The sequence below is a fragment of the Lagenorhynchus albirostris genome, chromosome 2 (assembly GCF_949774975.1).
Source record: "Lagenorhynchus albirostris chromosome 2, mLagAlb1.1, whole genome shotgun sequence".
In the NCBI taxonomy this organism is placed as follows: Eukaryota; Metazoa; Chordata; class Mammalia; order Artiodactyla; family Delphinidae; genus Lagenorhynchus; species Lagenorhynchus albirostris.
Genome location: NC_083096.1, coordinates 135,646,577 through 135,790,755, shown reverse-complemented (window position 1 = coordinate 135,790,755; position 144,179 = coordinate 135,646,577). Strand labels below are relative to the sequence as shown.

At 37.7% G+C, this 144,179-nt stretch overlaps 2 protein-coding genes, 1 long non-coding RNA gene and 1 pseudogene across 13 annotated transcripts in view; 3 read left to right on the top strand and 1 right to left on the bottom strand.

Annotated features, from left to right (window-relative positions):
* The window catches only part of FGGY (FGGY carbohydrate kinase domain containing), a 411,736-nt gene extending 387,676 nt beyond the window's left edge, over positions 1 to 24,060 (top strand). For all 9 annotated transcript variants that reach the window (XM_060139919.1, XM_060139918.1, XM_060139916.1 and 6 more), the window contains 2 exons: positions 18,661 to 18,722; positions 23,829 to 24,060. In XM_060139919.1, coding sequence (XP_059995902.1) covers positions 18,661 to 18,722; positions 23,829 to 23,910 — 144 coding nt within the window. In that variant the 3' untranslated portion in view covers positions 23,911 to 24,060. The remainder of the gene's footprint in view (positions 1 to 18,660; positions 18,723 to 23,828) is intronic.
* Positions 24,061 to 30,197: 6,137 nt separating this feature from the next.
* Positions 30,198 to 40,856, top strand: LOC132514740 (uncharacterized). Its single transcript, XR_009538919.1, has 4 exons — positions 30,198 to 30,336; positions 34,209 to 34,252; positions 39,753 to 39,872; positions 40,337 to 40,856. It is a non-coding gene; the product is annotated as an uncharacterized LOC132514740 (long non-coding RNA).
* A 20,294-nt stretch (positions 40,857 to 61,150) lies between these two features.
* HOOK1 (hook microtubule tethering protein 1) lies at positions 61,151 to 128,347 on the top strand. Of its 3 annotated transcripts, XM_060139915.1 has the most exons (23): positions 61,228 to 61,343; positions 68,226 to 68,272; positions 68,468 to 68,553; positions 75,420 to 75,492; positions 78,569 to 78,619; positions 79,954 to 80,086; positions 87,579 to 87,646; positions 88,814 to 88,876; positions 89,809 to 89,892; positions 95,001 to 95,167; positions 101,430 to 101,570; positions 102,703 to 102,904; positions 103,723 to 103,833; positions 109,376 to 109,463; positions 109,551 to 109,611; positions 111,269 to 111,409; positions 113,223 to 113,316; positions 116,375 to 116,409; positions 116,959 to 117,041; positions 117,659 to 117,759; positions 120,745 to 120,846; positions 122,788 to 122,856; positions 124,644 to 128,347. In XM_060139915.1, exons 3-23 carry the CDS (start codon positions 68,531 to 68,533, stop codon positions 124,812 to 124,814), a joined length of 2,061 nt encoding a protein of 686 aa, XP_059995898.1. In that variant the 5' UTR covers positions 61,228 to 61,343; positions 68,226 to 68,272; positions 68,468 to 68,530; the 3' UTR covers positions 124,815 to 128,347. The 3 variants fall into 3 exon arrangements, with proteins under 3 accessions (XP_059995896.1, XP_059995897.1, XP_059995898.1); XM_060139913.1 differs by lacking the exon at positions 68,226 to 68,272 and having other exon boundaries at positions 61,151 to 61,343; XM_060139914.1 differs by lacking the exons at positions 68,226 to 68,272; positions 120,745 to 120,846 and having other exon boundaries at positions 61,151 to 61,343.
* Positions 103,283 to 103,697, bottom strand: LOC132516461 (large ribosomal subunit protein eL43-like; annotated as a pseudogene).
* Positions 128,348 to 144,179: the final 15,832 nt, after the last annotated feature.

Here is a 144,179-nt window from a genome sequence, read left to right as displayed (position 1 = left end):
ACTTGGGTTATAGTTGTGTACCAGACACACAGGGGGAGTCATATGGCGCTCTCTCGCCCCTTCTGCCCATCCCACTAGGTGTAAGGAAGAAAGTGACCTCATCAGCTACTGCCTAGAGGGGAGACCAGAGGAGATGCAGACTGGGGAAGAGAGCATGCCTGAGAACTTGACTTCACTTCTATTTCACAAAAGACACCCTTGCACATTCCTCACCCCCCTCTTAGCTTGTACATTGGGGATGAGCATCTGTAATGACAATCCAAAGGGCATCCTAGCTTTTCAGTGTGCATGAGTTTATGTATCCAGGATAGGAAAATTCCAAAAATGCTTCAGTTTCAATGAAAAGTTTAAAGGAACGTGAAAATGTACCCCCTCTCCCCAGATCAGTCAGAGCACTCCGTAGCTTGCAGGTGGACCGGCAGGGCAGAAGCTGCTTGCAAGCTAGGCAGACCAATCTCCCAACTTCGCTAACTAACCTTGCTTCCTAGGCAAGCCACACAACTGCTTTCGTTCCAGTTGCCTTGTCTCTAAAACAGAGTTAATGTGTACTTTGAAAGGCTGTTGCCAGACTTTTTTACTTTCCTCTTACTCCTCTCTTCCCACCTGGCCAGTCTCTTTACAGCCATTTCATTTTTTTCATTTTTTCCCATTTTCTTCTTTTACCAAATCCCAATCCAGATGAATCCAGATTTCTACCTTATGCGTGCCTAAAGGCCCCTGAACACTGTAAGGAAATACTATACAACAATAAGGCAGGCTTCTAACATTATGTAGTAATGATCCCCAGATAGCCTCCCTCATCCTCTAGGTTCTAGGTGGGTTTGGCCACTGGGCACCAGAAGGAGCCTGGAGGATAATGAAGCTGTTTGTTTCCCCAGCTCCGTCCTTGCTGAATTGCCACAATTTAGCTGATCCACGTACCATGTATCTAGACCATAGGCCACAATTCTGGCATGTGGTCCTCTCCCTCTTCCCATCTTCTCTCGGGTGGTAGGAATCACTCCCTCCCCTTGCTTCTTCAGGCCAGGAGGCGGTAATGGTTCCCCACTGTTGCTAGTCTTCTCCTAAACCTTCTTTTCAACAAACCCTTTATTAAGCTGTACATCCGCTACCCAGTGTGAGTGTCCATCTGTTTTCTCACAGGAACTAGACTAATGTGTCAGATTAATTTCTCATTTTCTGCAGTGATCATATCAAACCTCCCCAATTCCCAGCCCCATCTTTCCTCCCACATTCAGACATATGACCTCCTATTTATTCTCAACCACCAACTACCTCAAAAAGAAAATAATAGCCATTAGAAGGACATCTGCCGTCAAACCTACATTTCTCATATCCAGTGGAATGCTGGGGCTGGCTCACACTTGCTCCCAAGAGCCAACTGTGGGCATCTCTGCCCCGCTCCACATTCAGTGACATCACATTAGCAGCTTGAAATTAGCCATAGTGGAAGTCTTTACACCACAGAAATTGGCAAACACTACAAATCAGGGCCTTTTGTGTTTTGATAGAGCCAGTTGTTGAGCATTTATCAGCACACCACTGCTTCCACCCAGATGCTGCCTTTTTCTCCTTTACATTTGTTACGGTGGAGAGATCGATGCCCAACCTATCATCAGAGGCTCCTCCATCTCCCACTGCCTCTGATAGTCCATTCGATCCCTTTCCCTGCATATTTAGCCTCTCCTTCCATACTGACTCCTTCTCTCATCAGCATTTCAACCTGCTCTAGACTTGTGCTGTCCCATACAGTAGCCACTCATCAGATATAGTTACTGAGCACTTGAAATGTGGCAGGTCCAAATTGAAATGTGTAAAAGACACACCAGATTTCAAAGATTTAGCATGAGTACAAGAACGTAGACTATCTTATTAATAATAGGTTAAATGAAAGATTTTAAAATTAAATTCACCAATTTCTTTTCACTTTTTTAAATGGCCTCTAGGAAATTTAAAATTACTTATGTAACTCACCTTATTACTGTTGGGCAGTGCTGCCATAAACTCTCATCTTAAAATAAAATCCCCTCTTCTACCTCTCAGCCCCTCCAGTTTTTGCCTCTCACAGGCAAAAATGTTTGAAAAAGCGGCCAGCCTCACTGTCATGATTTTCTTAGCACCATCTCCCTCCTCCTCAGCCAAGGATGATCTAGCTTCCACTTCCACAAATCCACTAAAATAATGCTAGTCTAAGTCACTAATGCTAACCTAGGCCATTGCACAACGCAAAGGGCTTTCCAGGCCTTACCCTGCTTTACCCTTAGCAGTATTTTGCAATATGGAGCACTCTCTTCATTGAAACACGTTTTTTTTTTATTTATTTTATTGAAGTATATTTGGTGTACAACGTTGTGTTAATTTCTAGTGTACAACAAAGTGATTCAGTTGTACATATATATACATTCTTTTTCATATTCTTGTCCATTATGGTTTATTACAGGATATTGAATATAGTTCTCTGTGCTGTACAGTAGGACCTTGGTGTTGAACCATTCTCTATATAATAGTTTGCATTTGCAAACTTCAATCCATCCCTCCCCTACCCTGCCTCCCGCCTTGGCAACCACAATTGTTCTCTACGTCTGTGAGTCTGTTTCTGTTTCATAGATAAGTTCATTTGGAAACACTTTTCCACTGACAACATACTTTGTTGATTTTCCTCCCGCTGCTCTGAATGCTGCTTTCCACATTCCTTTGCCAGCTGTCCTCTCTCCTCTACCTAGCATTCTCCGTTGGTCTTCTACCGGGTTTTGTCCATCTCATCCACTTCTAAGGATTCATTTTCTGTTTATATGGCAGCAGCTCCACAGCTGTGCACATGACATCTCCACCTAAAAAGTCTCACGGGCATCTCAATTTAAACATGTTCAAATCTGAACTCAGCATCTCCACCTTTGCCTGCAAAACTGGCGTTAGCTTAGGACAGGGCACTATTGGCAAGGGCACCACATCTACTTAATCGCTCCTGCCAGAACCTCAAGGACATTCTGAACCCAGCCTCTCTTTTCCCTCCACTTTGGTCTCTCCTGGTCTCTTTCTAAACTATACCTCGTGTCTCTTGAATTCTTCCACTTTGCTTTAATTCCACAGTCACCATGCTAGTCCAAGCCACCATCAGCTCTTGCCCAGACTGCTCCAAGGGCCTCTTGAATGGCCTCCACCTTTACCACTCTCTAACCCGTTCTCTACACACCAGCCAAGGTGATCTTTCACAAACTTGGAATAGGATGGCTTTGGCTTAAAACTCTCCAATGGCTTCCCCTTAACGTTGGCATAATGTTGGAAACCCTTAACGTGATATTAAAATGCCACCCAAAATCTATTCCTGCCTTGGTTTGTAGCTTTGTCTGTTATCACTTTTTCCCTCTGTTCTATCTACTCCGGCCATCTTGGACTTCTTTTTGTCTTTTGAATGTGCCACATCTTGACTTGGGGCCTTCAAATGTGTATTTCCTTTAGCCTGGCACCCTCTTCATCACCTTTACCTGTCCAACTCCTCTTTAGCCTTCAGATAGTTCCCTAAGCCCTCAGACTAGTTTTGTCTCCCTCTGGCACTCTCTTATAGCACCTGTGTTTTTCTAATAGACTCTGAACTCCATAAGGTCAAGGATCAGAGCTGTCTGGTTCACTGACATATCCACAGTGCCTAGCACAACACGTGGCACACGATAGGTACTCAATAACTAGTTGAACAATTAAACATTATCTGATTCAAGCTTCCCATTTTAGAGACGAGGAAACTAGCATCTAGAGAAAGGAAGCAACTCATTCAAAATTGCAGAGCCTAGACTCAGATTTGTACAGAACCAGAGCCTCCTGATTTCCAGATCAGTTTTCTTTCCAGTACATCATGTGCCTTGTCAATACTTAGCAACCAGAGGGAAGCAGACTGAATTCCCTATGTCTTGTGAAAGCCAGAGCAAGCTCATCTTCATAAACACAGCTGACATAGGTGTTGTTTTCTTTGTTTGTTTTGTGTAAAAGGCCTAGAAGTCCAACCCAGAAATAAACTCCACATTTCTAAACCTACAAGCTCCTACAACTTCTATTCCCTACAGCCCCTGTTCTGCTCATTTTTCATCTTTCTTCCCCCCATTAACCAGAAGCATCAGCTGGCATCCCATGTTGAATGGTTCCTTCATTCCATGCTCCTTGTCACTCCCCTGCCCAGGCAGCATATTACATGTAGCAGATTAGGAAGTGCTGTCTTTAAGTAGCAGCACTTGAGAAAACATTACAAGATCCTGTGTAATCCTGGGGTGCAGATGGGTGTAATAATTATAAAAATAACAAATTTTTAAGCTATTACTTGTGCTAAATTAGATGGTTTACATGCCTTTTCTCTTATCTTTCTAACTCTATGAGTAATTATTTCTATTTTACAGATGAGTAAACTGAGGCATAAAGAGGTTATTAAATTGCCTAAGCCATTCAGTTAGAAGAGCCAAGGTTCTGATCTAGGCAATCCAGAGCCCATGATCTTAACCATGTGACATCTGACAATAAAAAACAGGTTGACCTGACAGTTAGGAAATACTAAAAAGTACAACTGAGGGAGATCCCAAAGTTGCTTTATACAGATATCCTACCCCTGATTTATTCATTCATTCATTCAATCATTCATTAATTCATTGATCCATCTACTCATTCGTTCTTTCATTCTCTCAACACTGTTTATTGAAAAGTCACATTATATCAATTGCTGGGAATACTGATTAAAATTAATGACCTCTATCCTCTGAGCTCTCACCGTCTAGTGAAAGAGGCATATAAGTAAACAGACATTTATCCTACTGTGTGGTAAGTGCTAAGATAGAGGGAAACCAGGGAGCTTTGGGAACACAAAAAAGGATTAGAAACCAACTTAAAAGGACACTGCGATGATTTATCCTGGACTTGCCTTCCATGCTGTCCCCTCACTCTGTCTGACCTCTGCTCCCTCCTTCCTTCCCAGTTTCCCTCCAGCCTTTCTCATGCTTTTGGTGCTTTGGTGCCATCTTTGGCCTCCCCAACTCCTGGTTTCAGACTCAACCTCTCTGCTTGTCTTTTTCCTCCTGCTGTTGGTTCGAAATGCATTCTGGCTTAGCCAAAGGCTCTTCTGCACCATAAACCAGTCTGAGGGCGGCCCCAAAGACTAGACCAGTGTGTGCACGCCCTACTTCTAATGCGGCTCTAGTCTAGGAGAGTTGGAGATCCAAAACAGGGAGTTTAAGGGGTATGGAGGGCAGGATAGATGTGTCTTAGATAATTTGTTTATTTATCAGCCTAAACACAGAGAAATTGATTAGTGACTACCCAACATCCCTTGAAGCTCAGTCATTGTGTCCTGCATGTCCCACACCACTTTTTCATTACCCTGTAATATATTGGTCTCTGTGCAGTAGTGGAATCTTCGGTTTTGCATCAGAGTAAAATAAAATAAACCCATTACACTTGGAATATAAGGAAATGTTAATACCATCACATTTTGATTCTTTGCTGCCAGTTATGGTTCCCGATCTGTTGGCCAAAGAATCTTCCCAATACAAAATTAATGTTGAAGCAGGAAGTGTAAGTTTCCAAGGTGTTCAGACCCTGAGAGCTTTCAAGATGTTGCGTTTTCTCGAGTTGCAATCTCCTGTTGGCCCACTCCATCCTAAACAAAGTTTCTCCCCTGCAGTCATAAATGAAGCATATCCTGGCTAAAGAATTTTGTGGATGAGAGGCACCAATTGAATTTGGCAACTAAAAGAGAATTAGTGGTGATTCCTATTTATCGATGTGTTTGATTTAATAGATGAGGGACTCACCCCTATATATGGAAGAAATCAGAGTCAGAAGAGGTATATGGATTGAAAGAAAAAGAAGGGATTGAGATTCTGGAAATAACCATGAGGTGGAGGGGGACATTTGATAGGAATGATGGGGCAAGCGAGAGAATTGGATTAATGGGCAATTGAAGTCAGAAAGTGGCAATTAGAATATTGGAAGCACTCTGAAAACACAAGACTCAAGTGTTGGATGGGTCTTGTAAACAGATGCTGAAGTCTTACATGATGATGACAAACCTCCAGATGGATGGGGAGACTCAGATCTAAGCCTTAGCCTCATTTAACAGCAGCAAGAGGCTGATGATGACAGCACTGAGATGCAGGGGAGCTGAGGATGATTATATCTCTATCATTAGGTGGCGTAAACTTCAGAGTGAGTTTTTTTGCTTGCTGATGGAGGAGTAATCATCTGGAAATGATAATAAGGAGGCATGAGAATATTGACACCCACCACCTTCCCCAGCCCACCTACCCCATCAACCTGAAACATATACCCAAGTAATACATGTTAACTCTTACTTTTAATGAAGTTTCTGGGAAAATAAGCTTTGTTTCAGTTGATGGGTAAATAGTAGTAGTAGTAGTAGTAGTAGTAGTAACAACAACTATAGTTTTAATCATTTATTCCATAACAATAGACCTATAAAATAGGTATTAAGATTCCCATTTTTGGGGCTTCCCTGGTGGCGCAGTGGTTGAGAGTCCGCCTGCCGATGCAGGGGACACGGGTTCGTGCCCCGGTCCGGGAAGATCCCACATGCCGCGGAGCGGCTGGGCCCGTGAGCCATGGCCGCTGAGCCTGCGCGTCCGGAGCCTGTGCTCCACAACGGGAGAGGCCACAACGGTGAGTGGCCTGCGTACCGCAAAAAAAAAAAAAAAAAAAAAAAGATTCCCATTTTTAAAATTGAGACTCAGAGTGTTAAGTGGCAGAGCTAGGATTTGAATTATGGTCTCTATATCACCAAAGCCTTTGTCCCACAGTGAATGGTTAAGAATAGAATTCCAAAACTGTGTGTCTCCTCATCTTTCAACTGGGGATATGAAGTAGGTAAAGTGTTCAGTACAATACTGGGCCATAGTAAGTACTCAATAAATGTTAGCTGCCATTATTATTGTTGTTGTTGAGTTATTGTTATTAGTATTACTTTTATAGCTCACTGCATTACCTTATATTCTCAGCCAGAAATATTAGTAGGACCATTTCTTTTTCAGTCAATAACAGATTATTAGATGGGTGATAGCTTGCAGTTTTGAAGTCTGTAATCTAATGCTTTTAGTAAGAAGCTTGATATTTTGGCTTTGAGAAAACCCATAGGAGCCAAGTCAAACTCATGTAAGTAAGATGAATAGTCGTTCAACTGTTCATTTTAGGACCCAGCCCCTTAGTGGTCAGGCCATGTATTAGGACCACACTTCAAAATATCACAGTGGTAGGTAGCCTTACCTATTGTGGAACCTCTCCCCTCTGCCGTGCTCGCATGACTGAGTTGGAATGAAGCTGTACCTTGCTGGGGAAACACAGTGGGTATATTCCCTCTTAGAGTGAACCTAGTTTAACAAAACAAAACAAAAACCTAATAAAATGTACCATTGGGGGTAACTGGTTCATTTGTCAACTGAGAGTTAATCAAAAAAAGACATGTACATGGAACCAACAGATTGCAGAGCTGGCAAAGACTTCAGAAATAATCTAATCCAACCCCTTTATTTTGCTGATAAGGAAAGTGAGTCCCAGGAAGGGGAAGGGTCTTACGCAAGGTCATACAGCTGGCAGTAATTTTGTTTGCTTCAAAAATTAATATGAACAATCTTTCCATACATCACTGAATCCATCTTCCTGCCTTTGTAAGCACAATGTCATGACTATAATTGAATTTATCTTTGATGGTGGGGAAAGCAAGCTTTCAGGGTTTTACAGGGCCCTAAAGTCATCAGAGCAAGATAAATTGTCATGAACTGACGCTGAAGATCTGCCTATTGGCTGTGAGCTCCTCAAGGATTAGGCCTGGTCTCATTCATGAGTTAAAGCAAGTTTCAAATCCTAGCTAAGCCATTTACTAGCTTAGGAAAGTCACTTAACCTCTCTGAGCCTCTGTTTCCTCATTATAAATTTACATAATAAGACCTTCGTTACAGAATGTTTGTTAGCATCAAATGAGGCAAGATATAGATACACAGTGCCTCACCAAAATAGACATTTAGTAAGTGTACACTTTCAACTAACCTTTAGCTAATGTCCTGCTAAAAGCTACGGACACATCAATGAATAAGAAAGCCAAGGACCCTGATTTCACAGAGCTTAGGTTCATGAGGGAGGAGTAGAGGTGAGAGCCAAAGGAAGAAGTAGACAGTAACCAAGGATGCAGATAAATTAATATAATTTCAGGCTATGCTAAGCGCTATGAAGGGTTTTGAAGACAAGAAGACAGGATCATGTGGTAGAGGGTGTTCAGGAGAAGTAGAATGTTTCAGCCAAGAGTGGCCCAAGTCAGTCTCTTTGAGATTATATTTGAAGAGGACCTAAGTCATATGAAAAAGCCAGACAGTCTAAGATTCAGAAGCACACTCCTGAAAGAGGCAGGAAGGCCCCCCAGCAGGGGCAAACTTGCCACGTTCAGTCAACAGCACCATAGCCATTGCGTTTGCAGCATAGCCAGCACAGTGAGCAAGACCTGAGGTGAGGTTGGAGACATCCACCCAAGTTCGACCTTGCAGTTCTAGGCCATCTTATGAAATTTGAATTTCCTTCAAAAAGCTTCCATTGCAGCTTTCACTCCCACTTGGTGTCTGCAGAGTTGGAGAATTGATTGGTGTGAGGAACCCACATATTTGGTGTCAGAAATATTGTGGGTAAAAATAGCTCAGAGAAACAAAATCTAATTTACTTCATTCGATGATCCATCCAACAATTTTTTTTTTTTTTTTTTTTTTTTGGCTGTGCCATGTGGCAGGTGGGATCTTAGTTCCCCAACCAGGGATCAAACCCAGGCTCCCTGCATCGGGAGTGCAAATTCTTAACCACTGGACCACCAGGGAAGTCCCATCCAACAAATACTTATAGATCACCTATTCTGTCCAGGCACAGTTCTTAGTGCAATGAATGAATCAAATAAAAAGCCCTGGCCACATGGAGCTTGCATGCTAATGGAATAATAAATATGTAAAGTTTCTGGAGCATTTACTAGGTGCTGCACTATTCTAAGTGCTTTGCCTGAAATAACTCACGTGGTCCTCAAAACAGTCCTACTAGAGGCACACTGTTCTCATCCACAGTTTTAGATGAGGAAACAGGCATAAAGAAGTTAAGTCATTTGTCCATGATAATGCAGCAGGTGGTAAAGCCTGACTTCAAACTGTGGCAGTTGGTGGTAGTCGGAGTGTCGTTCTGAAAAATCACTCTGACTGGTCCTCACTGTTGTTAGGGTGCCAGTTAGGATGTTGGTCAGAGATTGGGATACTTGAATTTTTAACAAAGCTGTGAGTAGACACTATTATTTCCACTTTATAGATGGGGACACTGAGGCTTGGCTCACACATCTGGTAAGTCGCAGGGCCCAGAAGTGATCCCAAGCCTATTTATCTCTACAACCTAACACCTTTCCACTAGCATCTCCATTTCCTGCAAAATTGGAGAGTGCCACACCCCTACCCCTCCTTTATGATCAAGAGAGTAACCCAAGGTGTATTTTAGAGTGAATATTGGAGAAATAAGCATTTGAAAATTTTTATTTCCATTTTGTAGGCATTCTATAATGGAAAATAAAATATAAATATACCAACACATACTTATAACAAACACAGTGTTTTTTCTTTTACATTCTTTTACATTGAGATACAGTGCACATAAAGTGAAATTCACAGATCTTAAGTGTACAGTTTGATGAAGTTTGATAAATATGTACACCCATTGTAATCAACACCCTAATAAATAAGATATATGTATGTGTGTGGATGTGTATGCGTAGGTAGGTACGTAGATTGATACCATGTATTTAAAATTATAAATGAGATGTGAGTCTTCACGTCATGATTAGTGATGAAGACCTACCCCACTCTTTCCTTTCTCTAACTACTTCCTGCTTCTCAATTGACATTGTTGTCATGGAGGTTACACAGAATACCAGGTGCAGGTCAAACGATGACTGTGTCAAAAGGAAAACAGAACAAAACAAAACAAATAGCAGAACAACTAGCCGTTTCTTAATGCTTGTTGGAGGAAAATCACATTGCTATACTTTGTTTTTCTACGGAGGGATCATGTGCCTCCGCCCACACATTAACATGTGAACTTGTTGTTCCAGTAAAATGAGTCAGAGCTCCTCAAGAAGTCAGATTCATGTATTTCAGAACTATGTGTCAGCATCTCTGAAAAAAGGTACAGTGTAACTGTATTGGTGTGTCTTGCACACGCACACACACTCATTCTCACCCAAGGAGATGGCGCAGCCAATAAGCAGCAGAAGTATGATTTGAATGCAAGTCCAGGGAACGCAAGCATCAGGCTTTTTGCATTGCAGACAGGACAGGAGTGTTGGGTCTGAGTGTAGGGTTAAGCAAAGTCCTGGAGTCGGAATTCTGCCTTTACTGCATATTCGCTTTCTGACCTTGGGCAAATTCCTCCTACTCTGTTCACTTCTTGGTTGATAAAGTGGGGATAGATGATGATATCTGTGTCATGAAGTCGTTTTGAGAATTTAAAGGGTCATGTATATAAAGCAGTTCGTACAGTGCACAGCACAGAGTGAGCACCTGCAAAATGTTGGCTAAACCAGTAACCTAGCAATGGCCATGGAAGTTGGTTGCTGGGCCAATGGATGCCTTGTTTTTTGGATCATGTACTCCATCAGTTAAAAAAATTTTGAGCTTACACGCTAAATACATGCAAACTTATTTACGATAAAGCATATACATATACTGTGCTTGTAGATTATTTACACTATAAAACAGCTGAAATAAAATGTTATTTTATAGTGAGGTCATCATACTATTTTATAGTGAGGTCATCATACTAACATTATGCAGTATCTAAAGGTACACTGTTTATGGTCAGGTGAGTTTTTAATGATTTTTTAAAATGATTATTGATGATTTCTAAACCATTTTGAATATGTCTCTGTATTTATATCTCAAACAGTATTCTTTGTTTTTCTTCTTTTTAATTGACATATAGTTGCTTTATATATTGTATTAGTTTCAAGTGCACAGCATAGAGATTCAGTATTTTTACAGGTTATACTCCATTAAAAGTTATTACAAGATAATGGCTGTGCTTCCCTGTGCTGTACAATACATGCTTGTTGCTTATCTATTTTATATATAGTAGTTTATTTCTCGTAATCACCTACCCCCATCTTGCCCATCCTCCCTTCCCTCTCCCCACTGGTACTCACTAGTTTGTTCTCTATATGTGTGAGTCTGTCTCTGTTTTACATATACATTCATTTGTATTATTTTTTAGATTCCACATATAAGTGATATCATAGAGTATTTGTCTTTCTCTATCTGACTTATTTCACTAAGCATAATATTCTCTAGGTCCATCTACATTGCTGCAAATGGCACAATTGCATTCTTTTTTTATGGCTGAGTAATATTCCAGTGTGTGTGTGTGTGTGTGTGTGTGTGTGTGTGTGTGTGTATAAAACATCTTCTTTATCCATTCATCTGATGATGGACAACAAACAGTATTCTTGATAATTTTGATTTTTTTTCCCAATTCTTGTCTTATCTGACTAGATCTTTATTGTTTTTACCTTATAATATGAAGAGCTAGCACCAAATTAGTAAAAGTATCATCATTTTTTTGTTTCCTTGAATCTGAATTATCACCATTGCCTTTAAATCCATTGGTTGAATCTTTCTCAGCTGCTTGCCCATTTTGTGAGGGTTTATTTAAATAAAATTAGATAATACCTAGAAACCTACCAACCTGGCACATGTAAATGATGATATGTAGCAAAGCCCTGGAAGCTGGGGACATAGAATAGAGTGTCATGCTGTCATCCCTGGTGTTGGAGAGCTCTCACCCTTCCCTTAGGACACCTCACACATCTTACTCACTCATGACTGTCTGATGTGTGGACCAACTGATGGATCTGGTGACAATCTGCATATTAAGCTTGAATTAATTTCGTTAGACTAAAAGTCATATAAATGGCACTTCCAATATTTTCTTCTGGAATCTTAACAGATCATCTCCGGCACTCCTTGGAGCACATGTATGCCATTTTAGAGACACCGTTAGATGATCTCCCATCGCCTCTGTCATGAAAGTCGTCACCCTTTCATTCAGCAGCTCAGCAAACATTAACCAAGCAGCTGTTAAGTGCTAGGACCGTGTTAGGCATGAGACCCTCAGTAACATGGTTCCTGCCTTCAGGGAGTTGACAGTATAGGTCCCACCAGGCCAGGTCCTGGTTGTTCGTCCCTGTAGACTGTGACTCTGGACATGGCCAAGCTTGCAGTGAGTGCCCTTTGGTGCCTTGGTCTAGACTGCCTGCCAGCCTTCCCAAAGTCTTAAGGCCACTGTTCCCCTCCCACTGGGTGGGAGAGAAGGTATCAGATCGCCTGCTCCCCAAACTGCCAACATTCCTGTGTCTGCCACTCGTGGAATCCCCATCTTCTCCACGGGTGAAGAGCTCCTTTCTTTCTTGAACCTAACTTCCCTGGGTACCTCACCCAGTGTAGCCTAGAGCCCTTTGGTGGCTTCCAAGCCAGGCCGTTAACACGTGAGAACTGGGAGTTCCCTGTGCCCACACAGGCCTGGTGTCTGCCCGTGCTGCTCCCAGGGAAGTGGTGAGCAGCGTGTGCGGACTGGTATCTCGGCCTTGACACGGCAGCAAAGGGTCAAACCCCATGAATGCAGTCTTTCATGGCCTTGGTACAGGGCTCCTATTTTTTCCTGCAGAAACTCTTACACTTGCTTTCAGAAGTGACAATCAAATGTGAACTTTCATGGTTTATTTATAGCTCGGCCTTATAGAGAGAAAGAAAAGAAGTGATTAAAAGGCGATTTTACCAAATATTTTGTTTTTAAAAGCTTTCATTGTGTGGGCAAAAAGGAAAGAGAAAAGTCCCTGTCTTCGTTGTGCTGTCTAGACTCCCAAAGAGCGTAGTGTACTACAAATCCAGATTGTCCGACTCCTGCCTGCTGACAAAAAGTATGAATTTTGAGGCCAACTTCAAATAAACCCTTTGAACAGAAATATATTGTGGGGGGTGACTATATTTAGCACATGTCAGCATTTCCATAATAAATTCATATTGTTGTGCTATGGTAATTTCCAGATTTACTGCAGCCAGTGGGTTCATGAGGTTTCAGTTTTATGTTAATTATTTGGAGAAATGGGAAAACTCAGCAGTGCTATTTCTGATGACAGCACTGATTCTCTGGGCATTCTCCATATTGTGTCAAATACCCTTAGTGAGCCCTGTGTCCCAGGAGAGAGGAGAGTGAGCACAAGTCATTTTGACTGCCTGTAGAAGCATAATTTTTTTAAATATAAATTTATTTATTTTATTTATTTTATTTTTGGCTGCATCAGGGCTTCATTGCTATGCATGGGCTTTCTCTAGTTGCGGCGAGGGGGGGCTGCTCTTTGTTGCTGTGCGCGGGCTTCTCATTGCAGTGGCTTCTCTTGTTGCAGAGCACGGGCTTTAGGCGTTCAGGCTTCAGTAGTTGTGGCTCGCGGGCTCTAGAGCACAGGCTCAGTAGTTGTGGCGCACGGGCTTAGTTGCTCTGTGACACGTGGGATCTTCCCAGACCAGGGCTTGAACTCGTGTCCCCTGCATTGGCAGGCGGATTCTTAACCACTGCACCACCAGGGAAGCCCATAACTTTTTTTTAGAGTGCAGTACAGTTTTATTTTCCTTCAAATGATCAAATCCCTATATGCCGCTATATAAAGTTTAGAAGACAGAAAAAACAAGTTAACAATAGAAAAAGCTATCACCCATGCTCTTGAACCTGTTAATATTTTAATATATTTTCTTCCATTGTTTATTATACATGTGTAACACAGTTTCTGAGATAGAATTGAAAAACAACAGTTTTTTTTATCTCACTGTCCCTTTACACTTGTGCAGTGGAGCTAGTTTCTCTCTGCCCTGATTAAAAATTCTGTTAGTTCCATTACTTTCTTAGATAGGTAGAAATTTACTTAGATAATACAAGTTTTATAGTCCCTTTAAGTCATGAGACATAACCAAACTTCAAACATTAGAATACCAAGGAATATATAATAATCACCACTTTTTTTTTTTTTTTTTTTTTTTTGCTGTACGCGGGCCTCTCACTGTTGTGACCTCTCCCGTTGCGGAGCACAGGCTCCGGACGCACAGGCTCAGTGGCCATGGCTCATGGGCCCAGCCGCTCTGCGGCATGTGGGATCTTCCTGGACCAGGACACGAACCCGTGTCCCCTGCATCAGCAGGCGGACTCTCAACCACTGCGCCACCAGGGAAGCCCCACCACTTCATTTTTTATCCAAAGATAAGGCAACTCCTCACTCCTCCAGCTGGGACTGTTGCAAATGTGAGGAGTTGGCTGTGATCAGATTCTTCTTTGTTCCTCATTCACTTTCTCTCCAGTATATATTAGCTTTTTTCTTGTTCTTCTGAGGTGGTTGGAAGGTGTAAGGGAAGAGAGCTCAGGGGTGTAGGAAAGTTCTTATCTTGATCAGCGTTGTCATAAATGGACTTCATGCTAAGTTTAATAGGTGTTTACAGCTAGGCTCCATTGTAGATTTTTTTTGGAGACTTTCCACTTCTGGAAACCTCTCACTGTATCCTGTCCTTGTCCTTCTCTATTCTAGTAGATTGCTTGCTCTTTTAATTCCTTAAAAATCCAGTAGGGGACTTCCTTGGTGGCACAGTGGTTAAGAATCTGCCTGCCAATGCAGAGGACACGGGTTCGAGCCCTGGTCCAGGAAGATCCCACCTGCCGTGGAGCAGCTAAGCCCGTGCACCGCAACTACTGAGCCTGTGCTCTAGAGACCGCGAGCCACAACTACTGAGCCCATGTGCCACAACTACTGAAGCCCGTGTGCCTAGAGCCCGTGCTCCTCAACAAGAGAAGCCACCGCGATGAGAAACCCGCACGCGCACTGCAACAAAGATTGGCCCCCACTCACCGCAACTAGAGAAAGCCCGTGAGCAGCAGCAAAGACCCAACGCAGCCAAAAATAAATAAATAAATTTATAAAAAAAAATCCAGTAGTTTGCCTCAAGCTTCTTTATGCAGGCTCCCTCTGCCTCATTAGGTGGCCATACTGGACAGGATCTGAGGCAACCCAGGAAGCCCTCTCACCTGTGGCCACCTCAGGCTCATGGGAAGCAGTCATGCCTTTTGGAGTCTGACACGTTCTGGCAGTGCTGGCTGATCCCAGGGCAACACTCCTTCACTGCTACACTGAAGCTGCTAGGCAGCGCTTCTGCTCCAGACAGGAGCCGCACTCAACCCACCGTGTCTCACACCCTCAGGGATACACAGCCAGATCCCTGTGGCATCAGTGAGGCCATACTCTCACCTCTCCCCTAGAAGTCCTGATGCTCAGTCAACACACAGCTGTCTCCTAAAAAATCCATCTCTTTTTCTGACCTTCCACATGGATGAAAGGTTTGAGTTGATTTATGGGTCCTCAACTATGCTTTTTTTCAAATTCTTCAGGGTGGTCTGTTTCCAGCTCACTTTGGTATCTCATATCTGTCAACTTTAGATCTCAGACAAAACTTCCATTTCAGCATTCTTTCACGTGTACGGTCCTTAAGTTCATTTATCCCGTAGACTATTCGCTGAGCGCATACGATACACCAGATGCTGAGTTTGTCAGTAGAAACAATTATAACAGTTCCTGCCTTAAGAAGCAGGAGTCTAGTTGGGGCAGCTGATGTGCTAACAAAGAATTGTGGTGCCGTATCATAAATACTGTGATAGATGGAAGCACAAGTTGCTTGGGGAGCAAGTAACTCATTCTAGGTGGGAGGCAGGTAGTGGGGATGAATCAGGAAAAACCTACCGTGGAATCAACACCTGAGCTAAGTTTAATATTTAACTCTGTACTTTTCTGAGAAACAAAATAACCTCTTTTTAAACCTTTGAAATGTCTATCACTGTTATTTCTCAATAATTTATTTTAAAAATAAGCAAAGGTAACGTGAAGAAAGGAAAGAAGAATTCCCTGCTATCTGCCCTGTGTCCACACATCTGTTACAGTGGGAAGGAAAGTGACATTTATGGAGCTCCTTCTCTAATACGGGTTTCCTGGATCCCACCCATGAAGGCAGTCCTGGAATGTCGGCTCCAGTCTGAAGCCTAAGCACAACCCGAGGAGTATTCCCCTAGGGAATTTTCAAGCTTCAGAGGAGGCAGGCAGGAGGCGGCGGGGTCCTCCCTAAAACAGGCAGAGCAGAGCACCGCTATGAAGGAAGAAGCAATCCCAAAACAAGAGAACCAGTGGCAAAGTTGGCGATGGGGATGGCTGAGACCATCTCAGCAAGACATGGGGCTTACTTTAAGGGAATCAGAACTTAATTTATGAAGGAAAATGTTATGACATATGTTGGGGTGAGCAGAGCTCTTAAAATATTCTTGTTAAGTGGAACGGTAGTGACCACACTAAGATGTTTTTGCTGTTTTGCAGAGTGGCCCCAGTCTGACCTTCGTTGGTTCTTATCCTTTCACCTTGATTCCCTTTTCAATAATTTTTCATAATTTTTCAAATCTCCTCCTGAATAAGGCTGCCATTTCTTTCTGCTGTCAGTGTGCTTGCTACTCTCAGCATCTCTGATCTCCCAAACAGCACTTTTAAATCCACTGGGGGCTAGGAAACCAGATAACTAGTTCAGAATGTCCATGGCGTCCTTGGGGAAGAGTTGGTAGGACATCCTGGCCAGATTGGAAATATGTGTAAGTGATTAGCAGATGAAAAAGTATCAAGTTTCTTAATCCTTGAATAACTATTGAAAAGAAGTTTATCTGCTTCTAGCATAGTATTTGTCACACTCTATTTTGATCACAGTAAATGTCTTTTCCATTCTGTGGTGAGCTCTTTGATGAAAGGACCCATTCATTCTTCATCTCTGTATTCCATATATATTGGATGCTGTGCTTGGCACATAGAAGGGGCTCAATACATTTTATGAATATTCTAGGTACTGAGATTAAGCAGCAAATAGACAAAGCTCCCAGACTGTGTAGCTTACATTTTGGTTAGAACAAGGAATGGAGAGGGAGAGAAGGAACACATAAACCAATAAGTACACGGATTGTCAAAAAGGAATTAGTGATAAATAATAAATATATTATTTATATAATTAAATATATGTGTGTGTGTGTGTGTGTGTGTGTGTGTGTGTATAAATAAATAAATCATAAGTAAGGCGGTAAGGATGGGCAAGACTTGGATATGTTTTGAAGGTACCCAGGGCCTTTCACATTCTGTGTGGTAGTCAGCTCTTTACATTTCTTTCCTCCTCTGCTCGTGTGTGAGTTTCTCCAGGGCAAAGAGTATATCTTATGCAAATCTGTATCCCTAGCACAGTGTCTGTACATATTGAGTAATTAATATAGAGAGAGAGTAAGAAGTTGTACATATGTGACCTCAGAATGACTACATCCTTTACAATAAGAGTTCAATAGCTGTTCCTAAGACAGGACCTATTCTGAGGAGCTTTGTCATGCTGTTGCTTGCAATCTCCCCAGGTAAGTCTTTGGAATCCAAAGTTTGGCTTTACTCCATTCCCCCTAACTTTCCCATAAACTTAATAGCATTGGGAGACTACCCAAGGAAATTTGACCTCTCCATTCATATGATGGAGCCAACACAATCTATGGTTGATCTTGCTGCTGTTCACTCTGACTGTGTCCACCAAGACACTGCAACTTGCTGACTGCCCACTAACCACATTGTAAAGACAAGAAAGTCCTGAGGTCAAGTCCATTAGACTCAGCCCAGAGGTCTCACATCTATATAGGCACAGTTGAAGAGACTACTGGAAAAAAGAACTAAAAGTGAAATGAAGAGGTCTTAAACATTCTGTCTTAAAGTACAGGTGCAGAGTGGCTTCTGTTCAGTTACTGCTGTTGTGAGTTAAGCAGACAACGTGCTCAGTGGCTGATTATGTTGCCTTCTCAAGCCCTTGTGTCCAGGTAATGCAAGGGGGAAATAATTCCTTCCCACCACACCCTGCAAGCCATAATAAAAGTGCTTTGCCTTCCAGGTTGTTTATGCCCTGGAGGTCTCAATAGGCAACAATTTATTAAGCCCAGGCTGTGTGGTCCTAGATGTAACCTTTAATGTTCATTGGATTTTAATCTTATCACCAGAGAAAGTAAGTTGAAAAAAAAAAAAATGGACTCACCAAATCTCTTAAGGGAAGTAAATTCTAATTAGAATGTTCTTGCTGGGACTTACCTGGTGGCTCAGTGGTTAAGAATCCACCTGCCAACGCAGGGGACACGGGTTCAAGCCCTAGTCCAGGAAGATCCCACATGCCGCGGAGCAACTAAGCCCGTGTGCCACAACTACTGAGCCTGCACTCTAGAGCCCGCAAGCCACAACTACTGAGTCGGCGTGCCACAACTAGTGAAGCCCGTGCACCTAGAGCTAGAGCCCATGCTCCACAACAAAGGGAAGCCACCGCAATGAGAAGCCCGCGCATCGCAAGGAAGAGTAGCCCCCCGCTCGCCACAACTAGAGAAAGCCCACGCTCAGCAATGAAGACCCAACGCATCCAAAAATAAATAAATAAATTTACTAAAAAAAAAAAAGAATGTTCTTGCCTGTGACAGGCCTCACATTGGTATTAACTTTCCAACTTAGTTCTGTGTGTTCTGTTTTCCATTTGACAGGAGGCAATGGCAAGAATGAGCAAAGTTGGGAAAGTTGTGTTTCCTAGACGTGAGGATAAAAGGTAAGTTTATATGTTTTCTATGCACAGTGCTGAGGAGTGAGGACAACAGACACATGCAGCTTTAGAGCCGGAATAAACCACAGGGGTCAGCAAGCCAGGCCTTTCATTTAATAGTTGATAAAACTAAGTCTCAGAGACGTAAAGTCACTTTCAGTTCCCCAAGATCACAGAGCTAGATAGGGCCAGACCTGGAGGTCAAATCCAAACTTTTGAACTCTCAAACCAATGTTTTTTTCCCTAGGTCATTAGCAGTAAATCTGGTCTCCTCTGTTCTAAAATGGGGATCTCTTATGTCTTCCACACGGTAGCATCTGTCTGTTCCTCCACCCTTTGCATCATGTGACTTTGAGGGCTACAACATGACTTTTATTTTAAATTGAAGTATAGTTAATTTACAATATCCTGTTAGTTTCAGGTATACAGCAGAGTGATTTTGTATATACATATATATATATATTATATATATATATAGAGAGAGAGAGAGAGGGAGAGATATTCTTCTTCAGATTCTCTTCCTTTATAGGTTATTATAAAATATTGAGTATAGTTCCCTATACTATACAGTACGTCAGCATAACTTTGATTAATGTTTTAACCCCAATTCACAAACACTAATTTATTGAGTGCCTGCTGTCTTCAAGGCATTATGCTCTTTGGCATCTAGGCAGGATTTAGAAGGGAATAAGACAATCTTATTTATGCAGTAGATCATTTCGAGCCAAAGGGATAGGTTATATAATAGAAGTATTACCAGGTGACAAAGTAACCCAAAACAGAAAAGAATTTGACCCTGTAGGAGTGAGGCAAAGCTTTTGAGAGGACGTTAAGTCTAGCTGACTTTAAATGCTTAAAAGAAATTGTCAGGCCAAAACCGAAAAGCACTTTGTCAGTAGAGGAATAACACAGGCAAAGTTATAGAGGTGACAACAGCATCGTATATTCAGGAAACTATCAACAACTCATAATTCTGAAATGCAAAGTATGAGATGGGAGATGGCAGGGAATGAAATTGGGTGTTGGGGGGAACAGAGTGGGTCCTCTCATAATGAGCTTTGAGGCCGTGCTAAGGACCTCAGACTTCATCCTACTGGTGAAATGGAGATACTGAACTTTAGGCAGTGGTGGGACCTGGTCAGATGCAGATATTAGAAAAATCCTCTTAGAGGATGCGTTAGAGGGCCTAAGGGTAGGAAAGACCAGATGAAAAGTTTTTCAACAATCCGGCTGAGAGAGGAAAAGGACCTATCTTGAGTCACTGGTAGTGAGTTTAGAGATGAAGGAACAGTTGTGCAAGTGGCTTTTATCATTTTAGGAAAGTATTTGAGGTTAAGACATAAAAGCAACTTCTACCTTATACAGTGGACAGGCAAAGGTGCTGATCCCACCAAAGCATAATCGACATTTAACGGAGTGGAAACGTCCACGGAAAGAGCCATCCGGTATCCTTTTATTTTCTTGAAGCAAGTCTCCAAATGGAGTTGGGCTGTTAATCCTCTGAATATAAACCCCTCTCTAAGTACCAGGATGAGTGGAGCAGGCCCTTACATGGGGGAGCTCAATGCAGGAACATGGAGAGAACTGAGTTCCCCATGGCAGTGGGAGCCCTGGCCTAGCAGCATCTCTCTTTTGTTGAAATTAGAAACAGATTATTCTTCTCCATCTCTTCACTGACCCTCTGAAGACTCTTGAGGGAAGTCTGTTTTTAAGTTCTTTGAGTAGATTCCACATGTTCTTTTTTTTTTTTTTTACATCTTTATTGGAGTATAATTGCTTTACAATGGTGTGTTAGTTTCTGCTTTATAACAAAGTGAATCAGTTATACATATACATATGTTCCCATATCTCTTCCCTCTTGCATCTCCCTCCCTCCCACCCTCCCTATCCCACCCCTCTAGGTGGTCACAGAGCACCGAGCTGATCTCCGTGTGCTATGCGGCTGCTTCCCACCAGCTATCTATTTTACTTTTGGTGGTGTATATATGTCCCTGCTACTCTCTCGCTTTGTCACAGCTTACGTTCTTTTGAAAAGAATCCTTGGCGGCTTGCTGTCAGCCGCTGTGAGAGAGGCGCACACGATGCTCTAGCACCATCTGCAGGCGGCCTGAAGATTTGAAAGTGGAAAGAGCCAGTTTCCTTCTGAGCTACACTCAACATCTCCTTGACTCAAATCACGTTCTTGTCTGTATAGAACACTTACTTAGGTCTGTGCCACACAGACCTAAGAATGGAAGGAAACATTTATATATCATATATCTAATAAAAGATTAATATCCGTATACAGAGAACCCCTAAAACTCAATAACCAAAAGGCCAACGACCTAAATCAAAAATGGGCAAAGGACTTGAATAGACATTTCTCCAAAAATGATATACAGATGGTCAATAAGCACATGAAAAGATGCTCAACACCACTAATCATTAGGGCAATACAAATCAAGACTACAATGAGATACCAGTTTATACCCATTAGTATGGCTACTGTCAAAAAACCAGAAAATAACAAGTGTTGACAAGGACGTGGAAAAATTAGATCCCTTGCACACTGTTGGTGGGATGTAAAATGGTGCAGCCACTGTGGAAAATAGTATGGTGGTACCTCAAAAGTGTAAGATAGAACTACCATATAACCCAGAAATTCCACTTCTGGGTATGTGCCCAGAAGAACTGAAAGCATGGTCTCAAAGAGATATTTATGCACCCATGTTCATAGCAGCATTATTCACAGTAGCTAAAACATGGAAGCAACCCAAGTGTCCATTGACAGATGAATGGATAAAGAAAAAGTGGTATATGCATACAACAGAATATTATTCAACCTTAAAAAGGAAGGGAATTCTGAAATACGCTACAACACGGATGAACCTTGAGGATATTATGTTAGCGGAAAGAGCCAGTCACAAAATGACAAATATTGTGTGATTCCCCTTATATGAGGTACCTGGCATAATCAAATTCATGGATACAGAAAATAGAATGTTGGTTGCCAGGGGCTAGGGAGGAGGGGAGAATGGAGAGTTATTATTTAATGGGTGGAGTTTTAGTTCTGCAAGGTGAAAAGAGCCATGGATGGATGGCGGCGACAGCTGCACAATAATATGAATGTACTTAATGCCACTGAACTGCACACTTAAAAGTGGCTAAAGTGGTAAATTTCATGTATACTTTACCACAATTTTAAAAGTTGGAAAATAAAAAGCACAGGGAAAGAAGCACCTTGGACCTCAGCTTCCCATGTATAAAAAAGGAAAAATATAGTCTCTCCATCTTTTGACATTTCAGGATAATAGAAGGATGTAAGAACAACATCAGCTCACATCGTGTAAGCACTTGACAGTCCGCATAATATTTCATGTTCATGTTTAAAATTCAGTCACTCTGTGACGTAGGTACTGTTATCATCCCTCTTACAGCAGGGAAACTGAGGCTCAGACCATTTAAAGAAGTTGCCCCAAATCACCTAGGCTTCTCTGCCTGGAAAGCCGATGCTTTTCCCACTGTACAAAGACTAAGGCCAATGAACAAAGTCGCTGCAAAGTTGTCAGTATTAACATTAGAAATCGTCAAGTGTATGAGAAAGAGTACTGACCCAAGCTTCCTTCTAGAAGTTTCCCAAAGTCAGAAAATCCATCTCGTATAGTGAAAAAATTGCTTGACGTTAGATTGTCAGAGAGTAGCATTTGAAGAAGAAAATTGCTGTCCCCAAAATCATTCTATGATTAATAAATTTGGAGGCTCATAGAGTGGGTTTTAGTATAATCTACATATAGTGAGATTGATGGTAATTTTGGAATGTTAATTTTTTAAGTAGTAACCATAACTAGCATTGATATCACTTGCTGTGAGTCAGGCACTGTTCTAAGTTCTTCTCAAATACTACCTCATTTAGTTCACATAACAGTTCACATTACCTCTATTGAGGTAGGTCTTGTAATTTTTCTCATTTACAAATAGAGACATTTAGGAACAAAGAGATTAAGTAAAATATCCATGGTCACACAGCTAGTAATGGGGCCAAGCTGAGATTCAAACCCAGGCCTCAGAGTCCACCTCTTAACCCTGTGTGTGGCCCCATCACGGCTCTTAAGTTACTAGAATTCTTAAGGTAGAAATGCCGGGCAGGGGTGTTCCTATTAATCTGTTTAGCTCTGCATGTTACAGGTAGAAGTCCCTGTGTGCATTCAGGGTTACTCTTACACTCTCTCTCTCCCCCAGTTCCCAAGCTCGCACCAATGCTCCTTCAGAGGACTTCTTTTCAGAGAACCCCAGAACCTACCAAGACATGCTAGACAGGGTTCATCAACCCCTTACCTCACGTCAGCTCCTCCCAGCCAAGAGGAATAAGGGCCAAGCTTCCGTCTCCAAGTATAATTTGTCTTAGCTACTATTGTCCTTTTCAAGATTGTGATGCCAAGGTAGCTTCAGCTGCTCTGCCTTCTAACTCACGGCCAACACCAGTTCTAACAGGTCTTATCTGAAGACTCAGCTGGATAGTACAGGAGAAAAGGGTCCTCTGTGGGATGCCCAGAAGGCAGGGCACAGCTCCAGGAAAGGTGTTAGTCACATTCTCATGGGGTTTTACTCCCAGATAAAGGAGTCTGCAAAGGAAATGTAGGTGTGGAATGTGCAAAGGGTGATTAAAATGTTCAGTCGCATCCCTGGTCAGGCTGTGACATTAAACCAGTCGCTAAACTGGTCAGGGGTGGGGGGGTTGGGTAATCATATATGAAATACTTATTGAAGCTGGGAATGTGAAAGGCCCTGTGTCAAGCCCGGCACTTCCACTGTGTTATAGTGGAGGCTTTGAAGTCGGATAGCCCTGAGTTTGAATTCCAGCTCTGCCGAGTTTTAGCAATACTATTTTAGATTTGCCTCTTTGAGCAAATCTCAGCTCTAAAACCTTTACCTCTAAAATGGAGATGTAGGTTCACCCATGGAGGTTAAAGATAGTGAGTGTGAAACATGTGACTCAGGATGCTGTCAGCATCCAAAAAATGGGAAGTGTCTGCAAAACTGTAACAGATAACACTTCTGTTCTTCTAAATGTCAGGGGAAGCAGCATAACAGTCTTGCTTGAGATCACCCAACATATTTATTTTTCTCCTGCAGATATTATGACAAGAAATATCAAGTATTCCTAAAGCTGGTTGAACACCAGAAGGAGTATGCATCCATCATGAAAGGGGACTGAACTGAGCTTGCACGGGCGGATGCCAGGTTTTGTGTCATTGCATCAGGGGCCTCTGTCATTTCACCTTATAAATTTAAGACCCTTAGGTATCATTTCATCATTTCTGTATTCTCTTTTTAATAAAGAAAACTGAGACGTGTGCAACCAGAACTAGAGTCTTCCATTTCACAATACCACCGTTATTTACTTGGTAGTTTCCACAGGCACCATCATGGAGACAGAAACTTCACCAAGAGTCATAGGATCTCCTATGGGACTAGAACTTGGGGATCATTCAATCCAGGAGAAACTGTCCTTGGTAACTGATTCAATGTCAGTCACTAAAGACTTAACTTCAGGTAGGGCATCTAATGTTTATTCTATAGGTGGCTAAAAACTTACTAACTTTTTATTTGGAAATAATTTCAAACTTACAGAAAAACTGCAAGAATAGGAATAATACAGGGAACACCCATGTACCTAACTTTGACCTTTGAATGGTTATCCTGTCTGCTTTCTCATTTATATGTTCTCTCTCTATATGCGTGTGTGTGTGTGTGTGTGTGTGTGTGTGTATATATATATATATATATTTGTATACATATGAATACATATATACACACAAATTTTTATGAATCACTTGAGAGTAAATTTCAGTAGACTTAATATTTATATAGCACTTTTATTTAATCTATTCATATTCAAGTTTTGTCAATAATTCAATAACGTCTATTATGGCATTTTTCTCTCCTGAGTAGGATCCAGTTTAGACTCAGATACTGCATTTAACTGCAGAATAGTCATCTTGCAAACATCACTTTAAGATAGGTGCAGGCAGGGATCATCAATGGATCCAGGAGGAAATTATTTTTCTTTTTTAACATCTTTATTGGGGTATAATTGCTGTACAATGGTGTGTTCGTTGCTGCTGTACAACAAAGTGAATCAGCTATACGTATACATATATCCCCATATCTCCTCCCTCTTGCGTCTCCCTCCCACCCTCCCTATCCCACCCCTCTAGGTGGTCACAAAGCACCGAGTTGATCTCCCTGTGCCATGCGGCTGCTTCCCAGTAGCTAACTGTTTTACATTTGGTAGTGTATATATGTCGATGCCACTCTCTCACTTCGTCCCAGCTTACCCTTCCCCCTCCCCGTGTCCTCAAGTCCATTCTCTACGTCTGCGTCTTTATTCCTGTCCTGCCCCTAGGTTCTTCAGAACCATTTTTTTTTTAGATTCCATATGTATGTGTTAACATACGGTATTTGTTTTTCTCTTTCTGACTTACTTCACGCTGTATGACACACTCTAGGTCCATCCACCTCACTACAAATAACTCAATTTCGTTTCTTTTTATGGATGAGTAATATTCCATTGTATGTATGTGCCACATCTTCTTTGTCCATTCATCTGTTGATGGACACTTAGGTTGCTTCCATGTCCTGGCTATTGTAAATAGTGTTGCAATGAACATTTTGGGACATGACTCTTTTTGAATTATGGTTTTCTCAGGGTATATGCCCAGTAGTGGGATTGCTGGGCCATATGATAGTTCTATATTTAATTTTTTAAGGAACCTCCATACTGTTCTCCAGGAGGAAATTTTGATGAGTAACAGGGTATATGCATGGTCTTAAAATGTCTCCTCACAGATTATTTATCAGTTACAAGAAGAAAAAGAAAGTTAACCATACAGGGAAGAAATAGGACAGCATCTTGATTGGGTGATCAAAATTAACTTCAGATGGGTAAATAGACATCATGGGCCTCCAGATGTGATAGCCTGAAAAGGACATAACATCATTCTGGCTGGGAATGCATAGCCTCAATCTAATCATAAGGAAACATAAGACAAAACCCAAATTGGGCAGCATTCTGTTTTTTAATGGACTATACTCTTTAAAAATATCTCTGTCATAAAGACAAAAGTGTATGGAAAAGAAACATGGTGGCTAAAAGCTTTTGATACAGACAAGTATTTGAAAACACAACTACAGTTACCTTAGTTGATACCATAACACACACATACAAACACAAACATACACACATGTACGTACGCACACACACATACCATTTTGGACCCAAGAGTAACTGCTAGTTTTGATTCTAGAGCTGTCATCATTCAGATGAGTTTGAATAGAGAACATATGGAACTTCAGCAACATAAGTCAGCAGGTAGAGAAGAAAAAGCCACTACAGCTCAGTCTTCAAACCTCTTTTGGAGTACTTATTCTGTGCCAGCTATTGTGCTATGCGCTGGAGTACAGGGGTAAAGAAAACATGGTCCCTGCCTTCAGGGAGCTCCCAGTCTAAAGAGAAACAGAGACAAGTAACTTGATCACAGTACACTGGAAGAGGTGCCACATTAAAAGACGGCACCTGCTGCCGTAGAGCACATCCAACAGCAAGAAAAGGAGGAAGCAGTGGAAGGTTAACAGATTGGATGGAAAGCGTTATGATGTAATGGCTGTGAGCCCTGGCTTGGGATTCTAGGCCTGGCTCCACCTGTGACTTGATGTGTGACTTGGAGAAAGGCCCTCAATCTTCCTAAACTTCAGATTTTGAATGAGGATATTCACAGTACCTACTTTACCAGATCACAATGAGGATTAAGTGAAATAATACCTGTAACGCACCTAGCTCAACTGTCTGGATCATGCCTGTCTTTTTGCAGGACCTGGCATGTAGGAGATGCTCAGAACACTAACAATAAAAATTTTGAGTAGAATGACCACACCCAGTTGCAAAGGCCAGCTCTGTAATAACATTCTACAGTATCCAAAGGATATAGAGATGTTGGGCAGGGACTAGAGTGTGAAGGTAGGTGTGGCTGTCTAATCCAGCAGGCTCTGGCAGCAGGAAGAAGCCCAGTTCATTCACCTAGATCCCAGCCAGAACTTGAGCTATGGGTGAGAAGGATTGAGGAGTCAGACTCAGCACCTCAGAGGAGAAGTCAGCAGGACCTAAGGCAAGATGTCAGGACCACAGTCAGACAGACAGGCTTAAGCTGCTAATACTGATCAGCTCTGACTTAGAAACCAGGTCAGGCCTGGGCCCACTCAAGCAAAGCAGCGGTGAATGCAGAAGTTGTGCCTGGCTAGGAACACAGAGGTGGAAGAGTGAATAATTAGCAACTACTTGCCAAGTTCTTCCTGTATGTTCTCTTCAATTCTTACCATAGCATAACTTACGGTAACATTAACTCCATGTTCCAGTTAAGAAAGCTTAAGACTCAGAAAACATAAACAGCTCGCCCAGAATCCCTCAGGTGGCAGTGGAGACAGGATTCGAATCCAGATCTGTCGCTTTGGGTGTTACCATCTTGTAACAGCTGCAGAGGAATCCAGCCCTGCAGCCTGCTCTTTAGTTAGAGTACTCGTGCCGTGGGTGAACAGCGGGGCTGCTGGTCCTTCTCTCAGGCAACCCCTATCCAAACCAACCCTGGCTTCCCACTGCTTTATAGAGAAAGGAAAACACACACAGGTGAGGCAAGGAGAAATCCTCTGGCATCTTAACAGTGAGAAGCACTGTTAGAAGGGCTGAAAAACCTTGGGCAAGATACTCAACCTCTAGGCCTCAGTCTCCCCCCTCTGTCAATGGTATAATCCTGCTACCTACCGCCTAATGTTGGTCATAAGGGTTCAGTGAAGAAACTCTATAAAGGCCCAAGCACAGTGCTATGTGGATGATAGACACTCTACAAATACTGTTTCCACAGTGTTCTCTAGTGTCACCTGGCCAGATGGTTAATCCCTAAGAAAATAATTCTGGTTCCTACTATAAAGCCAGTGTTTTAGGAAAATGTAAATGTCTCTATGGATTTCTTTAACCATGTGTAGCTGGAGAATAAAAATTTTAATGACTCCAATACTCACCTTCTTGCACTGGGAAGGGGGGCTTTATTTAATGCACACATGTAAAGTATAAGTGTATTTAGCTTTTATGAATAAGAATTACAGTGTGGCCAGAGTGGTTTGTGGGATTTTTGTTTGGTTTGGTTGCCTACTAAAAGCTTTTCTTTCAAGTTGAAGCCAGCCTTGTTTCGCAAATCATTTTGCTAAGGAACACATTTTGGGTTTTTCATTTTGACCAAAAATACTTCCCATATGTGAAGAACATAAATGTGGCTTTCCAAAGAGCCTGAGAGAATAAAAGCTGGGAGAGGGAAGTGGAGAGGAAAAGACAAGGACAGTGGAATGGGTGACATGGTGCAGAGCGGCGGTAAATGATAGGACCCAATGCCAGAGTTTGCTGGAGTCCAAATGCAACAGCTAGAAGGGATACCCTCTCAGGGAGACCCCGACTGGGTGGCGGTCTTTATAGTCACACCACAGTCTATGTTGTTGCCAGTTGCACTGGGGAGCAGAGGGATAGAGAGTATGCGTTCCAAGGGGAGTGGTGAAAATAATGTAGGGCATTCCTGGAAACACCCAGCTCTGAGGAGGCACCAGATCAGCAGGTAAGGGTAACAAGCTGAGCATTAGAGTCTTAATGTTAAGGTGACCCTCTGTTTCTCACAGGCCAGAGGATAATCAGGTTATTCAGGTTTAAGTTTGTTGCCCTGTCACTGACCTGGTTGCTCTTGTCGGAAACTAAGACTCTCAGGGCCTGTGTTCTCAGCACCTAAATTGTTCCAAACACATATGGGTGCTCAGTATATAAATAAATACACAAAGATGAGACATTTTTCTGCACAAAGAAGGCAGGTAGAACTAAAAATATCTCAATAATGTCTCACTTGCAGATCAAACAATCTAAGATATGTGTTAGCGAACCTTAATTTAAGCAACATTGAAAACTTTAAAATGTGACATGGTCATTAATGGTTAAGAAAATCATGCCTTATACCTAACGACTTGCCTTTAGTTTTTTATTGCGCATGTGTGTGTGCACACACACACACACACAACACCACACACCTCATTTTGGGTTGTACTTCAAGCTCAGAAACCTTTTGCAAATTTTCAGTATTGGGCTTCCCTGGTGGCACAGTGGTTGAGAGTCTGCCTGCCGATGCAGGGGACATGGGTTCGTGCCCCGGTCCGGGAGGATCCCACATGCCACAGAGCTGCTGGGCCTGTGAGCCATGGCCGCTGAGCCTGCGTGTCCAGAGCCTGTGCTCCGCAACGGGAGAGGCCACAACAGTGAGAGGCCCGCGTACTGCAAAAAAAAAAAAAAATTTTCAGTGTTGTTACAGACCATTCCCTGTATGATCTTTTATGGGAAACCAATTGCATCGTAGTCCAGAAATACCCATTGTTCACCAGGGCTGCAGTACACATGCTTTCAGAATTCAAGGGTGTAGTTACAAATAATTACCATCAAAGGATTTAAAATGAAGGACATTGTCACTAAACAAAAACTAATGACCAAGCAGAGCTGTGTAATGTAATTATACTTAAGATGGGCCTTCTGATGAATTACAGAAGAATCTTTGTGCTGTCTCATGTCTCCATAAATGCACTTAACTGTTATTGACAGTAATAGGAGGAAGTCTTGAACATAAAAATCTTTTTCTTCCTTTTCTAATTTCCACAGAGAGAACTTAAAAAGCAGTACATTTTTAAAAAGGATGTTTCTCCCAGTACTTCTAAATATTTGACAATTATATAAAATTTATAAAACAAAAGTAACTTAAATAAAAACAAAGGCCACTGCTAATAAATTAAGGTTTTCCAGTTTATTATTAGCTCACCCATTAATCTTACGGTCAATCTCTATTCTGCGCAGAAAATCATTTAAAATTACATATTAGAATAAATGCTTCTAAAGACCTAATTTTATTTGCTTAAGTCATACCTGAAGTCTTGATTAGAAGTGTTTCCTTATTAAAATCTAGGGTGAGCCTGGCTCCCTATTCTACAATTTTAATACACTGGAGGTGGAAAATATTTTACTTATTATTGTCTGGTATTTAGGCAAAGTCAATAATGATGCCTTCCATTTGAATATTTCTTTGCAGTATCCACGTTGACTGCATGCATGTAATCTCAGCTGCTCCTCATAATAGATTGGTGAGGGGAGGCCTGACAAAGGGAGGGATCTCGTTTTATGAAAACCACGTCTCCAAGAGCTTAAGTTACTCGCCCAAGATTGGGTAGCTGGATCACAGAGGCAGGATCACTCCAATGCTTCTTCCTAAGTAAATTCAATTAGCTTATTTGTGCAACAGAGGATGATTCATTAGTTAGCTAATTGCTCTCTCCTCTGTGGTCCCCCTCTTTAGAAGATGTATGAATATCTAGGAGGCCCCTTCTGATGCTCATTGGTTGATCAAAGTACTGCGTTATTTCTATTGGCAGCAGAGTGGTGAAGCGATAAAGGCTTGAGCCACGGCGTCACTGAGTCCTGCCTTCGAATCACAGCTTCACTGCTTACTAATCCACACAGTGTATGAACTCATGCAAGCTAGTAACCTGTGAGTCTCCGTTCCTTATCTATAAGGTAAAAGAAATGAAAATCTGCCTCACGGCTGATGTGAGAAGTAAATGGGATGATGTTTTGAAGTGCCTGGCCCAGTGCCTGATATAAAATAGAACTGCAACGAACACCAGTTTTTCTCCTCAACCCATCCATTTTTACATTATAAAGTAAATGCGTTGTTTCTAGAAGCATTGTTTCCAGTAACGTTGGATGACTTTATATTCATTTTCTATAGGTGAAAGTTCTGTGTTCTATCCATAACAACCAGCCAGTACTGGGCCCTTACTATGTCAAGAGTGCTGGAATAGTTCCCGTCAGTGCGTAAAGGGGCCAGCTGCAGATTGCAGAGAAAGGGGACACACATAGAAAGAGATTTAACAAGCCCAGAAATGTCATACTAGATGCCCAATGCACACCACGGTTGATAGGTTCTACAAGAGGTCTAAGGATGTCAGTAATGCAGGCCTGTCTGGAAAGGCTCGTCTGTAAGTGATGAAACATCCAGCCCTGCCTTTCTCAGCTCTGCTAAGCTCAGGTACTGAAGGTCTTTCACCCGAAGATTCAGCTCTGCTCCATCCCGAAGATAAGCCAGGCTGAGGCAGGCTGTGTACACCCAATTCCGACCAGCTGCAGCTCTTCCCCAGCCAGTGAGTCTGGAATTCGTCTTTCTGCCATTAGGCCCTAGGCACTGGGAACCTCACTAAATCACAGGCTTCTCCCCAAGGGACAAACATGTTTATCCAGTCTGGCATGACCCCTTGAAATTGCTCAATTCTTCTTATGCTAGGCACAAAGAAAGAAATGTTGAGTCCACTCACATGGTTCACTGCGTTATTCCTAAGCCATTTGTCAAAGTCCATGCCTCACATTTTATTGCATTCCGCATGTAATCCTCCTGAGCTTTGTTTACTTATTCTCTTATTTCTGGCCTCACTAATCCCTTCAAATTTGACTTTTGAAACTGTCTCCCTGGGTAGAACCTTGGCTCTCCTTCAACCGTAAGTTAAATTCACCTTCCTGCTACTCTGACTTATAAATCGTCTCTCCCATCCCACCTGGCCCCAGAAATCCCTCTCAAATTAAACCATATGGAAGGCTTATCTACCTGAACTCAGCAAACAGAAACTAGAGGTAAGCATCTGGCCCTCCAGTTTCTCTCCTGGGGCCAGAGTCCTGCTTGGATTTTAAGCAGTTTGATAGAACCCTGATATTTTATCTAGCACTTATGAGCTCTCTGCCCCAGGGCCAAATGCAGTTCCCTGTAATTCTCCAGCCACCAACCCAGGTCTTGCTTTTGCCCATACAGACCTCCCAGAGAGAATCCAAAGGCCTCAAGCATGCTTTCTGGCAAGAAACTTCTATTGCGATGCCAGCTCCGCTGACATGAGTGATAGCCAGTCAAGATGTTCTCCGAGGGCTTGCCGTTCCTGATCTCTTATGGTTGAGTGGAATCTTGTAACCAGTTCTGTTTAATGATCTGTGAGAAATGATGGGTGTGATTTATGGACCAAGTCTTTGTCAAGTGAGAATCCCCAGAACTTTCTTTTCTCCCGTATGACAGCCAGCACTGTTCCAGAAAAGGGTTCTCCCTCCTCCTGGGCTCCAGAGTAAAGATGAGTCAGAGCAGAGCCCCCAACCAACCCACAACGAACATGCAGCTTGAGTGAGACATAAGTTTTAAGGTTGTTTCTTCCCTCAGCATAATCTTTTCTACCCTTACTGATGTACCTCACAATTGATATACCTCAAACTATTAGCACCACCCTGACCCATATGAAGCCAGGTTTGCCATGATCTGAACATCAGGCTCAGTCTTGTTAAATTAGTGCCCTTGGTCCCAGCCCTGAACAACGCTTCTTGCTTCCTTTTCCCACTAGTGTGTGTTGAGTGCTCAATCTCCCAGGAAATCATCAGGACACCCTCTTATTCTACTCCAGGGTTTCCCGAGAGAATGTTTGTCACTTGGGATGGTGCTGAGCTGCAAGTGATAATAACCCGAGAGTAGCTTATGTAAGATTTTTTTTTCCTTATTAAGAAATATGGAGACAGGCAGTCATCAAGTTGGCGTGTGGATTCAACAATTCCATCGAAGATCCAAGCCCATTTTATCCTTCTGTTCCTCCCACCTCAGCCAGCTGGCTTTTGACCTTAGGTTTGTTACTTCCTGATTGCCAAGATGCTGTCACTTTTAGAGGCATCTCATTTTTCACATAACAGCATCCAGGACCTTCTCGCAATGCCACCGTTTTTGATCAAGGAAGAGCCTCCCAGCAGACTTCTCCTTAGGTCTCGTTGGCCAGGTTCTGCATCACAGATCTGCCCCTAGGGATTCTTAAGACTGGCTTAGAGAACTCAAGATGCACTGGGACTGGGCATATTGCCGTTCCAATGAAATCATTGTTCTGTTAGAAAAGGGGAGGAGGGAAGAGCTGTTGTGTAGGCAGCCAACAGGGTTTGATCTACAGGGTTTGCCAGAATAATAGGTTTTCCTTGGAAAAGTGAGCCAGGGCCAACTAAGTTTGGGAAACACTGAGTTAAACAGGCTTTTGTTATTATAGGATATCTTAGAATAGTCTAAATATGGTATGTGTATTGTGAATCTCCTAGAGAGAGATAAGTTGTGAGACATCTTCCAGACTTATTCCATTTTTGTATCGAGCATTTTATTGCACTATAGAACCACTATAGTAATTTGAACCCAATGGACCAAGAATCCATAATGTTTTGACCTGAGTCATATGAATGTTTCTTTCATGTTATCTGTGAATAAGGTTTATTCAGCAAATTAATGGTTACTAAGTGCAATTTGGTTGTTTCACCTAATTATAGAAAGAAAATGCTATTTACTACATTACTGTATCAATTTACTATATTCACTACTTTACTATATCAAATATTGTCTTACAAATGAATATTATTAATTATCAAGGTCTAAACTAATCATTAAAAATAGGCTTAAAGAAGATTTTTATTTAGAAACACATTATAATAAATCTTTCAATTCAATTAAATTGCCCTTTCAGTTAAATTAAATTGTAGCTCTTGAAGCACCATAGATCAAGCCATTGGGATAGCTAGTGTCAAATACTAGCTGAAAATTCAATCCTGCATTTCTTGGTGATCTTTTTAAATTTAGTATTTCTATTTATTCTAACTTTAAGTCTTCCTCCCCTCTATTATATATTCCAGGTAGGAACCTCTCTAGTCACACACAGCAGCCTGAGGACTTCTCACTCTTATCTCCCCTTCCTGTGCACACCCTAACCCTAAACACACGTACATACCTACAACATGGACAACCTTAACATAGTGTTAGATCTTCGGCTAAAAAGGGCAGAAAGCTCTTTCCTTGAGACCAAGAAGATACCAATGGGAAATATATCTAACATTAGCTATTTTGTGACACATTGAGTTTCTAATACTAAATTTCATGAGTTGCATTAAAATTGAGCTGATTTAAATTCCAATATTGTATAGAAATTTTAATATCATCCTTTTGACAATAGGTTTCTAAGACTTTTGGTTTATTATACGTTAATGATTTTAGAAGAAGTTTTGGCATATCCTAGAAGATTTTAAAAATACTTGTCACAGTTAAGAAAGATTTGAAGAAACCATACAGTTGAGTTATGTTAATAACAAACTTTTTTTTTACAAATGTGCATTTTCCTTTTTGACATCTACATAGTAATTTTTAAAGTATAATTTCTGAAACATATGGCTTAGCTGTTCTACACAGGTGTTATATTGCGCTGGAGAACGTATTGTGCTTCTGTATATTCAAGCATATGTTTCAAACCTACTTTTCTTAAAATAAACACTTTATAGACTTCCTGCTATTTATATCAGAAACATATACTTGACCTTGATATCACCTGCTCCTTTTAATACAGGGTCTTGCCAGGAAACTTCTGGGAGCTTATGAAATCTACAGGAAGTAAGTACAATGTTGACTTTATTCTAAAGGTGATTGAGTTGGTGAGGAAGTGGTTAAAAAAAAAAAACACCTTTATGACTGTAAATGTAGAATGAGATAACAATGTGTTACCCTTTTAAACCTTTCCTTATCATTTTCCTCTCCTCACAACCTTTTGCATTTGTACTTAATTCAGTGTTCTAAAAATTATTGTTTCTCATACTACACTTTAATCACAGCTCTCACTTTCAAATATATTATAGTTTATGTACCAATAAAAATAGCTAATAATGATAGTATCTTACACTGGATAAATTCGAAGAGTTTCCACTGGCCAAAACAGGGCAATTGTTGCATCAAAAAAAGAAACAACTATAATGGATTAATAGGTGTATACCAATATATAAGCCTCCATGAGTGGTCCCTAAATATGAACATGACTTAATTTATATTTATCCACTGGATAACTCTGCAACATACTGCTCATCAAATCATACTTTTGCAAGTAGATTGAGTCAAATCCTTCCACCCTGGACCTGAAATACAGGGTGATATTAAACTGAAACTATCTCTTATAGGGAAATGAAGGTCCATGTTCCTCATAAAAGAGGAAGAATAACAGGTAGTCTTCTCAAATCTGGAGAGCACAAAGGATCATAAGAGCGTCATCTGTATTAGACTTCTCCAGAGAAACAGAACCAACAGTGTGTACCCTTTGTTAAGGTGCGCAGGCTTCTCATTGCAGTGGCTTCTCCTGTTGTGGACCATGGGCTCTGGGTGTGCGGGCTCAGTACTTGTGGCTCACAGACTCTAGAGCGCAGGCTCAGTAGTTGTGGCTCACAGGCTTAGTTGTTCCACAGCATGTGGGATCTTCCCGGACCAGGGCTCGTACCCATGTCTCCTGCATTGGCAGGTGGATTCTTAACCACTGCGCCACCAGGGGAGTCCCACTGTGGCATACTTCTGAGCAGGGGAGCTCTTTGGCCTGTATAACCCCTGATGGATCTATCTTTGGGGCTGGCTGTTGTGTCACTGTGATTCTGAAACTTCCTCCTCCCATCAGATGTTTCCTATCTGTCTGGGAGTGTCTGGAAAGCAGTGGTGCTTCAGTAATCCTAAACAGGCTCTCCGCAACACCTCCTTCTTCTAAACGTCACGATACCTGAAGCCCAAGGTGGTTCACAGCACATTGACTATAATAGATACTTAGGAAAACAACCAGTGTAGCAATGGGAAACCTTGCCCCGGAGTTTCAGTCGGTCTGGAAAACAGGGAATTCCATCATGACCTTTGTTTTTGTCAGAATCTAATCAGGAAGTAGAAACCACCTGAGCATTCATAGTAGCGATTCCAAAACTGGTAAAGTTACATGGGTAACGGAGGAACTGAGAGCCAAAATGAGGACAGGGAGGCAACCCAAGAGTCATTGACAGAAGGAGGCCATTAAGACCCTAGGTTACAGGGACAGAGGAAGAGGTGGTACCACTGACCTCTGGGCAAAAGCTGAGACCATGGCAGGACTGTTCATGGAGATGTAGCTGCTGCTGGAGTCATTGGCCCAGCCAGGGACTCCAATCTCCCACCCTCCAGTGTCTCACCGTTGCCTCCCATTTGGCCATATTCAGCTGGAAACCATCAGAAGTGGGAGGCTGAGAAATGTAAGCTTCAGGGGTCAGCCCTCTGCAAATACAGAGCTGAGTGCGGTTCCAGTGAAGAACCTACCTAAGGCAGCATGCCCCAGAGAGGCTAATCGCTCTTCACTATTAATCAAAATATTGATACAAGGCCCTCAGACATACTTCCAGTGCTGCTCCTTGCTTCACTCTCCACAATTTATACTTCTGCCATCTTTACTGCCAACCTACGCACTGTGCCTCATGGAACCCCCATTTCATTCATACTACTCTGTGCCCCGAACCTTTTCTCCAAACACTCTCTCTTTATGACTTTAATAGAATTGTGACTCTTTCTTAGTAAAGACCTTGTGTCATTCTTTCTGTCATTCAACAATGATACATTGAATGAGAGTTATGTCAATGATAACTAACCTTGCACTGTTGTTTGTGTTTTATACATAGTAAGCCCTGCCGTTCTCGCAACCACCTTATCTTCCTCTTTATAGATGAGAACACTGAGACTGGAATACTTAAGAAACTTGCTCATAACACAGCTCATAAGTGGCCAAGACAGGAATTCAATGTACAGCCGGGCTCTAGAACCAAAGTCTTATCCAGCATACCGCCCTGTTCTAGGAACGGACATATAGTAGTGATCACTACAGGATGATTCCTGCTAACAGAGTTCAGTGGGAGAAGATATTTTTAACTTCTCATTTTGAAATAATTTTAGTTTTACAGAACAATTGCAAACAGTATAGAGAGTTCCTATATGTGCTTCCTGCGTCTCCCCTAGTGTTAATGTGTAACACAACCAAAGCATATTTATCACTAAGCATTAACGTTGGTACGATACTCCTAACTGAACTACAGACTTTACCAGCTTTTCCACTGATGTTTTTGTCCCAGGATCCCATGCAGGGCACCACATTGCGTTTAGTCAGCATGTATCGCTAGTCTCCTCCAAACTGTGCCAGCTTCTCAGACTTCCTTTGTTTTTTATGACCTTGACACTCTTGAAAATTACCAGTTAGGTCATTTGGGTTTGTCCGATGTTTTCTCACAATCAACTGGAGTTATGGATTTTTTTGGATGAACAATCTAAAGGTGGAGTGTGCTTCTCATCACACTGTGTCAAGGATACATGCTATAAACATGACTTATCACTGGTGATGTTAACCTTAATCATTTAGTGAAGTGGTGTTTGTCATATTTCTTTACTGTAAAATTACTACCTTTACAGTAACTGCTTTCATATTCTATTAGTTAGAAGGGAGTTGACTCAGCCTAGCCTACACTCCAGGGGAGAGGAATTAAGCTCTACCTTCTGGAAGGGGGAGCAACTGCTCTTATTATTTGTAATTCTTCTGTAAGAAACATTTGTCTCTTCTCCTCCAATTATTTATTTATTTATTCTATCATGTATATCATTATGGATTCATAGATTTTTTTTTATTCTTTAGGTTATAATCCAATACTATCATTATTTATTTTGTTGCTCAAACTGTTCTAGCTTTGGCCATTGGGGGCTCTTTCAGGTTGACTGCCATGTGCTTTTCACATATCACCATTTTTTTTTCTTCGGCACGCGGGCCTCTCACTTTTGTGGCCTCTCCTGTTACGGAGCACAGGCCCCGGACGCTCAGGCTCAGCGGCCATGGCTCACGGCCCAGCCGCTCCGTGGCACGTGGGATCCTGCCGGACCGGGGCACGAACCCGCGTCCCCTGCATTGGCAGGCGGACTCCCAACCACTGCGCCACCAGGGAAGCCCCATATCACCATTTTTTAAAGCACTTCCTTGTTTTCTGTCACTGCAAGATGATCTAGGCTCATCTTGCATTCTCTCTGCCCCTAGAATCAGTCATTTCTCCAGGGAGCCCTAGCTCCTTTTATTGGAGAATGATGTTAGAAACCAAGATCTGGATGCTAGATGTGCTTCTAGGCCGTCTCGGTCCTAGAAAATATACGTATGTATGTATCCTACCCCATGTATATACATATAAGAAGAATTTAAGTAAATAAAAGCCCAAATAGGTTGTTAAATAAATTAGCTGTGAAGAAAAATGCCACATTCTGTGTAAAAGAATTATAGATGTGATTTAATACAAATGGGGCGAGGCAGTGGTCAGTGTGGTCTTCTTTGTAGCAGGAATACTTAAGCCAAAATCTTTTAAATGAGCAGGAATTAGCCAGGCAAAAGGGCAAGGAGAGAGCATTTCAGGCAGAAGGAGCAGCCTCTGAAGAAGCACTTAGTAGGACGAGCTCAATGCATTTGAAGAATTGGAAGGGATCCATCATGGTGAGAGCAGAGTTATCCAAGGGAAATGCGACTGCAAATGGGCAGAGGCGGGATCATGTAGGGCCTTGAAGGCCATGGTAAGAATCTCCTTTTATCATGAAAGCAATGGGTTGCCACTGAAAGGTGTTAAATAGGGGAGGGGGTACGTCCTACTTCACGTAGAAATGTAGGGTTATGTGAAGTGGGAACCTCCCCAACTGCCTCAGCTCTCCTGTCCCACCTATTAGCTTTTCTCCGCTGGCGCCCATCCCCAGGAAGCCATATCTCTCTGGTCCACACCACAGTCTTATCTTTCCAGTTTGTTTTGGATTTCACCAAGGCCATATCTATAAAATGTACTCGTGTGAGGGATACGTGTATACTTTTGTTGTAAAGTGTGCTCTCATTTACATTATTTATGTAAAGCCTTTTCTAAGAACAGATCTGAATCCAAAGCCTCACAGAACTCCAGGCTCTGCTAAATAGTAAGAATAATGTTTCCTTCTTTTCCTCAGTTGCTAAGAAGTTCATGACTACATATATGATACACACTCAGTTGTATTTTCCTGTGAATTCCTGATAAAATTTTTCTCCTTTCCTCTTTTACTGATTGGTTGTTTTTAGTGACTTCGGATTGTTTATTTTATTATACCTGTACTTTTGTTGTAAATAAATTGAAGACCTTTCTTGAAATGAGGACAGTTACAATTTATCTTAAAAATTAACAAAGAAATAAGAAGCCCATCCTACAACTGGATGCTGGAATTTTCTCTTTGGCACCCCTACCAGCCTCAGCCTGAGGATTTCAGTAAAATGTGGAGCTCCTGAGTTGCTCTGTCTCTCTGAGCAGCTCTAATTACTGCAGAGTTATTGATGTTTATTCACTGTTGGGCCAAATGAATTAACAATGGTCTGTTGTTTTTGTTAAATAATGAGGCACTGGTTGTTTAAAAATGTTCATAGTGCCTTACATAAAAACTAAAGCGTTACTAAACTTAAAATACCTTAAGAAAACAATTTGTTTATTAAAATCATAGATTTAAAAATGCATGGATCAAATGTAACTATTAAAATGAAAATAGTAGGTTCTATATCATCTATAGAGTAGTGTTGCTGGAATGCAATAAAGACAAACAATTATCCCCAGAGGAACACTATTACAATCATTGCTTAATTACGGTTTATTTTTCCTTTCCTCTTGTGATAATTACTCACTCCTTCAGACTAAGAGATACTGACATTTCACTAACAGCATGATTGTTTTTATTCCACATACCCCGTGGTTTCCTCTCATTTTAGTCCTAAGACAATGTGTTCAATTATTTGCAGGTTCTAAATTTGTTTTAATGGTGTCTGTGTTTATTTAGATTAATGACTCTCTAATTTAAAACATTAGAAAAATTTTATTTTGATATTTTACAAATATATTGAGTGCCACTTGACTTGTTAAGGAATTCTCAGTCCTCATACCATATATAAACTTAAGTTTGAAAGTCAAGCCAGAAAAGCGTTGGGACTTGGAGTTGCAAGACTTGGATTTGAATGACAGCTCTATCACATACTAGCTGTATGTGAACTTAGATGAATCAATTAATCCCTCTGAGTAGTTCTTTTCTTATTTTTAAGATAGAGTTGGTAGTCATCCCTCTATCCAACCCACTAGGTTGTTATGAGGTTCCAGTGGAATAATGTCTGGACAACTGTTCACTTTGTACACCATAAAGTTCTTGTCAAGGATCAGTCATAGTAAGTGTATTCATTCAATTCAAAAACATTTGCTAAGTACACACTATGCTTCAGCCCCAGTGCTTGTGCCAGAAATGCAGAGATGTTTGAATAGAAGATGATGATGATGATGACAAAGTTTCATAGAGTTAAATATGTACACAATATTTCTTATGTCTGTGAAACAACATCGGAACATTATAATGGAGTTAGGATATTTCCTCCTGTTAAATCTTTTAAATTTATGTTCTACTCACTCTGGAAGCAATAATTTTATTGTAACTTTGTCATAGATATTATATGCTGAGTGTTAACAATTAATATAGCTGAGAATCTGGATTTGCAAAGGATATAATTTATGATTCTATTTCTAGTACAAAAGTCAGAAACTGATTAATTTTTTATTAAACTGGTGAATTTTAACAGGCTTTATGCTTGGTTCTCAGTGTTGTCCCTGATCAACTCTTTCTATTTTGGACTGACAGTGGGCCCAGGTCAAGTTTCGAGACAAATTGTCACAGAAAAAAGACTTTTGAGACCATCTGTATCACCTATTTTTTCAGGAGTTTATTTCAGAGTGCAGAAATGGCATTAGGACTCCAAGGGCAAGAGAAATGTGAACTGTAGTTACAACGGGGCAACAAGGAACTGAAATTCCTGCAGGGACAGCAAGAGACAAATTGATATGCCGAGTTCAAAAATCAGTCATCAAATACCGATGGACCATTTACCATGTACAGAGCACTAGTGACAGGGATACAGCAGTGAATACAGACCTGCTACCCTGCTCATGAAGTTTAGAGAAATGAGGAAGAGTCAAGAAGAGTTAGGCGGAAAAAACAGTACTTGGAAAGACTTGGAGGAAGAAAGAAGTATGACACCTTGGGGCTTGGAGGACATGTTCCGATTTGTTCTGTATATCTGTGTATCACTCCCAATGTCTGGTATTGTGTTGTACACACACAAATGTACAGCAGATATTTTAAAATCAGCAATAAATGATGAACACTAATGACTATGGCATCACTGGATCAGCTGACCCTCCCAGAGCTAGTGTAGCTCTGAATGCCAGAGCATTAGTATCTCCACTGGTAAAGTATGAACCATGATATCCACTATACAGGATGATATGGAAAAATAATGAGGTGATATATGAGACAGTAATTTTTTAAATGTGAAAACATCATCAATGTGTTCATTGTTCATCTTTGAAACAAATAGAGGAGTAGTAAGAACATGGAAAAGAAGAACTTGCAGGAAGATTCTACATTGGAAGGGGTCAGAATCCTGAATACTTTCTTAGTTTTAGTTTCAAATATATCAAAGAACAGACTGTATCTGAATCAGAAATAGCCACATCTGTGTCAATCTGTGGACTTGGGGGAGAAAGAGAAAGTGCTCAGGCTGTCAGTGGAGTAAAAGAATAATCATTCCTTATGATCAAAGCTCACAGGCCAGTGAACCTGAGTTTCACACAGCAGAGCAGAAGGTGAACAATTTAATTAAAGAACATATTAATGATGGCAATCAGCAAGTTTGGGTAGATCCTCCACAGACTCAAACTCATTGTGTTTATATATTTATATACCTACAGACAGATATGTGCATTACTATGAAACTTGTTAAAGCTTTGTTTGGAGGTTATGAAATGATATACCTGAAAACACATTATAATATACCAATACATATAGAACTCTAAGAAACTGCTATTATCTGTAATATTTTGATTCCAGTGCCATTATGAACTTATGGGCAAGTCTTCTTAATAATGGTCCTTTGGGAACCACTAAATGGTCTTGAATGAAATCCAAGTCTCACATTGCTTAAACAAATTCCACTGTCTTCTGAATGGTGCAGTCGTGCTGCTTCAGGATGTGAGATAATGTTACTGTGACCCGGCAGCTTTAGCAGAGCTAACTCTATTAATAAGGCCAAATAGGCCTTTATCTAGAAGGATAAAAACCAACAGCAAGCAACTTTAAAAAATACCCATTGAGATATCTTGGAATAATGCCACACATTTGAGTCTGAAGAAGAAAAATGAATTATTTGTAGAGGGAGTGCACTCCCGTATTGCTCATCTTGCCTTTTACTAAAGTATGGGGAGCAGTCAGACTATAATGATGGGCATCACATACAATGAGCTTAAGTAAAAGCTCTCAGGATGTCTGCGATTAAGCATAGAAGCTACTCTCTCCATGCTGTATAAATAACTGAATTAAATTAAATTTTTTAAAAAAGAAGCTACTCTCTCCATAGGGCATTTCCATATTATAGACCCTGTAGATTTATCGGTCTATTTACTGGTCATATTATACCAGGCATAGCAAATAGGTTTCAACTCCCCTGCCAATATTAATTGATAGGTAGTGGCTGCTGGGGGTAGTTTGTTGAAAAAGGCTGTGATGATAAAACCAACTCTGAAGCAGAGATCATGGATGTGTGTGTTTGAGGGTGGAGGTGAGGGTTAGGGGGCCCTATACAGTGGTAGTCTGTATTAGGAGAAAGGCTGATCAAGCAGAGGCCAAAGGTTACACAGATACTAGCTAGTCATTTATTCATTTGTTTATCCTTCACCTCTTCAAAAAAGACATGGAAGAGAATATCTGTAATATAAAAAGATTTTAAAAATCAGGGCAAAAGGAAAGTAAGACCAAAACAGTAAGTTAAGGCCACTGAGAAATGCAAATCCTGCACACTTAGCAATGGGGGCTTAACATTTGACTGAATTTCCTAACAGCCAAATTAAATATGGAAGTCATAATCATTGACAAGATTCACATTGTCAGAAATATAAGGTTGGTCATGTAATGTAAACTGTAAGACAGACATTCTGGTATAAAAGAATAGGTGTGGAACTAGAAGACGTGAATTTAAATCCAAAGGCTGCCACCTAGTAGCCATGTGACCTTCAGCAAGTTATTTAAACTTGACTGCCTCAGTGTCATCATTTGTAAAATCTGGATAATAATGCTGCTTCATGAATTGCTCTGAAGTTAAATTATGAAGTGAGCATGCTCTTTATTTTCCATTTGGTCACCTAGATCCATGCCCTTCACTTCTCTGCCCTGCAGACTGCATCAGCCAGGCTCCCTTTGCCCTCTGGCTTCCTGTTCAGTTCAGCCAACAAGGAGTAACCTCTCCCCACCTCTTCAGTGCCGAGAGTCTAATGCTATCTGGTCCCTTTATGACTGGAGCCCTTATGGGCAGCAGCCTTTCAGAGCACCAGCTCTCACCAAGCTCCATGATACTGTGGCCTCCCCTTGCTTCTTTAGGCCTAAAGAGTAACAGCTACTTGACGTTGCTATCTCTGGGTGCCTCAGGATCACTTTTTGGTTTCCCCAACTCCATTCATACTTCTGTAAACGGTCTCTGCATTTAATTCTCATCAGAATCCAATGTGAACATGTTTTCTGTTTCTGGCCACGGCCCTGACTAAGACAATGAATATTTATAACAAATGGGAGGGAGATGGGAATAGAGTCGATTTTTGAGCCCCTACTACAGCCAAGCAGAGAACCAGTCACTATTTATAACAGATATTCAATAAATGCTGATAAATCTGAAGTAAGGGGTCTGAGACAGGATAAGGGAGAACAGATTTCACCAGAACTTGAGACACAGGACTCAGATCCTTTCCATCAGATGACCTCCTTTCTCCAATATGGAATGTCAACAGAAGAAAGAAAGAATCAGGATTAATCGGCCGGTTTAGCCTGAGCAACAGCAACAAAATGCTACCATTTATGAAGGTGTAAAATCTGTTCTAGGTTTCAAAAAAAATTCAGAGGGAAATGGTGCAGCAGAGAGCGAGAATGTGAATTTTCTTTGTGCCATTTTAGGTACCTGGGGGAAGAGTGGAGGTGAGTGGGCATAATATAATTAATGGAATGCCTACTGTGCTTTTGTGCCATTCCATTTTGGAACGATTTACGATTTTCCAAGGATGTGCTATCAGAACGGAAGTATTTTGCCTCCTTTTCACAAAATAAAGATACTTTAAGAATCACAAACAAAAGAGAAAGTAACAAGACGTGAACTATGTTCTGCCACAGGGACAACCAAAGGTTTGCGGGCACCCAGCAAATTCTGCTGTTGTCCCTAGAAACCACCAAAGGCAGGTCATCCCAAGTGCTTCCCTACTGAAGCATCCTACCTGTTACTGCGGTCAGGAGAGGCTCACATCCTCAGATCCTCTTTATTGATAGAAATCTATTTTTTTCTCTGTTGACACACATTTTTACAGGAAGGCAGAGATGTCTTAGATCTTATGTGCGCAAGTCGTCCCCATAACCAGAAAGACAGACCTGGTACAAAATAACCACAGCGCAGGGGAGAACTCACAAACAAAGAAAAAGAAGCATAAAGTGAAATGTTTTGCGTTTCTTTTCGCCATTTTCATCCTGTTTTGATTTCCAACATGTGCAAGTCGTTCTGTTGCTATAAAACTTATTAAATGAAGCAAAAGAGCAAAGACCAAAAATGTAATAATGAAATGAAGTTTTAATCCCTTACAGTTTTTTGGCATCATCAGCTTGATAATATTTGATATACACTGAAGGGTTTTTGAGTTTTAGACAGAACTTTTCTTAAAACTGTTCATGCGTCCCAGATGTGACCTAGTTTCTTTCTGGGAAATGGATGCTGAGTGTTGCACAGGCAAGTCAAGCAGGCATGGCTATTTTAGGAGCCATTAATGTAGTATATTTACAGGAACCAAATATGTGACTCCAGCTGGCCCGTGAAAAACCTTCATTGAGCATGTACTATGTGCTGAGCACAGAACTGTAAACACAAAGGACCCGTCCTGATCTTGAGGAGCTCAGAAACCAGGTAACAAACATGTTATATGGTAAAAGAAAACACATGTAAAAATAAAGCCAAGGCATAACGTGTGCAAATGTCAGAAGCTGGAAGAAGGTAGAGAAGTGTTCCGTAATATGTAGGCATTTTTTTTTTTTTGTCTTAGGAGAGTTAAGGGAATGCTTCACAGAGGAGGTAGAATCGGAACAAATTCTAAAGTTTTAATTCCAGCTGGGAAATTCTCTTCATTTAGGTCATGACTTACTTATGGACAAATGAATTTATGGTCCACTTGTATTGACAAGAAAACAGATGGAAGAAGCCTAAGATAAGGCTGGGCATAAAATAAGAATCATTAAGTGCTTTCTCTCTTCTCCAGTATTGTTTCAATTGAGGTAAAATTCACATAACATAAAATTCATCCTTTTCATCATTTTAAACTGCCCAGTTCAGTGGTGTTTATAAATTCACAATGTTTTACAAGCATTACCGCTATCTAATCCTACAGTATCTTCATTAACCTACAAAGAAAGGCTGTGCCCATTGAGCAGTCACTGGGCCTTCCCCTTCCCCTCCAGCACCTGGCAACCACTAATCTTTCTGTTCCCATGGATTTGTCTGTTCTGGACATTTCATATAAATACAGTCATAGAATATGTGGCCTTTGTGTCTGGCTTCTTTCACTTAGCAAAGCATTTTCAAGGTTCATCTAAATAGTAACATGAATCAGTACTTCATTCCTTTTTATGGCTGAATAACATTTATGATACACAAATACCACATTTTGTTTATCCGTTTGTCAGTTGGTGGACACTGAGTTGTTACTACCTTTTGGCTGTTGTGAATAGTGTTGCTATGAACATTCACATACAAGTTTTCATTTAAACATCTGTTTTAAATTTTTTTGGGTACGTATCTATAAATGGAATTGCTGGGTCTTATGCTAACTCAATATTTAACTTTTTGAGGAACTACCAAGCTGCATTTCCATTGTGGATGCACCATTTTACATTATTACCAGCAATGTATAGGTGTTTTAATTTCTTCGCACCTCACAGACACTTGTTATTTTGTTTGTTTGTTTGTTTGGTTTGGTTTGGTTTGGTTTGGTTTTGCTTGTAGCCATCCCAGTGGGGGTGAAGTGGTTTCTCATTGTGGTTTTCATTTGTATTTCCCAAGTGACTGATGATTTTGAACATCTTTATATGTGCTTATTGACCATTAAAATACCTTCTTTGGAAAAAAGTCTATTCAGATCCTTGGCCCATTTTTAAATTGGATTGTTTGATCTTCTTGTTGTTACATTGTAAGTTATTTATATATTCTGCAGACAAGTCTCTTAACAGATAGATGATATGCAAATATTTTCTCCCATTCTGTAGTTGTTTTTATTTAAATGACAGTGTCCTTTGATGAACAAAAGTGCTCTTTTAAATTTTTATAAAGACTAAGTTATCTATTTTTTTTTCTTTTGTTGCCTATGATTTTGATATCATGTTTAAGAAACCATTGCCTAATCCAAGGTCATGAAGATTTACACCTGTGTTTCCTTCCAAGAGTTGTAGGGTTTTAGCTCTTACATTTAGGTCTTTTGATTCATTTTGAATTAATTTTTGTGTATGATTGAGGTAGATATCCAAATTCCTTCTTTTGTGTGTGGATATCCAGTTGTCCCAGTACCATTTGTTGAAAAGACTATTCTTTCCCCAACTGAATATTCTTGGTACCTTATAGATGTCTGGGTTTATTTCTGGATTCTGAATTATATTCCGTTGGTCTATATGTGTGTCCTCATGCCAGCACCACAGTGTTTTGATTACTGTAGCTTTGTAGTAAGTTTTGAAATAGAGAAGTATGAAGAATTTTGTTCTTTTTCAAGATTTTGGATATTTGGTATCCCTTGCAACTACATGCAAGGGTTGTAATCAGCTTGTCCATTCTTCACAAAGGCTGTTAGAATTTTGATAGAGATTGCATTGACTCTGTAGATCAATTTGAGGAGTATTGTCTCTTAACAACATTAAGTCTTCCAATCTATGATCATGGAATGCCTTTCCATTTATTTAGGTCTTCTTTAATTTCTTTGAGCAATGTTTTGTTGTCTTCTGTGTACAAGTCTTACTCCTCCTTAGTTAAATTTATTACTATTTTATTCATTTTGATTTTAAATGGAATTGTTCTGTTCTTTTCAGATTGTTCATTGCTGGTGTATAGAAATACTACTATAAGATTTTTATATGTTGGTCTTGTTTCCTGCAACTTTTCTGAATTCCTTTATTAGCTCTGTGAGATGTATATATATGTGTATGTGTATGTATACACATATGTAGATTGTATATATAGTCATATCGTCTGTGAATACAGATAGTTTTGCCTGTTCCTTTTCAATTTGGAGGCCTTTTCTTTCTTTTTCTGGACTTGTTGCCCTGGCTAGAGCTTCCAGTATCACGTTGAATAGAAGTGACAAAAGCGGACATTCTCATCTTATTTCTGATCTTGGGGGGAAAGCTTTCATTCTTTCACACCGAGTGGGGTTTCCACACATGGCTTTTATCATGTTGAGGAAGTTGCCTTTTACTCCTAGTTTTCTGAATAATTTTATCATGAAAGATTGTTGAATTTTTAACTTTGTCAAACGCCTTTTCTGCATGAATTGAAATGACTGTGAGGGTTTTTTTCTTTTTTTTCTATTGATATGATGTAATATACTGATTGCTTTTCATATGTTAAACCACCCTTGCATTCCTGGGATAAAAATCACACTTTGTTATGGAGTATAATCCTTTTAATATGCTCTTGGATTTGTTTTGATGATATTTTGATGAGATTTTCGCATCTATATTCAAAAGGGATATTGGCCTATAGTTTTCTTTTCTTGTAATGTCTTTTTTGGTTTTGATATCAGAGTAATGCTGACCTCATAGAATGAGTTAGGAAGTGTTTCCTCCTCTTCTGTTTTTTGGAAGAGTTTGAGAAGGATTGGTGTTATTTCTTGAAACACTTGGTAGACTCTACCAGTGAAGCCATGCAGTCCTGAGTTGTTCTTTTTTGGAGGCTTTTGATTATTGATCAAAATAATTAGGTCTATTCAGATTTTCTATTTCATCTTGATTCAGTTTTGGTAGTTTGTGTGTTTTGAGTAATTGTTCATTTCATCTAGATTATCTAATTTGTTCATACACAAATGTTTACGGCGTTCTCTTATAACCATTTTTATTTCTATAAGGTCAACAGTAAATCTTCATTTCATTTTTTATTTTAGTGACTTGAATCTTTTTTCTTGACTAGTAGATCTAAAGGTTTGGTAATTTTGTTGATCTTTTCAAAGAACCAACTTTTATTTCATTTATCCTACCATTTTTCTATTTTCTGTTTCATTTATCTCTACTCAAATCTTCGTTATTTCTTTCCTTCCACTTGCTTTGGATTTAGTTTGCTAGTTTGGATTTTTCTTTGCTAGTTTCTTAGGAAGTTTAGATTATTGATATAAGGTTTTCCTCTTTTTTTAATGTAGACATTTTAGAACCATAAATTTCTCTCCAAGAGCTGCTTTAACTGCATCCCATAAGTTTTGGTGTGTTGTATTTTCTTTTTCATTCATCTCACAGTATCTTCTAATTTCTTGTGATTTCTTTTTTGACCCATTGGTTGGGAGTGTGTTGTTTAATTTCCACATGTTTGTGAATTTGGCAGTTTTCCTGTTTATCTTCCTCCCTACCTCCTTCCCTCTCTTCTTTCCTCCCATTTCTTCTTTCCTTCCTCCCTTCCTCCCTTCCTTCCTTCCTTCCCTCCCTTCTTTCTTTTCTTTCTTTCTTTCTTTCTCTTTCTTTCTTTCTTTCTTTCTTTCTTTCTTTCTTTCTTTCTTTCTTTCTTTCTTTCTTTCTTTCTTTCTTTCTTTCTTTCTTTCTTTCTTTCTTTCTTCTGTCTTTAAAAAGGGTTTTTTGTGTGTGTGTTGAAGAACACTAAACATGAGATCTACTCTGTTAACAAACTTTAAGTGTACAATGCAGTATTATTATAGGTTAACTATAGGCAAAGTGTTGTACAGCAGATCTCTAGAAGTTTTTCATGTGACATAACTGAAACTTTATACCTGTTGAACAGTGCCACCCCATTTTCCCTCCCTCCAGCCCCTGGCAACCACCATTCTATTCTCTGTTTCTATGAGATTGACAGTTTTAGATACCTCATATAGGTGAAATCAGGCAGCATTTATTCTTCCGTGACTGGGTTACTTCACTTAGCATAGTGTCCTGCAGGTTTATCCATGTTGTCACATATGGCAGGATTTCCTTCTTTTTTAAGGCTAAACAATATTCCATTGTATGCATATACCACATTTTATTTATTCGTTCATCTGTTAATGGATATTTAGGTTGTTTCTATGTGTTGGTTATTGTCAATAATGCTGCAATGAACATGGGAATGCATATATCTTGTAGAGATCCTGATTCCAATTCTTTTGGATATATACCTCAAAGTAGGATTGCTGGATCATATGGTAAGTCTAATTTTAATTGTTTGAAGAAACCCCATACTGTTTTCCATAGAGGCTTCACCCTTTTACATTTTACATCTACCAAGAGTGTACAAGGTTTCCAATTTCTCCACATCCTCACCAACACTTGTTACCTTTTAAATATATATATAATAACTATCTTAGCAGGTGTGAGTGATATCTAATTGTGGTTTTGATTTGCATTTCCCTGGTGATTAGTGATGCTGAGCATCTTTTCATATACCTATTGGCCACTTGTATGTCTTTAGAGAAATGTTAATTCAAGTTCTTTGCCCATTTTTTAATCTTTTTTTTGTTTGTTTTTGTTTTGGCTGTTGAGTTGTAGGAGTACCTTATATACTTTGGATATTAATCTTTTATAAGATATATGGTTTTAAAATATTTTTTCCCACTCTTAGTTTGTCTGTTCATTCTGTTGATTGTTTCCTTCACTGTGCAGATTTTTAGTGTAATTACATATGTAATTTTGCTTTTGTTGCTTGTGCTTTTTGGTGTGTTATGCAAGAATCATTGCCAAACCCAATGTCATGAGCATTTCTTCTATGTTTTCTTCTGGACTTTTATAGTGATTTCTCATTTTATTTCATGGTGGTCAGAAAAAATGTTTTGTATGGTTTCAGTCTTTTTAAATGTATTGAAATTTATTTTGTGGCCTAACATATGATCTTTCCTGGAGAATGTTCCATATGCGCTTGAGAAAAAAGTGTATTCTGCTGCCGTTGGGTGGTGTGTTCTATATATGTCTCTTAGATCCAGTTGGCTTATAATGTTATTCAAGTCTTCTGTTTTCTTGCTGATTTCTGTGTAGTTGTTCTATCCATTATTGAAAGTGGGGTGTGTGTGTGTGTGTATATATATATATATATATATATATATATATATATATATATATATAAAAAATGTCCTACTGTTACTGTTCATCCCTTTGTTAGTTTTTGCTTCATATATTTTGGTGCTCTGTTTATGTGTCTATACTTAATATATCTTCTTGATGTATTATGCTTTCATCACTATGTAATAGCCTTTTATAACAATTTTCCTTAAACTCTATTTTGTCTGATATTAATATAGACAATCCAGCATGTTTTTTTGTTTGTTTTTTTAAATTTTATTTATTTATTTATTTTTGGCTATATTGGGTCTTCCTTTCTGTGCGTGGGCTTTCTCTAGTTGCGGCGAGTGGGGGCCACTCTTCATCACGGTGCACGGGCCTCTCGCTGTCGCAGCCTGTCTTGTTGCGGAGCACAGACTCCAGATGCGCAGGCTTAGTAGTTGTGGCTCACGGGCCTAGTTGCTCCACAGCATGTGGGATCTTCCCACACCAGGGCTCGAACCCGTGTCCCCTGCATTGGCAGGCAGATTCTCAACCACTGTGCCACCAGGGAAGCCCCCAGCATGTTTTGATTAGTGTCTGCATGGAATATTTTTTCACATCTCCTAATTTTCAACCTAGCTTACCTTTGAATCTAAAGTGAGTCTCTTATAGATATCGTATGGTTGAAACATGTTTTTTAATGCATTCTGCCATTTTTTTGCCTTTTGATTGAGGTTTTAATTTCATTTACCTGTAATGTAATTACAGATAAGGAAGGACTTCTAATTTGTATAGGCTGTCTATAAGTCTTATATCTTTTCTTGTTCCTCAATTCCTCCATTACTGCCTTCTTTCATGTTCAATATGTATTTTTTAGTATTCCATTTGGATTCCTTCTCATTTTTTTCCACACAGTTTTAAGTTATTTTCTTAGTGGTTGCCCTAGAGATTAAAATTAGCATTTTGATTCATAACAATTTAGTTTGAATTAGTATCAGCTTAGCTTCAATTATGTATAAAATGTTTGTTCCTGTACAATTCCATCCCTCCCTTTATGTTATTGTCACAAATTACTTTTTATACTTTGTGTACCCATCAAAATAGACTTATTATTTTATGCCATTTTCTTTAAATCATATAGGGAAAACAAGGAGTTACAAAGTAAAAATACATTAATACTGACTTTTTATTTACCTATGTAGTTACCATTATTGCTCCTCTTGTGTTTTTTCCTTCCCCTTCTCCCTCTCTTCATTTGTTCCATTGTTCCTTTGCCCCTTCTTTCCTTGTTTCTTATTTTCATTTCTAAAACATTGGTAGAAAAAAAAGAAAGTTGTATTTTATTATTATTTTAAATTGGGAAGCTTATAATGTCCTTGGTAATTAATCGTTTCTCTTGTCTTTGACACTCACATGGTGTGTTACAAAATTGATTTGCCTTTTTTTATATGCAAGTTCAGCATCCCCAATTAGATGGCAAGCAGAGTAAGGGTAGACACTCTGCCGTATACTTCTGCACATTTCCAGTGTCAAAGGAAATGTTCTGTCTATAGAAGATACTTAATAGGTGGTTGTTGATGTCCTGGATATCCTGCCTCCTTCCTTCAGGTACGCAAGCTATTATTATCCGCATTTACAGTGAGAAAACTGAGAACCAAGAGAGTTCAGGAACTTGACCACGGGCTTTGTACATGACATTGTTTTTCAGGCAACTTGCCTCAGTTATCTCTGACAAGCCTACAACAAGCTTTCCCACCACTAGCACCAACTTCTGGCAACAGGCAGTACTTGTAATGAATAATCCAACTGAGACAGCATTCAGTTTGAGATGCCTATCTGTTCTTTTTGAATCAACACTGAAAGCAAATGAAATAGAATTATTTCCCACAGACTTCTTGAGCAGTAGAGAGAAATGTTTGAACCTTATTCTCAACTGAAGGGCAATATTTGTGAGGGTAGCTCTGCATGCAAGTCACAATGAACAACTTCAAGTGGAGCAGGGAAAGCAGCATGACCATAGTTTGCTATTCTTGAGACTTGAAGTAGTTGGTACTTGTCCTTCTGGCTCACAGACCTCCTTGCTTGGCTTGGGGAACACAATGGGATAGTAGAAAGCACAGATGAGGCTTTTGGGGTCAAACAAAAAGGGTTTTAGTTCTGGGCTATCTGCCATACATATTGCAACTTTGAAGAAGTTACTTCCTCATTTGCAAAAATAAGGATTGTTGTAAGGATTAATTTAAATTGTGTACGTGATGGTGCCCGGAATAGAAGAAATTGATGTTAGCTTTCTTTCCATCCATGGACCCATCTCACTTCTCCACTTCCCCCACCCCCACTTTCACATTGTCCAGAGTCCTCATTCTCTTTGCTTCCAACCCCTTATAAGATATACGAGCTGTTAAGTACTTTCACCCTGAAGTGTAAATGGCTACTAGGTTCAGTATTTTAGTTTTTACAGGGATGTTATTATTTTAACACAGAACTAAAATCTAATGTCCAAGGAATGAAATTATAATTAGGAAATGTAACCTGCTTTGGTCATAGAAATTCAGCCTTACTAAACACCATTCCCCATAAAATGGAGCCAGGGCTTCTTTGAGAAATGACTGATGTCAAGATAGGGACAGGAAAGTACAATACAAGGGGAACCTGGAATGTCTTTTGTATGGAAAAGCTTAAAAAGCAGTAGAAGTATGCAGAAATGACTCAGAAGCCAACTTGAAGGGGTTCCCATTAGCTGAACTTGGGACAGTTTGATGATTAAAAAGAAATAGTGGCAAGAATTTATTGTATCATATTGAATAAAAACACGTTTATGCGTCCATATTTATACTTTAAAAAGTAAAAGGTAGATATGGAGATAAGAGGAAAAGTCTTTTTTCTTTTAACAGAATAATGTCAGCTAATAGATGTAAAAAGAATAATGGAAGTAGAAAAGCACCATTTTGTGACCATCATGGTAATAGTTAATTCAGGCAATAATTAACAATGGAAGCTAAAAGCAAAAACATTGGGTGACAAACTTTTGGGGAACCATATATTCACACAGTCTCAAATTACTAAGTAATTACAATGGAAAAAATCTTTACAATGGAGAAATCTGGTGGACACTATCTGACTAAATTATAAAATCTAACATCTCCCATAATCAGACAATCCAATGTCATATTCCTGCCAAGGCGACACACTGAGCTCCTATATAATCTCTGCTAAAAATGGTAAAACCAAATCTGGTCATGAAGAGACAACCTGACAAATGTTACTGGACTGGACTATTCAAAACTGTTGCTGTCATGAAATCACACACACACACACACACACACACACACACACACACACACACACACACACAGGCTGGGGAACTGACCTAGATTAGAGGAGACTAAAGCAACTTGGCAATAAACACAACGCATGGTCCTTGATTTCTTGATTTTTGGATTCCAGAGCAGGGAAAATAATTAGGGGCAATTAGGTAAATTTAAAGAAGGATTGCATATTTAATAATAATATTGTATCAATGCTAAATTTCCCAAGTGTGATAATTATATGTGGTTATGTAAGAGAATGTCCTTATTCTTAGAAGATTTAAGGGTAATTTATTTTGTTCTATTGAAATATATATATGGAGAGAGAGAGAGAATGTGGCAACTATAGCCTAAAAACCAATTTGAACATAAAAAAAAATACACCCCCAAGAGTAGGCCAGTTATTCAGTCCAAATGGTCAACTTAATTATTCCTCAGAAAAATCATGTGACGTTTATAAGAAAAATTGTATTCGAAATAACAGGTCCAGCTCATCTTCAGATAAAAAATGTCAAGATCTTAATCCATTCAAGGTCTCTCAGTCATGTATTTTAGTCACTAGGCTTCAGTCAGCAGATTCTCTAACAGCGACAATTAATTTCACTCATCTAGATATGATGGCTTCGCTTGCTTCACAGTGTTAAACAAAAAGAATCTTGACTGCCTGAAGAAATATTTCAGTAGCAAGGGAAAGTACAGAAACAATGACTGAAGAACTGTACATGCTATATTTTATTTTGCAATGATTGTCTTTTAAAAAATCAGTTCTAACCACAACACACACACACACACACACACACACACAAAAGAACACAATTTTTGGAGGTGATGGCTGAGTTTAGAACTTTGATTATGGTGATGGCATCATGAGTATACACAGATGTCCAAACTCATCAATATGCATATATTAAATGTGTGTAAATGTTTGTATATCAATTATACTTCAATAAAGCTTAAAAAAATGGTTCTGATCTCCCCTAGGAGAATTCTCCTCTTTACATTTGAAAAGAGATTTTCTGAAGTATGCAATTTATTCATTATATGATCAGTTTCTTCATCTATAAAATAAAGATTAAAAGTGTTACCTACCTTGTCAGTTTGTTGAGGATAATGAATCAGCAAAGATGAAGAACTTAGAATAGAGCTTAGCACCTAATAAGTACTCCATACATTTTAGCTGTTATTATTGTTGCTGTTGTTGTCGTAGGTTTTTATAGCCTCAGGACTGGATATCTTCATGGTTACCAATCATGTTCATACAAAACACTGTTCCAGCGTGAAGTCCCATACGTTAATGAAATGTGCAGCTTCTCTCTTTTCTCTATAAGGCTAAGCCCTGATCAGTTTTTTAATTTATGTTTGTTTTGTTTTGTTTGGGGGATATCTGGAAAATATTTCCAAATCACATAACATAGTATTTATTTATTTGGTTAAATCATTTCAAAAATTTTATTAACCATAACTGGACTTCTAGGTATTTCCTACAACTGCTTCTATTAACAAACCCATCACACATCTTTCTTGGCATTTCTGTCTTTGTTTTTACAGCCCAACTTTTTATGGCTAGATAGCTCCCCGCTTCTTCTGTCCTTAAATGATCTGATACATTTCTTCCTTTTAGCATTTTGGTATTTTAAGATGTATTAAATTCTATATAAGTTATATTATCTAACACATGGAGAGTGAGGAAGATACATTTCCTCAGGCAAAAATCACTTCCTGTATTTTCAACTGATATATGTGTGGAGGTTTCAGAATACCATGTTTAGCCACGATGGTTTCAAGTATAGTTTTCTCAAGCTATAATAAAATATAAGCAGTATCTCTAACACAGTGATCCCTGTCATTCTTAGAAATCATGCTCTTATTATTATTTCTGTGAACCTTGTCTCATGAATGTGATTTTATTCACTTTCCATTTATATAATGTAAATTAAAGAACTTCTTATTTTAAAATATTTATTTTCAATACCCTTGAAAACAATAGGAGGTACCTTGGGTAGTTATACTGTAAAGTTAGATTTTGCTTGCTTTTTAGAGACAAACATCTTTGGATTAAGTGATTAGCCACTATGTGTCAGTGTTTAGATTTTATTTTAAAAATCTGCTTACATGGATTAGAAGGATTTTTGTATAGAAGAAACAGGTCACCAACAGAATGAGGCATCTGGATCATCTCTTCTAACAGAGTGTAAAATGATGACATGTCTTGTAATTCACTTAAATAAGCTGAGCTAAAAAGTACAGGATTTATATGTTTAAGTGATACTTTAGGTTGGTTACATCATCAGTACATTTTACTAAGTGTTTATTTTTGTTACCTGTTGTTTTTATGTTTTTGAAAACATAGCTTTTAAGAACATGTACCTTGCTATTACATTTTTTTCTCATCTGAGTGCCTTAGGACAAGATAAAGTAATCTGGTCCAATTTTATTTGACTTAGAGCTTTGGGGTGAGTTTAAATATGCTTAATAAAATGAAATAGTTATATTCATCTTCACTCAATAAATGGCAAACTAATCATTCCTTCCCATCAGTGTAAAATGCAATTGATAATATCACCCTATGTTGTGATTTATCTTTCATAACTTTTGTAGGCACTCCAGTTTTAAATTCTCTAAGGCAGCGTTTGTTTGGTGATTTGACACCAAGCCCCTACGTGAAATTATAACCATGGCTACGATCCCTTTCCATTTTGGTGCCTTCTCAATGCAAGAACCAGGAATACCAACATGCTTCCTCTGTGACCATTTTAACTGTGTGGTTATGATACTATTGCCCCAGTTAAGGTTACCTGTCCATGCTTTTTTGAACCATGCTTTACTGTTCTGAGTGATGGTACCCCCACCTCTACCTAAATGACTGTGGACATTACTGCTGTTCAGATGATACTGTGATGTGATACCCAGATCCCAACATCTGGGAGTGCTGTTGGCAGACCGCCATCAGCCTTTGTGAATTGCCTAGGCTGTCATGCCACCTTTCCACAATAGTCCACATCCAAGGACTCGTCAACATGGTGGCATAAGGATCAAGCCCCCTTCATCCAAACTCAGACATCTCAGAAGGGTCATTCCAGCTTCAGAGCTCCCCAGGGATTGGTTGGGACTTTCAGTAGGACTGCATCACAGCCTTCCTTCTTTCTCCCTCTGAGCACTTCTGCTTCCTTTCCTTCCCTTCCATGGCTGTTATTCCCAAGAGCACTTCTTAATAAACCTTTTGCATGCTAATCTCCATCTCGGAGTCACTTCTTGCAATTTTTTCTTATAGTATAAATTTGAAATCCCTTGCATTGTAGATGTACATTCATCAGTGACAGAGATGACTTCACCCTTAATTTGAACTTGCACTTCTTCATTGAAACCCTAGAATAATCTCTTTTTGGGCAACCCAACAGGTTAGTAATAACATCACTTGTAAATACTGAACTAAAATGCATTAAAAAGCAGTATCATTAAGTGACATAAAATCACTTAAGTCTATAAAAGCCCCAGAAGCAAAATTCTCAGTGTCATGCACAGTCTCCAAATGAACATTAATTTCATAACAGGAGTGAAATTATTCCCTTTTATACACAGTGGAAAGTAGTCCACATCCTTTATCCCCTTTCTCCAGTTTCTTTCTCAATAGTCACCATGGCTGAAAATACCTGTGGGGGTGAAGTTTGTCCTAATCCCATCACCTAAAAGTTCAGATCTACTGAGTGCCCAAGTCAATTCTGTCCAAGATTGTCTCTTTGTCAAAGCCTAAAACTCACCCATGGTTAGTGTTTGGGATTGGTCTTGCTTCCCTAAACCCAGTACAGTATTTAACAGAGCTAGGCACTTGCACTGACTGTGATCACAGGTCTGAGAACTAGAAGCTGTTTTAAAATGTCAATTTTTGTCATCATCTCTCTTCCCTACCTAGGGTTTGTAAATCCCCTTGCCCAGGGCCTGGGCATTCTTATTTCAAAATATCTCCCAGATTCTGAAAACTGTTACAATCTAGAAATGTCTCCTGTTGCATTTAACTGACTGTGGATCTCGATGCAGATCGAATGTTGGATCTTCTGTGTGGGGGAATACTTCAGGAATGAATGCTTTGCTGGTAAGGTCCACTGGATTGTCTGCTGCTGATATGGTGACTCTGCTAGAATGGCTGCTCTTTTTGAGTGTCTAGTTCCATGCCTGTCCAGGCCAGGGTTTTCTTCTAGCTGGTGAACACCCTCAGCCATTCAGGGTATCTACATATCAGCAGAGAAAACCTTAGACTTCTCCATTTTTTCACTCCATGGTTTGAGTGTGCAAGACATAGATTTCCTCTTTACAGGAGAGCCTACTACAATTCTTTTTAAGGTACTTAATCAGGGATTTTCTCCTTTTATCATGTATCCATCCACTTAGAGTTCAATTCAGAGCTTAAAATCTCATCCTGACCTCGTCTTTCTCTTAAATTTTTTTTGTTTATTTTAAAAAGGTAATATTAGTTCATTTTGGTAAAATAGGAAAATGAAAAAAAATAATCACAGTGAATAACCTCTACAAACATTTTAATATATCTTCTTTCAGTTTTTTTAATGAGTGCAAACACACACACACACCTTAAGACATACACACAGTGTAAATAATAGTTAAAATAGATTGAGCAACTATTATGAGCTAGGAATTCTGTTAGGCATTTTATATGCATTTGGTCTTCACAGCAACCATAAGAGAAAATGTGGAGCGAATTGCTGTTTTTGTTTTTGTCTGCAGGCATCCAGCTCCCCTACTCCATCCACATGGGGCAACCACCCCATGATTTCAACTTGGGTCTGCAGTCCTGGTGGGGCAGCCAGTCGAGGTCCTTTGTCCTCTTCTGGCAAAGGGTTGGATACATATCCCTGATAGACCCATCAGATGCCCTTCCTGCAACTTGAATCTTGAACAGAATGACTCAGAAAGACTTACAACCATTTTATCATATTCATCTGGGTGGTGCTCTCCTGAAAAGACTTCTTATAATTTTTGCTACCTCGATCTGATGAGCTGCTCTGGGACCTGCCCTTTCCCATGCAGAGTTCTTCAAATTTTTCTCCGAATCTGTGAGATTTTCTACACTTGCAATAACATTGTTTTCTTTATAGTTACCAGGTTTGATTTCACTCACTTACCACCAAAAAAATCCCTAAGCAATATACACATGTACAGAAATATACAAGTATTATTCGAGTTTACAGATGATAAGATCACTACAGAAATTTTCTAAATTATTGTAAAGTACAAAGAAGGTAAAACTTACCAATTATTCCAAAACCTAGATATTATCACTATTCACATTTTTGTTTATTTCCTTTAGTCTCTCCTCTCTCTGTGTATATATACATACATATATACACACACATGCGTCCACAGATATGTGTCTATATATATACAGAGAGAGAAATCCATACTGTATGTACAGATTTGTATCATCACTTTTTAATTTTAATATTATTTTGTAAGCATTTTCCTGAGTAATTAAACTTCTTTCAAACTATTTTAAGATCTACAATATATTTTATTGTATGGATGTATCATAATGTAGTTAATCATTCCTCTTTCAGACATTTAATGGCTGTTTCTTTTTTTGCTTTGATAAATAGCACTGCAATCAACAACTTGGTTGGCATCTGATTATTTTCTTAGAATAGATTCTGGAAGTAAAATTGACTTAAAGGCTTTGAACATTTTAAAGATTCTTGATATCTATTCTCAAAGACTTCTCAGAAAGATTGTGCCAATTTATAATTCCATGGCTAGTGCTTAAAAATTAGTTTTATTCAATTCTCCAAATATGGATGCTGACTTTTAGGAATGAATGCCAGAAGTTGGAAAATAACAGCCTATATTGTATCAGGCATTTCTTTAATATCTTTTTTCCTGGTATAATGTAATGCAAGCTAATTTTATAATTAAAAACTTAGAAAAATATTCTAAAATGCTTGTTCCAGTTGTATATGCAAGTGTACTTTATTTACTCTTTTCAACATTGTTTTGTGTTGTTTTATTTCAATGATTCAGGTTTTGCACTTTTCTAACTTTTCATATTTGTTTGAAATATTTGTATTTCTTCTTCTCTGAATTCACAATCATGTCCTTCACATATTTTCTCATTAGATCTAGTACCATGAGGACAACTGGGCATCCTTCCCTAAGGACCTATTCTCTGCTTGTATAAAGCCCAGAAGGATAACTCAGTTGCCCCTCACTTACTCTTCTTAAATACTTCAAGTAGTTTAATCACCTGTGGCTCTTAGTAGTAAGTGTTCTCATACACTTCTAAGCATATATGGTTGCAGTAACTCATATTTGCAAAGGAGTTTTTAATTCATAAAAATCTTCCACATCTGTTATTTTTGCCTCTGTGAGGTATTCAGGGCAGGTTAGCGTCCTTAGCATTATTTCAGGAATGTGGTGTTTGGGTTCCAGAGGAGAAAGCTGTCATCATTGCCAGTGAGAAGTAAAGTCAAGACTCAGACAAGGTCTTCAATTCTTAGATCTTTTACTTTTCATTAAGTCATATTACTAATGTTGCTAGTGTCCCGAAGTATAAAATACTTCACACAAGGTAAGAAAGTTCTGGAATAATGTTAAGGGACTCAATAACAAATGCATGTACTGTATTTTAGAATGAGACTGATTTATATTGGCGGGCTTTTAATTGCAGTCATCCATCGGTTTTAAACTTTCAGTGTCTAAGTATAAAGATGCAGTAATAGAAAGGATCCAGCTGCATTTTTACACAGAGCATGAATTGATGAGTTTATGAATGAGTTGAAGTGATGTAAATCAACAGCAAGACTAACAATATGCCAGCCCATTTCAATAGCCTAAGCTATACATCAGTACCTTGGAGAGTTTCCAATTTTACACCTCCCCCTCCCCCATGAACATTCTCAGAAAAGACAAGTTTTCAACCGTTAAAGAAAAATAAGAAGCATTGTACATTGATATCTTCCATGTTTTTTGAAAACTAAAAGATCATTTCATTTTTCATTTTCCTACCTTTTGCCTCATTTAAAATAAAATTGCCCATGGTTTGTAATCTCGTGAGAGCTTATTTGATTTAAGCAGCTTTATAGTATTTTTCTCCCATAGGAAACACATTTCTTTGCCTTATCTGCAAATTAAAATATCGTTTTCTAATGAGAGCCTAGAAGAAAATCAACTCTCCCTATCTGGAGTGGTTTTTATTCACGGGTAGGATCTATTTCTGCAGACTTTGTGGAAGCAGTGTGGGTCTCCATAGCTGTAGCCAGGAGCTTGTCCTACCGGCGAGGAAGGAGGCCGGAAGATGCCCGAGCCGGCCCTGCGTACCCTTAGGCCCCCGTGGCCGCTTCTGCCCTTGGGGCTGCGCCTCAGCAACCCCCAACCGCGCACGCGCACGCGCACTCGCTGCCCCCCACCCTAGCTGCACCTGCCAGGTCATAAACCCCTTCCCACCGTCTCGCTCGCTCTCTAGGAGGCACAGTCTTGTCTCACGTTGATTGGTCGAAGCCCAAGAGGGCGTGTCCAATCAGCAATCCCTCCTGCTCAACCTATTCCCGCTCTTCCCGCCCCCTCCCCGCCCCACCCGTCCCCCTCCGGCACCTATCTTCTTTGTGACTGGTGCGCGCCCAGGTCACTCAGTGCGGAGGGGAGAGGTGTGCCGGAGTGGAAAGGAGTGCCGGAGTGGAAAGGAGGGGTGGGAGGACGGCGGGGAGGGGAAGGGAGGGGAGGGGGCGGGGCTCAGGTGCGGAGCTGCGCGGCCCGGGCCAGACGGGGGAGGGGGCGAACTGCGGGGCGGGGCAGGGGCAGCGGCGAGGAGGGGGTTACGCCGGCGACGTCGGCAGTGCGAGGCTTCGCGCGTGAGCGGCGCGGTCGCTGGGCCTGGCTACCGAGCTTTCCTGACGGGCGAGCAGGTCCTCGGCACCGGCGCCTGGCGGAGCGCGGGGAGGAAGGAGGTTTTGGTGTCAGCGGTGTAGTTGACGGCAGTCCCGGCCATGGAAGAGACGCAGCCGCTTCCGCAGTCCGAGCTGCCACTGTGCGACAGCCTCATCATCTGGGTGAGTACCAGGGGGCGAGGGGGGCCGGGAGACCGCGGAGAGGTCCTGGGGGGTGCCTGGTCACTGGCACCTCTCAGGTGAGCCTGCGGAGCAGCGGGGACCACCTGCGCCGTAGCGGGGGCCACCTGCGCCCCGGGCTCCGCGCATTGCCCTCCGCGCCTCGCGTCGCCCTTGACCGCGAGAGTGCCACCTGCGGGTCGCGGGGCAGGTGTGCGTCCGTGAGTGAGTGTGCGTGTGTTTATGTCTTCGAGGGCGGGGGGAGGGTAAAGGGAGCTCTGGGGGGCGGGACGGAGGAGGCTCGTCTTACCGCCCTGATCGTGCTCCGAACAGCTGTGGCGGGAGCCAAGCGCCCATCCCTTTACTCCCTGCTCTCCCATTTTCTGCCCCTGCCCTGCGCCCAAGCCCTAGACTTTCTGGGCCACTGACACCCTTGCCTTCCGTCTGCTGAACAGTCTTCCCACAGTGACCTTTGTGTCACTTGGGAGTGAAGACCCCCGCTGAAACCTCCCTCCCACTGCAAGCACCTTCCTCTACTTGGACACGGGTGACCAAGAGGTGGTTTTAGTTAGTGGATCATTGCTTCTCCCTGACCCCAGGACATCCATTTTTGTAGAAGCCTCTTAGAAGAGATGTTTCCACGTATTTCCTGCATGGATCAGAAGATATGTTAGGGGTGGGGGCATGTATTCCCTTTTTCTCACTTGTTCCCCTCCCCTTCCAATGGACAAGCATTTTCCTTAAAGAAAAGAACGTGGCATTTTTGTTTGCACTTTATCCGCGTTTAGTATTTCTGTTAATTTGTTGGGTTTGGACGGGCAGGATCTGTCCCCACTATTCCCACCAGCAAAACAATGTCTCTGTCACCTTTTGGAGGTGCTCAGCGATCAGAGAGAGCTGACATTCAGGTGTGGCTTCTAACCCACATTGGGCAAGGTTGATGCTCGATGGTCCACAAGGTGCTGTCAATGATGCTCATCCCTAAACCAGTTGTTTAGTTTTGTGTAGGGGACTGTGTGCAGAATGGAATGTAAACAGACTGGATTAGGAGGCGGTAATTGGTTGATGAGATTCCCTGTCTATCTCACAATGCATGTAATTCAAAAGAATGAGAAATTAGGGAAGGTTTCTGACAATGTGTGAAGTTTATTGGAAATAACCATAATGTAAAGCAACCGTTACACTTTGGAGGTAAATAGCTTTTGCTTTAAGTAGAATGCAAGCATCTGGAGTTTCTGAGTTAAAAGCAATTAGCAAAGTGTTCATCTGTATTTTCACTTAAAAGAAGTATTGGGAGTGCTTCCCTGGTGGCGCAGTGGATGAGAGTCCGCCTGCCGATGCAGGGGACACGGGTTCGTGTCCCGGTCCGGGAACATCCCACATGCCGCGGAAAGGCTGGGCCCGTGAGCCATGGCCGCTGAGCCTGCGCGTCCGGAGCCTGTTGCTCCGCAACGGGAGAGGCCGCAACAGTGAGAGGCCCGCGTACCGCAAAAAAAAAAAAAAAAAAAAAAAAAAAGAAGTATTGGGATTTAGATGCCATGTTTAAGGCTGTCATGAAACAAGGCAACATTACTTATAATGATGTGTTTTATTAAACAAGTGACTAATTAAAGGGTGTATCCTAATCTGTTGCATTGTTGCTCTAAACATGACTTACCTAGTAAACTTAGTCTTTATGATGTCATTGACTTACATGAGAGTTGGTGGTGAAGTATAGGATTTTCTTGAATTGTATTTCAAAATTTAAAATATTTTGTGACTGTATCCATTGTTTTAATCAGTATTAATAAATAGTGAAGTTCCTACTTTGTATAAGACACTGAGGAAGAAAGATATCAAGCATAATCAAAGAATTTTCAATTTTAATTGATGTGGTAGGCAGAGCTGTGTATTTTTTATAATGGAAGGCAAAATTCCTTAAAAACTGTAAAAATATTATTTATTTATATTTACTTTTATTTTTCTGGCTGCGCCATGTGGCATGTTGAATCTTAGTTCCCCCGCACAAGGGATCGAACCCGTGCCCCCTGCATTGGGAGCACAGTCTTAAGCACTGGACCGCCAGGGAAGTCCCATGTAAAAATATTATTTATAATATAAGGAAAGATAAGGAATCATAGGTGACAGAGTATAACTGGTTGTTCGCTTCTCCAGTTCTCTCTCAGGCTGCTGAAACACTATGGAGAAAATGGAATTAACGTGCAGACTGTTGCCTCTCAAATGCTGCTACAGCCAAATTCTCCTGTTCCTGTATACTGCCCAGCTTTATGATTAAGAATAACCACCCAGTTCCTCTCTTACTTCTCCTTGCAAACCTTTATCAGTACCCTGTTTGAGCCCCAAACCTTCTCCCCATCAGGAAAACGACCTCCTCCTTATCTTTGGCTCTGGCTCTAGGTCCACCTCTTTCACCTCTTGTAAAACTTTGCTCTGTCATTTATCCCCTTTTGGTATTTATTTTTTTCCTTTCCATTAGCTCTTTCCTCTCTACATGTAAACTTGCTCGAATCTTCCCTCTCTTAAAACGAAAAAGAGCCATCACTCCCTATTAAAGCTACACTGTATTCCCCCTCTTCCTTCACAGTCATATTTCTTGCATTTTTAAGTACTCATCCTTTATACTTTTTGAGCTTTAATTTACTCCTCAGCCCATTGCACTTGAGCTCTTTTCTCTAAGGCCTTCACGTACTGGGACTGGCAGACTGGGAACTATTATATTATCCTTATCTTAATTGATGGCTCCTTTGTGAAATTATCTTCTGCCTTAGTTTCTTAGGTTCCTGCCTCTAGGCTTTTCTTTGCCTCTCTGGATGATTCCCAGTGAACTTTGCTGTTCGTCAGCTACTGCATAGTTGGTCTTACCTCACCTCCCCAACTTTCTGCAAACTGGTCTCATGCCACACTCCTTTGTGCCCACCATGCTGTGTTGACTTTCTGTTTCTTGAAGTCAAGCTCTTTTTTTTTTTTTTTTAATGCATCAAGGCTTTTTAACTTCTCTTCCCTCTTCCTAAAATATCCTCCTTCTGGTTCTTCCAATGGCTGGCTGGCTTCTCACCATTCAGTTCTTGGGTCTCTTGTCATCTTTCAGAGACAGTCTGTGACAGTGAGTGACCTACCTGTCTCCTACTCCTATCCCATTGTAACCTGTTAACCCCTTTTTGTTGTGTCTGTAACACTTAACATTTTCTGAAGTCATCTCGTTTGCACTTTGGGGTCAGAGCTCTTGTCTGACCTGTTTTCTGCTTTATTCCCAGAAACAAAAACTGACTAGGATCTGCAGTACAACATTGAATCAAAGTGATGATAGTAAATATCCTTGTCTTGGTCCTGACATCAGAGACTAGTATTTCACAATACGTTATTCACCACTAAGTATATAGGTTTTTGTAGATACCTAGGATAAATTTTTAACTATTTCATAGAGGATTGATGAATTTCAACAAGAAGAAATCAAGAGAAATGAGTTTTCCAGACACAGGGAAGAACTTCTAGCAGTAACGTAATAGTCTTCTTTGAGGATAGATTGAAAGAAGGTAATGGAAGACACCTTTGTCGTGATATCCCTGGACTCTTAATGAATGTGCTCCCTGCCAAGCTAAGTAATGTTACGTGTTGAGGGGAAGTTGTAGGAGATATAAGATTAAAAAACCGTTATGATGGGACTTCCCTGGTGGCGCAGTGGTTGAGAGTCCGCCTGCTGAGGCAGGGGACGCGGGTTCGTGCCCTGGTCCGGGAAGATCCCACATGCTGGGGAGCGGCTGGGCCCGTGAGCCATGGCCGCTGAGCCTGCGCGTCCGGAGCCTGTGCTCCGCAACGGGAGAGGCCACAACAGTGAGATGCCCGTGTACCGCAAAAAAAACCACAAAAAACGTTATAATGGAAGTGAGAAGACAGCTGGTAGTAAACTGTGTTCTTTCAGTACTGGACATTGTTCTAGGACAATAGAACCATCCTTAACAGAGAGGTCATCAAGAAAAGTTGGTTAGGTGAAGAGATGCCTGTTTTGGCAGTTCTTTAAAAGTTATATTTTATGATTTGGAGCTCACCTTAAAATAATTAGTTCTTAGAAATGTTATACTGCTACTTAGCAAAACATTCAGGGCTGAAGGATAAATTTGGGCATCATTTACATGGTAGAGAGAGTTTGAAGTACGTGTGTGAAGATAAATTTAATTCTGCCTTTTGGCTCTGTGATTTGAAAATTTTAAATCTTTGGACTTTAATTTCTTCAATAAAGTTAGAGTGCTGGACCAGGCTTTCCTTAATGGTTTACTTGGTTCTTTCATTCTTTGCCTTCAACATGCCGGTGAAGGAAAAACTAATACCAAATGTATGCCCAAGTTACAAAAAAAAAAAAAAGGCTGAATCATTTTTATGAAGATCTTAAAACTCAGAGCAGTGATTCTCTTTCTGAAACGAGCAGCTGACGGAAGAGAATTTGAGAATAATTTGAGAATAAAGTTGACCCAAAGTTGAGTTTTTGTTGGGTATCAGTGGTGAAAACCCCTTTTCTTCCTTGATTTCTTTGACGTTTATATTGAAGCAGTTCAGGAACAGCATTTCCACATTTCTGATTGTTTGCTTTATTTAAAAATAAAGAAGAAAGTAAGATGCTATTTGCCAGAGCACTGTGTTTAGTGATGGAAGCCCTGTTTGTCCTTTCTGGGTCACTCACCAAAAGACTTTTGCATCTTCACCTCTATGAAGAGTAGTCTGAAAGGGTACATTTTCTTTTGTCCCACTGCTTTGGCTTCACTCCCCTCACTGAGCTTTATAATTCATTCACACTTCTTGGTTATAAAGTCTTTCAATTTAGCCAAATGAAGTGACATTCTCTGTTATCTAATTTATTTTGCAACTAGTTTAAGAGCTTCCAAGAAATACTTTTCATGGCTGTAAAAAGAAGAAATTGATCTTAATCTGGGCGTGGTGGACCATGAGGCACTCAGTGTATTTACTCCTTTTACATATTTCTTTACTATTTTACCTAATATTCTGTGTCTCATGAAATTGCCTTCTTAAAATCACTAATCATATCCATTTTGTAGAAACTTAATGATGTAATGTGTAAGTAGGAAGGGTTGAGAAGTGGGAGCCACATTTTACCCGAACGTATATGATTATCTTCCTTTTAAAGATGCCCTAAACCCTGGGGTTTTTCTTCCTTGTACATCCACCCAACTGCAAAATCCTTCTTATTTTATAATTTAAATATTCCATGAATTCACGCTGTCCTGTTAGTCAGCATTACCCTAACTAATCTTAGCATTCCATGTTGTCAAAAAGACCATTGCAGGAGCCTTCTAACTGAGCAAGCATAAAGCTACTCTCTCCCATTCTCTGTGTCACTCTTGCTACTATCCAAAACATACTAAAGATGTCTCTTCCTTGTTACTCTTTAGTGATTCTTCATCACCCAGAGCAATGGTTCTAAAGAACTGATGTACATAAGAATCACTTGGGGATTTTCTGATTTAGTTTGTCTGGAGATTCTGTTACATATTGTTCTTAGATGCCACACTTTGAGAAACCCTGACTCATAGCTAATGTGCTAACAGCTGTTGAGTTTGTACCACGTGCCAGGCACTGATCTGAGTACACTGTGTTTGCTAATTTATTTAATTCTCACAACCAACTTGTGAGGTAGAAACTATTCTACTGTTTCCCCATGATATAGATAATACCATTAAGGATAATTCCAAGTTTCTTGCCATGACCCCGAGTTCTGACGCATGCCTGTTTTTTATCCCCTTGGTTGTCTCCCTTAACAACTGAACATGCAGAGAAATCCAGCAATACTGAACTGCATGTTACCTAAAAATACCATATCTTTTCTGTACTTGTGCTTTTATCATGTTGCTATTTCCTGAAGTTTCCTTCCCCTGGCCCTTTCTTTACTCAGGGTCATCCATTGGAATCATCTCTAAGAAGTCTTTAATAAATAAGTCTTTAAGAAGTCTTTAATAAATACAAGCCCTAATTAGGTTAGTTGACTCTTGTATATTTTGGAACATTTTGTGCATACTGCAGTCATGAGACTAGAAGTGACATCTTCTGCAAATGATTTGTGTCTTTTTCTCCTCTCCTTAACTCTGGATTGAAGCGACTTGAGAGTGGAAACCTGGTGTTTTTCCCTTGTTACTCCTTCCTATACTACAGTGCCCTACGTAGAGTAGAAGCTCAGTAAAGTATCTTTATCTTTGTGCTTTGAAAGTAACTGTGGCTAGATTTACATAGTTTGTGTCATTCTTCCACTTTGTATAAGGATAATGGAGACAGATTTGTAGAATCTCAAAATACAACCACCACTAAAGGTGTATTATGGTGGTAAACTAAGGAATTATAATTGAATAGTAAAGGAGATGAATATGTGAGGGAATAAAGAATCATAGTATATTTAATTTAAGATATTTATGGATTGAGATTAGATTTCGAGAAAGTATATAATCCATTGAGCTCTGTTGCAATTTGCTTTAAAAAAATTCCTCTATCTTGTACTTGCTTATTAGGAAGAGTTGCCACTGTTTCACTTCTATTTTTAAAATGTACATGAATGTTTAACACACAGAGATTTGAAAAGTTAGTAGCATCTAAAGCCAAACTAGATAGATACAACTTGACGTGATTGGTGGGCCCTGGACTGTTCATGCTCTAAGGGTAACTGTTGGTAACAGGCAGAAGTCCTGCCTTATTTAGAGCTTATTGATTAACTAGGTAGTTTTAGACTTGACATTTCTAGCTTTTGTTTTCCTACCAAATGATATGAGTGAAATTTTAACTTGCAGATGTTAGGTTATCTTAAAATTCTTTTCCTGTTGTTATTCTCCTAAAAATTGACAAAACACAGACTATTACTATCTTAAGAGTTATACACGTGTTTTTCAGAAATTCTGAAGTACTTCATGCATGACATCAATACGTTTGACTATTAGGTATGGTAATGATTTTATGAAATGTTAAGTATTCTTATAAAAATATAACAGTCATAGAAACATATTAGTATAATTTCATTTGTTTGGCAGGGTCTATTTAAACAAAACAGTTTTCTCTCTAGTGTTCATTCATGTGTATAAATTGAGGGGGGAGGGGAGTAAAGCAGTTAAGTAACTTGCTTTATGTCATTTTAGCTGCAGACATTCAATACTGCTGCACCTTGTCAGGATGTGAAACAGCTGACTAATGGAGTTGCCATGGCACAAGTTCTTCATCAAATGTAAGTAGTGTTCCACACTCTTCCTGAAATAATTGTAAACCCAATTTCAAGGAAGAAAATTTAGACTTGTATTCTAAAGGTTATTGAAACTTTATCCTTTCCAGTGATGACAGGTATATTTTGCCAAGGCATTCTTGCATGTAAGGAACAAAAAATTTTACCACCTGATTATTTCTTGCTTGTTCATAGAGATACATCTTAATTAAATGAGCAATAAGGGTTCTTATCTATTCCAGAGATGTTAATTTTAAACTTGTTCTGGTCATGTTCACAAGTTATAGTTACTGAGAAAGAAATAGGTTAAATGAGTGATATAACTTCTTATACTGTAATGTTTCCTTCAGTTATTCTGTTGTCATCTTAAGATATCAATACATGGAGATTATTATTTTTGAGATAATTGAAGCAGGAAATACTGGATTTGGAAAAAATATTAATTTAAAATCTATATTGAATTAATAATCCTAATTGTATGAATCCACCAAAAATGAAATGTTGTGTAAATGACATTTTAAGTCACAAATGCTGGGTACCTTAACCAATAAAGTGATTCTGTTTGGGTTGGGCCCCTTTTATATAATTATACAATATCAAAAGTTCCTAAATCCATTATTTCATAATTTTTGCCAGACATTGTATAAGGATTAGGGTTATAATATCTACAATATGAGTTGTACTCTTCTGTACAGGGCCTATTCTGTAGTCATAATTTTTAAAAAATTAATTAATTTTTTTTGGCTGTGTTGGGTCTTCGTTGCTGTGCACGGGCTTTCTCTAGTTGTGGCAAGCAGGGGCTACTGTTTGTTGCGGTGTGCGGGCTTCTCATTGTCATGGCTTCTCTTGTTGCAGAACATGGGCTCTAGGCACACGGGCTTCAATATTTGTGGCACATGGGCTCAGTAGTTGTGGCGCATGGGCTTAGTTACTCCACGGCATGTGGGATCTTCCCCGGCCAGGGCTCGAACCCGTGTCCCCTGCATTGGCAGGTGGATTCTTAACCACTGTGCCACCTAGGAAGCCCTGTGGTCATAATTTATTAGTTAATAGTCATACTGATTTTGTATTAGCTTACTTTCATGGTAATATATCTTCAGTGAGACCAGACTCCTATTTCTGCTACATGGTTTTATATATCAGAAATTATTTAATTATTGCCATCATTTTGTAAAGGTTTTTTATGATTGACATTGAAAAACTATGTAGATAGATTAGAAAAAATTCTTTACCACTCTTAGAAAAACAACTTCAAACAATATCATAATCTTAGTTACTTGGAATCTTCAAAATGATCTAATTTGAATAGACAGATTTTATGGTTAACTCAAGATTAACACTTTAAAAGATAAATTTAGCATGTTAACATTTTTTTTGGCAGTCATTCTAAAATATGCCTTACTCCCCTGCTTTCTTAAAAATGTTTCTTAATTATTTATTTATACCCTAATTGGTTTCAAAGTGATTTAATTGGTCAGAACTAAGAATTCTGAATATGGTCCTTTCTTGATGATTTGGGAAAGTCATCATTGTTTTTTGTCATTAGAACATACGACCTGGCCTTTTCTCATTCTTGTGCGTGTTGGTGTAGATGCAGCTACGTTGTTTTGGTAGGTGTAAGGCCGGTGAGCATTCACTCACTTCAACAGTGCCATCCAAAGATGTCATTTATATGTATTGAAGTGTCTTTAATAGCTTTACACCACAACACAGTAGATGAGACCTGTTTTTACTATTATATGGTGATACATATGGCTCTTTGACCTCCTGTATGCTAGCACTGTACCTGATGTTTAGAGTAGGGTCAGGTCAATTTTAGTTAAACCATATCCTTTATCACCAACTCATTCTTACATAATGTGTTGGATTCTGTTGTTACTGCTGATCCTCTGTCTCTCTGATTTTTCTTTTTTTATTCTCTCTTTTGTCTCTTACTGTCTTCTAATAGCTTTTCTGCAGGAATAATAAAATAGCCAACCAATCAGAAAGCTCTCATTCTTCATAAAACAAATGACAGTGACCTAAAATTGGGCCTAAACCTCTTTTTTGTTTCATTTGTCTGTTTTTGCATGTACTTAGATGTCTACACCTCCTTATAGTATAAGAGCCAATTTAAATTTATTTTTCTTTTTGAACCCCCTTCCTCTTCTGTAAGCTTTTCAGAAGTCTGGATCCAGACAGTGAAACTTATAGCATACATTTTCCCCTAGTTGGGTCAGTTTATAATATTCCTGCTAAAAAAAGCAAATTTTACCTTATTTCTTTGAACACTTCAAAGCACTTTATATTTGTTCCAATTTATTATGTATTGCGTTGATGGCTGTTGTGACTCACATCAAAGTTGTTACTGAAAATGAGAAGGAAAAATTTGCTTTTTAAGGAAGTAGCAAAATCTAATGAATAATTCTTTCATTAGTTACCTGAGGCAGGTATGCTTCTAAATAATAAAATCTTAAAAATCAATTCCAGGGCTTCCCTGGTGGCACAGTGGTTGAGAGTCCGCCTGCCAATGCAGGGGACACAGGTTCGTGCCCCGGTCTGGGAAGATCCCACATGCCGCGGAGCGGCTGGGCCCGTGAGCCATGGCCACTGAGCCTGTGCGTCCGGAGCCTGTGCTCCACAACGGGAGAGGCCACAACAGTGAGAGGCCCGCGTACCGCAAAAAAAAAAAAAAAAGAATCAATTCCCAAAGTATATGACTTAGACATGGTGAGCCATGGAATTGTTGCTAGGATTCTACAGTTCTTTAATTGTTTTCTTAAGTCTTAATACATAATATGCATCTCTTTTTTAAATGCAGAAACTGTTGTTATTTTAAAGACACATGGGGGGAAAATTATAACTACAACTGTATTCATTTCCCATGGTTTCCATAACAGTGCCACAGATTAGGTGGCTTCAAACAACAAAAATTTGTTCTTTACGAGTTCAGGAGGTTAGAAGTATCAAGGTATTGGCTGGACCGTGCTCCCTTCAAAACCTCTAGGTCAGGATCCTGCCTTGCTGTTTCTAGTCCTTGGTAGCCCCAGGCATCGCTTAGTTTGAGGCATCATAACTTCAATCTTTGTTTCCGTCTTCACACGGCTGTCTTCCCTCTGTGTCTCTTCTCCTCCTCTTAGAAGGACACCAGTCATAATGGATTAGGGTCCACCCTAATTTAGTGTGACCTCATCTTAACTTGATTACATCTGCAAAGACCCTATTTCCGAATAAGGTTACATTCACAGGTAGCGGGGGTTAAGCCTTGAACACATCTTTTTTGGGGACATAATTCAACCCATAACAGCTATAAATAGTGCATGCTACTTTTTAGCTTTGTCACTTTAAGCACCAGATAATTTCTCTGTTTTTTTCTATTGTCTTTGACTAGACATTTTTATGAGAGGGAGAAGAATGAGACAGAATGTAGAATATCCAGAGACCTCAAGTATCATGCACTTACTTGTTCATTCATTCATTCAGCAGATATTTGAGCATTTAAAATAATAAATCATGAAAGCCAACGTATGAGTATTTACTAAATGTAAGACATTGTTCTGTACCCTATACATATGGTATTTCATTTAATTTTTATTACTGTTTTGTGAGGTAGGCATTATTTTTATCCTCAGTTTATAGGTGAGGAAACAGAGGTTTATAAAGGTGAAATGACTTCAGTAAGTCAAATACTGAGTAAAATTGCAAAGCCCATATTTTTATCACTTTGGCCTGACTCAAGCCAGTGCCCTCAGTCAACTGTAATCATTTCAGCCTAGTATGTTGAACCCCTCCTGATAGACTTTTACTTTGGAGTCTTAATAAATGAGAGGCCAGATGTGCATGTCCAAAGTACAGATCACAATTTGATGTGCTAAGCACACAAGGCCTTTTGATTATTTACGAAGAATGGTCTCAGGGTGTCCACTGAAGCAACACAGCTATGTTGTGTCTAGTAACCAGTAGGTGTTAATTACTACCTATATTTAGATGGTAGAATTGTGAAGACAAATACCATGGGTGGAGTTAAAAAATAATCCTGTAGTGTTTCTTACTTAGTTTTATTAGAAAACAGTTAAGACCACATTTCACTTACTTAGTCTTGTGTTCCCTTCTTATTTGGTGTCTCTTAAGTTTCATTGAAGTTCTGGGAAATACTAGAAAAAAGGAGCTAATTGTTGGGGCCAAGAGTCTAGTTAAAGCATGTAGATGTGGCAGTGCAAAAACGTGAAAGAAGGATATGTCCTGAATGTTCTGAGATTGGATATAAAGTTTAATAGTGGGAAAGATTGGCTGCAATTATAATTGTTTGAGAAGGATGGATTTGTTTATAAGAGAACAGGCGTTAGATTTCTATGGAGAAGTTAGAAAGTATTTCTCAGTTAGGGTATTATGGACTGAATGTTTGTGTCCCTTTAAAATTCCTGTTGAAGCCCAAACCCCCAGTTTAACTATATTGGAGATGGGGTCTATACAGAAGTAATTAAAGTTAAATGAGGTCATAAAAGTGGGGAGACATGATCCGGTAGGATTGAACTCCTTATAAGAAGAGAATTCAGAGAGCTCACTCTCTGTCTATAAACATACAAAAAAGAGGTCATGTGAGCACACAGCAAGAGGATAGCAACTAGAGATCTCAGAATGAAACCTACCTTGCTAGCATCTTGATTTTGGACTTCCGGCCTCCAGAACTGTGAGGAATAAATTTCTGTTAAGCCATCTAGTGGTATTTTGCTGTAGCAGCCTGAGCACACTTTAAGACATAGGGCTAAAGCTGATTTGAGATGGGAAGGAAGACAAGTAGACAAAAGGAGGAAACACTCTCACTAGAAGAGGTTATCTCTAGATCCATTTTCTAAAGGTAATTACAATGGAATTATAGAATTATAGAATCATATATGAAGATTTTTTTTAGGGTCATAAGACAAGTGTAGTAGGTAGTCAGGGTTCTCCAAAGAAATAGAACCAATAAGATATGTATATATACGCATGTGTATATGTACACACACACACACATATAAACACACACACACACACACATACACACACACACACACACACACACACAGGATGAGACAGAAATTTAAGAATTGGCTCACGTGATTTTGCAGGCTGGCAACTCCAAAACCCACAGAGTAGGTAGACCAGCAGGCTGGAGATCTAGGGAGGAGTTGATGTTGCAGCTAGAGTCGACAGGCAGTCTACTGGCAGAATTTACTCTTTCTCAGGGGAGGTGAGTCATTTTCTTAAGGCCTTCAGCTGATTGGATGAGGCCCAACCACATTATGGAGGGTAATTAGCTTTACTCAGAGTCTACTGATTTACATGTTAATCTCATCTAAAATACATCTTCACTACAACATCCAAGCATGTTTCACCAAATATATGGGTACTGGGGCCCTGCCAAATTGACACATAAAATTAACCATTGCAACTGGCATACCTCTTCAACTTAAACTGATGTCAAAAGAAAGTAAATTTACTTTGAGAGTTTTGACTCATTAACTAAATAAATTTAGTCTTTTCAGGTAAATACCTGGTTAGAAATATACCATTTATACACTTAGCCAAGTTATTTTGGTAATTATAGCCTTAGCATCTGAGAAGAGTCGAAAATAATTAACATTAATTTGTTCAAAAGAAAATGGTTACAAATTCCAAAGAACGAATTGAAAATGGTGAAGCCATTTCTGGTTACTGTAGTCAGAAGTGACATCTTCTGTTTTAGCACATCTGAGGCAGAATGATTGCTGAAAAACTAGGCACTGTTTTCAGCTTTGCATCTTTAAATTCAGGATACCGCCTTGGAAATAACCTCTTTAATTTCTACCCTCACTTTAGTTGGCTTATCTGTAAAGTAAAAATTTAGGTAAGACCTCTTCTAGTACTAACATTCTGTAATTTCTTGGTGTTTGTTTACTCCTTAAAGCATTTATCACATTCTCCTTTGAGTGTAGTTATTTGTGCTCTTTACTTTCTCCCTTTATTAGATATTTCTCTAAGAGTCAGGATAATAAATTATTCATCTTCATTTTACTCTTACAGCAAGCATCCAAGTATTTGTTTAGAATATTATCTATTGGGCTTCCCTGGTGGCGCAGTGGTTGAGAGTCCGCCTGCCAATGCAGGGGACACGGGTTCGTGCCCCGGTCCAGGAAGATCCCACATGCCGTGGAGCGGCTGGGCCCGTGAGCCATGGCCGCTGAGCCTGCGCCTCCAGAGCCTGTGCTCCGCAACGGGAGAGGCCACAGCAGTGAGAGGCCAGCGTACCGCAAAAAAAAAAAAAAGAATATAATCTATTATTGTAGTTCACTATTTATAATCGGGTGTTATTCTTCAAGGCCTTATTGAATACATAAAAATTTGGTATAGCAGTTCTTTGTCTTGGCCTTCAATGTCAATATCGGACTTAATACTAAACTTTGCCATGTACTAGTGTCACTTGGGGAAAATTATTGTCTTATTCTCAGTTCACTGAGGAGTAAGATTGGGGATAATGGATGCTTTGCCAAGTTACTATGATATTTAAATGAAGTAATATGAAAAAACATCAAGCACAGTGCTTGATACATAGTAGACACTTTAAAATGTTTTCCTTTTTTTTCCCTTTAGGATTGGGACTTTTACATCTACCTACCAGGGTGCCTAGTATGAGATATTTAGTAAATGTTTGTTAAATTGAAGATGTTAATGACTTAATTAATTTACTATGAGAAATTCCAAAAGAAACCCTTAGGAATAACAAAAAGTTCAGTGGGTTCATTTTAAATAATATTTACTATTCTTATTAAGGACAGGCTTTAAGATGGAAAATAACTTTGAATCTGTTGATTAAATTTGGTATTTTTCATGAAATAAAATCATTTTAATGTTCAACATTTGTATTTTTGTTGTAGTGATGTAGCTTGGTTCAATGAATCTTGGTTAAGCCGAATTAAAGAGGATATCGGTGACAACTGGCGAATAAAGGTATGTAGAATGAATGCTAGAAGTACTTGATCCAAACAGTGGTCTGAAATTAGCACTAAGCTCAACTAAATCTTATTTTTAAATTAACTGAAGGGTACATTTTATTGTGTATAGTTTGAGTTTTGACGCTTGTGTATGTTCTTATACCATCATAGTTAGATATAGAACGTTTCCATTAAGCAAAAACAGGCACATATGCCCCTTCCCAGTTAATCCTCACTCTTGACTTGGCCCTGGGTGGCCACAGGTCTGCTTTCAGTCAGTATAGGTTTAATTTCTGGAGTTCCCTATAAATGGAATCAGATATTATGAACTCTTTGGTATTCTTTTACTCATGTATTGTTTCTGAGACTCATCCATGTTGCCTGTTTTAGTAGTTATTTCTTTTTTTTTGCTGAGTAGTATTTCATTACACTGATTTACCACAATTTGCTTAGCCATTCACCTGTTGATGGATGTTGAATTGTTTCTGTTCTTTCTTCTCTAATATTGGTAATTTATGTCTTTTATATTTCTCCCTTGATAAATATGGCTTGATGTTTTTCAATTAAAAAAATTTTTTTTGAAAAGAACTAGCTTTTGTTTTCTGTTTTATTGATTTCCTTTCTCTTCTTTGTTATTTCCTTTCTTCTTGACATCTGCTCTTTTTCTTGCTTCTTAAGGTGAAAGCTTAAGTCATCAGCTTTAAGCACTTTTCCCTAGTAGTAAGCATTGCCTTAGCCACATCCCACACATCTTAACATACTGTGTTCTTATTTTCATTTAGATCAAAATATTTGGTAATTTCCCTTGTGATTTTTCTTTTGACCCCTGGGTAGATTAGAAGTAGGTATTTCAAATTCTAAATATTTGAGGATTTTCTACATATCTTTCTTTTATTTATTAATTTCTAATTTAATTCCATTTTGTTTTGAGAACATACTCTGAATTCTTTTACATTTACTAAGACTTATTTTATGACCTAATATATGGTCTGTCTTGGTGAATATTCCATGTGCACTTGAAAACAACATGTATTTTGCAGTCCTACAAATACGGATTATTACAGCTTTGTTGATAGTACTGTTTACTTTTATATCTTTATTGATTTTCTGTCTGATTATTCTATCAGTTAAGGGGGGAGGAGTCCTCAGATCTCTAATGATGATTGTGGATTTTTCAATTTCTCCTTTCAATTCTAATTTTTTAATCATGTAATTTGAATCTGTGTTATTTGGTTTATGTACATTAATTTTTTATGTCTTCTTGTTGAATGAATCTACTTATCATTATAAAATGACTTATTTTTATCCCTGGTAATATTTCTTTTTTGGAAGTCTACTTTGTCTGATACTGATGTACCACTCCTGTTTTTTAAAGATTATTTTTGCCTATTATATCTTTTTCTCTTCTTTAGTCTCTCTGTGTATTTATATTGAAAGTGATGTAGTCACCTAATAGTTAGGTCTTGCTTTTTTATCCATTGACAATCTCTTTATTTCGTTCTTTTTTTTAAAAAAAATTATTTATTTTCTTATATTCCTCTTATTTAAATCCTTGGACATTTTTTTTTTTTTTAATTTTTGGCTGCGCTGGGTCTTCATTGCTGCGCGTGGGCTTTCTCTAGTTGCAGCGAGCGGGGGCTACTCTTCGTTGTGGTGCGCGGACTTCTCATTGCGGTGGCTTCTCTTGTTGCGGAGCACAGGCTCTAGGCACACGGGCTTCGGTAGTTGTGGCACGTGGGCTCAGTAGTTGTGGCTTGCGGGCTCTAGAGCGCAGGCTCAGTAGTTGTGGCGCACGGGCTTAGTTGCTCCACGGCATGTAGGATCTTCCCAGACCAGGGCTTGAACCTGTGTCCCTTGCATTGGTGGGCAGATTCTTAACCACTGTGCCACCAGGGAAGCCCCCCTTGAACATTTTTAAACTAACAGTTTTAACTTTTTTATCTTCTAATTCTCTCATCTCTCATTTTAGGCTTGTTTCTATTGACTGAGTTTTCTCCTAATTATAGTTCACATACTCCTGCTTCTTCACATGTGTAGTAATTTTTTATTGAATGCTAGACAGTGTAAATTTTATTATTGAGTGCTGGGTTTTTTGTATTCCTTTAAAGAGTGTTGGACTTTGTTCTTACAGGCAGTTAAGATACTTGTGAATCAGTTTGATCTTTTCAGAGTTTGGGGGGATGGAAGGCAGATCTAGAGTTATTTTCTCCTCTAGGGCTAGGTTAGACTCACTACTAAGCTGTTACCTTTTGGGGGTTTTTAGTGAATGCTTGTCTGTATTAGCATAGTCATGATCTCTTCACTCTGACTGGTGGGAATTTCAGCAGTTTCTGGCCCTGTGCAATTTTCAAGGAATTGTTCAGCTTATAGTTCCCTAGATTGTTGTTTCCTCGGAAATCATTTTTGTTTAATCTCATTGAGTTTCACCCATGCACATGCAAATTAGTATTCAGCCAAAGAGTCAAAGGGACTGCTATGGAGATTTCTTTCCAAAGCTCTCACCTCTTCATTTATCTGCCCTGCAAATCCCAACTACCTCGACCTTCCTGAACTTCTGATGTCTATCTTCTCAACTCCACGAGAACATCAGGCTTTGTTTTGTTTCCACCTCCCTGTGCCATGGTATGAAAATTGCCTCTAGAGAGAAATCTTAGACTAGTGTAGGGCTCATCTTTTTTGTTTTCCTTCTCTTAGAAATTATTGTCTTTTGGCTAAAGCTTGAAAACTATATTCCTTGTATTTTGTTCTGTTTTCTAGTTGTTTGTGGTGGAGAGTAAGTCTAGATCCAGTTACTCACTCATGACTGAAGGTGGACATGCTCATAGCTAAATCTTTTAAGTTGGTACTTGAGTTTGTTGTGGCTCACTTTAAATACAATCACTCTAGGTCAGCTATCTAAGGAAGAAGACATTTTTTCTATAATCAAACTCTGAATAAAGCTTTGATGTTTAAAAATCATGTATTTGTAGTTATAGAACTCTAATATATGTTTTTGTTGTCATTTTTATCAGGAAGTTTTTATTGTATTTCACCTTGGCATATATTTTATTTCATTGTTAATATTAAATAATTTATTTTTTTTCCTCCATTAGGCTAGTAATTTAAAGAAGGTACTTCAAGGAATTATGGGTTATTACAATGAGGTATGAAAATCATTTGACTTTGTTTAAATATAAGATAACTCTGTGATAATTATATTGACACTGAAAAATGACTTGGCTTTTTGTTTATAACATTTTACTGGTATATAATTCATAATTGAAATATATTATGATTTTTCCATTTTTAGAACACTCAAATTTTGTTAACGTAAAGGGGCTAAAAAGTAATATATTGATTTGTAAAATAATGTTTCTATATTGATACTCTTTAAGTTGATTTTTTCTCAAATAAAATTACTTTCATCTTTATATAATTTGATTTTATGCAGTGCTATAAAGTAGACCTTATAACTAAATTAAAGTACTTTTCTATTTAAAGCGTTGTTTTTATATTTCTTTCCAATGTAAATAACAGCAAAGACATACTATGAAATTATGCTTGTGCAAGTGAATTGGGAAAAAATGCAAAATAAAAGTAGTATTAAAGTCACATTAGATAATGCATTATTCAAGTGACTTGTTTTTCTTATTCAGCATCTTAAGAAGTTCTCTAGCAGGATTATTTGATATTAGAAAGTTTATTGCTTAATGTGTAAAAGTTTTTGGTTTGGTTTTGCTATTAAAGAATTTTGTTTTTACTTTTTAAAGTTTTCATACAATTGAACTTGTAGTTTCTTCCAAATAATTCTAGAACTAAAATTTTTCAATTCATTAATGCCTAAAACTCATTTTGAAGTTTTTTGGTTTTTTTTTAATGGCAAGAATACTTTTTAGTTTCTTTCAAAAAACAATCTTGGGAATTCCCTGGCAGTCCAGTGGTTAGGACGTGGCACTTTCTCTCCCAGGGCCTGAGTTCAATCTCTGGTCGGGGAATTAAGATCCTGCAAGCTGCATGGCACAGCCAAAGAAAAAAGAAAAAAGCAATCTTAAAAAAAAAAGATAGAGCCAGGAAAGATTAATCCATTAGATTTTTTGTTCATTTGGTTTATTTTATGGTTCTCTATTCATTGAACATGTATCAAAATATTATGAATTTTCTTTGACTTAAGTCTGTTTATTTTTTTATGGAAAGGCATAAGTTTTATCATAATAGATCAGGCCAGGGGCTTCTTAAACAATTCCTCTCTCTGACAGTGGGGTAAAGGATATTTGTTATAAAACCATTTTAGTTGCTTTTGGTTGGTTCTCAGAATTTTGGGAGGTTGCTTGAACTTTACTAACTGGTTTTAGTCAGTAATTGTGGGTTTATCATTTGTTAATTTATCTGAGTCTTTTCGTGAACCTATTTATAATTTATTTTCCTTGCAATAATTCAGTGTAGTCAATTCTCTGTAGCCTACATAAATGAGTGATCTAATTTATTTTCAACACTGCAGTTTTTGGGACAACAGATTTCTGAAGAACTTATCCCTGATTTAAACCAAATAACTGAATGTTCCGATTCTGTGGAGCTTGGGAGGTTGCTCCAGCTTATTTTAGGTTGTGCTGTCAACTGTGAAAAGAAGCAAGGTAAGTGAATTTCAATCATTTGAGGATATCTACTTTCTAGAGACAACCTACATTGCTATAGGAAATTGCATAAAAATGTACTATTGTAGATTGGTGGAAAGCACACTGAAATGTAAGCCAGAAGATCTGAATTCGAGCACAGCTCTGCAATTAAAAAGCTATAAATCTTCAGTATCCTAACTGTACCTAGATTCTGAGATTCGTATTCAGTGGCTAAATAAAATGTACTTTAATTAGGTTAATTTAATCAATGCTTAGGACTTAGTGGATATTCAATAAAAATTGTACTTATTTATTTGATACATTATCTCTTTAACATGTGAGAGACAGAACCTTAGGTTGATTCAGATTTTCATAAATGATTATGCAGCTACTTCCAGGCTTCTTCAGATGATATTCTGCTCTTTTTAGAAGAATGCTTCCAAAGTATCCTCCAGATAAAGATAAGCAGTCTGATGATATAAATGGAATTAGTGTGCTATGTTGGTATATATGAACACAGTGATCCATATCCTGCTGAGTACAAAAAGAACATTTTTGGTTGAATGTAATGAATAAAATGTGAACTGAACAGACCAAGGTCTACTTCCTTGAGGGGCTTGCATCAGTCTGGGTGATGACATTTTTTTTTTTTTTTTTTTGCGGTACGTGGGCCTCTCACTGCTGTGGCCTCTCCTGTTGTGGAGCACAGGCTCCAGACGCGCAGGCTCAGCGGCCATGGCTCACGGGCCCAGCCGCTTCGCGGCATGTGGGATCTTCCTGGACCGGGACACGAACCCGTGTCCCCTGCATTGGCAGGCGGACTCTCAACCACTGCGCCACCAGGGAAGCCCTGGGTGATGACATTTTTGATGCTGATGTTTTTTGCATGCTCATCCAAAATTGGCCTTAGGATATCACCTTCATAAAAGAATGTTGGGTGCTGAAGTTCGTAAAACATTTTAAGTCAGAACCTTAGGAAACACATTCAGTGTTATCTAACTAATGAAGAGAACATATGAGACAAGATAAATTCAGTAAGAATCAATTCAGGAAGGAGAAAAATGAAACACATGAAATCAGCTATAGTTTATCATAAAAAAGGGTTTTGGTATCAGAAAACTTTCATATTAGTCCATCTCTATTATTAACTGGCTGTTTTTTTTCTAGGGCAAGTCAGTACTTCTCCATAGGCTTTTATTTCTCATAGATAATGTCAAAGGTCTCTATGTTTCTGTTGTTTTGTTTTGTTTTTTTTAATGAAAGTAAGAAACATTTTCTTATGGAAAGTTAAAACTTCTATATATTTTTAACTACAAATTGACAAATAGTAATTCTTTTGTGAATTACCAATTTTCTATTACCGTGATCCTTTTTATTTTTCTATTTAATGCTTTGTTTCTATTTCAGTTACTGGTTATTTATAACATCTTTTTGCTTAACTTTAGCATGTTTGTTGATTTTAATAGTCTTTTTCAGAGAACCAACTTTGGGCTTTGATTCATTATGTTTGTACTATTTAATATCTATTCTGTTATCTCATTGCTTCTATTGTGAATTAATCAATTCTTTCTATTCTAAGCTATAATTGATGTTTTAAGCTATAATTTTCTCTTAAGCTTTGTTGCCTCCTATAAATATTGAAATAATATGTAGTATTTTCATAATTTAGTTCTAAGCATTACTTAGCAATTTTGACCTCAGATTTTTAAAAGGAGGCTCAATTCCTGGGTATATAAATAAAAGTTTAGCAAGTAATAAATATAAAGAAAGAGTTTAATTTTCATTATTTTGAAAGTCAGGATTATCTGATTGGGTCTATTTTTGGAGGTATGTGTCTGGGGTCTCACTTTTTAGGAGTGAGCAGATAAATGGAAAAAAACTTGTAGTAATTTAATTAAAATGTAAAACCAAAACACATCCATAATATAAACCACCTTCCACATATTTATACTTTTCAGTGAGAATTGATTTTCAAAATGATTCAAAGGTATTGCAGCAGTCTTAATCTTGAAAGAATTAACTAATTTGGTTAACAGTACCCTGTTTATTTTGGTGTGGAAAGAGAAAAATTTTATGAAGGTTTCAGTAGACTTGAAACACTCCATTATCCAACAAATCCAGTTAAAAGAAATCATTCCATTGCTTGTGCCTCATCTAGTTAATTCTTCCCCCTCCAACACACACACACACACCCATAGAATTTAGTGGTCGGGTGCATACCAGAATCTATCAGAATTTTTTTCCAGTACTTGGCTTCACAAATAAAAGAGAGATTTAGAGAACTTTTAGAAGTCTTCCAGAGTATCATTAAAACAATAAAAGCATTAGAAAATAATAAATCCTTAAAACTTTTGGAAAATTGTTTTAGGTGGAGAACATACAGTTGCTGTCGATCTAAACCTGCAAATACAGGAAAAACTCTCATGATTCGTCACTTCTAATTGTGACAGAATCAACTTATTACGCTCCCACGTGTGTGTGTGTGTGTGTGTGTGTGTGTGTGTGTGTGTGTGTGTGTGTGTGTGTGTGTGTGTGTTAAGGTATAAGGATCTACTTAAGGTGAAACTTGGTGAATGTCGAGCAGGTGTTTGCAGGAAGCTGTATAAGTCTCTTCATTGAAAACCTTCCTGAAATGAACTAAGTAGGTGATAAATGAAACTTTCTGAGCTTAGATCTTAAGAGTTCACTGAATACAGGCATACCTTGTTTTATTGAGCTCTGCTTTATTGTGTTTTTCACAAATTGAAGGTTTGTGGTAACCCTATGTCCAACAAATCTATTAGCACCACTTTTCCAACAGCATTTGCTCACTTCATGTCTCTGTGTCACATTTTTGTAATTCTCACAATATTTCAAACTTTTTCATTATTATTATATTTGTTATGGTGATCTGTGATCAGTGCTTTTTGGTGTTACTATTGTAATTTTTTTTTAATTAATTAATTTATTTATTTATTTTTGGCTGTGTTGGGTCTTCGTTTCTGTGCGAGGGCTTTCTCTAGTTGTGGCGAACAGGGGCCACTCTTCATTGTGATGCGCGGGCCTCTCACTGTTGTGGCCTCTCTTGTTGCGGAGCACAGGCTCCAGACGCGCAGGCTCAGTAGTTGTGGCTCACGGGCCCAGTTGCTCCGCGGCATGTGGGATCTCCCTGGACCAGGGCTCGTATCCGTGTCCCCTGCATTGGCAGGCAGATTCTCAACAACTGCGCCACCAAGGAAGTCCTATTGTAATTGTTTTGAGGCACCATGAACTGCACCCATAGTAATGTGGTAAACTTAATCAGTAAATGTTATAAATGTTGTATGTGTTCTGACCGCTCCACCAACCAGCCATTTCCCCATCTCTCTCCCTTCCTCAGGCCTCCCTACTCCCTGATACACAGCAATATTGAAATTAGGCCAGTTAATAACCCTGCAGTGGCCTCTACGTGTTCAAGTGAAAGGAAGGGTCTCACATCTCTTACTTTAAATCAAAAGCTAGAAATGATTAAGCTTAGTGAGGAAGGTATGCTGAAAGACAAGAGGGGCCAAGATCTAGGCCTCTTCCACTAAACAACCAAATTGTGAGTATGAAGAAAAAGTTCTTGAAGGAGATTAAAAGTGCTGCTTCAGTGAACACACCGATGATATGAAAGCGAAAGTCTTATTGTTTATAGGCAGAACATTTTAGTGGTCTGGATGGAAGATCAAACCAGCCACAAAGTTCCCTTCAGCCAAAGCCTAATCTAGAGCAAGGCTCTAACTTCAATCTTGTGAAGCCTGAGAGAGGTGAGAACACTGCAGAAGAAAAGTTTGAAGCTAGCAGAGGTTGGTTCATGAGGTTTAAGGAAAGCCATCTCCAGAACGTAAAAGTACAAGGTGAAGCAGCAGGTACTGATGTAGAAGCTACAGCAAGTTATCTAGAAGATGTAGCTAAGATAATTAATGAAGGCCACTATATTAAACATATTTTCAGTATAGACAAAACAGCCTTTTATTGGAAGAAGATGCCATCTAGGACTTTCATAGGTAGCTAGGAAAAGTCAATGCCTGGCTTTGAAGGACATGCTGACTCTCTTGCTAATGTAGATGGTGACAGAGTTGAAGCCCATGCTCATTTATCATTCTGGAAATCCTAGGACCTTAAGAACTATGCTAAATCTAATCTGCCTGTGTTATAAATGGAACAACAAAGGCTGGGTGACGGCACATCTGTTTACAACATGGTTTACTGACTATTTTAAGCCCACTGTTGAGACCTACTTCTCACAAAAAAAAGCATTCCTTTCAAACATTAGTGCTCATTGACAAAGCACCTGGTCACTCAAGAGCTTTGATGGAGATGTTCAACAAAATTAATGTTGTTTTCATACCTGCTAACAAAACATCTATTCTGCAACCCATGGATCAAGAAGTAATTTTGACTTTTAAGTCTTGCTATTTAAGAAATACATTTTGTAAGGCTACAACTGCCATAAATAGTGATTCCTCTGATGGATCTGGTTTTCAAAGTAGATTGAAAACTTTATGGAAAAGATTTACTATTGTAGATACCATTAAGAACATAGGTGATAAGGGGGTTCCCTTTTCTCCACACCCTCTCCAGCATTTATTGCTTGTAGACTTTTTGATGATGGCCATTCTGGCTAGTGGGAGGTGATACTCATTGTGGTTTTGATTTGCATTTCTCTAATGATTAGTGACGTTGAGCATCTTTTCTTGTGCTTTCTGGCCATCTGTATGTCTTTTTTTGGAGAAATGTCTATTTAGATTTTCTGCCCACTTTTTGATTGGCTTGTTTGGGGTTTTTTTGATATTGAGATGCATGAGCTGTATGTATATTTTGGAGATTAATCCCTTGTCGGTTGCATTGTTTGCAAATATTTTCTCCCATTCTGTGGGTGTCTTTTCATTTTGTTTATGGTTTCCTTTGATGTGTAAAAGCTTTTAAGTTTAATTAGGTCCCATTTGTTTATTTTTGGTTTTATTTTCATTACTCTAGGAGGTGGATCCAAAAAGATCTTGCTGTGATTTATGTCAAAGATTGTCCTGCCTGTGTTTTCCTCTAAGAGTTTTTATAGTATCCAGTCTTACATTTAGGTCTTTAACCCATTTTGAGTTTTTTTTGTGTGTATGATATTAGGGAATGTTCTAATTTCATTCTTTGACATGTGGCTGTCCAGTTTTCCCAGCACCACTTATTGAAGAGACTGTCTTTTCTTCATTGTATATTCTTGTCTCCTTTGTCATAGACTAATATACCATAGGTGTGTGGGTTTATCTCTGGGCTTTCTAGCCTGTTCCATTGTTCTATATTTCTGTTTTTGTGCCAATACCAAACTATTTTGATTACTGTAGCTTTGTAGTATAGTCTGAAGTCAGGGAGCCTGATTCCTCCAGCCGTGGTCTTCTTTCTCAAGATTGCTTTGGCTATTCAGGGTCTTTGTGTTTCCATACAAATTTTAAGATTTTTTGTTATAGATTTGCAAAAAATGCCATTAGTATTTTGATAGGGATAGCATTGAATCTGTAGATTACCTTGGGTAGTATAGTCATTTTGACAATATCGATTCTTCTAATCTGAGAACATGGTATATCTTTCCATCTGTTTGTGTCATCCTACACTGTTGGTGGGAACGTAAATTGGTACAGCCACTATGAAGAACAGTATGGAGGTACTTTTAAAGACTAAAAATTGATTTGCTCCAGCAATCCCACTCCTGGGCATATATCCAGAGAAAACCATAATTTGAAAAGGTACATGCACCCCAGTGTTCATTGCAGCACTATTTACAATAGCCAAGACATGGAAGCAACCTAAATGTCTATCGACAAATGAATGGATAAAGAAGATGTGGTACATATATACAATGGAATATTACTTAGCCATAAAAAAGAATGAAAGAATGCCATTTACAGTAACATGGATAGACCTAGAGATTATCATACTGAGTGAAGTAAATCAGAGAAAGACAAATACCATATGATATCACTTATATGTGGAATCTAAAAAATGATACAAATGAACTTATTTACAGAACAGAAACAGACTCACAGACTTAGGAAACAAACTTATGTTTACCAAAGGGGAAGGGTAGTGGGGAGTGATAAATTAGGAGGTTGGGATTAACATATGCACACTACCATATATAAAATGGATAATCAACAGAGACCTACTCTATAGCACAGGGAACTCTACTCAGTACTCTGTAATAACCTATATCAGAAAAGAATATGAAAAAGAATGGATATATATGTGTATGTATAACTGAATCACTTCGCTGTACACCTGAAATGAACACAACATTGTAACTCAACTATACTCCAGTGTAAAATAAAAACTTAAAAATAAAGGAATGTTTCCCTTGAGGGGAAAAAAAGAACATAAGTGATTGATGGGAAGAGGTCAAAATATCAACATTAACAGGTGTTTGGAAAAAACTGATTCCAACTCTCATACATGACTTTAAGCGGTTCAAGACTTAAGTGGAGGAAGTAACTGGATATGTGGTAGAAATAGCAAGAGAACTAGAAGTGGAGCTTAAAGGTATGACTGAATTATTGCCATCTCATGACAAAATGTTAACAGACGAGTCGCTTCTTATGGATGAGCAAAGAAAGTGGTTTCTTGCGATGGAAACTACTCCTGGTGAACATGCTATGAAGACTGTTGAAATGACAATAAAGAATTTAGAAATTACATAAACTTAGTTGATGAAGCAGCAGCAGAATTGGAGAGGATGGACTCCAATTCTGAAAGAAGTTCTACTGTGGGTAAATGCTATCAAACAGCACTGCGTGCTACAGAGAAATTGTTTGTGAAAGGAAAGGTCAATTGACATGGCAGACTTCACTGTTGTCTTATTTTAAGAAATTGCCACAGACACCCCAGCTTTCACCACCACGCTATTCAGTCAGCAGCCATCAACATCAAGATAAGATCCTCCACCAGTAAAAAGGATTACCACGCGCTAAAGTCTCAGATGATGGTTAGCATTTTGTTAGCAATAAAGTACTTTTTAATTAAGGTTTGTACGTTGTTTTTTTAGACATAATGCTATTGTCACTTAATAAACTATAGTATTGTGTAAATATAACTTTTATGTATACTGGGAAACTAAAAAATTCGTGTGACTCACTTTATTGCGATAATTGCTTTATTGGGGTGGTTTGGAACTGAACTGGTACTATCTCTGTGGTATACCTGTACATGTGAATTCATCTCATAATACTGAATATTTAACAAGAGGAAAGAAATTGTCATAATTGTTTTAACATTAATTGCAATTTCTTCTCTTTTTCTTCCTTGTCAGAAAATTAGAGATTTTCTTTAAAACATTTATAGATATTTTTATGAATATTTTCAGTTCTGCTTATTTGTTTATAATGGACATATTTTTTGTGGTAAAATAATATACTTGCATAAAGAATTATGTGTAGTGAATGAATTTTTATGTTGTTAATTGAACGACTAAATTTCTATGGGTGAAGAGTAGGGTTTTTTCAGATCTGATTTTTTTTTTTAATCATAGAACATATTCAAAATATAATGACACTGGAAGAGTCTGTTCAACATGTGGTCATGACTGCCATTCAAGAGGTAAGCTATATCATGATCACATATGTATGAAAATCCTAAACCAAATTATATAAAACTGTTCACATAGATTTTATGGATGTATATTTCACCGCTGTATAAACGAGCCCTTTGTAGTAGGTTTACTTATCTTTGGCTGTTGTGTCTTCCCCAAAAATTTCTTATAAGGACTTGAAGCCCAATTGTAGTACCTCTGCATTTTAAAAGTTAAATTAATGTTGTCAGTTTCCTTTAAATAACTTCAACTAAGCAAGATAAACAGCCTCTTCCCAGTTAGGAGTTTTTATAACTTCTCTTTGTTTCTGCCAGGTAGAGTAATCTTTTCTGAAATTTTAAAGTGTGTGTGAGTATGTATCTCATATGCATTTTCAGAATGTTAGAACTGTGAGCAAATATAGTGAAAATTAGGTTTCGGAGCCAGGTAACCTGGATTCAAGCCAGTCTAGTTATCTAAGTTGTACCATAGAGATTCAGAATTCATTCGGTGCATGTTCATTCTTAAAATCAGAACAAAAGGCTGAGATGAAGTCAAGTGAAGAGGAGGCCTGAGGGAAAGTTGAGTGAAGGGTTAGTGAGGAAAACATAGTTTAGAAGAGGCATGACTTAGAGGGAGACAGCATCTAGGACTTTAGAAGTGTGTATACTCTGAGTTTGCATTGCTGGTTTGAATTCAAAACATCACTATGCATAAATCTGCCTTTCATATGCAGAAAAGTTTTTTTACAGGATCCTTTTTTTTTCATATAATTGTAACTCCTACTTTTAAAATGACTTCTCAAATTAGGAATTTTGCCACATCACTCATTTAAAGCTCTATTTTTAAAGTGCCAATTCATGTTATGGAAAAATATTTTTTTTTATTATGTGTGTTCAGTTTTATTTAGTAATTCATCGTTTAGAACTTGGATTATAATTTTTCAGTACATTAGTATTTTAAATATATCTAAATATTTCAAGCACATTTTACTTATGTCCTCACTAATGTAATGCTTGAACATTGTGCTATTTAGCTTAAACCTCTATTCATTTTTTATTTGAATAATATAAGAATCATCAAATTAAGGCAAGGAAAAATTAAACATAAAGCATTTTACTTTCCTTTCAAGTAAACATATTTTTTACTGTGTAAATCTTACTTTATTGTACTTAATTTTACTATTTTAATTCTAGTTGATGAGTAAAGAAATAGTGAGCTCTCCTACAAATGATGCTGTTGGAGAATTAGAGCAACAGGTGAGTATTTTAGTATGTGAGGAAAATGTTGCACAGTGATAGAGTTCCTTTGTCAATTACTATCTTAAAGGCTTACATAGGAGACCACATACAAGATTATTTTCTTCCATGAAATTTAGTTTATTCTCCTATAAGATCTTAATTGACTATTATGCATTCCTTCATGAATGCAAGTAGTGTTCATCTCCAGAGTTTTTAATGATCATGTTTGAAGAGATGAGTGGCATTAAACTTTCCTGACATTTGTTAATACATATGTGGCCCATTCTGTATAGTTACATAATTAAATAGTACTTAAAAATTCTGCTGAATTCTAATTTACCTAATAAGGAAATATGATTTTTGTCACAGTTGCTTTCCTCTAATATTGAAGAATTAACTCAAAGGTCCTGTACTCAGGGCTTCTTTCCCTGGTTGTTTTACACAGTTGTTTTACATGGAGGAAAAGGCACACTCCTCTTCTGTATAACCAATCTGGGTTATAAGGGGAAGGGTAAGAGGAGAGGTAAATGCATCAAATACTTTTCCTGTTATATGTTTGGACATCTGACTTTCATGAGTGTCACCAGCCATCTCAAGAAGTATTTCAAATTAAAAAAAATTTTTTCTATAAAAATTTTATTTAAATATAAACATGCTGTGCTCTAAATTTTTTTCTGTGATAAAATAAACAGTTCATCCTCTAATACTCTGTTTTAAATATTTCACAAAGATTTACATAAAATTTTATTTCTGTGGGACCTTAGCCTTAAATGTTAATGAGACTCTGTTGATATTATTAACAGAAAAACAACATATTACTACTTATTTGTTAATAGGTAAATTTTAAAAGCATTTCCAACATCAGTATATATATGTGTTTTGATAAAAGTATGTTTTTCAATTTGTTTCAAAATGTGATTTACTAAGAGTTAGGACATTTTCTATTTCAGCTTAAAAGGGCCCTGGAAGAACTTCAGGAAGCACTAGCAGAAAAAGAAGAACTGAGGCAAAGATGCCAAGAACTAGATATGCAGGTATGGATCGAAGAATAATTTCCTCTTTAAATTTACAAGAGTCTTATTTTAATTAATTAATTAGTGAAGTGTTTTGGAGGTTGGGTTTCATTTCATGGAGGGACCATTGAAAGAGTCTGTTATAGGCTTGACTCTTCAAACATGAACTTTATAATTCTGCTTTTAGAGTTGAAAATTGCTTGCTTTTAACTACTTCATTGAGAGGGTCATTCTAATTGCAGAATTTCAACTGCTTAGATGATGCCTTGGTTTGTTGTTTTGTAAAAAGGGGAAACTAAAGTATCTACTTTATAGGGTATTAATATTAAGTTGGGGTCTTTTATGGAAATATTTAGAAGGGCTTGACCCCCAATAAATTTGAGATCCAAGTTTGTTTTGCTAACATGTATGTGTATATGAACACATGTATGTGATTCTTGGGTTCCTATGCACATACGTGTTAGCAAAATAAACTTGACATGAGAGACAGTAGTTAACAGTTAAAGGAGTAGATTGTCTAACCAGGCTGCCTATATTCAGAACCTGGTTATGTTACTAGCTGGTTGTATATGCTCAGGCAAATTGCTTAATTTCTCTATACTTCATATTTCTCTTTTGAGAAATGATGTGTTAATAGTATATATCTCCCAGAGTGATAATTACATTTAAATGAATTAATATACATAAAGCACTTAAAGCAGGGCCTGGTGCATAGGGCTGTGTATATGTTTGCATGTATTGTTATTATTGTTATGTGAAAATTATGCAATAAGTCTCGAAAAATTATACAAAGATTTAAATGTACCATCATATTATGCTGTATGTAAATTGCACTTTTCATTCAAATAATGAGCTACATAAATAATTGACTCTGAAAAGTGTGAGGACAAGGAACCAAGGTTGTGGTAGCATTATCCTTGCTTGATGAGATAAATATCTAAAGTGATAGGGCTGGGTAATATTTCTAACATTCAAGGGTCTGCAAATAAGAAGACGAGAAGTGACTTGGTCAGGGTGACTCAGCTACGTAGGGCAGTGACAGCACTAGAATCCAGATCTTCTAACGTCATCTTTGAACATCACTCCTCTATGTTTGAACAAAGCCAGTGTTTATATTTGTACGAAGCTAGTGTCTCAAAATTATGAGAACGTCTACCTTTTCTCCTTTTTCCTTTCCTAACCACACTCACCTTGCATATATATCATCACATATATGCACAGACCTGCACAGCATCAGAGATGTTTTATTTTCAAGTAAGATCATATCCTCTCTCCAGAATACCTCATATAAAGAATAGAGGATTGAATCATTCAGGTATTACCAGTCTCATGTAGGATCTCTGTACAGTTTTCTGAGAAATTCTTACTCAAAAAAGAACACAAAATTCTGTGTTAAAACATTTCAGTGTTTGTAACACATGATGGAGAGTATGTGATGATCTGATTTTAGTTGAAAAGTGTAGACATCCCAAGTTTTGGCATTTTTAATTCCAGTATCAAAATAGAGTCAACCCTCAACTATCTGCTACACATGTGAAATGAATATAATCAAAACTGCATATAATCAAAACAAAAATAATTAATTTAACGATATGAATTTCACACAGGTGTATATGATACCCCAATTTTATAAGGAAAATTATTTTTGAAAAATGTTTACTTTTAATCATATGTCACTTGAGAGTGATTCTAAAATTTGGGGGGAATTCTTTTTTAATACTCAACCAAATAAACCAAAAAAGAAAAATAAGCTGCAAAGAAATTCCCCAAGGGCAGGTGAATAAACAAAAGGGCATAACCTAATGAAGTTAAATTAAAAGCTGGTAATCAAGGAAAGAAGCAGGCATATGATGTTGACAGAGGTGCTGCATGGCAGGAACCTGCTGTTCTTCCTTCATCCCCAGCCCATGCAGGGGAATCAACAAAAATCTTGAGACTTCCCACAGTAATCTACCCAATCAGAAGGAAGTTCACACTATGAGTCCTTCATTTTCTTTGGACTGGGGAAGAGTGGAAATGATGGCGAAGAAGAAACTAAGGACTCTTTCTGATAGGAACAAAGGCTGTAGGGTCACACACTGAATTGGGGAAACAGTCTGATGCCCAAAGGAATTTCTCCATGGGAATGGAATATACTTCTCACCACCCTGGTATGAAGTACTTAAACCTCAGAAGTGAGAGCCTAGCCCGGGTATTATAAAAAGATTGCCCGTTGTCTCAGCTGCCCCCATGCTGCCCCCCCCGCCACTATCTTCCCTGACCATTCACAAGGCTATATAGAGAGGCGGAGAGAAAACAGTCCCAACTATTACCCAGAGGTGAGAACATACTGGGCCATGGGTTACAGTGGAAAGGGTGTCCAAGAAGTCTTCAGCACTATGCCAGAACAAACAGGGTATCTTAACTGCCCACAAAACATGAACTAGATGAAAAGAATCAGAGCACGACATCTCTGTGAACATTACAGACTAAAACCAAAAACAGACAAGAGCATGTAAAAGACAACAGCCAAGCTTAGAAAATAACTTTCACTTCATTTAGTATTACAATTTCGTAAGAACACGTCAATAGAATAGACTAGGTGGTAGGACAACAAAGTGAAGATTTAAAAGGAAATCGCAGCTAGACAGAAACAAATCAGTGAATAATGTTTAACACCAACCCCTACCCTAGTTAAGCTATCAGACTTCAAGAATACAGGAAAAACAACTCAGTCAGTCAAGCAGAAAAGGTAAGTCACCCACAAAGATAAGAAAATCAGGCTCCCCTACAACTTCCATGCTGGAATATAGAGGAGCAATATCCACAAAATGCTGAGGCAGGGAAACAGCATTAACTGAGGAGTGCAGGTGCAAACTCCCTTTCTTGAAAAAAAACTACTCGTTGACACAATCCAGTTAGCAAACATGTTTTAATCAGAATAAAGAATGCAAGAACAGAGGAGATTCTGTAGTGAAAGATCTGGTGATGAAGCTCAATCCATTTAAATAAAGATCTGTGTGAGTTCTGTGTAAATTACGGTTATAGATACTGGGACAAATGAAATTATGACTCACTAAGTCAGGAGTAAGGCCTGATTATGCGTACTTTAAAAAAAGAAAGAAAAAAAATCCACATGAGAATTTGATGTAAAGTTTTGAGAAACTTTCACAAAGTTTTGGTCCAAGATGATTATGGGGCCTTGGGGCAGGTTAGGACAGGTTTATCAACCACTCTTTACCTGCCTTTCCCAGTCATTATTCATACCACCTGGCAGCAGTAGGTAACACTGCTTCACTTACTGCAGTAACAGAGGCTGGTTATTCTTGCTTCTAGTATGTTAGAGAAAAGCATACTTTTACCCAGCATTGTATAAGATTCAATGAGGCAGCTATTTTCAAACTTAAGGTGTCTGCATACAGAGTATGTGCGACTGGGCACAATGTGATAAAGAGGACTCCAGCTATAGAAGTTTACTTTATATTTTAATTTTTAAAATAAACAATTATAAAAACATTAAGTCTGAGTGATGTGAGAATATGAGTATTATTTTTGAGCCTTTTTTTTTTCTTTTTTAGCTTTTTGAACTTTCTGTCTCTTTTAAATAGCTCAGAGAGAGACAGAGACAGAGAGAAACAGAAAGGGACAGAGGCAGGTACAGAGTGAACCTAAACAAAATATCACCATGGCATCTTGTTAAAAGAGATGCCTAGAACCACCACTGGACACTCTTAAGTCACCCATCTGGGATGGGTCCAAGGAATTCTCATGTTTAATACCCACCTCCTTCATATCTGTGATAAAGGTGGCTCTAGAACCACAATGTAAATTGCATGGATAGGAACAAGGTTGGTTACCCACTAGGTATTGAAAACTAAGTTTGCCCGTGCTCCTCTCCCTTCTTCAGGGGATTCTTAGCCAGTTTGAAGACAGGGTATTGTTTCTCCTCTACCAGTCTTTTTACAACAGCCCCTACCTTCAAGCTAGAACGAGATCTTGTTTTCTTTGTGGGCCCCCAACCCCCCATAGTATACTTCCACCAAAGCGCCACATTTTCTGTCCTGTAATTGTTTACATTTCTGCTATAGCGATCTTAAAAGGGCACAACCTCTCATTCTTTTTTGTATCCCAAACACTTAGGATTGTACATGACAGGTCATTAGACTGCTTATATGACAAGAATGGATGCATGCACTGAATTTAGGAAGAGAAACTGTTTCCTCCTAGTTTGTCTGGGAACAGTTTCCCAGCCTTTGTTTGTGTTCCTCATTTGGAGGACAGTGTTTGTAACATGCCTACGCTGTATTTAAGACTATAATTTGATTTTAATTTCCTCTTATTAGCTTGGTGTGTCAATATGTAGTCCCATTCCCATAACTGGACTGAATTGATTATACCTTTTGAAAATATAAATAGCAAACTTGTGCAATATTATATTGTAAGTTATGGGAGGTCAACCTTTTTTCAAACTAATCTTAATAAAATCACACATAAACTTCTAGTCTTATAAAAGGTCACAGCCTTAGCTGTAAATTTTTAAAGGTGTTTTTAAATGAAAAAGAAATAAAACTGAGAGAGCAAATCATGCTTAACATAAATATGTAAGTAAAATAAAAAATGTATCAAGTGCTGATGTTGTGATTCTGAAGTTACATGTTTGTATCCATTTTAAATAGTTTCAGTGTGCAGTTGCATTCAATTCAGGTTTTTGTTACTGATTCATTAACCAAATAATGTGCCTATTGCCTGAAGACGTGATGTGTAACTGATAATTTTCTACCAGGAAGCTAAAATGGTAACTTTGTATATATGTGTGTAATAGCATCCTAAAAATTTATACCTAAAAGGGAAACAAATTAATTTTTTGAAGTTCATTGGTATTTAGAGATTTTAGAGACTTAGAAACATTTTCTTTTCAGAACTAAAGCAAACATAACATTTGAAAGATATTCTTATATGTATTAACTCTGTTTTCTCTGTATTAAGAAAGTTGATTTCTTCTGACCCAAATCTCCCAGACCCAGAACTCCAGAGTTCTAAGGATCCTTAGAAATTATCTAGTCTGCTTGACCAAGCTATTTAATGGCTTGGTCAGATTTATTCTAAGCTTTTTTGCTATTGATGCTTATGTTTGTGTATTTGTTTTTTAGGTGACAGCACTTCAAGATGAAAAGAATTCACTAGTTTCTGAGAATGAGATGATGAATGAAAAACTTGACCAGTTGGATGGCTCTTTTGATGATCCAAATACAATGGTTGCAAAAAAGTATTTTCATGCACAGTTGCAACTAGAACAATTACAGGAAGAAAACTTCAGGTAACATTTGTAGTGGAAATCATTTTATACAGTTTTATTAAAATAGTAGCTAAAAAATCATAATATCAACAACTAATTTTTAAGCATTACAAAGCATGTTTAGGATTAGTATCCTAAAAATACTGTTGAAAATACTGAATGGTGTAAGTGGTTCCTGCCCTCATAGGGCTGACAGTTCAGTTTGGCAAGTAGGATACATACGTAAAAAACAAAACAATTCAAAATAATGTGTGATAAGGGCCAAATGAAGGCCATAGGCAAGTCCAAGAGTAGTTTAAAGGAGTGATTGCTGAAGCCTGGGGAGAAGTGGGAGTTTCTTACATAGGAGAAGGAACTTGATAATAAATGGAAAAAATGTAAATCTTAAGCTAAAGAAGCTGCTTTTCATATAAACTTTTATATTTCTTCTTTAAAAAAAAAAGTGTACATCTAACCTTTAATAAAAATTGATTGTCTCTTATGTGCTTACCACTGAGCCTTGCACTATAAGGCCTTGAGGGTAGGTGCTCCAGTTGTACTGTATGTATTTTTGTTGTTGTTACTTTATTTTTTTTTTATTATTATTAGTTTTTTGTTGTTTTTTTCTTTTTGCGGTACACGGGCCTCTCACTGGTGTGGCCTCTCCCGTTGTGGAGCGCAGGCTCCAGACGTGCAGGCTCAGCGACCACGGCTCACGGGCTCAGCCGGTCCGCGGCATGTGGGATCCTCCTGGACCGGGGCACGAACCCACATCCCCTGCATCGGCAGGCGGACTCTCAACCACTGCGCCACCAGGGAAGCCCCGTTGTTACTTTATTTTGATATGATTTCAAACTTACCAAGAAAGTTGCAAGAATAGTATAAGGAGCTCCTTTATACCTTTCATTCAGATTTGACAGTTGTTTTACAGTTTTCTTCATTTGCTTTAGCAGTCTCTTTACATAATCATATATATATATATACACACACGTGTTAGTTTTTGGAACCATTTGAGAGTAAATTGGAGACATGCCCCTTTACCCCTATATACTTCAGTATGTATTTCCTAAGAACAAAGATATTCTCTTATAAATCACAGCATAGTGATCAAAATAGTGAATTGGTCATTGATACAATATCATTATCTAATCCACAGATCATATTCAAATTCCAGCAGCTATTTCAGTGTCCTTTATAGGTAATTTTTTTCTTGGTTCAGAATCTAACCCGGGATCATGCATTGCATTTAGGAAATGGATCCATTTATTGATAGTAATGGATATTCAATGGACAATAGTTCCATTACTGTCATCATTTGTCTTGATGTTTAAATTGTCCCAGATTTGACCACTGAGAAACCTTTCAATTTCAACATGTTGCTATCCTTCTTTGAGTATTTTCTTACTTACTGGCACAACAAAATGTTCCAGACTCTTCTTATTCTTCCTCAACTCTAGAATCAGCCATTTCTCCAAGAAGTCCTTATTGCTTTTAGTGGAGAATGTTATTTAGAAACAAAGAACTATGCTCCAGATGAAACTTTCTGTCATTACTTCTGAGCCACCTTGGTGTACAGAGCTAGGAAATACTCTTGCACAGGTTCATACCAGTCCATGTTTGCACACGTGCGTATATGCACATATCTGCATTTATTTTCATACCTACAATTATGAACAATGAGTTCATCTTATCATCTTCCATTTTAGTCCAGTGACTTCAGGGTTCATTCTGATTTTCTCCATTTCCATATTGAAACTCCCTTCTCCAACAGTGAGAAACCTGGCTTCCACTTTCCTCAATACATTTTCTCATTTACTCAATCCCAAAACACATAGGAAGTAAGAATTGCTAACCCATACCTCTGTAAAAAGCAAACTAATACTAGACTTCAGTACATTTACAGTTCTGTTTTTTTTATGATGACATTTGCATATTGTGAAATGAATAAATACTGAGTACAATTTGGCATGTTTTAACAAATGCGTACATTTTTGTAACTCACACTTTTATTGTTTGATAGATCATTTCTATCACTACAGAAAGTTCCCCTATGCCCCTTCCCAGTCAACCCCTATCTCCCAGAGAGTAATTACTCTTCTGATTATTTTCCACCATAGATATGTTTTCTCTCATCTAGAAGTTCTTATAAATTGAACTGCAATATGAATTCTTTGGTGACTGGCTTCTTATGCTCAGCATATTTGTGAAATTTACAGATGTTGCTGAATATATCAGTAGTTCATTCCTTTTTATTGCTGAGTAGTATTCCATTATATGGAATTATTTCTTATTATGACACATTTTGCTTATTCATTTTCCTTTAGATGGGCATTTGGGTTTCCAGATTTTGGCTAATATAAATAAAGCTGGTATGAACATTGGAGTATAAGACTTTTTGTGAACATATTTTTTCATTTCTCGTTGGCAAATACATGAATGAACTGGTATTGCTGAGTTACACATTATGTCTGTGTTTAGTGTTAAAAGATACTGGCAAACCATTTCCCAAAGTGTTCATATTGTTTTACATTCCCACCAGCAGTGCTTGCTGCTGGTTGCTCTAGTTACTCTGCCTGTATAACATAACTTGGCTTTATCAAGCTTTTTAATTTTAGTTATCCCAGGGGATGTGTTAAGGGTGTTGAATTGTGGCTTTAATTTGTATTTTCCTGATAACTAATGATATGGTAAGCCCCTTTTCTTGTGCTTATTGGCAATATATCTTACATTGTGAATCGTCTCTTCACACTGTTAGCCTATTTTTAAATTGGGTTGTTTGTCTTTATTACTGAGTTGTAGGAGTTTTAAAAATATATATTCTGGATACAAAATCTTTGTCAGATATACAGGTAGTAATATTTCATCCATTCTTGGCTTGCCTTTTCATTTTTCAAATGGTATCTGAAAGAGTTAAAGTTCTTAACTTAGGTGAAGTCTGATTTATCAGTATTTTTAAGATCAGTGCTTTTCGTGCACTGTCCGAGAAATCTTTGTCTGCTCCCTTGTCATGAAAATACACTCTACGGTTTTCTTCTAGAATCTTTATAGTTTTAACTTTCACATTTAGGTCTGTGATCCATCTTGAACTGATTTTTTGAAACTAGTGTGAGGTGTGGATGCGAAGCTTTATTTTTATTTTCCTTCTGAGTATTTAGTTGTTCCAGTATCATCAGCTGAAAAGAAATTTATTTTACTCTGTCAAATTGCTTTGGCACCTTTGTGAAAAATGATACAACCATAAAATTTGGGTCATTTTCTGGACTCAGTTCTTTCCCATTGATCAATTTTTCTATCTTTATGCCTATAAGACACGATTTTGATCACTATGGCTCTAGAGTAAGTCATTTAAAATCAGGTAGTGTGAGTATTCCAACTTTGTTCTTTCTTCTCAAAATTTGTTTTAGCTATTCTATCCTTTGCTTTTTTAGTCAGTTTCTGTAAAAATAACAACCTTTTGTGATTACGATTTGGATTGTATGTGATTGATACCTTGACCATATTGAGAATTTCTGTCTATGAATGTAGTATCTTCGTCTATTTAAGTCTAATTTCTCTAGCAATTTTCTGTTGTTTCCATCATAGTTTTATGTGTGTCTTCTGTTAATTTTATTCCCAAATATTTAATTTTTTTGCTGTTACAAACACAAAACATTATTCTGAAAAGTTACTGCTAATATATAGATACACAATTGATCTTTGTATATTGAAACTTTTATCTTGTATCTTGAAACTTGTGTCTTGTATTTTGAAACCTTTCTGTCTTGCAAAGTTTCTTAATTTCCTTACTGATTCTTCTAGTTGTTTATTGAAGTAGAAAATCCTAAGGAATCTACAGTCACCTTGTCTATTAATAGAGCTTTACCTCTTCCTTGTATTATTTCTGCCTTGTATTTATCTTCTTTGTTTTGAGCAAGAGCAAACATCTTGGTTTGTTCTGGGTCTTTGGAGAAAATGTTCAATTAAGTACTGTCAATTATGAAGCTAGCTGTAGAGTTTTTAAATTTGCTTTTTATCAGATTGAAGGAGTTCCCCCTTTATTTCTGCCTTGCTACAAGTTTTATCATTAATTGGTGTTGATTTTTTGTCAAATGACTTTTCTGCGTCTTGAGAAGATGGTTTGGTTTTTCTTTTTCACTCTTTTAATATGATTAATTTTTGAATGTTAAAAAATCTTGTATTCTAGGGAAAACCAATTGGTCATATTTTATTGTCTTATATACATATGACTGGATTTGGTTTGCTAATTTGTTGAAAGTGTTTTTGTGTCTGTCTTTATAATAGATACTGGTCTGTAACTTTTTTCTCTTGTAATGTCTTTCAGGTTTTGTTATCAGAGTTTTGCTAGTCTCATAGAATAATTAGGAAGTATTCTCTCCTCCTCTATTTTCTGAAAGAGTTTATGTAAGAATGATACTATTTTTTCCTTCAGTATTTGATAGAATTTATCAGTAAAACAATGGGATCTGTGGTTTTCTTTGTGAAAGGGCTTTTAATGGCACATGTAATTTCAGTAATGGTCATAGGGCTTTTCAGATTTTCTGTTTCATCTTATGTCAGTTTGCTAAATTCTTTTTTTCAAGGTATATGTTTATTTGATTTCAGTTTTGAATTTATTGGCATAAAGTTGTTCATAATATTCTATTTATTGTCCCTTTAGTGACTGTAGGAGCTGTAGTGGTATTTCCTTTTTCATTCCTGATACTGGTAATTTGTGTTTTCTTTCATTTTTCTTGGTCACTCTTGCTAGAGGTTCATCAATTTTATTAATCTTTTCAAACATCCTTTATTAACTTTCCATATTGTAAGTTTTAGATCTCTGTTCTTTCTTTATTTTACTTCCTTTGGATTTAATTTGCCCTTCTTTTTTTAGCCTCTTCAAGTTAGATGATTGATTTTAAGGCTTTCTTCATTTCTAAAATTAGCCTTTAAAGCTGTAAATTTTCCTGTAAGCACTGATTTAGCTGGGTCCCCAAAATTTGATTGATTGTGTTTCTATTATTATTCAGTTTGAAATATTTTCTAATTTCCCTCGTGATTTCTTCTTTGACTTGGGGATTATTTAGAAATGTGTTGTTTAATTTCTAAATATTTAAGGCTTTTCTACAGACTTCGTATTGTGACTGATTTCTAATTTAATTTCCTTGTGGTTAGAGAACATATTCCATGAGACTTCAATCTTTTAATATTTATAATACTTATTTTATTGCTCATCATATGTTGTATTGTGGTGAGTGTTCCATGTGTACTTGCAAAGAATGTGTGTTCTGTTTTTTTGACTGACTTGTATCATAAATATTAATTATATCAAACTGGTTAATAGTGTTATTCAGATCTTTTCTGTATTTTTACTGACATTTTTGTTTAGTTCTATCATTTATTGGGAGACTGATGTTAAAATTTTCGACAGTAATTATCGATTTGTGGATCTCTGATTCTGTCAGTTTTTGCTTTATCTATTTTAAAATTTTGTTTTTACTTATATATACCTTTATGATATGTCTTTCTGATAAATTGACCCTTTTATTATTATGAACTGTCTCTCTTTATCTTTGGTAATACTTTTTGTCTTTAAAATTTTTTTGATGTTAATATAACCACCCCAGCTTTCTTTGCTTACTGTTTGCATGGTACTTTTTTTCATCTTTTTACTTTTAATATATTGTGTCTTTATATTTAAAATATTTCTTGTAACTAAAATATATTTGAGCCTTGCTTTTTTTTATCCAGTCTGATAGTCGCTGCCTTTTTAATTGGTATGTTCAGTCCATTTGACTTTTATGTAATTTTTGACATGGCTGTATTTAGGTCTATCGATTTTCTATTTTTCATTTGTTATATCTAGTCTTGGGTTTATTTTTCTTCCTTTTTTGCATTATTTTCAGTTGATCAAATAATTTTTTAATATTTTAATTACTGTATTGTCATTTTAGTTTTTGTTGTTCTAGGCTTTGAAGTATTTATTCTTTATCATAGTCTATACTTAGAGTTAATACTTTACTACTTTACACGCTATGTATATTTTTGGATAACTTTAATATATACATTTTCTCTTCATCTTTTGAAATTAAAATTCCTGTTTGAACTAGAAAACCAAGCTCAGTGTTTTAGAAGTAAAAATGAAAATTCTGAACATCTGTTGCTTCTCAGGTCTGTTTTAAAACCAACAGCTGAAAACTTTAGTTTTTCTTCTTTTGAATGCAGAATCCAAAAAAACATTTTAGAAGTAAGTTTTGCTAAGCTCATATCTCAGTAAGAAAACAAATAATGGAAATTACATTATAAATACTTGTTTTCTTTATGCAAGGCTCGAAGCTGCAAAAGATGATTACCGTGTTCACTGTGAAGAACTTGAAAAGCAATTAATTGAATTTCAACATAGGAATGATGAGTTGACTAGTCTTGCTGAGGAAACAAGAGCCCTGAAAGATGAAATAGATGTTCTTAGGTATGGCATGTCTAAATATAATTATGTCACTTCTAAGTTATTACTTAGTCATTTCAGTATTCCATATTTTAATCAGGGATTCTTAGAGTTTTCCCTATGTATCAAGTATTGATCAGTTTTTATCCAGCCTCCTAGTCTTTACTTCTTTTATGCTTGTTGATAGTTATGGACTGTTTAAGGATAACATTTGATTCTTGTTAGGACAGTTTCATAAACCTTTTTCTTATTTCTCATTTAAGAAAATGATACCTTTTTCTTAAAAATTTGTAAGCTGAGTTACTTTTAGATACATTTGGCTTGACTTTCTTGTGCTTACTAGTATATCTTGTGAAATTTTTGTGTAAGGAAATGCAGTCACAAACCACATTTTGACATTTGATAAAATATAGATAAGAATCCTAGCATTTATTTCAAGGTTATCTCAGGTTTGTCTTATAGTCTTTGACAATATAAAATTTATATTTAGTTTTTGCCTGTAAAATGTTACTGAAGCAAGTAGTCTATCCACATGACTTTTATATTTTCTGTTAAATTTTTTTAATCAGCCATTTTCTTGCACAGTTTTTAATGTCCTTATTTTAAACGAAATCTTTATAACCATTAATTTGAACTTGCATGTGATATTGAAGTGGTTTGGTTTATTTATTTATTTTTGCTCTAGCCGAGTTGTCAGGTAAGCACAACTCCAAAGGGAAGTGCTTTGCTAAACAAATTATAAGTTGAGTCAACTTCCTTAGTATATCAAATACTTAGAGCAGAACTACATTAAATATTATGCACAAAGCACAATTGGCCTGTAAGCTACAGAGCAGCTCAGAATTGTTCAATTATATTTAGAAAACCATTCTTTTTTTATACATTTTTCTGATATATAAAATAGTTTGATAATTCAGTTTGTCAAATTTGAAGCATTTTTATTTTGATGACTTTATAACGGAAGGGTTGAACTTTAGACAGTTTTAGGCCTAAGTCTGTCTCCAAAGTTCTCGCAAAGTTTATGATTTCTCTGTCCCTCTCATTTTTTTTTAACCAATTGATAGTTCATTGGGAAGACTCATTTTACAGCCAGAATAACATTGTTATGTGTACTTACTAGTTTTTACACAGTAATGTTTAGTCTTTGTTATTATAGGGCTACCTCTGATAAAGCAAATAAACTGGAGTCAACAGTTGAGATATATCGTCAGAAGCTCCAAGATCTGAATGACCTTCGCAAGCAGGTGAAAACTTTACAGGAAACAAACATGATGTATATGCATAATACAGTCAGCCTAGAAGAAGAATTAAAGAAGGCAAATGCAGCACGTACACAATTAGAAACATACAAGAGACAGGTAAGAAAATATCTTGATTTTTTAAATCAGTAAAATTGAAAAGAGTTTAACTTTGAGTTGTCTAAGTCTTTTACATTTTTGTTGGCTTCTGAGCTTGTATATTTTTTGGACATTTTTATTGTTTTGTTAGTATTTCTGGTAACCAGTGATAAATGCCTAGAGAATGGAGTTATAGCCTAAAATATTCTCTTCTGCTGTTTATCAAACAACCTAGATAAACAGGGTAGAAGGCTGATATTTTTTTTTTTGCTAAGTTATTATTTGTGTATTTTAAAACTTATGTTTATTCTTATCTACATGCCATTTCCACAAATATTTTTTTTTGTTATATAAATTAACCAATTTTTATAGGCTAGCAACATTTCAAATGGTGGTGCTTTACTGGGCCTTCAGTTCCTTCAGTCCTCTGATGGCAGACTTTACTGTGACAGCAGAAGTGGTATTGTAGGTCCAGGCACCACCAGCTACCGTTTTCATGCAGGAACCACAGTGCCAAATGCCCACAGCTCATCTCTTCATCTTGGTTTTGCCACAGAAGGAGCAAGTGTATTTGGCATGCTGGCTGATTTCAGTTTTCTTCACCATTTTCCTGAGGGAGGCACCATAATGGGTCCCGTATTTACCCACAATTCCAACCTTCTTGATGCGTTTAGCCACGTCGCTGCAACCTAGGACCAAGCCCAGAGAGTCCACAAATATTTAGAATTAGACTATAATCAATCTTAGTATAAATTTTATTTCCAGTTTCTCATTTATTGAACTCTGAAAAGCTATCAATATTATATACTCTCATTTTGTACTTTTGTTTCCGATAAAAGGTTCAGGATCTTCACGTCAAACTTTCCTCTGAAACCAAAAGGGCGGACACACTAGCATTTGAAATGAAGCGGCTTGAAGAAAAACACGAAGCTTTACTTAAGGAAAAAGAGGTAAATGTAAATATAATTGATATGTAATATGTATGTCTTGTTTTAGTTTTTAATACTGTCCTTGCTGTTTTAAGAATGGAAGTGATGTAATCCGTTCTGTCTTTCTCCAAATTGAAATTGGTGATATAAAAGAAAGTCTTGTAGACATTTTTTATGGGGTTTTGTAAGTTTCTTTCATATGGGAAGATGAAGTCACAGAGCCTAGGTCATGTCTCAGTGCATGTTTTCCAGCTCTAGACTGTCAGCTCCTTGAGAGCAAGGACCATAGATGCAATTTTTTAATAGCTTTATTAGGATATAATTTATATACCATAAATTTCAGCCATTTAAAAGGTATAGTTTAATGGTGTTTAGTGTATTCACAGGGTTGTGAAACCATTATCACAATCAAATTTTAGAATACTGTCATCACTGCAAAAAGAGACCGTGTGCCCATTAGCAGTTACCCTGCATTCTGGCCTCCCTTCCCTCAGCCTTAGCAATCATTAATCTACTTGCTGTCTCTATAGATTATATGAATATAATATATATATAATATACGAATATTATATATATGAATATATAATCATACACTTTGTGGGTTTTGTAACTGGATTCCTTCATTTAGCATAATGCTTTCAAGGTTCAACCATGTTGTAGTGTGTGTCAGTACTTCATTTTTATTGCTGAATAATAATCCATTGTATGGATATACCACATTTTATTTATCTGTTCATCAGTTTATGGACATTGGGTTGTTTCCACTTTTTGCCTATTAAATGAATAATGTGGTTATAAACATTTATGTACAAGTCTTTATGTGGACGTATGTTTTCTTTTTTTTTTTAATATTTATTTTTTGGCTGCGTTGGGTCTTAGTTGCAGCACGTGGGATCTTTCCTTGCAGCACGCGGGATCTTCATTGTAGCGCGTGGGCTTCTCTCTAGTTGCAGTGTGTGGGCTTCTCTCTAGTTGTGGTGCGCAGGCTCCAAAGCACACAGGCTCTCTTGTTGTGGCACGCGGGCTTAGTTGTTGTGCGGCATGTGGGATCTTAGTTCCCCGACCAGGGATCGAACTGGTGTCTCCTACATTGCAAGACAGATTTTCAAGCACTGGACCACCAGGGAAGTCCCTTCATTTCTTGAGTATATACCTAGGAATGGTATTGCTGGATCATATGATAACTATGTTTAACTTTTTTAAGAACTACCAGACTTTTCTAAAGTGGATGAACCATTTTTCATTATCACCAGCAATTTGTAGATCTAATTTCTCCACATCCTTGACTAAGTATATTAAATTTTAATTTTGGCTATCCTAGTGGGTATGAAGTAGTATAGCATTATGATTTTGATTTCCCTAATGACTAATGATATTGAACATCTTTGCATGTACTTATTGGCCATTTCTAATTATCTTTGAGAAATATCTCTTCAAATTATTTGCCCATGTTTTGTCATTTGCCTTTTTAATTTCAAGTTCTAAGAGTTCTTTATATATTCTGGATATAAGTCCCTTGTCAGATACATGATTTGCAAATATTTCCTCCCATTTTGTGGGTTGTCTTCTCACTTTTTTTTTTTGATGGTATTTTTTTTGCAGCAGAGTAGTTTTTTTATTTGATGAAGTCAAGGTTATCTATTTTTTCTTTTGTTAGTTTTATGGTGGTGTTTCTATGAAACCATTGAATAACCCCTTAAGGTTATAAAGATTTATTCCTATGTTTTCTTTTAAGAGTTTTATAGTTTTAGCTCTTATATTTACTCTGTGATCAATTTTGAATTAATTTTTTATGTGGTGTGAGATAGGTTTCTAACTCTATTCTTTTGTGTGTGTATATTCAGTTGTCCCAGCACCATTTGTTGACAAGACTTGCCCCATTGAATTGTCTTGGTACCCTTGTTAAAAATCAATTGACCATGATACTGTAATGATGGATATACCTTTGTCAAAACTCATAAAAGTGAAACAGAAAGAATGAACCCTAATGTAAGCTATGTCCTTTAGTTAATAATAATATTATTATTATATTGGCTCATCATTTCTTACAGGTAACCACAATAATGAAAGATGTTAATAATAGGGAAAATTGGGGAATGGGGGGAGATGAGGGAATATATGGGAACTTTGTACTATCTGTTCAGTTTTTCTGCAAAAAAGTGTATTAGTTTTTTTAAGTAAAAAAAAATCATTTGGCCATAAATATATGACTTTATTTCTCGGCTTTTCTTTGTCATTGATGTGTATGTCTAGCTTTATGCTAGTACCACACTGTCATGATTACTGGCGCTTTGTAGTAAGTTTTGAAATTGGAAAGTATGAGTTCTCCAACTTTGTTCTTCTTTTTAAAGCTATTGTTTTGGTTATTCTGGGTCCCTAGCATTTCATATGAATCTTAGGATCAGATTAGCAATTCCTGAAGAATAGCCAGATTGAGATATTGATAGGGATTGCCTGAATTTGTTGATCAGTTTGGAAATCTGGCCACCTTAATAGCATTAACTTTCTGATCCATGACTGTAGGATAACATTCCATTTATTTAGGTCTTTAGCTTCTTTCAACAATGTTTTGTAGTTTACCTTGTACAAGACTGCACCTTTTAAAGCTTTATTCATGAGTGTTTTATTCTTTTTGTTACCATTATAAATGAAATTATTTTTTCAGTTTCATGTTTGGATTTTTCAATGCTAATGTATAGAAATACAATTGATTTTTGAACACTGATCTTGTATTTTGCATCCTTGTTGGATTCACTTAGTATTTCTAATAGTTTTTAGTAGATTCTTTAGGATTTTCTATATAGAAGATCAGGACATCTGCAAATACAAGTAGTTTTACTTCTTCCTTCGCAATCTGGATGCCTTTTATTTCCTTTTCTTGTCGAATTGTTCTGGCTAGAACCTCCAGTACTTTGTTGAATAGAAATGGCAAGGGTGGATATCCTTCTCTTGTTTCTGATATTAGGGAGAAAGCATTCACTCTTTCATCATTATGTATGTTACTAGCTGTGGGTTTTGTTTGTAGATGCCCTCTATCAGGTTGAAGAAGTTTCATTTTATTCCTAGTTTGTTGCATGTTTTTATCCTGAAAGGTTTTTGGATTTTGTCATCTGCTTTTTCTGGGTCAGTGAGATGATGTGTGGTTTTTGTCTTTTATTGTATTAATGTGGTATATTACACTGATTTTTGATATTAAATCAGTTTGCATTCTTGAGGTAAATTCCACTTGGTCATAGGGTATAATCCTTTTTATATATTGCTAGATTCAATTTGCTAGTATTTTGTTGAGTGTTTTCCCATCTATATTATAAGAGATATTGGTTGGTAGTTCTCTTTTGATGTCATTGCCTGGTTTTGGTATCAAGATGATACCACACAGAATGAGTTGAAAATTTTTTCCTGCTTTTTAGGTTTTAGCTCACTTGAAGTCTTTATCTAGTGTGTCCACCCACTAGGGTCATCTTATTGACTTTTTCTGTTAACTGTTTGTCTTTTTTTTTCCTGCATTGGGACTGTCCTGTTTCTTTGCATGTTTCATACTTTTTTTGAAAATATGACCTTTAAAATAATATAATATTTCAACTCTGGAAATCCAGATTTTCCTTCAACCTCAGAGTTTGTTTTTATTGCTGTTTTTTTTAGTGACTCTTTTGGACTAATTCTATAAAATCTTCTTTCTTTGTAATGTTCAACCACTGAATTCTCTGCTCAGTTACCATTGAGATCAGTTAATGATTAGTCAGATATTTCCATAGATGCCTTGAGCCAATAACTCTCCCAACCTTTGCCAAAGGACTCAGTGTGTATTTTGGAAAACATCTTCAATTCTTAGGCAATTTCAAACTCTGCCTTTGCCTTTATTTCCTATTTGCACAGGGCCTTAAGTTTATCCAGAGCTGAGACATTGGGGCCCTCTCAGGTCTTTTCTGGGCATGCACACAACTCTATATATAGCTGGCCTCCTGGATCTCCAGGGATATGTCAGAACTTTTCTAAGTCCTCTATGGATTTCTTGTTTCTCAGCTCTTCCTTGTAAGGTTTTGGCAAGGCTCTTGCTTGCCCTAACTGGCATCACAGCCTCCAGCAGCTATAGTGAAAACAATTGCTGATGATTGTTTTTGACAAATCAATCAATGAAAAGTATGACTGGGGCTTCTCCAGGGTGCTTCTAGACAGACCAGATAGTGACAGTTCTCTAAGCATGGGCTTTTTTAGGAGGAGTTTCATATCCAGTCTGCCCATTCTGGTGGTGGCTAAGCTGCTGTTTTTCAAAGCCATAGAAATTGAGAGGGAATTCTCTGGTGGTACAGTGGTTAAGACTCAGTACTTTCACTGCCGTGGGCCTGAGTTCAATCCCTCGTCAGGGAACTAAGCTGTGTGGTGCGGCCAAAACAAAAAACAGGAACAAAGCTACAAAGATTGAAAGTCTGCTGGTTTTCAAGGCTACTCCAGAGTTGGGGAGAGGGTGATAGTAGTAAGAATAGTTAAAAGAACAAAAAGCTCACTGTTCTGAGATTTAGCAGAGTTTCTTTAACAAGTGCTCCTCAGATCACGGCCGACCCTTGGTTAATTTTCAGAGTTCTGGAAAAGTTGATTTTGACAAATTAGCTAGTGTTTGCATTGCATTTATGAAGGAACAGATTTATAGGGGTCCTCATGCCTGACTGTAGTTATAGTTTATAGTGTTCATGTTCAGAGATTCCTACGGCATCTGTGCACTCTGGCCTAAGGACCCTTGGAGTCAGGACCCTTGGACCCTAACCAATTTACTGTTAGGTTGATTTGAACCACATAATGGACTAAGTAGAGTTTTGTTTACTGATTTGAAATATAACATTTAAAATATGATTTTATGTTAAAGTGCTTTTCAAGTTCCAGGAAAATCATTTAAACATGAGCCTTTTGTACAGAGTGTAGAAATTTGTCATTGGCTGTCAGCTGTAAAATAAAATAGCCAATGATATGAAGTCCTAGCATGCTATCCCTAGGAAATAATGTTTTTCCACAAATTCATACTTCCAGTATGCTACTTAGAGTAATAGAAGGAAATAACAAGTCTCCAGCATCTCTTACACACCAGACTATAGTCTAGATATTAGAAAAACTTTATCTCATTCGCTACTCAGAACACCTTTGCAGGGGCTTATGAATCAGTATTCTCATTTTGATGATAATGATCTAAAGCCAAAGAATCAATAACTTGCCTTAGATAGTATAGCTGGAAATAGTGAAACTGAATTCGGGGCACAATCTATTTGCCTCCAAAGTCCATGTACTTTTATTACTCTACAGTTGCATATTTGTGCTCTGTTGCATAATTACATTCATTTGGTTCAAAGATAAACTATCTAATGGGGAAAATCACAAGCTTTGTGTTGTATAAAGTCTATTATTTATGTGATTTATACAAGAGAAATTACCCCTTAGCACTAAAACTAAAACATTGTCATTTTTAATTAAGGAACAATTATCAAATTAAATTAAGATAAATTATGCTAAGCATAAATTAAATTGCCTGTGGGCAGAATTAAATATTTTGCTTATATAAACAATTCTTTTTTAGAGACTAATAGAACAGCTTGATACTCTGAAAGAAACAAATGAAGAGCTTCGATGTTCACAAGTACAACAGGATCACCTAAACCAAACAGGTGAATTTTGTTGCATTTAGAAATGATTTTGTTAATGGTAGATATACTGAAATGTTAATCTATTTTTTTGTTGCTGATGTTGTTTAGATGCATCTGCTACAAAAAGCTATGAGAATCTTGCTGCTGAGATTATGCCAGTGGAATATAGGTAAACTTGTTTTTATTAATTGATAACCCATACTTAATATTAGAAACGTGATTTCTTCTTCCTTTTGTAAATTTCTAAGCCTTTAACATTTTCCATTTTACAAGTCATAGGGCTTGAAAATTACTTTGTCTCATGCTTATGCTTTCTAAATCAGATTGTTATTGCTACTATGGAAGCTTAAAAATTTACCAGAAATAAAATTTCACTTACTAGCTGAATAACATATTCTAGTTTATATAATACAGCCTTTATTGTGTTTAACTTATTTTTTTATCCTTAATCTCTTTGGTAATACTTTAAAATGACAGCTATTGAGTGGACAGGAATTTCCTCTTTTAAACACTAAGGAAAACCTTTTTAATACTTGGCATTCAGATCCACACTGGTGAAAAAAATAGGAGAGGAGCTGTCAATTGCAGGAGGATTAAGCTGGAGTTAAACAAAATACAAATTTTAGAGGTTCCTCTTGACCTAACTTTAATTTTGGTATTTTACCGCTATGTTTACTTCTAGGTATTTGACTAATCTGGTATAAAGTTTTCTTTTCCTTTTTTGTGACAACAGTTTTATTTGTTAATTACTTCTAATTCTACTCTTTATTTAAACAGCTTTATTGAGATATAATTCACCCGTTTACAAATATACAGTTCAGTGGTTTTTAGTGTAATCACAGAGTTGTATAACCATCATCACTATCTAGTTTTAGAACATTTTCATCCTCCACAAAAGATTCCCTGTACCTATTAGCAGCCATTCCCCATTCCTGCCTCCCCTCCATCGCCAGCTCCAGGCAACCAGTAATCTACTCTGTCCCTATGGATTTGCTTATTGTGGACATTTCATATACATGGAATCATACAATATGCGTCCTTTTGTGAGTGACTTCTTTCACTTTGCATAATGTTTATAAAGTTGTTGATTTTCAATTTGTTCAGCTTTTTGCTGTTAAGATAGAGCTCCTTACATGCTGGGCTGGAAACTAACTTGCACTTTTTAGTTAGTAATATCCAGTGATATTAATCATTTAAAAATAGCCATTTTTTAAAGTGATGGTGCTGGCATTCAGGAGAACAAATATTGTGATTAATTAAAATTAGTTGCTTTTGGGGAATGGAATTTAGGAGGGCAGCAGGTAGGAAGCATTACTTTTTAATTTAATACCATTCCTATCATTTGCATTTTTAAAAACATGTATGTAAACCTTTAATAAAAATTTTTTCTAAAAACAAAATGTCTAGAGACACTCATATGACTGTCATTATCATAAAAGTATACTTAAAAATTTAAAGCAAACTGTAGTTTCTTAAATCTACTGCTTTTTATTTATATGTTTTCTAAGGATGTGCTATATATTACCTTTAGTGTGAATAGTTTCTAAATTATCAAAGTAAAATAATTCATATCATCTCTTAGGGATTTACATAATAAACATTTATTGACATATAATCTTATACCTGTACCTTTAAAAACTTACCATTTGTTTTTTTGAGACATAGTACTACAATGCACAGTTTTTTCTTAAGAACTTTCAGAAGCTTTGGTAACGTTTCAAAATGACAGCTAGCGAGTGGACAGGAATTTTCTTTTTTAAAAAGCAAAGAATTTAAAAAACTCTTATACTTAAAAAAAATTGTTTTTAATTGCTTTTTAACATCAGGGAGGTGTTTATTCGACTGCAACATGAAAATAAGATGCTTCGATTACAGCAGGAAGGTACTGAGAATGAACGTATTGAAGAACTTCAGGAACAGCTGGAACAGAAGCACCGCAAGATGAATGAATTGGAAACTGAGCAGAGGTGACTGACACACTCCTTCATAATTGATAGTCATAGAGATTTAATTACCTAACCACAGAATCTTGATTCGCAGAAGTGGAAGATATTGTAGTTCCAATAATTAGGATTTGCACAAGTTTCGATTTTTGTTTTTTCATCTCTCACTACCCACTATTTTTAGCAGACTTTGTTAAAGCAAGTTGCTTATTCTTGAATTTCATTTAGATGTCTTCACAAATGACAAAAAATTAACAGATGAATAAATGACAATCTGGTTTTCAGCTGGAGTCTTGTGCATAGATGGTACGTAGATTGTGGAGTCAAATTTGAATTCCACCTCTACTTAAACTGGGCAAGTTACTTAAATTCACACTTAGTGTCCTCAGCTATAAATTGGAGATGACACCTATTTGCAGGTTCTTATGAAGATTACAGATAATGTGTTTAAAGCAAGTGGTGTACTTATCTGATATCAATGAGGTGTTCAAAAATTATAATGTTTAAAAAAAATAACGTTTATATGATGCTTACTAGTGCCAGGCACTTTTCTAAGCACTTTTTAATATTAACTCAGTAAATTCTCACAATAACTCTATGAAGTAGTAACTATAATTATCTCTTTTTTTATGGACAAGGAAGCTGAGGTGCAAGGTGTAACTTGCCCAAAGTTACACAGCTAGTAAGTTCTGGATCCTGCATTTGAACCCTCTGTCAATCTGACTTCAGAGTCTGTGCTCTTTAACCACTTTGCTAACCTGCCTCTTACAATAGCATACTGACAATGAAGGTATTTGGATTTATCTGACCTACCTTTATTGGATCTTAGAGACCACCAGGAATTTTAAAGACACTTGAACCTTGTCTCTCAACTTGTATGTATACTATTACATCAACTGCAGTTAAAAGAAAAATAACGTTTTAGCTTTCTGAAGAGATCATTAAATATTGCTGTTTTATATGGTTCAATATCAGCACTGGAGATCCTAAGTTTCAGCTGTTAATATAGGAAGATAGACATGTGAATAGATAATTATTATGTGATAACTGTAATATTGGAAAAATGGAGTGTCATGATGGGCAGGTGTGTTGTGTCATATATATATGAAGAGAGAAAGTCAGACAGATAGTAACTCTCTCTCTCTTGCTGGTAACTTCAATGGCAGTAATGATTAAGCAGGGTTTTTTGTTTTTTTGTTTTTTTTGACTGGAGTATAACTGCTTTACAGTGTTGTGTTAGTTTCTGCTGTACAACAGAGTGAATCAGCTATACGTATACATACATCCCCTCCCTCTTAGACCTCCCTTCCACCCCACCCCCATCCCATCCACCTTTAATGAGATTTTGCCAAGTTAAAAAGCTGCAGTAGTTGCTAGTGCCAATCTCTTTAGTTGAAATAAAAGTCATGAAGAAATGGTTGGAAAATGGTGGCCTTCCTCTTCTCCCAACACCCTGTGAAATCTGAAACAAGAAATGGAAACCTAATTTCCATTCATTAAAAATACAACTGAAGGAAAACTGAGCTAGTTTTCTGATTTTTATACCAGTGAGTACAGTGCAGAAACGTTATGCTTTGCCGCTGACTCATTAAGAACCTTAAATTTTTAAATGTGGGCATGTATGCTTTCAGGATAAAAATGTCTTTTTTTAAAGAATATTTCCTTGAAAGTAGGCTACTATACCATATATTATACCTAGCCACAGATAATTGTTCAGCTTTGGTTATTGCTATTAAATGTATACATTATGAGTTAAATTGCATAAATGCACCTTTATAGATCCTTAACTACTTTGACTTTCAGTACAAATAAACACGTGTGATTCATCTCATAATAGGCTGAGCAAAGAACAAATTCGAGAATTGCAGCAGCAGATTGAGGACCTCCAGAAGTCTCTGCAAGAACAAGGCTCCAAGTCTGAAGGAGAAAGTGTAAGTAACTTAAAAGTTATGATAATTCTGTTGTGTATGGACACTCTGTAATAGGTCCTGATGTCCAAATTAATCTTGTCCTTGAAAGTGCTACCCTTATCATTGGAGGTGCCCTTAAATACCATATATATATGCATAACAGATGCAGTGATTTTGCCAACTTGAAGCCTATAAATTGATCATATGGATTGGAAGGTGATTTCTATCTGTCCTACTTCAACAGCTACCCTTAAGTTCATGGTAATTCCTGATTGGGAGCATGCTACAATTGAGGCCCTCACAGTTTTGCTGGGATCCCAACACGACTGGCCTGAGAAAACCCTAGTGAGAGTAATCTGCAGTCAGAATAGAGGAAAAGAGAGAATGAGAAAGTGATTTCTACCAAAAGAACATTCGAGAAGTAGGTCACATCAACCTCCAAAGGACAGAAACCTTAAAGCAGTCTTGAAGTACATCACCCCTTATTTCTTCCCTCCTTTCATACAGACTCATGGCCTTGCCATTTCTCATGGTTTTTGATGGCAAACAATTGTGAGGGCAGAGGTAAGAGAACTTAAAAAGATCAAACAGCCTAAGTCTGAATAGAACTAGCAAAGTTTATATAGTTCAATCTCTATATACTGAGAGGAGAAGAAGTAATAATTGAGGGAGGAATGTATTTAACTAAAACAACAACAAAAAGATAGGGCTGATGTCATACTTGACACATTGGACCTGTCTTCAAGACCACACAAGTATTACAGCAAATATTTTCCTCTGTTTCCATTGGGAAGTGTGACAGAAACTGAATATCTGCCCTTGATTCTTTTGCACTTGCCATCCTATTTTCATGCTTTTCAGTATAGACTAAATCCTTCCTTAATCTAGTGTCCCTTGTACTTCTTTTATAGCCTAGCATTTAAGCTAAAATTAGGACTCAGGGCCATATTCTTGTTAATATCCCTTGTAAGAAAGTGTGTTTCTGTTGTGTTCACAACCTGTGTAGCTCATTCTCAGTCTGGACTTGCAACTAGCAAACTTACAGAATGAGAGCAAAGCACAGGTGGGCCCACAGACCATTCTTTCCTCTTCTTTTCTGCCACAGCTTGCATCTCAAATAGTCCCCCAAGAGAATTATTTGATGAAAGTTTGGCATTTGGAAAATATAAATAGACTTTGTAAAATAGTATCGATGAGCAGAGATTTTTTTTGAACTAATATATTAGAGAGAAAATGAACAACATTGAAATGGGAGTTGGATCCATAAACTCAAATTGAAGAACTGCTTTCTTTCTCCACAAAGACTTCAAAATACTAAATGGGCTTTGTGCCGATAGCTCCTCAGTGGGCTATGCTATTGGGAGTCTAGGAAGCAAAATGAAGGACAAAATGTTCATTTCAACAAAAAGCCCTTTTTGTTGACTATAACATACATACAAAAAAAGTATGTTGTGTATGTGCATTGTGTATGTGTGTGTGTGCATATTTCCTAGCTCTGCTCATGGAAGAGGCTTAGAAACAATGATCCCAATAAGCATGCTTGAAACTGAGCGGGACGCTGTAGGGCCCTCTCAGGTACAAAAGTCTTTCTCTGTCTCCCATTTCATGTTTTAAGGAAAAAGGCTTTGGCCTCCTAGAACTTACCTGAGTTCTAAAGGGCAGATTCAAACAGTTACTAATTAGGGAAGGGAGGGAATGCAGAAACAGAGGAGGAGCGGTCAAGAAACAACAGTGTAGATGAAGCATGGTCCTGGTTCCTCCTCAAAGGATATACATAACAATATATCTCTGAGTTCTTCTACAGGAAGTAAGATCCCCACCCAGGTGGAGGATGGTAACTTCAGGCTGAGCACATGATTTCTAGAGCACTGCCCTGTTACCTCACCACCAACCAATCAGAGAAAGGTCATGCACCCTGCAGCCCTCCCTCAAAATTTTGCCTATAAAAACTCTTCCCTGAAAACCATCAGGGAGTTTAGGCTTTTTGAGCATAAGCTGCCCATTCTTCTTGCTTGGCCCTTCCATAAAACTTTTTCTGTTCCAAAAAAAAAAGATAGGGCTAGATGTGTGTTAGATATTGATTGGATAGAATGTTAGGTAACTCTACTTTTATTGATGAGGGAGAGTAAATAAAGAGATGAAAAGGAAGATTGAAAGGGTTGAGTTTTCTTTCTGTCTTTTATATGCTTTATATGATTTTCTCTTTTTTCCCTGGGGGCTTGGAAAATAGAAATCATCTCATACATGGCAGCATCTCATATGTGCATATATACAGTATTGTAACCTCTCTAATACAAATTTTTTTAAGCCACATTAAAAAATATTTTTAAATGGGATCATTTTGGGGTAGTCCATTTTGGATTGCAGTGTTTTAAGGATTTTAAATTTATCTTTTTAAAAACATTTATTGGTGTCCAAATTACATTTTAGATTATATATTTTAAACTCTTCAAACTATTTGGTAGATGATACAGAACTAGTATTGCAATCTAAATTCCTTTTTGCAATCTAATTCCTAAATTCCTAAGTTCTTTTAAAGAGGAAATTTTGTGTTTTAAATTTTATTTTTTAACAAAATCCAATTGCTTCATTTTGATGTTAATATTGAAAGTGCTTGCATTTATAATGATAAAGTTTTATTATAGAGATAATTTTTGTTCATTAAGTCTATTCTTTAGTGAAGGTCTAAAATCCTAAAATTTGTGTTTTAGATGGATGATTCTTTAGGAGTTTAAATGTTTGATACTCCTCAATATATCACATTCAGCTTGCATTTGCTATTTTCCTTTGAGTTCAAATTTTATTTTCATTGTATTCAAAAATATGAAGTATTTTTCTTTCTGCTATTACACTTACTCTTCCTAATTTAATTTCCTATTCTCTTTCTCTTTCTTCTTTGAAGTAAGAATATACCTAAAATTTCCTGTTTTTAAAAGTATGTTATTAGAAATACAAATTTTTAAAACATTTATAATTTTATATAGTATCCCTTCAAAAGGAGGTAAAGAGATTTCAATGTCTGGAAAACTTACCTTTGTCACAATAGTTATCTTACAGCAACTTTTTCTAATTTTTATAGTCCAGCAAACTAAAGCAGAAGTTGGAAGCTCATATGTAAGTAAAACTAATTTTCATTTCAAATATGAGAGGGGAAGGGTTTTAAAAGCTTCTGAAGTTATTAATATCCTTTTCTGATTTTGTTTATTAAAAGTAAAAACGCTGATGCCAATTCAGTGTTCACCACTGCTACCAAAAGTGAAAAGAAGAACATGGTAAAAGGGTCAGCCTACCTGCTCATGATCCCAAACTCCTACATTTTTTTATCGCTAATGTCGTTTGAAGAGTTTATAAAGCAGACAACTGTCAGAACTAGATAATGTGGAAGTGTGGGATGTTTAACCTATAAAATATTTAACTTTCTTAGGAAGTAAGGGTGGCCAGGGGAAAACTGTAAAATTTTTGGCACCCACCATGTGTCAGGCAGTTTACATCCTCATAACCAACCCCTAGAATATTTGGCAGGTATTATTCCCATTTCACAGATGAAGAAACTGAGGATCAGAAAGTGACTTTCCTACAGTCCACAAATGTTATGTGGCAGAAACCAGTTTTCATTCTTAGGTCTGTTTGGCTCCAAAGCTCCATGCTCTTTCCACTACTTAGGGAAAAACTAACGGAGGTCCATGAAGAATTACAGAAGAAACAAGAGCTCATTGAAGACCTCCAGCCAGATGTAAACCAGAATGGTAGGTATTTGTAAAAATCTGGATCAGACGTTATGTAAAGACTTGACTTTTTTAGTTGAAGGATGCAAGAACTGTGTATATAAGTCTTCAGGCAATGCAGATACGTACATTGCAAATAAGAATCATAATAATTTTTAGTGATTTAAGTAATTAATAAATGATCATATCCTAAAGCAAAAAAAAAGGTAAATCTAATAAAATGACCTGATATATAGGAGTATCAAACATTGTAAAATATAATAAAATTAATACTATGGAAGTGTAAATAAAATAATTTATAATCAGATTAAAATGAACTTCAAACATGTAGAAAGAATGCTTTATTTTGTGATGGTTGTGCTTACATTGTAAGGTGTATTTGCTCAATGAAATACTTGATAGAAGGGAGAAAAATAACTCAGTAAAGCAGATTAGAGATATTTTTTAAGAAAAAATAATACAAAATGATCAGGGATGTATTGGGTGTAGTTCAAAAGTTTTAGATCAGAATTGACTACAAAGAAGAAATAAAATGTTTCTCTTCTAAGTTCTCATTATCAGTCTTTAGAAAATATAATTTTTTTTATGTGAGGAGGGAGTACTTTAAATTGCTCATTTCATTTTCTTTTCAATAACAGTACAAAAGATCAACGAACTTGAAGCTGCTCTTCAGAAGAAAGATGAAGATATGAAAGCAATGGAGGAAAGATACAAAATGTACTTAGAGAAAGCAAGAAATGTGAGTGGCTTATCTTTCAGGGTTTTAGCCTTTGTGAGTTGGGTTCTAATTGGGCCTATCCCACCTCTTCTTGGATCTATGTCACATCGCTTTGCTCCCCACTACCCTGCCTTGCTAGTCAGGTTCCTGGTGCGTCTCCACCTCAGTCCTCATGTTCTTTCCCTCTCACTCATCAGCATCAGAAAATACTACGCATGGCTTCATAGGGACAGTTAAATATTGATTGTAGTGACCTCATATAGAGAAAATGACTACTGTAAGGTATGTAATCTTTAGCTCTTACAGTGAACATTTGCCTTTGTGAAAATTGAGCTTTGCAAACTTGTTTAAATTGTTTTAGCATTGTCTGTATTAGACAGTTAATGTCTAAATGTTCACCAGACTAATTATTCTTTTCCTTATTTCATACTTTTTCTTAAATATCTGTAAGTACTGTTCTCATAAAATCTTTTATTTCCATGAATATATTTTCCTAATTAACTGTAAGTATTCTCAAAGAATGTTAATGTGCCCTTTTCTAGTTACTGAATAAAAGAAGAGAATTTTATGACAGAGCCTTAAAATACTGCTAACATGTCTTCCCTTGTTATGTTTAAGTTTTTTATTTATTAAGGTGTAAATAGTACCTGCAGCAACAGGTACGCCCCAAGATCTCAAGGCTTAGCAAGATAAAAGTTCCCTTCTTTCTTTTTTTTTTTTTTGCGGCACTCTCACTGCTGTGGCCTCTCCCGTTGTGGACGGAGCACAGGCTCTGGACGCGCAGGCTCAGCGGCCATAGCTTACGGGCCCAGCCGCTCTGCGCCATGTGGGATCTTCCCGGACCGGGGCATGAACCCATGTCCCCTGCATCGGCAGGCGGACTCTCAACCACTGTGCCACCAGGGAAGCCCAGAAGTTCCCTTCTTGATCACACGAAGTTCAGTCGTCAGTGTGGGAGGGGCCGTACTCTATGCAGTCATTCAGAGCCCCCAACTGTCGAAGGGTCAGCATTCTTCACTAAGGGGTTCTCAGATTCACTCGACATTGTCCAGCTACAGAGGAGGGAAGACAAGCCAAGATCGTATGGGACATATGTAATGGATCAGGCATAAATCTCTTCCCTCGCATTTCAGTGGGCAGAACTCAGGCAGGTGGCTGCACCCAACTTCAGGAGGCCGACTTACTAAACATCTGGGCAGTCTGCCACCTTCAGTGTCTCTGTTACAAATGTGTAAATGCTTTCAGTAGAAAATTTATTGAAAGGTTCCCAGAGACAACTGCTGTTAACAGTGCATTGTTTTCAGTGCCTATTATCTCTGTGATTGTTTACCGTAACACACCCACACACCCAATTTGTATGATCGTATCACGTATGATTTTGATCGTGCGATTTGTATTTTTAAACTTAATGTCCTCATGTTATATAAATATAGCTTCATATTTATCGAGCACCTGTTATGGTAAGCACTGGGAATACAGCAGCAAACAATACACTTGTGTCTGGAGCAGACTGCAAAATTAAAGAGTTAGCTACATAATCATTCAGTTGAGTAGATATATCATTGTTTACTTAGTCAACATCCTATTGTTGGAAATAGTTTGTTTCCATGTCTTTTTCGCTCCTAGAAATAAGGCTACAGGAAACATATTTATACAGAAAGTTTCCCCTTATTTTGGTTTATTATGTTAATCTTGTTCCTAGGTTAATGCATCAAAGTTATTGGGTCAAAGGATAAGAACATTTTTAAGATGCTTAACATGTATTTCTACATGATATTCTAAAAGTATTATAGCTAATTGGACAAAGCAATGACAATGAATACTGTATTCTTGCCATCATCAAATATTATCATTTAAAAAATAGTTGCTTTTTTGGTAAACATGATTTCATTTTTTACCCTTACACTATTTCAGGGGAGAGGTTAAAATAGTAACATATGTACATGATAGAAAGCTCAGAAAATATAGAAAAGTCACAACCATACTTTCTATCACTTAGAGGCAACCAATTTTTATGTGTTCTTTGTAATTATGATTTAAAAACTAATGTGTCTGCTTTTACAATGTGTACTTCATAAGGGGAGGTACTTCGTAAGAGTCAGTTGCCCTGACTCTGGCAAACTGCTGCAGCCCCATCTGCCACAGTGCCTGCCACGTTTAGCAGTGAATCGTTTTGAATGAACCACAGTAATGTTTAGGGATATTACTTTCTAGTCTTTTTTCTTTACCTCTATAAACATAGATGAAATTTTCTTGTCATTAAATTTTAAATCTTTTAAAATAGATTTGTAATTAGGTGATACAGATGACCTTATTATTGGAAACTTGTTTTGCTTGTAATTTATACCTAGTATTTCTGAGTTGATTTGCTACCGTACTGCTGACTACATAGTTTAGTTCAGTCTCTGAACAACATTCTGATCAAACTTTGTTTTTGCTCACATTTGGTAATTTACATGGATATGACTGAATACTCTAGAATTTGCAGACAAAATCATCAATGTCTATTATATTTATCTTATATATTGAATTACATCTAACTAGATAATGGTAGTAAAAGATTGTTGCTAAGAATTTTTTTTGTGTTAGTTACTCCTACTTTGTACAGTTAGCAAGTTCCCATATAACTACTGAATTCATTTTAATTAATTAAAAAATGTTTTAATTTATCTGATTCAAGTTAAAGGTAGAAAAGGGTTATTTCAAGACCTCAGTGCTCAAAGCTTGATAAGGCTAAGTAACTATTTCTGAGTACTGAGCCTGGAGAAGGATATTTGATTTGGGGATGGGTATCGTCCCATTTTTGTACTGAATTTTTACAGCATTTCTAGTCTGTAGAATGTTATTTTTGTTACTCAAATTAGAATGTGAAACAAGTTATAGTTAGCTCCTGGATCACTTTCTGGATAATGTTCCACTTTACACAGATGTTACACACTGTGTTCTTATTTCAGTATTTGACAAGATAAAGTGAATGTAAGAGATTTGTTTTTTTCCTTTAAACAGGTAATAAAAACTTTAGACCCCAAATTAAATCCAGCATCAGCTGAAATAATGCTACTTAGAAAGCAGTTGGCAGAGAAAGAGAGAAGAATTGAGATTCTGGAGGTAAAACTTCCATATTCATATATCTCCTCTTAATTATTCTGTCAATGTATAATTAACTGCTGTCAGTATTTGCCATTAATGATCAAATTTCACAAGAATTTAGAAGTTAGGAGTGTCATGTTTTAGCACTCAGTATGCTTATTACAAAGCATCTCACAAGCCCACAAGATGGGCCTCTACAAGCTCATGTGTCTTGCTCCATTGTATGTCTCTCCCTCTGTATCAGCCAATCATATAGATAGCCCTTCTTTCTAGTAGAGTCCTGCCATCATGCTCCTTTTAATATTATGTGGATGAGAGTTCATTTAAAAAAAAAAACACAAAGCTCACCTTTTTAAAAAGGTACTACACTCAGTTAACCAGATTCTTCTTTTACTTTTCTTCTCCCAAGAAATCAACTAGGAAGGTTATGTTTCAGGGAAATACACTATATTCATTTACCATTTTCTTCATATTATTTCAGGGAAATACACTATATTCATTTACTCATATTATTTCTGAGCCAGTAGATAGAGACTGTGGTGGAAGTAATTTATTTAAAGCTTTAAAGACTTTAATGTACAGAGTACACACCAGCCTTATGGTGCACTTGCTGCAAGTGCTTGTCCAGGCCATGTCAAGTGTTGTAAAAAATCACTGGGTAGAAGTGTCTCTCTGAAGAAATACTATTCATTCTTCAGGATCCAGCTCCAGTATTTCCCATTTATAAAGCTCTCCTTGTATATCTTAGGCAAAGTTAGTTGTCTCTTTATAGTGACTCCATGTACTTTGAACTCATGAATTCATCCCACAATAGCATTTTTCTTTATGGCATGTGTCAGAGTGTCGTGAGGGCAGAGGCTGTATCATATCTCTGTACCCCCACGGCATTAAATATCACATCAATCAGAAGCCAAGGTTACAGCTTTACTGTTAACTTGTCTTAAAGTTGTCACTCCTCTCTGGTCCTCAGTCTCCTCATCTGTAAAATAATGGGACTTGAACTGAATAATCTATGAACTCTAAGTTGCTTTGAATAGTCACTTCTCAGTGAAAGTCAATGAGAATGTGCACCAGTGTTGATACTTGAAATGTAGCTCCTTTACAAGTGTGATGACAAAATGGTGCCTCTAATATAGGGCTGTGAGGAAAATCTTCAGTTAAGTCACAGCATATGGGCCTTTAATTTATGTGTGGTTATCTGTACACACACTGCAAACAGTAAAAAGGAGAAAACTAATGTTTATAGCAGAGGTTATTCTGTCTGCATCCTTCTCGGGCAGTCTGTCTGGAGTGGATGTGAGCGAGAAGATGGGCATCTTACCTCCTTTGTTTCCTGTATGCTTTTCGTACCATGAGCATCTTGCTGTAGGAACATTCATATGTTTTAGATGCCAGCTATATCTGGCGCTCCACAACATGTACAAAATCAACTGTATTAGAGTAATTAAGAAATGAACGTCAGTCTCTAGGGTGGCACGCAGATAGGGCCCTGGGCAGTGTAGCATACAGTCACCAAGGACTGAGACAGAACAATTCTTGCTAAGCTTTACAGGAAATTTTAAAGGATTTTCTGGGGTATTTTTCCCTACATCCTTTTTCTCCTTAGTTTCGACTCTCCGCAGGTGCAGCTTTGTTTTGTCACCTAAGCCAGTTGTTACTTTTTTCTCTAGATATAGGGGACAGTAGCATAAGAATCACTCGTTTCTTGTTTGTTATTGTTTAATATCTGTTCTACCAGTACAATTCCTAAAATAAAGATTTATTAGTCACAATCTTACTCTTTCCTAAAGGTGCTGGGCATGCATTTCCCATGATTCAGCTTTACAATTTGTATACTTTCTGTGCCTCACAATGCATTCTTCACATTCTCTTGATCATGGGCATAGTGAAAAAAATATTCCATTTGCAGTAATTTGGGTTTGTTTCTGGGATTTTAATAGTCCTCATATCTTTTTCCAGAGTGAATGTAAAGTAGCAAAATTCCGTGATTATGAAGAAAAACTCATTGTTTCTGCCTGGTATAATAAGGTGAGTTGAAATTTAGCCAGTGAATCGATGTTTAGAACAGTGTTTATCAAACATTTTGACCATGAACCACAGAAGGAAATATACTTTATACTACAAATTAGTATGTGTTCATGTTTATGTATAACTGAACAAAGTTACCTTGACTGTGTGTGTTGCACTCAGGTGTTTTCTATTATATTCTCTCGTTTTTTTTTAATGTTGATCATAATCCAAATTTACTTTATATTTTAATATTTTTAGTTGATTTTGAAAACCACTAAATTGATTTCATGACTCACGAACCTTTAAGTTAATGCACATGAAGCACTCATACAGTTCTTAAACATTTTTAGAATCGCCTTATTTGAGTTAAAACATTTAATTTGTGCTTCATAAAGTGTTTCTGTAGAAATACGAATATCTGTATAATGCAAAATTAATTGCTTCTAGTACTCAGCATGTATTTTAACATTCCTAAAGCCTCTCAGTGTATCCTTTGTTGTATTTTCTTTTTTTTAATCCAGAGACTGCTCTTTAAGAATTGTCTATCTGTCCTAACAGAGAAAATAGTATAAAATAATTGGGTATATTTTATTTTGTCATCCTTAGTATGGTGGGATGTTTTCAAGAGTAGCGTTTCCTGATGTATATGGTTCTTTTGAGTATCCTAATCAGCTAGCATAGATAATAACACAGCCATTATCTACCTTAGCTGCCATTTATTTAGTATGAGAGAATATCAGTTTATAGACTCTCCACATGTGAAGCCTGTGCTTCACCATGAAGAACTGGTTCTCCATCCTCAAACATGCCTTTTTCTTTCATGTCATCATACTTTTTGTCTGTGTTTTCTCCCTCCCTTCTCTGTTTGGTGAAATCTGGCTTAATTTAGCAAGACCTTGAAGGAGATTGTGTGAGTTGTCCCCAGAACCTTCCTTCATGGGTTAGCCATCCTGGTTAAGATTAGGGACAATGTATTATTTTCCTTGTTGTTCTGTGGCCTCTTGATACATAAATCATCAAAGATATTAGAGCCAAATAATGCATTATTTAATCATTTTTCAACCCATATTTTTTGAGCATTTACAATATTGTTGTCTATTGTACTAGTTACCAGTGAAGCTAAGTTCAGTAAAATCGCTTTATGTGATCTAGTGAGAGAGGAGTAGTGACGTCTTCCCTTAGTAAGAAACCCAATAGCCACAACTACAGTAATTTGTCATGTACTGATATATAGCTAGACCATAGTAAATTTGAACTATTCTGTGATTCTCAAACTTTAGCATTCAACAGAAGACTTGTTAAAACACAAACTATTGGACTTACCTGCAGAGTTTTTTATTCAGTAGGTCTGGGTAGAATCCACAGGTATAATTTGCACTTTTAAATTCCCAGTTGTGCAAACGTTAATCCAGGGACCACACTTCAAGAACCATTGATCCTAAGCTTTTCTCTTGTGCTGTGTCTGCTCATAATGGCTGGAGTAATGGCCCCAACACAAAAATTTGCCTTGGGACTTTTTTCTATTGTTATAATTAAGCTTAATTCTGGAGCATTATTTTAAGCTACTGTTTTTAACAATTTCAAATTTAATGGGTCAAAATAGAGAAACAGGGATTTATGCCTTTGTTTTCCCCTTTCTTACTGGCATTATCACGTGGAGTGTAGCTCCTGAACCCTTAATTTTTCTATAACAATGAGGAAGACACCAGCTATATAGAATTGTTTTGAGGATTAAATGACTTTGTATATGTGGAAAGCACTTTGCAAACTCTACATAGTCATGTTATTTGTTTATTTTTGTTCAGAGTCTAGCATTCCAGAAATTAGGGATGGAATCTAGACTCGTGAGCGGCAGTGGTGCTTACAGAGACACGGGGGCTTGTGCTCCTGCCCGGTCTTTCCTAGCACAGCAGCGGCACATCACCAGCACCAGAAGAAATCTCTCTGTTAAAGTTCCTGCTACGACATCTGATTAAACTGCAAAAGAACACATAAACAGAAGTGCCCTTAAAATATTTTGTATCTTTCAACTAACTACCAGGTTGGAAAAGAAGTGTATGATTCTGGAGATCAGCTATTTTAAAATCAAAATGCATAAAATTAGTCTTGCCAGCTGATTTTGAAAACAGAATGTGAAATTAGCTATCTGGGGAAGCATGTGTGAATAAATGGAAGATATAATAAGGCAAAAATCTCAAACATTTGTCTTTTGAGAGTATTATATTATTTCAAATTGACTTTGTATATTTTAGTTTAATGTTTTCGGTTGGACCAGTAACTAATTTGCAACGTGTAATCGGTAATATGTAATCTAAAAATACATCTATTTTAGTGTTTTGGTATAAAAATAGTTGTGAAAAAAATAGTTGTGAGGTAGGCACGTGGAGAACTATACAAGAGTTATATTTTTTGACTCGACCTACACAAGGCGTTACCTCTGTCCTCTAATTCTGTCGCTGAATGGGTATATTTTATAATGTAATGGAAGATATAACATTTGGAAGATTGGACTATTAAAATGACTTCTCCATAGTAGAAGTGACTACTTGGCAATTTTGTAGATTTAGAAGAGGTCACAGTTCTCATATGTACCTACTATAAACTAAGGCTTCTGTACAGCATGGTTGAAATGTTAAAGGTATAGAAATGAACTGACTTTAAGAGATGACTTTCTGATGGGAAGCAAGCTAAAAAATATACTTCGTGTGAAATGCCCACACTATTTTAATATAATTAATGAAGATTACAATTATTATTACTTTTAAGCATAAAATTATCAGGGTTTCTGCTAAAAAAAAAAGATGCAATAGTAGTTTTGCCTCTTCACTGAAAAGAGATAGTGAAGTAGAGGAACAATTTGGAATCACTTTTTTTTTTTTTTTTTTTTTGCTGTACGCGGGCCTCTCATTGTTGTGGCCTTTCCCATTGCGGAGCACAGGCTCAGGAAGCTCAGGCTCATGGGCCCAGCCGCTCCGCGGCATGTGGGATCTTCCCGGACCGGCGTGCACGAACCCGTGTCCCCTGCATCGGCAGGCAGACTCTCAACCACTGCGCCACCAGGGAAGCCCTGGAATCACTTTTATCTTGCTTACTAATTAAGGAATTTGTCTTGGGTTGAGTTTATGGTATTCAGTTCATTTCTGCCCAGAGCTCCTTTTTTCAAAGGCATTACTCTATTATTTTTGGTCATTTTTAAGAGTCACACTTTGGAATTTTAATTTAGTTGAGTTAAATCTGTGCTGTCCAATAATGTAGCCAAAAGTCACATTGGCAATTTAATTAAAATTAAAAATTCAGTTCTTTGGTTGCACTAGCCACATTTCAGATGCTCGATAGCCATATGTGGCTAGTGGCTACAGTACTGGACAGTGCAGATATAAAATACTTTCATCATTGCAGAAACTTCTTGGACAGTGTAGTACTAAATCTTTTATAATAACTTGGAAACACTCATTGATGTTAGACCACAAAAATGAAAAAAAAAATGTTAGGACGATTTCAGATATGAAAAATAATTGAATTATGATGTAACTAGTATCTTACATTCCTTATGGTTGAATACCTTATGTTGTGACATAATCTTTCCAGTGCTATTCAGAACTACATACCTATCAGCATATGTCTAGACCACGGGTCAGCAAACTTTCTGTAAAGGGACAGATGGTCAATGTTTTAGTAAGTATTTTAGGTTTTGTGGGCCATATGATCTATCGCAAGTACTCGACTCAGCTGTAAGTATAAAATCAGGAGCCATATACAATATGTAAATTAAATGGGTGTAGTTATATTTCAGTAAAACTTTGTTTGCAGAAACTGGCAGTAGGCCAGATTTGGCCTGCAGGCTGTAGACATCTGTTCTAGATTTTATTCTTAGCTTTTTTTTTTTTTGCAAATATGAATATTGTTCCATTTACAGTATTATTCATTTAGATACTTGGTTTTTATATTCTATACCAATAAATGTTTTCTAATCACTGAAAATATAAGAATTTCATACTATATTTGGGTCTCTGAGATTAGGGAGCATCTGTCAGGATATTTTATCAGGGTTACTTCTTTTGACTACCTCTTAGATTTTGGTGTTCTTTACTGGTACAATTATATTGTTGGATTTCATTTTTCTGTATTATTGTAGTCTCTGCTTGCCTGTGGCTTTTAGTGAAATGAAATAAGCTTTTGAAAATATTTTAGCATGCTAATTAAAATTTTCTAAATATTATAGCATTTTGGTACATTTTGGTCAATGTAAGATATCTGCTCCTTTGGTGTTTACTACTTGCTTATAATTGAGATTTCACAAGCTCTTCAAGCTCCCTTTTAATGAAATTTATTGTAAAACATCAATTTCAATAAATTAGTATTTTCACAGTTCAATTGCTTATAAATTTTCAATCATTATATTTGGAATTTCTGAAAAATTCATGCAATTTCTGAATAAGGATGTAAGGCTAGATTCTTTTTCCTAAATAGAGAAAAAGCAAATTTTGTGATTTAGCACTTTTCTAGTTGGTAGAATTTAAAATGCTCAATATGTATTTATACTAATAAATTACTAATGTAATTTAAAGTTCTGTATTATTGTGATTAATCATATGGAAATTCAGGAACTGATCAGAAGTGAGAGTCTTTTCCACATCTGGTTAGTGTAGTGAGATTGACACCCTGTGGGTGGTAAAGCATTATAAATATTCATCTTGAACCATGATTATACATGTCTGTGCTGTGAGGCTTGAGTGCATATACCAGGGAAGAGAAATTCAGCATTTATCTCTCTGATTGATAAGGAATTGAATGTCCCAGTGATTATAAAGTAAAACCACAGACCAATGTGGGAATGATCTTTAATTTTGAGTATTTGCTCTAAGATTAATAAGTATTCCTTTACCTTTTTAAAATAAAAGTGTGTATACATATGACAACGATGTTTATCCTCAGCTTAACTTAATGTATTGTGAAATATTTGAAGTTCACTCTATTTTTTTTAATGAATAAGGCTGAACTAATGATTTAATATAGATTAAGAACTAATGTCTTGTCTAGAAACATTAAACTGAGTAGCCCTTACTCAGATGTCATCGTCTTTGATAACTGGAGCGCTCATTTGAATTGTCAAATAATGCTTCTGCATCTACACCTGTTGCTGTATAGTGGCACATGTGGCCCAGTGGGTTGGCTTTTAGGCCACAGTACTATCTGTTTTAGGTTCTCTCTATGTATATTTAATGAGAAACATTCCTATGTAAAAATGTGTGTATATGGTTGTATGCATACATTCTTGTTGTGAACCTGTACCTTGCAAAGAAGTAGTTTGGAAATTTGTAAAGCACAAACATAAAAGGAAATCGTGTGCAGTTATTAAACTTGATGGAGCTTAAATGTAATTTTTAGTTTATAAAAGGTTCTTTCTATTTTCTATGGCAAAGACTTTGACACTTGAAAAATAGAAGCAATACTTGATTTATTTTTGTATTTAGTATATTATTTTAAATAAATGATTGTCCAATAACAATACTTGTCAAATGTTTTAAAGTAAATAAACTTTCCGATTCTGTGTCTGATATGATGAATTTTTAGTGGGTACAAGTGCACATTTGTTGCTTTAAATAAAGGACTTAAATATTTAGATTGGTAAAGAAAAAATAATTCTAATTTTTTCATTTGTATTTGTGTGTGTGTGTGTGTGTGTGTGTGTGTGTGTGTGTGTGTGGTGAATGATGTGTAAAAATGATATTTTTGGTGTGCTCTTTTATATCTCCAATTTGCATTATCATGGAATCCAGAATATTTCTGGGGTTTTTTTGTGTTTTTTTGGCAAAGACTACGACTATATCCATTCTTTCTCCCCTTCTTCCTTTAGCAATAGAACCCCATACTTCAGCTTGTTATATTTACCATGGGGTGGGGGAGTTAGATTAACTACTTGCCAGATTCCCTTGTAACTAGGTGGGGCCATTTAACCAAGTTCTGGCCAAAGATGTGAATAATAGTGATGTGTGCCTGTTAAAAGAATGGGCTACTTTCCCTAGCTCTTCGCCCTCCCCATCTGGAATGCCATGTGCCTGAGGGCAACCCTAGTGGAACAATAAGGAAGAAGGCACTTGTATCCTGAAATCACCATTTAGTCATATCAGCTGTGGACTTCCAACCCAGATTTCTCTTAGTTAAGCAATTTTTAAAGCTGCTTTATTTGGAGGTTTCTTTCTTCCAGTACCCCATTTCCGAATCTTACACAGGTTTTTCAAAATGAGTTGTGAAGTTTTTAGAAAAGTGCAGGTGTTTCATGTTCTTGGAACATGTCTTGGAAAGGTTTAATTCTGTTCATGTTAATGGATGCTCAATAAATATTTGTTTAATCACATGAAGTTAGTTAATGTGTCAGTTATGGAAAGATGATGGAGACAGAAGTGAAGTCCTATCTCACTCTAGGTAGATCAACATGATCCCAAAAGACCATGATTCTACTAATTTGACTTTCTGAACTATACAATAAATGCTGGCCATACATTATTTTGTGACTAGTTCACTAAGAACAACCCAAAGTTCTAGCCCTGTACTGACCAATGTGATGGGTGTTAGCCACACTGGTTATTAAAACAAATTTAGATTTTATTTCCTCCTTCTAGCCACATATGGCTAGTGGCTCTGTTATTGGACAGTGCAGATTAAGAACATCTCTATCATCACAGAAAATTCTATTGGACAGCTCTACTCTAGATGTCTAAATTAAATGTACACATTCTACAGCTCTCTGAAGTTCCATATTATAGGGGATAACAAATGTAGTGAAGTGAAACTTTCAGGCATCACCCTGCACACAGTGACATGCTCAGGGATAGAGCTACAGTTGGATCCTTAATCTGGCTATGGTTTTGATGGTGACGTGCTCCATTCCCTTGCCCACCTGGGCTGCAGCAACTTGCTATCAGTAAGTGGTTAAAAGTTGCAAGTTAGACCTCTTGCCTCTTGCTTCAACTCAAACATTCCCCTCTTCCATAAATTCTTCCGGGATTTCTCAAAAAAGATGAGATACATTTTTCTAAAACTTTCAAAGTCTTTGTCTTAGCGACCTTAATGTGATCTACCTTTGTTTTTTTTTTAATGTGTCTGTCTTGCTACACTGTTTCTTGAGGTCACCGGCCTTATTTGGTTCATCTCTGCTTCCCTCACAACACTCAGCACAGTATCTTCTACACAGTTAGTAAATGTGTACTAGCTGCATTAGAATTGCTGATGCACACAATGTTTTCTTTAGAAATCCAGTCTCAAGATGCTCTGAAGAGATCAGGGGGTGCATTGGAAGGAATATCTGAATAGGCAAAAGATCTTCCACCCATAGACTCAATAAACTGCTTCACATGTATCAGTACTTCTGAGAAAAATCCAGAAACTAGAAAGACTCCTACACACTGGGTGACTAAGAAAATACCCACATTGAAAAAGGTAGGAAACGCTGATACCCTCTCACCATAAACCCCACCCCAGCAATGTGCCATGCAATTGGCAAATGGGAGGAAACCCTCAACTACCTTCAACCTGAGGAGTGAAGGCTTTGGGCCAAACATCTAGCATCACAATTTTTATGGCTGCTACCTGAAGGACTAGCTTCTAACTCACCCATCTCTGGAAGCTGATAGGTCCTGGCATTTGCTAGTTCTCTGGGACCTCAAGGAACTATGAGGCAGTTTTGAACTTGTACAAGCACTTGCCCAGCTCGTTCCCCTTGGCTAGGAGCTGAGTGAGCAGGCAATAAAGTTCAGCTCCCAGCTGCTCCCTGGAAAGGGTTTGACTGCACATCTGGCAGTGACTTTTCCAGCTGCTGCCTGAGGATTTGCCTTCTAACTAGCCTGCATCTGGTAGATAATGGGGTAGGCAATTATTAGTCCTCTCAGAGCTTAAGTGGGCATGTGGGCATTTCCTGTGGCTTTTCCCCTTAGCTCACTCCAGTGAAAAAAACAAGCTTCCAGCTTCTCCCTGGAAGGAGTTGAACTACACGTGTCGTGATTTTTCCAGCTGCTATCGGAGGGTCTAACTTGCCTGTCTCTGGGAGGTGATGGGGCCCAGCCTGTACTTCTCCCCCAGGGTCTACAGAGAAAGCAACAATTTTTAATGTCCCTGCATGCTCTCCCCATGACTCCTCCCCCTCCTCTTAGCTCACTCCAATAAAACCCAGCTCTCAGCATCTCTTTAGAAAAGGTTAGACTGCAAACTAGTGCTCTGACTTTTCCAGCTGCTGCCTGAGGGTCTGGCATCTAACTTGCCTGTCTCTGGGAGCTGACAGGACAGGCAATGACTAGTCTCTTGGGAGTCTGAACAGGTGTGCAGACACTTCCTGCAGCTCCTACCCTCAGCCTGCTACAGTGATAAAATCAAGTCCTCAGCTTCTCTCTAGAAGGAGGTGGACTTCACATCAAGCCCCCCACTTTCCAGCTGCTACCCAAGCGACTGGCTTCTAACCCACATGTCTATGAGACCTAACATGACCCAACATTTGCTAAGACCCTGGGGGCAACAGAGAGCAAAGCAGGCCATTCGAAAGGGTGGTTGGTCTGAATGAGGGTGTAGAAATTTGCCACAGTTCCTCTCCCAAGTTCATTGCAGAGCAAGTGAGTGATAAACTCCAGCTTCCAACTTCTCACTAAGGAGAGAAGGAATTGGTTTACTCATCTAGTGCCCCAACTTTTCTAGCTTAACAGCTACTGGCTTTGAGCTACTGGCTTCTTTCTTGCCTTCTTGAGTCACTGAGGACTTGGCATACTTTATTCTCCTGGGGGACACTAAGAACAAAGATGGCAGTTTGGACAGGCACAGAGGTTTGAGAGGCACCCAGAATCTCTGGCCAGGATGATTGGTGAGGTTTATTTCCTATACTATGAGGCCAGTCCAAGAAGACAGAGAGAGGTGGGTGTTTTATCTAATGTGCAGACACCAACGTAGAGAGTCAAGGGAAATGAAGAAAGAAGGAAATATGTTCCGAATAAAAGAACAAGATAAGTCTCCAGAAACTGACCCTAATAAAATGGAGATCTGTGATTTTCCTGACAGGGAACTCAGAATAATGGTCATAAAGATCCTCACCTAGGTCAGGAGAGCAAAGCATGAACAAAGTGAGAATGTCAACAGAGGAAATTTTTAAAAGTACCAAGCAGAAATCACAGAGCTGAAGAATACAATAACTGAACTGAAAAAAATTTAAATGGGCTTCAGAACAGAATAGATCAAGCAGAAGAAAGCACTGACAAACTAAAAGGCCACTGGCAATCAGAGGGGCAAAAAAAAAAAAGAAAGAAAGAACATAGCTTAAAGGACTTATAGAATATTCATTACGAGAGTCCCAGGAGGAGAGGAGAGAAAGGGGAAGAAAGTTTATACAAAGAAATAATAGCTGAAAACTTCCCAAACCTAGGGAAAGAAATAACCACCAAGGTCCCTGAAGCACAAAAGACACCAAATAAAATGAAAAAGACACATTATAATCAAATTGTCAAAAGTTAAAGACAGAATTTTGAAACAGCAAGAGAAAGGTGACTTGTTACATACAAGGGAAGCCCTGTAAGACTATAAGCAGATTTTTCATCAGAAATCTTGCTGTCTAGAAGGGAGTTGCATGATATACTCAAAATGCTGAGACACAAACAAACAAACCCTGCTAACCATGAATACTATACCTGATAAACCTATCCTTCAAAAATGAAGGGGAGAAAAATACTTTCTCAGCTAAACAAAAGTTGAAGGATATTAAACAGCCACATAAGAGCTTAAGAAATTATGAAACTCATTAGTAAAGGTAAATATACAGACAAAAACAGAATTCCATATTACTATTTCAGTGGTGGATAAATCATTTTTCATTCTAGTAAAAAGTTGAAGGACAAAAGTATTAAAAATAACTAAAACTAAATCATGTTATTGGATACACAATATAAATAGAAGTATATTGTGACATGACCATATAATGGGGAAGGAGAGATGAAAGTGTAGATTTGTTTGTAAGTGGAGTTGTTATCACCTTAAATAGACTGTTACAACTATATTTTATATAAGCCCCAAGTTATCCACACAGAGAATACTTAGAGAAGTTACACAAAAGAAAAGGAGAAAGGAATCAATACAAATAATAGCAACAACAACAAAACACAAAGACAGTTGGAGGGAAAAAAAAGGACAAGAGAACTATAAGACAAATAAATCAGTTAACAAAATGGTAATAGGAAGTCCTTTTCTATAAATAATTATTTTAAATGTAAGTTGATTAAGCTTCCCAGTCAAAAGATATAGAGTGGATGAATGGATGAAAAACCAAGACTATGTGCTATCTACAAGAAAGAAGCGGACAGGCTGGAAAATGAAGGGATGTTAGAAATGTAATATATCCCTTTCTTACAGCAATTCAAAGAAAGCAGAAGTGGCTATAAACATATCAAACAAAATGGACTTTAACTCAAAAAGTGTCTCTAGAGACAAAGAATGTCATCATGTAATGATAAAGAGTCAATTCAACAAGAAGATAGAACAATTGTTGGGTGCAATATATATATGCACACAACAGGGCACCTAAGTACATAAAGGAAATACTGACAGATATGAAAGGGGAAATTGATAAAAATACAATAATAATAGGAGACTTTAATAAGTCTCACTTTCAATAATGCATAGAACATCCAGAAAGAAAATCAATAAAGAAACAGCTGACTTGAACAATACTATAGACAAAATGGACCTAACTGATACACACAGAACTTTCCACCCAACAGCAAGCACACATGGAACATTCTCCAAGATAGATCACATGTTAGTTAACAAAACAAGTCTTAGTAAATTTAAGATCTAAGTCATACCAGCTATTTTTTTTTTACCACAATAGAATGAAACTAGAAATCAATAACATCAAGAAAATGGGAAAATTGGCCGGCCGGTGGCGAGGGATGTGGGGGGAGAACTTTCTAGAGATGGCGGCCGGTTCGGGCTCTGGAGCTCCTTTCTGAAAAAGGTGGTTTCTGAACCCCTTTGCTCTCTGTGAAGTTGACTCTGCTGGAATTTGGTGCTTATTTTCCTACTTACAGGATTTTTGCTCATAAGAGAAATCAAATCTCCATGTTATGGCAAAACTGGGACTTTCTGGAATAATGCAAGGGGTTCAGAGAATTGAAGACAGCCTGACAGATGGAATCAAAGCTGCAGGACTTCCCTGGTAGATCAGTGGTTACGAATCCGCCTGCCAATGCAGGGGACATGGGTTTGAGCCCTGATCCGGGAAGATTCCACATGCCGTGGAGCAGCTAAGCCTGTGCGCCACAACTACTGAGACTGTGCTATAGAGCCCATGAGCCACAACTACTGAGTCCGCCTGTCAGAACTACTGAAGCTCACTCGCATAGAGACCGTGCTCCACAACAAGAGAAGCCACCACAATGAGAAGCCCGCGCACCGCAACAAAGAGTAGGCCCCACTTGCTGCAACTAGAGAAAGCCTGTGCAGAGCAATGAAGACCCAATGCAGCCAAAAATAATAAATAAATAAATAGATTTTAAAAATATATATTGCATTATAATATTAGAATATTTTACTACTGAGTAAATTTATGTATTATATTAGCTCTAGAGGAAATCTGAGAAACCATGTTGTTTAACTGCATCTACAATATTACAAGGAAGAAAAACTTAAAGGCACATAACAGGCTTGCTGAAGGTAAGAGGTAGAAAGCAGTTCTATTCTTTCCTTAGAGCCATGGCACTTTTTTTGTAATATAATTTAGTGTTTTTATGGAATATTCATTCCTTATTCCATAAGAGAGGCCTGTGGTTCTTTCATTTGACTTTTAGAGCCCTATTCCTTTACTTCACACTCTTCCATTTTTAAGAAATTTTCTCCAAAGAGGAAGAAAACCTTACTTGGTTCTGAATGGCTTCCTGGAAGATGAGAAGTTGAGTGGACCTCAGGGATGACTGGGGAAGGACAGAAACCTGGCTTGTTCCACAGAAAGAGAAGACTCCTGAGGAACTAGCTTTAGAATGAGATGTCTTCTCATTGTTGGTCAGCTCAAGTGGACAATCAAGGTCTCTTGGGAAGTGACCCAAGGCATTTTCACCTGGGAACAAACTTCAAGCAAGAATAGCTAAAGGACCATCTTAGCCTCAAGAATTTTTAATAAAATACTCCAAGATTGTCTAACCTAGGCCATTATCATTTCAAACGAACTTCTCTAGATAATTATTGTAAAATATTTTTCCAACTAACTGCATGATGGGACTTTCCCTGTGGTTAACCATAAACCAGTAAGAATTTGAGGATTTTTATCAAGTATTATGCTCTGGTTGTAAAAGTATTGGTCTGAAACCAGGCTTTCTGAAGCTATGCAGAAAGTGGGGCCAGCCTACAGTTTGAGAGATATGAAGCTACCTCATGTTGATGGTACTTCAGGCTCTCCATTTCTCCTAGTTCAGGCTGGTTTGGTGACAGTAGCAGAGTTGCTTTCCTTAACAAAGCTCAATGTAAACGCCATGGCAGTTTACGCAGAAGAACATAAAATAGAGTGTCTAGATGTGAAGACACCAAGGTGGGGAATTTGGAGAGATGATAACACAAAAGAAATCTCCTAAGAAATCCCTCATTTAAGAATCAAAATGATTGAGTAAAGCCTGTGAGGGAGACCTAGGAATACCATTCAGGCAGAGTAAAACTAGGGCAGTGAAGTAGCTTGGAATCAGGCCATTAGGGAAGAATTTACTTGAGATTCAAGAGATACCTTATAAATAAGGAGGGAGAAGAGGCAGGTGAAAATGGGGTTGTTAGGACAGGTGAAGGGATTAGTTTTGAAAATGGGAGCAGGGTATTTCTTTGTGACAAAATTGAAGAAGTGTATAGGAGGAAATAAGGTAAACTTTTCAGATTAGAAAAGAGAGGAAGTCAATCAAGCTTATTAATGACTTAAACCTTTTCAGTGAAATAGCTTCTGGGTTTTGATGTAGAAGACATACTAGGAATTTGAGGAATGTGAAAATTATTTACAATAGACTCTAGGGAAAATAATGAAGAAAAGATTGCTAACTAATTTAAGCCTGGTTGAATTTAGTTAGCATGATTTTAAATGAGTACAATCAACCATCATGGGTATGAGAACGATGGAAACCATAGGATTAACCCAAAACAGGGGATTATCATTGCTGGTATAACAAAATGCCAGGGGAACAAAGGATTCTACGTTGATTTTTGGACATCTCTGAAACGACTTACCATGAAGGCTAGGCTGGGACAATAAAAAATGGGGCAGAGATAAAAAAGGACTGTGGAAGGAAAATAAAAATGGAATTGGTGTTGCTAAAAGGATCTCTAAAATGGAGCCAGGAGGCCATTAATAATGTGTGACTTATATATGTCTCAGCCTGGATGGATCTGACCTTTTGACCACTTACTGTCCTGATGATGTCATCCAAAATATCTGCCAGAAACTGAAGATACTTATTGGACCCTTACTCTAAAATACCTTGGAACAGCCTAAATACTTATCAGACCCCTACCCTAAAATAACTTGTGATTCTTAAGGACAAATATTTCCTGACTCACATGGGAGACAAACACAATTCTCACCAGGCAACTTTTAACAACCTCGTGGCTTTTTGTCTTTATAAGCCCCTGATTATTTCTCTTCCCCAGAACACTCTTTCAGGGCTACCTGAATCTGTGCCTTCTGAATTGCAATTATTTATACCCCAAATAAACTCTTTTCTTATTAAAAAAAAGAAAATGGGAAAATTTACAAATATGTAGAAATTAAACAACATACTCTTGAACAACCATTGGATCAAATGGGAAATAAAAAGAGAATTTTAAAAATATCTCAGGATAAATTAAAATGAAAACACAGTGAAACTATGGGATTCAGCAAAGCAGTACTAAGAGGGAAATTTATCAGAATAAATGCCTACATTAAAAAAAAAAAAAAAGATCTCAGGGAGAGCAGCCATGATGGCAGGGTAGAAGGACCCTGAGCTCACCTCCTCTCACGGACACACCAAAATCACAGCTAACTGCAGAACAACCACAGATGAAAAAGACTGGAACCTATCAGAAAAGATGTTCTACAACTAAAGACATAAAGAAGCAACCAGAATGAGATGGGTAGGAGAGGTGGACTCATGATATAATCAAATATCATACCCCCGGGTGGGCAACCTACAAACTGAAGAATAATTATATATAATAATTATATTATAATAATTATTATAGGGAATTCCCTGGTGGCACAGTGGTTGAGAATCCATCTGCCGATGCAAGGGACACAGGACAGGTTCAATCCCTGGTCCAGGAAGATCCCATGTGCCGCAGAGCAAATAAGACCATGTGCCACAACTACTGATCCTGTGCTCTAGAGCCCACAAGCCACAGGTACTGAGCCCACGTGCCACAACTACTGAAGCCTGCCTGCCTAGAGCCCGTGCTCCACAGCAAGAGACGCCACTGCAGTGAGGAGCCAACACACTGCAATGAAGAGTAGTCCCTGCTCACTGCAACTAGAGAAAGCCTGCACACAGCAACAAAAACACAACACAGCCAAAAATAAATAAATTAAATTTAAAAATAATAATTGGGCTTCCCTGGTGGCACAGTGGTTGAGAGTCCGCCTGCCAATGCAGGGGACACGGGTTCATGCCCCGGTCTGGGAAGATCCCACATGCCACAGAGCGGCTGAGCCCGTGAGCCATGGCCACTGAGTCTGCGCATCTGGAGCCTGTGCTCCACAATGGGAGAGGCCACAACAGTGAGAGGCCCGTGTACCGCAAAAAAAATAAATAAAATAAATAAATAAATAAATAAAATAATTATAATAACACACAGGGTCTCGTGCACACTAGGATCCAGGGAAAAAAGTGGTGATTCCATAAAAGACTAGGCCAGACTTACCTGCTAGTATTGGAGGATCTTCTACAGAGGCAGGGGGTAGCTGGGGCTCATTGCAGGGACAAGAACACTGGCAGCAGTAGCTCTGGGGTGTACTCATTGGTGTGAGCCCTCTCGGAGGCTGCCATTTTCTCACCAACACCTGGCCTCACCCAACAGCCTGTAGACTCTAGTGCTGGGACTCCTCAGTCAAAAAAACCAACAAGGCAGGAACACAGCCCCACCCATCAGCAAACAGGCTGCTTAAAGTCTTCCTGAACACAGAGCTGCCTGATAAATATACCCCATGACACAGTCCTGCCTACTAGAGCGACAAAACCCAGCTCCACCCACCAGTGGGCAGGTACCAGACCCTCCCACCAGGAAGCTTGCACAAGCCCCTTAGACAGCATCATCCACCAGGGGACAGACAGCAGAAGCAAGAACTACAACCCTGCAGCCTGTGGAAGTGAAACCACAATCTCAGAAAGTTAGACAAAATGAGATGGCAGAGGAATATGTCGCATATGAAGGAAAAAGATAAAACCCCAGAAGAACACCTAAGTGAAGTGGAGGTAGGTAATCTACCTGAAAAAGAATTCAGAGTAATGACAGTAAAGAGTATCCAAGAGCTCGGAAAAATAATGGAGGTACAGAGCAAGAAGATACAGGAAATGTTTAAGAAAAAGCTAGAAGAACTAAAGAACAAAAAAACAGAGATGAACAATACATTACCTGAAATGGAAAATACACTAGAAGGAATTAATAGCAGAATAACTGAGGCAGAAGATTGGATAAGTGACCAGGAAGACAGAATTGTGGAAATCACTGACACCGAACAGGATAAATAAAAAAGAATGAAAAGAAATGAAGACAGAAGAGACAGCTGGGACAACATTAAATGCAACAACATTTGCATTATAGGGGTCCCAGAAGGAGAAAAGACAGAAAAAGGACCTGAAAAAATATTGGAAGAGATAATAGATGAAAACTTACCTAACATGGGAAAGGAAACAGTTCCCCAAGTCCAGGGAGCGCAGAGAATACCAGACAGGATATACCCAAGGAGGAAAGCACAAAGACCCATACTAATCAAATTGAAAAAAATTAAGGACAAAGAAAAAATACTAAAAGCAACAAGGGGAAAGCAACAAATAACATACAAGGGAACTCCCATAAGGTTATCATCTGATTTCTCAGCAGACACTCTGCAGGCCAGAAGGGAGTGGCATGATATATTTAAACTGATGAAAATGAAAATAATACAACCAAGAATACTCTACCCAGCAAGGCTCTCACTCAGATTCAACAGAGAAATCAAAAGCCTTAAGGTCAAGCAAAAGCTAAGAGAATTCAGTGCCACCAGACAAGCTATACAACAAATGCTAAAGGAACTTCTCTAGGTGGAAAAGAAAAGTCCATAACTAGAAACAGGAAAATTACGAATGGAAAAGCTCACTGGTAAAGGCAAACATACAATAAATGTAGGAAGTAATCTGCACACAAATATGATATCAAAACCAGCAATTGTGAGAACAGGAGAGCACAAATGCAGGATATTGGAAATGCATTTGAAAGAACAAATTAAAAGAACAGCAAATTAAAACAATCTTGTTCATCTATATACTGCTATACCAAAACCATATAGTAACCACAAACTGGAAATCAACAATAGATATACACAGAAAAAAGCAAAAGGAATCCAACACAACACTAAAGTTAGTCGTCAAATTGCAAGAGAAGAAAACAAAAGAGGAAAAAGAAAGAAAGAAGAAAAAAGAAGAAAAAAAGAAAAGAAAAAAGACTTAGAAAAACAAACCTCAAAAAATTAACAAAATGGCAATGAGAACACACATATAATTACCTTAAACATAAATGGATCACATGCTCCAACCAAAAGACATAGACTGCCTGAATGGACACAAAAACAAGACCTGTATATATGCTGTCCACAAGAGACCCAATTCAGATCTAGGAACACAGACAGACTGAAACTGAGGGGATGAAAAAAGGTATTCCATGCAAATGGAAATCAAAAGAAAGCTGGAGTAGCAATACTCATATCAGACAAAAATAGACTTTAAAATAAAGACTGTTACAAGAGACAAAGAAGGACACTATGTAATGATCAAGGGACTGATCCAAGAAGAAGATATAACAATTGTAAACGTATATGCACCCAACACAGGAGTACCTCACATCCATAAAAGGAGAAACTGACAGTAACACAATAATAGTGGGGGACTTTAACACCCCACTTCCATCAATTGACAGATCATCCAGACAGAAAATCAATAAGGAAACACAGGCCTTAAATTACACATTAGACCAGATGCACTTAATTGATATTTATAGAGCAGTCCATCCAAAATCAGCAGAATACACATTCTTCAAGTGCACATGGAACATTCTTCAGAATGGATCACATTGTGGGCCCCAGAGCAGGCCTCAGTAATTTAAGAACATTGAAATCATATCAAGCATATGTCCTGACCACAATGCTATGAGATTAGAAATGAACTACAAGAAAAAAAAATGTAAAAGAAAAAGAACACAAACACGTAGAGGCCAAGCAATATGCTACTAAACAACCAATGGATCACTGAAGAAATCAAAGACATCATCACAAAATACCTAGAGACAAATGAAAATGAAAGGATAATGATCCAAAACCTGTGGGATGCAGCAAACACAGTTCTAAGAGGGAAGTTTATAGCAATACAATCTTACCTCAAGAAACAAGAAAAATCTCAAATAAACAACCTAGACTTATACCCTAAATCAACTAGAGAAAGAAGAACAAACAAAACCCAAAGTTAGTAGAAGGAAAGAAATCATTAAGATCAGAGCAGAAATAAATGAAACAGAGACTAAGACAAGAATAGAAAAGATCAATGAAACTAAAAGTTAGTTCTTTGAAAAGATAAACAAAATTGATAAATCTTTAGCCAGACTCAAGAAAAAAAAAAGAGGACTCAAATCAATAACATTAGAAATGAAAAAGGGGAAGTTACAATGGACACCACAGAAATACAAATGATCGTAAGAGACTACTACGAAAAACTATATGCCAATAAAATGAACAACTTAGAAGTGGACAAGTTCTTAGAAAGGTGTAATCTCCCAAGAATGGACAAGGAAGAAATAGAAAATATGAACAGACCAATTACCAGTACTGAAATTGAATGAGTAATTTAAATCCTTCCAATAAATGAAAGTCCAGGACCACATGGCTTCACAGGTGAATTCTACAAAACATTTAGAAGAGTAAACATCTATCCTTCTGAAACTATTCCAAAAAATTGCAAAGGAAGGAAGGAACATTCCCAAACTCATTCTATGATGCCACCATCACCCTGATACCGAAACCAGACAAAGATAACAAAAAAATAGAAAATTATATGCCAATAGCATTGATGAATAGATACAAAAATCCTCAACAAAATGCTAGCAAACGAAATCCAACAATATATTAAAAGGATCATACACCATGATCAAGTGGGATTTATCCCATGGATACAAGGATTTTTCAATATCTCTAAATCAAACAGCGTGATACACCACATTAACAAATTAAAGAATAAAAACTATCATCTCAATAGATGCAGAAAAAGCTTTCAATAACATTCAACATCCATTTATAATAAAAGCTCTACAGATAGTGGGCATAGAGGGTACATACATCAACATAATAAAGGCCACATATGACAAACCCACAGCTAACATCACAGTCAATGGTGGAAAGCTGAAAACATTTCCTCTATGATCAGGAACAAAACAAGGATGCCCACTCTCACCACTTTTATTCAACATAGTTTTGGAATTTTTTTTTTTTTTTTTTTGCTGTACGTGGGCCTCTCACTGTTGTGACCTCTCCCGTTGTGGAGCACAGGCTCCGGATGCTCAGGCTCAGTGTCCATGGCTCACGGGCCCAGCCACTCCACGGCATGTGGGATCTTCCCAGACCGGGGCACAAACCCGTGTCCCCTGCATTGGCAGGCAGACTCTCAACCACTGCGCCACCAGGGAAGCCCTAGTTTTGGAATTTTTAGCCACGGCAATCAGAGAAGAACAAGAAATAAAAGGAATAAAAATTGGAAAAGAAGTAAAACTGTCACTGTAGGTGACACGATACTATACATAGAAAATCCTAAAGATGCTATCAGAACACTACTAGAGCTCAACAATGAATTTGATAAAGTTGCAGGATACAAAGTTAATACACAGAAGTCTGTTGCATTTCTATACACTAACAACAAAATAGAAGAAAAAGAAATTAAGGAAACCATCCCATTTACCATCACATCAAAAAGAATAAAATACCTAGAAATAAACCTACCTAAGAAGACAAAAGACCTATACTGTGAAAACTGTGACACTGATGAAAGAAACTGAAGATGACAAAAACAGATTTAAAGATATACCATGTCCTTGAATTCAAAAGAATCAATATTGTTAAAAAGAACATACTAAACAAGGTGATCTACAGATTCAATGCAGTCCCTATCAAAATAAAACTGGCATTTTTCACAGGTCCAGAATAAAACAAAACTTTTAATTCATTTGAGACCCAAAAGACCCTGAATAGCCAAAATAAACTTGAGAAAGAAAAATGAAGCTGGAGGAATCAGCCTGCCTGACTTCAGACTATAACGTTACAGAAATCGAAACAGTATGGTACTGGCACAAAACCAGACATATAGATCAATGGAATAGGGTAGAATACCCAGAAATAAACCCTCACACTTATGGTCTATTAATCTATGACAAAGGAGGCACGAATACACAATGGAGAAAAGACAGCTGCTTCAATAAGTGGTTCTGGGAACATTCTCTAACACCATATACAAAAATGAACTCCAAATGCTATAAAGGCCTAAATATAAGACGGGGTACTATAAAACTCCTGGAGGAAAACATAGGCAGGACACTCTTTGACATAAATTACAGCAATATTTTTTAGATCTGTCTCCTAGAGTAATAGAAATTTAAAAAAACAAATGAGACTTAATTAAACACAAAAGCTTCTAAACAGCAAAGTAAACCATAAACAAAATGAAAAGTTAACCTACAGAATGGGAGAAAATATTCGCAAACAATGCAATGGACAAAGGCTTAATTTCCAAAATATACAAACAGCTCACACAGCTTAATATCACAAAAACAAAAATCTCAATCAAACAATTGGCATAGGCCTTAAATAGTCATTTCTCTAAAGAAGACATAGAGATGGCCAACAGGGACCTGAAAAGATGCCCAATATCACTATTAGAGAAATGCAAATCAAAACTTCAATGAGGTATCAACTCATACAGGTCAGAATGGCTATCATCAAAAAGGAATGAAATTAGGTCATTTGTAGAGATGTGGATGGACCTAGAGTCTGTCATACAGAGTGAAGTAAGTCAGAAAGGGAAAAAAACAAATATCGTATATTAACGCATATATGTGGAATCTAGAAAAATGATACAGATGAACCTCTTTGCAGGGCAGGAATATAGATGCAGATGTAGAGAATGAACATGTGGACACAGGGGAGGAAGGGGAGGATGGGACGAACTGAGATTATGATTGACATATATACACTACCATGTGTAAAACAGATAGCTAGTGGGAACCTGCTGTATAGCACAGGGAGCTCAGCTCAGTGCTCTGTGATGACCTAGATGGGGGCGGGAGGGAGGGTGGGAGGGAGGTCCAAGAGAGGGGATATATGTATACACATAGCTGATTCACTTTGTTGTACAGCAGAAACTAACAACATTGTAAAGCAACTATACTCCAACAAAAAAATAAAGTTAAAAAAAGTCTATAAATAATAAGTGTTGGAGAAGGTGTGGAGAAAAAGGAATCCTCCTATACTGTTGCTGGGAATGTAAATTGGTGCATCCACTATGGGGAACAGTATAGAGCTTCGCAAAAAACCTAAAAATACAATTACCATATGATCCAGCAATCCCACTCCTGGGTATATATTCAGACAAAACTATAAGTTGAAAAGATATATGCACCCCAGTGTTCATAGCAGCACTACTTACAATAGCCAAGACATGGAAGCAACCTAAATGTCCACTGACAGATGAATGTACAAAGAAGATGTGATATATATATATATATATATAAAAAAATATATAATAGGACATTACTCAGCCATAAAAAGAATGAAATAATGCCATTTGCAGCAATACAGATGGAACTAGTGATTATCATATTGTGAAGTCAGAAAACAAATACCATATGATATCACTTATACGTGGAATCTAAAATACGATACAAATGAACTTATTTACAAAACAGAAATTGACTCACAGACATAAAAAACAAACTTGTGGTTACCATAGGGGAAAGGGGGGAGGTATACATTAGGAATTGGGGATTAACATATACACAGTACTATATATAAGATAGATAAACTAGCATAATACAAAAGAAAATCATCAAACCATAAAAGGCAAAAGAAAAAGAAA

Excerpts from the sequence above, each read along its gene's own strand:
- HOOK1 (XM_060139913.1), top strand. The coding sequence starts at position 61,281 with ATGGAAGAGACGCAGCCGCTTCCGCAGTCCGAGCTGCCACTGTGCGAC. Across the intron at positions 95,168-101,429 it reads TTACAGGAAGAAAACTTCAG|GCTCGAAGCTGCAAAAGATG; the intron begins GTAACATTTGTA and ends TCTTTATGCAAG. Across the intron at positions 122,857-124,643 it reads TTTCTGCCTGGTATAATAAG|AGTCTAGCATTCCAGAAATT; the intron begins GTGAGTTGAAAT and ends ATTTTTGTTCAG.